At 35.6% G+C, this 117496-nt stretch overlaps 12 protein-coding genes, 2 long non-coding RNA genes and 2 pseudogenes across 29 annotated transcripts; 9 read left to right on the top strand and 7 right to left on the bottom strand.

The window, feature by feature from the left end:
- The first annotated feature begins 465 nt into the window (after window positions 1-465).
- LOC125206172 (ubiquitin-conjugating enzyme E2 variant 1C) lies at window positions 466-3034 on the top strand. The gene is made up of 4 exons (XM_048105462.2): window positions 466-613; window positions 1486-1625; window positions 2194-2319; window positions 2673-3034. Exons 1-4 carry the CDS (start codon window positions 580-582, stop codon window positions 2811-2813), a joined length of 441 nt encoding a protein of 146 aa, XP_047961419.1. The 5' UTR covers window positions 466-579; the 3' UTR covers window positions 2814-3034.
- Window positions 3035-4535: 1501 nt separating this feature from the next.
- Window positions 4536-5373, top strand: LOC125202457 (transcription repressor OFP15-like). Its single transcript, XM_048100852.2, has one exon. The coding sequence runs from the start codon at window positions 4575-4577 to the stop codon at window positions 5205-5207; it is 633 nt and encodes a 210-aa protein (XP_047956809.2). The 5' UTR covers window positions 4536-4574; the 3' UTR covers window positions 5208-5373.
- Window positions 5374-13718: 8345 nt separating this feature from the next.
- Window positions 13719-19409, bottom strand: LOC125202032 (transcription repressor OFP8-like). Of its 6 annotated transcripts, none has more exons than XM_089063526.1 (7): window positions 18593-19409; window positions 18024-18077; window positions 17748-17798; window positions 17473-17545; window positions 16980-17068; window positions 16667-16771; window positions 13719-16432 (listed from the first exon to the last, which is right to left on the bottom strand). In XM_089063526.1, exon 7 carries the CDS (start codon window positions 14521-14523, stop codon window positions 14041-14043), a length of 483 nt encoding a protein of 160 aa, XP_088919652.1. In that variant the 5' UTR covers window positions 14524-16432; window positions 16667-16771; window positions 16980-17068; window positions 17473-17545; window positions 17748-17798; window positions 18024-18077; window positions 18593-19409; the 3' UTR covers window positions 13719-14040. The 6 variants fall into 6 exon arrangements, with proteins under 6 accessions (XP_088919652.1, XP_088919655.1, XP_088919656.1 ...); XM_089063529.1 differs by having other exon boundaries at window positions 19032-19409; XM_089063530.1 differs by having other exon boundaries at window positions 19261-19409.
- Window positions 19410-23233: 3824 nt separating this feature from the next.
- On the top strand, window positions 23234-26328 carry LOC125211689 (putative HVA22-like protein g). Its single transcript, XM_048111591.2, has 7 exons — window positions 23234-23373; window positions 23483-23556; window positions 23643-23741; window positions 23840-23896; window positions 23971-24034; window positions 24147-24365; window positions 25261-26328. Exons 2-7 carry the CDS (start codon window positions 23525-23527, stop codon window positions 25486-25488), a joined length of 699 nt encoding a protein of 232 aa, XP_047967548.1. The 5' UTR covers window positions 23234-23373; window positions 23483-23524; the 3' UTR covers window positions 25489-26328.
- On the bottom strand, window positions 25060-26143 carry LOC125211696 (uncharacterized). Its single transcript, XM_048111604.2, has 2 exons — window positions 25669-26143; window positions 25060-25402 (listed from the first exon to the last, which is right to left on the bottom strand). Exon 1 carries the CDS (start codon window positions 26141-26143, stop codon window positions 25700-25702), a length of 444 nt encoding a protein of 147 aa, XP_047967561.1. The 3' UTR covers window positions 25060-25402; window positions 25669-25699.
- Window positions 26329-29702: 3374 nt separating the features above from the next.
- Window positions 29703-31157, bottom strand: LOC125213047 (E3 ubiquitin-protein ligase PUB23 pseudogene; annotated as a pseudogene).
- Window positions 31158-36174: 5017 nt separating this feature from the next.
- Window positions 36175-42497, bottom strand: LOC125201919 (putative ethanolamine kinase). Its single transcript, XM_048100219.2, has 11 exons — window positions 42170-42497; window positions 40863-40954; window positions 40572-40678; window positions 40295-40400; window positions 38751-38873; window positions 38573-38664; window positions 37869-37953; window positions 37268-37373; window positions 37095-37161; window positions 36749-36841; window positions 36175-36672 (listed from the first exon to the last, which is right to left on the bottom strand). Exons 1-11 carry the CDS (start codon window positions 42292-42294, stop codon window positions 36553-36555), a joined length of 1116 nt encoding a protein of 371 aa, XP_047956176.1. The 5' UTR covers window positions 42295-42497; the 3' UTR covers window positions 36175-36552.
- A 1040-nt stretch (window positions 42498-43537) lies between these two features.
- On the top strand, window positions 43538-45546 carry LOC125220170 (uncharacterized). Its single transcript, XR_007176341.2, has 4 exons — window positions 43538-43631; window positions 44847-44912; window positions 45025-45108; window positions 45299-45546. It is a non-coding gene; the product is annotated as an uncharacterized LOC125220170 (long non-coding RNA).
- A 3122-nt stretch (window positions 45547-48668) lies between these two features.
- On the bottom strand, window positions 48669-50290 carry LOC125220127 (E3 ubiquitin-protein ligase PUB24 pseudogene; annotated as a pseudogene).
- An 8859-nt stretch (window positions 50291-59149) lies between these two features.
- On the top strand, window positions 59150-64987 carry LOC125218297 (BTB/POZ domain-containing protein At3g05675-like). 11 transcript variants are annotated; one of them, XM_048119959.2, is made up of 7 exons: window positions 59152-59305; window positions 59652-59716; window positions 61320-61380; window positions 61474-62817; window positions 62986-63052; window positions 63582-64618; window positions 64747-64987. In XM_048119959.2, the coding sequence occupies exons 3-4, from the start codon at window positions 61369-61371 to the stop codon at window positions 62776-62778; spliced, it is 1317 nt and encodes a 438-aa protein (XP_047975916.1). In that variant the 5' UTR covers window positions 59152-59305; window positions 59652-59716; window positions 61320-61368; the 3' UTR covers window positions 62779-62817; window positions 62986-63052; window positions 63582-64618; window positions 64747-64987. The 11 variants fall into 11 exon arrangements, with proteins under 11 accessions (XP_047975901.1, XP_047975908.1, XP_047975916.1 ...); XM_048119944.2 differs by lacking the exon at window positions 61320-61380 and having other exon boundaries at window positions 59150-59305; window positions 61500-62817; XM_048119951.2 differs by having other exon boundaries at window positions 59151-59716.
- On the bottom strand, window positions 63330-65248 carry LOC125218286 (BEL1-like homeodomain protein 1). The gene is made up of 4 exons (XM_048119926.2): window positions 64775-65248; window positions 64311-64633; window positions 64174-64234; window positions 63330-64099 (listed from the first exon to the last, which is right to left on the bottom strand). The coding sequence occupies exons 1-4, from the start codon at window positions 65246-65248 to the stop codon at window positions 63521-63523; spliced, it is 1437 nt and encodes a 478-aa protein (XP_047975883.1). The 3' UTR covers window positions 63330-63520.
- Window positions 65249-92542: 27294 nt separating this feature from the next.
- LOC148932297 (aluminum-activated malate transporter 8-like) lies at window positions 92543-95836 on the top strand. The gene is made up of 5 exons (XM_089066181.1): window positions 92543-92804; window positions 93026-93166; window positions 93376-93648; window positions 94443-94573; window positions 95089-95836. The coding sequence occupies exons 1-5, from the start codon at window positions 92543-92545 to the stop codon at window positions 95743-95745; spliced, it is 1464 nt and encodes a 487-aa protein (XP_088922307.1). The 3' UTR covers window positions 95746-95836.
- A 1289-nt stretch (window positions 95837-97125) lies between these two features.
- On the bottom strand, window positions 97126-99290 carry LOC125202784 (beta-amyrin 28-monooxygenase-like). The gene is made up of 2 exons (XM_089066180.1): window positions 98327-99290; window positions 97126-97724 (listed from the first exon to the last, which is right to left on the bottom strand). Exons 1-2 carry the CDS (start codon window positions 99258-99260, stop codon window positions 97234-97236), a joined length of 1425 nt encoding a protein of 474 aa, XP_088922306.1. The 5' UTR covers window positions 99261-99290; the 3' UTR covers window positions 97126-97233.
- A 2567-nt stretch (window positions 99291-101857) lies between these two features.
- On the top strand, window positions 101858-107940 carry LOC125202512 (exocyst complex component EXO70A1-like). Its single transcript, XM_048100918.2, has 11 exons — window positions 101858-102076; window positions 102179-102274; window positions 103277-103482; window positions 104811-105056; window positions 105497-105635; window positions 105738-105950; window positions 106422-106627; window positions 106884-107081; window positions 107175-107274; window positions 107355-107590; window positions 107666-107940. The coding sequence occupies exons 1-11, from the start codon at window positions 101915-101917 to the stop codon at window positions 107781-107783; spliced, it is 1920 nt and encodes a 639-aa protein (XP_047956875.1). The 5' UTR covers window positions 101858-101914; the 3' UTR covers window positions 107784-107940.
- Window positions 107941-108553: 613 nt separating this feature from the next.
- Window positions 108554-109240, top strand: LOC125194183 (uncharacterized). The gene has a single exon (XM_048092262.1). It carries the CDS (start codon window positions 108554-108556, stop codon window positions 109238-109240), a length of 687 nt encoding a protein of 228 aa, XP_047948219.1.
- Window positions 109241-110870: 1630 nt separating this feature from the next.
- Window positions 110871-112715, top strand: LOC148932296 (uncharacterized). The gene is made up of 3 exons (XR_016135013.1): window positions 110871-111114; window positions 112001-112123; window positions 112208-112715. It is a non-coding gene; the product is annotated as an uncharacterized LOC148932296 (long non-coding RNA).
- Window positions 112716-117496: the final 4781 nt, after the last annotated feature.

The following is a 117496-nucleotide window of genomic DNA, read 5'->3' as shown; positions in this document are numbered from 1 at the left end:
CGGAATTACGTGTCCATTGAATAATCAATCTGTAATTTTGTAAAAAAATCCTTTTACTCTATCTCATTTTATCCATTCTCGTATTTTATTCTTTGTTCATCTTTCCACTTTATTTCTGCCTTTTACATTATTCTTTATTTATCTCTCAAGTTTATTATCTTTCATATTTTATTCTCTCTCCTAACTTACTAAACATTATTTTCTTAAATCTAGTCCAAAAGAAATGTATCTCAGTTAATACTTTATACTCCCTAAATATAGACCAATTTCTAAATATAAAAAATATTAAATAATGAAAATGGAGTATTATTAATATCACTAACACTATTTTGACCATAATTTTTTTCTCTCTCTTATATTAAAATTCATGTAATTTTCAATTTACCCTATTTTTTTAATAGTACTTATAACAAAATAAACCATTTTATACATTTATCAATACTTTTATAAAGAGGGGGATCGGAGTATTTAAGTAAATAAAATGTTATAGAATTTTGACCTCGCCTTTCTCCTCAGATTCTACCTCTCATCTCGCCTTCTCTCTTTCGATCAGGAAACCCAAATTCCCAATACTACACCATGACTCTTGGCTCTGGAGAATCCAGCGTCGTGGGTAAACACTTCCTCTTCGATATTCCCTATATGCTATTGATTTCATTTTTTAATTGATTTTCATGTTTCTCATAGTCAATCTGCAAATGAATGTGTGGGTGGTTTCATGGGTTTAAGCCTTTCAATTTTCCGAAAGGAAGATTGCCTGAGGTTTTAGCTGCGGATCTAAACTAGGAAATTGCTCTTAATTTTTATTGTCAATATTACAGGGGTTTTGATCCTACCGAATTTTATTTCTCAAAATTATGAACTTCAATCCGTTGATATTTTGGGGAAACATTCATCGAATTGAATTTCCTCTTAACATGTAGACATTGGAAGATTTCGCAAGGCTCTGGTCAACCAATCAAATTGAATGTCTAGTGAAAATGAATGTTTTTATGCGGTGCTTATGCATTTGATATTTTCATGGTTTATTTCTTCATGTTTCTAAATATACATGTAAAGAGCTGTATCTATAAATGTTCGGTATTAGGATAATCATGAAGTTTTGAGGTTGTGGACTGCACAGTGTTTCTACTTGCTGATTTTATTGTCTATCTGTTTGATATTTCCAACCTTATAAAGACATCTCAATTTAGATTCTGACTCAATCATTAATCATATCCCAGCTAGGGCCAGTAATTTTCATGATTCTGTTTTCTAAGTGATGTGGCCAATTAAATGGTTAAGGGATTTGTTACGAAGACTGTCTTCTTATCTTACTCATGCTGCACTTAAATATCACAGCCTCACAGGTCAGGTGTAAATGGCTGAAAAATGGATCTCCCCTTACCATTCTCATGCACTTTATGCTTGTTGTTGTAGTATTATAGGTGACTATTAACTGGATCATAAAAGGGAACTGCATTATAATTAATCCACATTTTGCAGTTCCTAGAAATTTCAGATTGTTGGAGGAACTTGAGCGTGGAGAAAAGGGAATTGGTGATGGTACTGTAAGCTATGGAATGGATGACGGAGATGATATCTATATGCGCTCATGGACTGGCACCATCATAGGTCCCCACAATGTGAGAGCATCTCCTTTGCATTGACCTTGATGGTCAGATAGGTTTATAATATGATATCTTGTTCATATGTTCTTAAACGTGATTCGGCATGAAGCTAGCAGTTTGAAATTCTCATATGTGGATATGCCTCATGCAATAAACAAACTTTTCCGCTAGTGTATATAGTTACTATCAATATGCATGGTTGAATTTTTTTCTTGATCTACTTAAGGAGATTGTTTCTTAGATTTCTCTTTCTTTTACACAGAGTTTTGTTTCTATGATTCTATCTCAGACTTAGCTTAATTTGGTAGTCAACAGCCATAGTTCTAAACCGAATAGATTAGAACTATTCTGGCCATTACTTCTGCAGTAGTTCAGGTCTAGACATCAACTGCAACAAGTTATGTACATTCTTGAACATTTCCTCATCACTTTCTTATCTTTATCATCTGCCATTTTGACTTTTAAAGCTGGTTGCTGTGCTGCTAGTTTGTTAGTAGTATTAAGTTTGTAAGTTTTGATGAAAATTAAAGTTGGAGGAGGGTGCTAATTTGTTCATTTATTAATTATTATCTTTTGCTGTCAGTCTGTGCATGACGGACGCATATATCAGCTGAAGTTATTTTGTGACAAAGATTATCCAGAGAAGCCTCCCAGTGTCCGTTTCCATTCCAGGATTAACATGACTTGTGTGAACCATGATACTGGAGTGGTACATATACAATAAACTCAAGGCTAAGTTGACTCTTATTTTTTTCTCAAGGCAGAGTAATTATAGCACTATTTAGTTATTGAATGTGTGATAATAGTAAATTGATCTGGACCAATTTTCAAACACTACATTCTATGAACCCCCCCCCCCCCCCCCCCCCCACACACACACACACCACCTACCACCCAAATCACCACAATTTCTGGAGGTGCATGGTAATCCAGCTTTTATCATGTTGGTAAGGATTGTGTATATTTCTTCATCTGGGGAAAATGTGAATGCGATGTATTGGATGCTTTTAACCGGAAAAGGCATATGCTTATGATCTATCATCTATGACATTCATGGTCCAGGTGGAACCAAAAAAATTTGGGCTTCTAGCAAATTGGCAGAGAGAGTACACAATGGAAGACATATTGACACAGCTGAAGAAAGAGATGGCTGCTCCCCACAACCGTAAGCTCGTTCAGCCTCCTGAAGGAACCTATTTCTAGTGTAAGATATGAAGGTCCTATTTGACCATATTCTAATTGATAGTTATCCCATTGTCTTAAGATGGTAGTTGTATGGAGCAATGCCTGAAAAGCCTTCTCATATCTACTATCCTGGATTCGAATATTTTACCCTACTTTATACTCTTTCTGAACATGTTGGGATAGTCAGTAATGAGACTTTTTTTTGTGTGAGAAAATCAATGAACATCATACTATCATAACTCTTGTGTTCTTGAATGCTTTTATCTGCCGCCGTTACAGATTCCACATCTTGGTAATGTCATAACTTGTAAATAATTTTTGAATTAACTTCACTACTTCGTCAAACTGTGCAGCTTCAATTTTATTTCATGTTAAATGCCGTATGCTTTTATTTAATTTCCCTATGATTTAATGCACCAATAATGTAGCTTGATTCAATTTATGATAACGTTGTATATATGCGACATTCATAGCTGTTATAAAACCAATCTCTTATTGGCCATAAGTAATCAAAGCTTCATCAGTTTCGGTTGCAAATTTGATCCCTCATGAATGTAAATGGAGTACGATTTATACCATTTAATGGTATCTAACAAATTGATGCCGACAAGGCATCGAGATCACCGGAATTAAAGGGAAGAGAAGTGGAGAATTAGAATTTAGAGAGGCTATATGCTATTGCATAAAAAAGAAAGACTCGATCTATTAATAAAGTTGCTAACCTATATATGCGGTTCGACTCCTAATATGATTCATGAAAGAATTGATAAAGAAAACTCAAAAAGTAACCACATAAAATAAAATAATAAATATTTGCATGTTTGCGTTTCTGGTGTTGAGGTCGGCTATGAGATGATATCTTAATCCTTATCTTCTATGATTCTATCTGCATGTTCTTAGGATTAGATATAATATTCTTATCTTCTATCTGAAATTGAATGTGGTAGGATTAGATATCCTATCACAAATATTAGTGAAGTCATGAATGCCAAATATTAATTTAACCCGAAGATTTCAAAACTGCAGAGTAAATATGTTGGTTGGAAGTGAAGGTATTATAGTATATCCACTGAAAGACCTCCTTAATTCTAAAACTTAAAACTAAATTGCCAAACTATGACCTAATTAAAACCGATCCTATAAGGCTATAAGTCTCAGTAATCTAATGGTTTGATTCTGTTTTGTTATAATTATTCTTTAATTAACTCACAACACACTTAATTATCAGTAAACTAGTACAAATTTGTTATAAACTAGTACACTTAATTATTTCCGAAATTTGAATGAGTTGAACATTAATCTGACATTTCTGAACCAATTTCGTCATGAGACGATCAACAAGTAGCTATTGGATGTCCATATTCCTCAAACATTTTTTATTTCATGTCAAAATTCACACTGAAAATCACGCATACAACCTTGCAACAAAATAAGTATATTTATTTACCGATCACTATGTGACCAAAATCTGACAGGTGTCCCAAGTTTGTAAATTATCCTAATTAATAAGTAATCGTAGAGGAACTAATGATGAAAATCACTCACGTATAAATTAATTAACTAATTACTTTGCTTCAGAATGACCATATATTCTTTTAAAAATTTGAATTCAATCATACTAATATACATATCCATGATATTTATTTAAAATTGAAAAATTTTTAGAAAGATGACAAATAATGGGAATTTGAATGTGTAGACCCCACTAGAACTCCTCCAAAATCCATCTTATTAATGCTCATAGTAATACACACCAAGAAACAAGGCAGCATTTCAAACATGAAGTTTCCATTTTCCTTCAAATCCAACGAAGTTGCATCTTCGCCGTCATTGTTGTCGTCGTCGTCGTCATGGCCGTGGCCTAGCTGCTCCACCACCCCCAGGACAATCTCTTTCCGCGCCGACGACCAATTTGCTACTGCCACTCCGTACGAATCACTCTGCCCCGACCAAGAATCCGTCATTATTAGCGGGCTGAGATCGGAGCGGCTCTTCTTCGAGCCTGGCGCGACGAGTTCCATACTGGCGGAAGCAAAAACAATTGAAGACGGAGAAACAGATGAATCGGAGAGCGTGGCGGTGGTGGTGATGGATTCGATGAATCCGTTTGTCGATTTCAGGGCTTCGATGGCGGAGATGGTGGAGGCCTGCGGCTGCGGGGTCAGAGATTGGGAGTTTTTGGAGGAGCTGCTGGGGTGGTATCTCAGTGTAAACGATGAGACCAACCATGGCTACATAGTTGGAGCTTTTGCGGACTTGCTTATTCATGAACATGAACAAACTTCTTCTTCTTCTCTCTCTTCTTCTTCTTCTTCTTCTTCTTTAGCTGCTGCCAATTATTCATTCACTTCTCCTCTCTCGTTTACTTCGTATTCCACTGAGGAAGACATCAATATTATTGTCCACAAATAGTACTAGTATGATTTTTTGTTATCTTCACTTTTTTGGAAATGACAGTTAGTTATGGTTGGCGACTCCGTCTTCTAGATTACTGTAATTTTCGGTAGTGGTTGATGAAGATGACACTTGATTTCTTGTTTTTACTGTCTCAAAATAAGAATTACTCGTACTAACTTTACTTTTTTCCTTTTCGGGTACTTTGCCTTTTATATTTAATTAAAAAGGAAATACAAAAAATTATCTTCCTTTTGGAGTAATACGAGGCTAATCACCTTATAGAATATCAGAATAAAATTAATACCCACCCCATCTCATACAAATAGGCTCAATTTCCTTTTTTTTCATCCCTTAAAATTACTCTCTCCGTCCGTGAAATATTGTTCAGTTTTGTCACTTTGGTCCGTACTTTGAAAAGTTGTTCACTTTACTTTTTTTTTTTTTTTTTTTTTCTATTGTTAGTAAAAGGACCCTTATTCTACAAACTCTTTCAACTCACTTTTCTTCACATTTCCTAAAACTCGCATCGAGTCAAACTTGGTCAATATTTCATGGACCGAGTGAGTAATTCACATCCTTTTGTGAAAAAATTTCTTTTTCATTTTTACTACTATCATTTATGAATCTCGCCATTCACTATTATTTCAATTATTTTTTCTCATTCTATCTAACTAGTCCAATTAAATATTAAAACTCATGGCATCTCCAAATGACGTATTTTTATAAGTAGGAGAGAGTAATCTCAGTTTCTTAGTTGCCATGTGCCTAATGATAGTTAAAATAAACATAAATTTAAAAACTGTGCTGCTAGTAACTTATTTAGATATATTCATCCCCGAATTCACAAACACAACTTTTGCACATTAATCTGTTTTATTCGCGTAGCCATGGATATTATAGTAAAAGTAACATATTTTTTTTAATTATTTTGGCCACTTTTTAAATTTACTACTTATATCGAATTACTATGGAGTAGCATTTTAATCATGTGTTTTCATCAATGCATATTATCTAGTGGAAATATATAAAAGTGCCCACTTTTGGAAACCTGCAAAGCTAAAGAATATGCATGGCCTCTAACTGAGTTTATTCCTTTTTGGTAATGTAATAAAACATAGGAAAATCCTATAATAAGAGGTGGGTAGTTTTTTTGATAAAAGTTGCTGCTACAAATGACATAGGTTTAGAATTCAAATTGCACAGTAACTATCATTTGACAGCAACAGTACTAGTGATGGAATCATTAGGAGGTGTCCTCTTCTCCTCTCTGCACCAATTATTTTAAACCATAGAAAATACCAAATCTCTAAAGTATCTTTGTACAAGACAAACAAGCAGAATCAATAACTTTATGTATTTACCAAAATGAAATTAAGAATAATACTTGGGGTAATCCTAGATAAATATGAAAAAGAGAAATGGAGGAAACAAAAAAAAAAGCTACATTCCATAATTTCCAGTCATATGCATGTGTGTGACTGTTTATGTTAGGCAGTTATGAAATGAAATGAAAAGACAGGAGCTACATATATTATGATCAAATAATATACTACTCCATATTTAATCAATTATTAAGGGTGAAAAGCTCCTTTTTCCCCACATAAAAACAGAAAAAGAGTTTTTGAAGGTACACTATCTTTATCAGGCTGAAGCCATTTCAGTCATTTTCTGTCTGTGAGAGATGCAAGAAAACAAGTGAAAAGGAAATTATTCTGTGAGAATGTTGCTGGAATTCATTTAATTTTTGGTGGTCCATTCATTCACGGTTTAGTTTGAATCTGCATATGTTTAATTTTTTTTACCTCCATTCTCTGAAAACTGAGAATGGAGTTTGATAACTCCAGCTAAATGATGTGTTTGCACTTTTTTATATTTTCGAGTTTTAATTTTTTTTTTCAGGTTGTTGGATTCACTATTATATTTTTTGTTAAAATATGTGCTTTTGACAAAAAAAGTGTAATTTAGTTGCTAAGATGTGTTCCCTTTAATTAATAAGTCAGAACTTGGAATCACAATAGTCTACTTCCAGCCACATAAATGAATGATGAACCATTATTGTTTAATATAGAATCTTGTATTATGCTAACATATATAGTTATATTTACCAATTGAAAGAAAATACTACAGCCAACCATTCTTAGGGGATGAGCTCTGGCAGGCGATTTCAAAAAAATACTACTCATTTTTCTAATTTTTTTGAAGCTAATAAATAATAATAACTGAGGTGTCACAAGTGTTGTGTTCTTTTTGGTAGAAATGGAACCGTTGGTTTTGGATTTTCTAGACTTATAAGTTTGAAAATAGCATTTATTTATATAGTTCATTTTTTTTATTTCATGTTGGGAGAGAAATAGAGAGAGTTTTTCATACTTGGACTTGAAGACTTTTAACTCAAATGAATGTTCATCAATAACCACATAGGATAACCAAAGTGTGTAGCAGCAAAATTAACTAATTAACTCGGTGTGCAATTGCCAAATAACGTTTTCTACTCTATTAGTATTTTGGATTTTGCAATACCATTGAAGATACTATCGGACTCAAAATGATTGATTGTGAGACCGAGAATATCATTCATCCAAAAGAAACTCATGCTATACCTTTAATTCTAACAAAGCATGTGTTGTAAAATGGTGCCATTCAATACTCTTATACGCCTCCATAGTTTAACCAATAGAACGAAAAGAAAACATGTTATCAATATCGGATAAAAAGTTACTGGTATTAGTTTTAATGGAAAAACATTACTCCCTCCGTCCGCGAATAGGAGTCCCGTTTTGCAATTTTAGTCCGTCCGCGAATAAGAGTCCCGGTTCACTTTTACCATAAATGGTAATAGAATCTCATCATCCACTAACTCATTTCACTCACATTTCATTTAAAAATAATATATATAAGTGGGACCCTTATTTCACTAACTTTTTACCACCCACTTTATGTAATATTTCTTAAAACTCGTAACGCCAAGAAATGAGACTCCTAATGGCGGACGGAGAGAGTATATGAAAAACTCACTTTATAAAATAGTTGGGCCCTACCAGCTTGTTGGATTCAATGTTGGAAGGCCCATCAATATTACCATTCATTTTCAATACGTCACCATAAGTTGATTTAAGGTCCACTATAAGGCCCTATTTGGGATAATATAATAGTACAAGCCATGTTATTTGGTAAGAAATAGTACAAAGCTATTGATTGTTTTACATCACGAAGTTCTATCTTAAATTAAGCTTATATAATAAAGAGAGTAACGCATAACTAGACATATTGGTTCCAATAATACTTTTACACGTGGAATATTTTTTTTAGTGTATTTGTCAATTTTCCACTAATTATGAACGACGTACCTTCATTTTCGAGGAAAAGGAATAAATCATCTTAATTCGAGAAATGTTTGCTTAAATTAATAAATGTCGATTCTTCTAAAAACGTCCAAGTTAAATTAATACAGTTCCGTCTATTCTCACAGAACTAAATTAAACTAGAATTAATAGAACTCAGTTAATTAAATTTAAACGAATATAGTAATATCTAGAAAGAACAAAATAAGAGGTAGTGTTTTTTACGTTCTGCGTCAAATTGTAACCTTAGCTTAGACCTAATAAAGTAGTTCGGACCACACTAATTTCTTTTGTACTGGATTTAAATTGTTACTTTTATCCATGTTTATCACCACCACTTAACAACTACTATCAGTCTCATCACTTTCACAACTGTCAGTTTTAATAGTCAAAATTGTCAATTTTATATTTATAATAATACTCTTATTTTTATTTAACTACTCCTATTACTTTTATTTATAATACTAACTAAGACAGTTGTCATCGGAAGATCACTTTTTACTAATTTAAAACAACCTTAATCCTAAAAGAATACTCCCTCCGTCCCGACGACACATTGCTTAACCGATACAAAATTTTAGAAGTTATTGGTTAAAGTATTTAATTGAATAAGAGAAAAAGGTGGATGTAAGTATTAAAATAGAAAGAGAAAGAAAAATAAATATTTTAATAGGAATGATAAAAAGTGGCTATGTATTAATTGGAGAGATAAAGTTTTCAAAAAAGAAAATGTATCATCTTAGTTGAGATAAACTAAAAATAAAAACATGTTATTTTAAACGGGACGGAGAAGTAGTTTACACGATTTAAAGGCCCCACAATTTAGTCATAGTGCTTTTGTTTTCTACTATGAAGCATTGATCAAACATGATCATTCACTTAAAACGAGTGTGAAACCAAAACAAAACCTACAAAACCATCAATAATAATAATAATAATAATTTATTATTAATATATAGTATTATTATTTGAATGCGGAATTTGGACAATTAATGATAGGGTCCTATCGATTCGAAATACTGAGTTGAAGGGGGAAAATGGTGGTAGAGTAATTATTACTGCGTACTCTTATTACCCAATTCATTTTGAAACTTCATTTTCCGAATAAATGCTGTAGTTTATTGTGTTTGACTTTACCATACTACTTCTTACGAAAATGTAGCCTTTATTTTGGTGACTAATTAATTCTATCCGCATTACTTTTCAATAATATACTACGAGATAGGATTCTCTTAGTCCCTATAATTATATACTATAGGTATGAAACTATTAGTCCCTACATACCCCTCACAATTCTCACAAATCACTTTCAAATTATCAAATTTAATTTGGTCCATTTGTATCTCATAATTAAATATATAATGTGTTTAATTTATGAGATTGAATTACACGACTCAATCCAAGATCACTACAAAAAATTATTTTTTGAGTGAACTAATACATATTTAGGCTCTATACTAGTCACAACGCATGATTGCGGTCATTATACTTGCAAAATATAATTTTTGGTATCCATACTTGTACTTATGCATATTTTAAGGTTCTTTTTACTTTTTGTTATTTTTTCCTTACAAAAACACCGCCAAATAGACAGAGGGCAAATTTATACACTATTTCTCTCTTTCCTCCTTCCTTTTCCCTCTTTCCTCCTTCTCCAGTAGCACTGCCTTCCTCTTTCTTAGCTTTAGCTCCTCCGGCAGTGAATATTCTACCGCCTACAACTTTAAGTAGCTCGTTCGAGAAGGTGATGCTTTTCAGTGACCTCATGAGCGTCATTGCTATACCTATATGTCTACAGTATCAACAAGATACAATAAGGACATGGGCGGCACTACATGTATAAGGGGGTGGATTTTAGCCCCTAATGAATCTATTTTTTAAACTTTTTTTATTGTAAAATTTTAAAATTTATTTATATTTTATACATAAAAAATTTTGTTAATAATCTAAATTACCTTAAAATTTGTATCTAAGTAAAATTTTTGAAAATTTAGTTCCTACTTACCCTTCATTTCTATGTCCGCTACTGCATAAGGATAAACAAGATTTAACTCGAGATTCTATATGACCAGAAGCTATGATTTCACAATGGCAAACAACTTTCTATGGATTATAGTATCACTAGAATGTTCGAAATATATAACTAATGTTGATTTGTATTCTTTTGCAACCACAAACTCCACAATATCAACTCAAATGTTCTGCAATGTTCTCCTGAAACAGGAAAGAGGGAAAAGGAAGAAGAAGGAAATAGAGAAAATAATGTACAAAATTTTCCTCTATCCAATTGGGGGTGCTTTCGTTCGAAAAAAATGCCAAAAAGTGTAAAGAAGCATAAAACGTGCACAAGTACAAGTATAGAGACTACAAATGGTATTTTGCTGGTATAGGATCTGTCGTGACAAGTATAACGCCTAAATATGTAGTTCACACTATTTTTTAAAGACATAAAAATCGAGATGCACTAACTTGCGTTCAAAATTTTTAAAAACTAACAACAATTTAGAATGCAAAAGAAAACGTTCCTAAATTAATGATAAATTATCTTAACATTTTGTTTTTTTTGGACACTTCCATTTGCGTCCTCTAATTTTAGTTGGGACACTAACAATAATGACGTTTTTTGAAGCGATGGTAGTATAATTAGAAATACAATTATCGTCTTTATTAATTACATTTAAAAAGTTCTTAACATTTTTTTAGTGGATAGATAATTACGTGAGAATTAGTGATGGCCAATCTCTTTCAAATAAAATAATCTCATAACAAAATCATATCTTGATATTTTTTTTATAGCAAACAAATACCACCGATATACTATAGACGATAATTAGAAATGGGTCATAATCCCGACAAGAAAGAAAATCATTTCCAGTTATAGAAAAAAACAACTAAATAGTTACTGCAGTTAATCTCAGAAAATACAATCATTGTTTTCTTTGAATGCCAAAAACAAAGAAAAATGAAAAAGAACCCTGCCAAGAACATTAACTGCTCAATAATACATTGTGCAGAGATAAACCCAAAACCCCACAATTCAAGCTGTGAAAAATGTAGTAAAGAACAATCACCAGTACAGATTGTCCAACTCAAATACTCCGCTAGGTCATATATTTGTGAAATAGTAAAATTTAATTAATTCAATTTCGATCCAGACAAATTTTAGATTTTCTATATCATTTTGTTTCCATAGGGACATTTAATTTTTTAATGTTTGAATAACATACAAATTTAATTTTAAATTTTCTATACCCTACTTTGAATAACCAATTAACCGGAACAATTAATTATTAACTTAAAAAGTAAAACAAAAAATAATTAGTTATACTAACACACAAACTAATTGCACAGCATATAAATATATTGTAAATGTTTCAACACAATATTCTAAATCGTATATCGTAAAAAATCTTCAATGAAAGTTGATATAGTATATGCTATTGGAAAGTAAAAACGGTAATGATTTTGAAGATAAAATAGGGAGTTATTGAACTGATGAAATGATCAGAGCACTCGATTTCCGAAGCACAAAATATATGTTGACGTGAGAGGGAATAGATTCAATAGTCTGAAATTTGGATATTGTTGTTTTTTCTCTATGATTAATTTAATACGTATCAGTAAAATAAATGAGCAACTCTTCATTTTCGTTGTTAATGCATATGTACTGAGGCAGATATACATCACATCATCTGTAATTCTTACTCTCCATTTCCTTCTCAACCATACAAATCTATCACTACTTCTAGTATTTTGTATGATATGAAGATCTGATAGATGGAAATAGGTGTGTGACAATATTAATGAAGTATTAAATTAAAAATACATGGATAAATTTATACATAATTTATGCAATTTGTTCCTAGTCAATTTATCTTTCCTAATTTGTGTTTATCATTTTCCATTGAGAATCTAAGAATCACACTTTTTTCTATTGTAGTCGATTATCGTTACAATGTTGATTATTTGTGACTATGAAAGAAATCTCTGCAAAAATCTGAAAATCAGAGAAATGAATTGTGTAATTATATCATGTACGTGCTAGTATATTAGGAATAAGTTGATAGATATAGGAATTAATTAACTACCGTGAAAAGAATATCACAATCTCACCCTTTCTGAATAAAAATAAAATAAATCGAAAGTAAAATTTCTCATGACATTAATTATTTCATGCCATTAGATCAAAAAATTCCCACGGTCTTGATTTTGTAATTGTTAATATCTAAATCATAATTATTTTTTATTGCATCCCATTATCAATAAATTATTCTTATCATGAGAATATTTTTCAGTTCATAGATGGCATTATCAGTAATAAAGCTACACATTTTATGCTGAGGGTCTAAAAGAATACATTTCATAGCTTATTTAACAATATTTGTTTTGAAAGCAAAAATACAATTAAATCCAACTTATAGAAGAAGAATGACAATGATATACAGTAATTATATATTAGCCATAAAATTAGTTGCATATATGCAATGATCTCATGCATTTTATGTGATATTTTTACCTTCAGCTAGTTTTTGACTTAAAACATGACCTCGGGTTTTAAAACATATATTCAAATTAAAACCATGAAACAAAATATCTGCAGACATACTTAACTCGCGTTCATTACTTGATTTTCCAGTTAGATACTTTAATAATAATACAAAAAAATGGTTACGCAACCACATCTATTTAAGGGCTATAAATTAATTTAGTCCCCAGATCACATGCAGTGGAACTGATAACAGTTCCAATCCAGTCGCATTGCAATAATATAAATCTTGAATGAATTTAATTAGAAAAATCCTAAGTATTTGTGACAGATGAGCAAGTATGACTGTGGATAGTCATACAAATATTTATTGTCTCAACTGTTACAACTTTATTCATTCAATTATCGAGTCCCAAACATTTGCTAATATGGGACGACACAATTTATTTCACATTAAAGTTTAATTGCTTTCGAATGGTCAAAGTTTATTTGTCACATTTCACATTAAAAGTTTAATAAGCACCCAAAATTTGTCAAATTTAGAGACAATATAGTCATACTCTCACACTGCCTGTATTTCTCTTTCCAAAAAGGTAAATTAGTTGAGATTGTCTACACTCTACATATGGAGTATTTCTTTTCAAGATTTGTCTCATTTGAGGTACTAATAAAAAAGGAAGCCATGCAGCATGCATACTGTTCCAGCAAATTTAACTTAAATTAAACACATCAAGATTACAATTACTTCACATAATTTTCAACACCTAATCAACAACAACATCACTACTGCAGTACATTTCATTTCCTGCTGCTTAGTAAGACTATGCGGACCTTGTATTTTATTTCATCAGTACACACTTCATTATGCAATGTGCACTGATGATAAAATACTAATTCAAAATAAAACAAAAAAGTGAAAAAAAAGCACTTAATAAAGAGGCACATTTGAATGCACGATGCATCTGTCCTAATTATGATTAATTAATTAATTAATAATAGTCGGGACAGATGCAGCGAACATTCAGAAGTAGTGAGGGGAGGGGGAGCAGAAGGCGGCGCCGCTCCAAATCTCCTTGAAAGCTCGGACGATGAGGGCGTGGTAGTAGGGAGAGTTGAGCTGCAGGAAGCAGTTCAAGAGCTCTCTCAGATCATCCTTGGAGTAGAGCTCCTTTTCGAGGATCATCTGCAGCATGGAGCGTCGGAAGTCGAGATAAGGGTCGTCCGACTCTTTCTCGACCGCCACGCTCTGCCCGCCCAGCCTCCCGAAGCCCTGCACCGCGCGGAGGCTCTTGATGTCCGACTCCTCCGCCTCCGAGGAGGAGAAGCAGTAGTGCGGCGGCGTCTCGATGGCGGAGGACGAGGAGAAGGTGGCCGTGGTGTTGAGGGAGCTCGAAGAGGAGGAGGAGTTGCGGTGGCGGTGGCGGTGTCTGCGGCGGAAGAGGGCGGAGAGAGATGACCCGCAGTCTAGTTTCACGCTCACTGTGTGTTTCTTGGCACTTGACATTGTATTACAAAATGTTTTTCTTCAATAATATTAGTAGTAATATATGTATATATATATATATGTATGAATGCAAGGGCGGTGGGTGGGTTAAGTGATGAGAGCAAGTAAAAATCATTATCCAACCGAATCTCTACATTATGGAAAGACAAAGATAGATAACTATCCTATTTCCTTTTTTCTTATAAAAAATCATTTTCATATTTGGGAAAGTATTATAGTACTTTGTCATTTCAAAAAATTAAGTAGTATTTACCACTTTACCATATATAGAGAGATATAGTGGTCAACGGTACATTTAAAAGATGTTTATAGTATTTTAGAACTCAGTGTTTAATATTCAAACCTTGACAATAAAAAGTTTAAGTACAGTACTTTGTATTTCTGTATATTCAGTCGATAAGATGAAGAAAGGCAAATGATTTGAGGGACCCTTTGTTTAAATGATCACAACACATATGATATTTTGATATTGTCATTTATCTATCAATATATCTGAATCACTAACATTTTGGCAGACAAGGGAGAACTCCCATTTGCTATAGAAGCTCAGAAGCGTTATTACGCGGACGTTGGAAGTCATTATTTTATTTTTCCAACGCATATATAATGAAAGTAAAGTAGTAGTAATAAATCATACTCCATAATGAAGTGTAAAATACGAGGCATTCATTTGTTGACAGTAGGTAGGGTAATCTAGTCAGGTTGCTCATCAATACCTTCTCGCTTTATCAATTATTAAGAAACATTATATATATGTATGTATGGCCATATGGTGTATATATGATACAAACAAGAATTCTTCATTATTGTTGGAATAGAGAATTACTCCTATTTTCAATTATTCGATTCAATCTAGTTACGGTAGTCAGCTAGATTTCTTTTTCTGGATGAGTAGGATTGAATCCTAAGTTGGCTACTGAGATAAATAGCTTGATGTACTATCTACGTTCAACCCTTTGAGCAAAATATTAATGTAGCAAGAGATAAAAAGGAAAACCCAGAGACCAATCCCATCATCTTAGTTTTAATGCGAATGCAGTGAATTTTCATTAAAAATATGTACTCCCTCAGGTTCAATATAATAGAGACATTTATTTTCAGCATGGAAATTAACAAAATACTCCATACTAGATGTTTAGTGTATTAAATGGTGAAAAATAAGAGATAAATAAAGCTATTAAAGAGATAATATTATGTGAGAACATCCCAAATAGGACTATGACTCCATTAACAGGAATATGGAGGGAATTAGTTTTTATGATATTCATAAATGCGCTTTGTAGGCATCTTTGACTAAAGTAGAAGCTGTTGTTTGCTGTATAAGTTTGTTTGCTCTTGATTTTTGAATGTTGATTATTTCTGTTACATTCTGTAACGTAAAGATGTTGGCTAGTAGTATTTGATTACTCAATAATGCTCTTAAGCTTATCACTATCAGTAAAAAAGTAAGACAAAAAGTACTAGTAATCACAAAAAAATCAGCTAAATCGGTTTGGTTAATTTGTTTGATGGGGAATTCAATTAATTTTTCTGGGTAGAATCAGCTGAATCAACCGAGAATTTACAGCAATGACAAAATGGTTGTTAGCAGCAAATGCATAACGCACAACATAATGATGTATCTCAAGTATTGCAAACAGAAATTACTACTGATTAGTCTAAAAATCCGCTTCATCAGCTTTCACATCCAGATGGAGTTGGAGAAACAGAGAAATAAGAGACAGTACCATATTTAGCTTGAACAGGAGGATTCAAACCCGGCGTCAACTACATTGTAGGCGGTTCCTGATCAAATTCGAAACGTGCTAAGCAACCTATGTCGAACCAGCTGCAGTGCAGGAGAAATTAGCATGAGTGTGTGACCCTCGTGTTCACCGTTATGACATGCATCAGGTACCTGTTTTCTCATCTGCATTTTGTCCACACGGAAGAAGGATAGGATTGAAGCAAGAGATGCTAAGTGACAGCACAAGGCTAAGATTTTATGCATTCATGAAGAATAGAGATTATGTACTAGTACATAAGTATGTAGTAATGCAGTGCTCAGCAGGACGGTCTCGACATCCAAAGAAAGCAAACTCAATGGAAACAAACGACCAACTCTTCATATAAGAAAGAAAACTTAATGGAAACAAACGACCACCTCTTCATATATATGCAAAGGACCCCAGTGATTATCAAGGCCAAAAAGAAAAGCAATCTGGTTTCTCTAGATCTTGATGAATTCCAAATCTGGTTTATCTGGCAGCTATATATGAGAAAAAAACAGTTATAAACACCAAAAACCATCAGATGATACTGTTTGATTCTTCTAATTTCAAATTTATATTTTTTTGGTTGGGAGCCAAAAAGAAAAGAAGCTTGCAGTCCGAAATTCAGTCATCACCATATGCAGCACATTTCGTAATGAATGATACTGGAAAAGAAAAGTAATTTACGTAAGCAAACGACTGCACCTCCAGAACATGTGTGCATAGAGCCTCGACAGCAGAAGGCGACCAAGACTTCCGCGGTGAAGCTAGTTGCAGTACACAGAGCTGGAGACCTGATAACAGGAGTAGATTATAAGTTCATTTTCTTACTCTAGTTATATGATAAGTTATTCGACTACTGGTAGCAGCTGTGTCAAGTTATTTAAAGAAAATACTATGATAATCATTCAGTGACACAATTTGCATGAAAAACTGTAATGCATTGATAAACATGGTTATGCACAAGTGCAACACAACTCAATGGGATAAAGAAATCGAAGGAGTATACATCGCAAGAAAGTGCTATACATTGCAAGTCTTCTAATGGATGACTGTGTTAATGATGCAGTGTTCAAAAGCCAAAGAGGGGTACAAACCAATGCAATATATAGCTAAAAGAGGATAAATACGCAAGAGAAAGACATTTAAGATATGAAAGAAAAAAAGGACCGATTAGAAAAACAAGTTGACTGCATACCTTCTTGCTACATGCATCTCGTAAGTATGTCAAGAGATATATAGTATATATATAAACCAATGGAACGGCCAACCTTCAGATACAAAATCAACATTAATCATCATTACTAACCCGAAAGGTCTAGCAAGTCAAGAAACAAAAACTTTTAAATGATGAACTACATATAAGTTGAACATAGGATAAGCTCTATGAGAAGATTATAAATGTATGAGAGACGGCATTCAACATAATTAGACTTGTTTTACTGTAAGGTCGAAATGATACACATGGTTTACCAGTACTTTAGGTGCTTCAACATCTTGAAGTTCCTGATCAATAAAGCTTATCTGGAAAAGGTGAACAAAGAAAAGCCATTCGGAGTCAGGAACTCCACTCAATAATCAGAGACAGCTTGCATAGAAGAAGAAAAGGAATCATGCCATAAAAAACTGAAACATCATCTTTACAGCAAACTTAACAGTTCAATATTTGCAGCTCTTTGTTATGTTGTTTAGCAAATCATGTTTTGAGTAAACTCTTTCCAGAGATATTACAGTGACGTAAGAATATACCTTATGATTAATTTTTTCTTCAAACGAGAACAGCCTCTGAGACTCCTCCCAATTCTGGCAAACCAAGAAAGCAGCATGAATCCCATGTCATTTTCAAGTTAGAGTGCATTTCAATTAGAAGTATTTTTTAAAAGACGACAGTCATCAACTGAAAGACATAATTTTATAGAGTTAAAATAATGTGCACAAATGTTAAAGAAGCAAGGATATCAGTGAGATATCCAGCCGAAATAAAACAAAATGTGAGGACGATCACATATCCTGTAAAAAAGTAGGAAAAAATGGCATTTGTTCTTTTAACTAACACCATAAGACTTAGCATTGTGATTTATGTACTTTAAGTGTTAATCTAAGTCCCTTCTGGAACATCCAAGTAGTGAAGGCTCGCCACACTCCTTCCCCCAAATAAAAAAAATCAAGAAAAAACATAAACTATATTTGGTACTCCTATAATTTTCCAACAAGTGTTTAACTAAATAGATACTGAGTGTGATCCCTTTTGAACTAAATATTCAATTCCAATCTTAGGTGTATTGCATATAAATGAGAATTGGGAATCAAGGCAACACCTTCTGCGAGTGGGATATGTAGGTAATACCTTCACCAAGCAATCCAATCAACAGAGATTCTATGGTCACAGAATTCCCAACTGATGTTTAATGCAAAGGGAAAAAACATACTCCTACTAGATTATCAAAAAAAAATTATCTTTACTTTTTTTTAGATAGGCAAATGAATACTATAAATTGAAAGGCCACATCACGGTGAACTCAAACATGAGACCTTTGGTCTCTGGCATTACCACTCTACGACTAGGCCAACTCACACACACCAATCTTTGCTTGTTTGTGACAGATGCAGTCCCTCCCAATAGCTCATACAGTGACTCCAAAAATGTAATTGTAAAATGAAACAATACCTACATGACATGAATCATTCCTACTTTCAATAAAAAAATCTACTTATTCACACATAATGTAACCTAGGCTATTAATCTCTAATACATACGGATTCAAAATGGGTGCAAAATACAGCAATGTTATAGTACGATCAACACAGTTCGTGAAACATTAACAAGTCTATAGTTGGCACTCTTCTTCTTCTCGACCAAACACGCGATTTCACTGCCCATTTGCGAAGGATATATTTTGGCCGAAATTGGCTCCTGCAAGTGGGAGCTCTACAGAAAACCGAATGGTGAGGATCATTAGTAAACTCAGTATTTTTCAAGAAGTACCTAGAGTTGGAAACAAGTGTTAAAACGGGAGAGAGGCCTCAGAAACATCGAAATCTTGGTTCGGTAATCACTATTCAAACCGGAATCAGCATTTGGTATCAACTTTCCGATGCAATTGCGGCACACCACAACGACAACCCGTTGAATTTAAATGTGAAATATACGCAATTGATTTGTTACGACCAACATTACATTTTTAATAAGTGGAAATAAATAGGGCCACTAGATACTCCATAAACAAAAATTATCCATAAACAAAAATTATGGGAGAATTAACTACGTTTCCATAGTTTATGCTTATATCTAGTTGTAAGAGCATCCGCAGGTGCTTAGGCCAGCTATAGGCCAGCCATTCTCTCCTCTGCCACGTCAGCAACACTAAAAAAATCACCTGCCACGTCAGATTTAGGCCAGCCATAGGCCAGCCGCAATAAAAATAATTCAAAATATACTACATTTACGGAATTAAAATTGCGATATACGGAATTAAATTTACGACACATATACGGGAAAAATAATCCATTCCATTAAAAAAAAAAGTACAAAGATTTAAAAAAAAAAGTACATGATTTTTTTTTTTTTAAAAAGGGCTTCAACACACGAGCCCCGCCACTCTCTACTCCTCATCGCCGTCGCCGTCGTCCTCGTCGTCGCCGCCGCCGTCTCCGCCGCCGCTGCCGCCACCCGTGGTATCTGAGCCCACGTCGGAACCCCCCAGCCGTGACCTCGCGATCTCTAAATCAGCACGCATGCTCTCGAGCATCTCGTAAAGAAACCCCTTCTCCGTGGGGTCAGTGGCGTTCTTCCACTCTCGGAAGACCTGTAACATCTGAGCCCGCTTTTGGTTACGCGAATGGAGAGTGTACTCGAATGGGGCGGCTGGGAGGGCGGAGGACTGGACCTCGCGGGGCGATAGGGGGGATCCGCCCCTCGCAGCCCGCTGCGCCCGCTTGTGTCCAACCGGGCGGGGGCGACCAGTAAATGAAGGAGGGGATGGAAACTCCTCAGCATCCGGGGGGAGGTCGCGGGATCCGCCGCTGCTGCCGCTGTAGTCGCCGCTATAGTTGAGTCGCTGCTTCTTCGGCCACCCAGCGTCGCACCCCGCCCGGAACTTCTCGGAGTCCTTCAACAACAAGAAGCACTCCCAGAAGGTGAACTCCTTATACTCCCCCTCCAAGGGGAACTGACTCGCGGCGATCCTCCGGGCGTCGTCCTCAGTCTGCCCACTTCTGAGCTAACGGAGAGCGTTGGCGTACAAATTCGCAAAACGGCCCACCGCGGCCCTGGTGCACTCCCACCCTATCCGGACCTCCTCGTTGCTGTAGTCCTTCCCGTGCGGGCAGTGGCTCTTATAGGCAGCCCTGATCTTCGCTCACATGTTGACGACCCGCTGGTTGTTCGCAACCAGTGGATCGTCGCACACCTCCAACCACCCCTTGGCCACCGCGGCGTACTCATCCTCCGTCCACTTCCTCCGGCCAGTGGCAGCGGGCTGCGATGACTCGCCGACCGCCTTGCCCTTCCCCTTCCCCCTCGTCTTCTTCTTCGGCGCGACCGGCGTCGCTGGAACGGGAGTATCATCGTCCCCGAGATCGATCCCTATATCATGCAATGACAGAAGGTCATCGCCAGAGAACTGCGTCTCCACCGGGGTCGACGTGTGAGACGAAGCCGTCAAAAAATCAAGCGAGGGCCGATATACCGCGTCCCCTCCCGGTGACCCCTGCACCCCCCCCCCCCCCAGCATCCCGGGATGCATACCGTGCGGCATCCCCCCCTGCCACATCATCCCCATCATCTGCTGTTGCATCTGGGGCATACCCCCCCACCCGGGCGCTGACTGCCCGCCGCTCCCCTGCCCGCCGCCCGGCATCCCCCACGGCATACCCCCCTGGTTCCCCCACATCGCCCCCCCCGGCGCACCAGCCATCATCCCCATCATCTGATTCCAAGGGATGTTAAATCCCGGGCCCATCTGCCCCCATCCAGATCCCACGGGTACTGTGGGAGTCTGAGAGCCGCTCGTCGCCGGACTGGACTCGTTGTTGTGATCCATCACTCGATGATGCTCTTGAACAGAAAGTTAGAGAGAGAGAAAACTCGTTAAAACAAGCGGTGCAAATGAAAATGAAACGAAAATCGCGTTTATATATGATTTAAAAAAAAAAAATCGAAAATCGGCGCTGGCCGATCGGGCCTCCACAATGGCGGCTAGCCGATCGGCTAGCGCTTCGGCCAGCGACGAGCGATCGGCCAGCCCACGTCGATCCGCTCGCCGAAATCGCGTTTGCCGATTACAATGGTTCGGCTAGCCGATCGGCTAGCGCAACGAATCGGCTAGCCGGTCGCTAGCCGACCATTGCGGATGCTCTAAATGACACCCTATTTATTTCCACTTGTTAAAAATGTAATGGTTGAACATACCAAATCACATTGCCACCCTGGTATCTCATGAACACTGAATATTTTTTCAAAATGTAGACAAAATGAATACTCAGCCATTTGACAAAATGCAGTTAATTTAGGAATTTTTTTCGGACAAATTTGCCCTCTAGCTATATTCATTGGTCGAAATTCAAATATTTGTATTTTAAACTGATTAAAATGTATAAATAGCGAATCATATGAAATAAGAAAGAATTAGAAAATATCATACAAAATGCGTGGAGAGTGATAAAGGTATGAAAATTAGGGCTTATAATTGTAGGTGTTAAGAGACAAGAACGAAAACGTAGATATAGGATCCATAAATAACTTCGTCTGCAATATAAAATCTCAGACATGCGAGTTTTAAGAAATAGTGGGAAGAGTTAGTTTGTTAGTGTGATGTGAACTCACTTTACAAGAGAAGAACGTTTAACTTCACCCCACACTCCTGGCCTTCCGAGGAAGAAGAATGGCGAGGAAATATCATACGATGACATTCACCCCACGCTTTTGACACTCGGAGGAAGAAGATTAGCGAGTAAACTTGCCGGAGGTGGATAGCGATGGGAAGGAGAAAAAAGAGATACTTGTGGATAGAGATACAGTAGGGGGGTGAAAATGATCGAGATGCCGGTGAATTGATAAGGATATAATTTACAATGTACATAACTAACATTAACGAAGTCCTAATCTTCAAAATAGAAATAGACTATTCTTATTAGGATAATTCAAAAAAATATTGTACTATAGGAATATAACGGTTACCAATATAACTAATGGAGAAAATTCCATTATGATAATTCACTCCCTAGCTATTATTTTTTTCTACATAAAATAAAATAATAAATTATACGTACTCCTTCGAGCCTAATATATGCTCACTTCTCATAAATATCACGCATTTTTTAAATGACATTAATCCTCAATATATTAACTCTAAATTTTAAAAAACTGGAGTACAAATTTTCTCAATGCAATTGGCTTTTGTCATATAAGTTCCACACAGATTTTTGGTTGTCCCGTGGTAAATTTAAAAATAGTCATTTGAGATATGAATACATTATTATCAAATTTATAAAAGAAAAATTCGAAGTGAGAATCATATATACTTCCACCATCCGTGAATAAGAGTCCCGTTTTTTTATTTTGGTCCGTCCGCGAATAAGAGTTTTGGTTCACTTTTACTATAAATGGTAGAGTCTTACCTTCCATTAACTCATTTCACCCACATTCCACTCATATATACAAATGAGACTCATATTCCACTAATTTTTTTCCATCCATTTTTCTTAATATTTCTTAAAATTCGTCCCGCCAAGAAATGAAACTTCTAGCAAATGAGAAATCTAGACATGTAGACAATTTTAATCAAATAGAAAACCGCTTTCGAAAAGTCAAAAATGCCCTTACCAACATAACTGCCAAACGGTAAACCCGTTCAATAGAGGGATCTGTACAGTTCCATATTTCCCTTCATCCAACTTTCAATCTTCTTCACTCTTTAATTATTGAACCCAATTTTCTCTCTCCAAACAGACACTTATATATACACACACGCCATAATTCTAACACCGATGCACGTTCATTCAAATTAATAGTCTTCCTCTCTCTCTCTCTCTCTCTCTCTCCCTGCCGTCTGGTTTCTGAGATTTCATCACATTTCTCAGGAACCCATTCTCGCATTAGGTACATTCAAATCCTCCTTCATTTTTATCCAACGATCGAATCCATTGATCAATTTGTTTTCGACCATTTGCTTAATTTTAATGTTTTCTTGTTTGTGATTTATGATCAGAGATAGTAACAGGCGGGGAGATATTAATAACCATCTGCAAATATGATTGAGGAATTAATTACCAGGAGCTTGATGTGTGTATTCTTTGAAATGTTAATTTAATGTTTTTTTCCATTTATAGAGTGTTTTTTAATTCTTTTTTGTTTTATTTTGGGTACAGCTTGGTGTTTGGATATGCATATCCTGCATTCCAATGTTTCAAAACTTTGGAGAAAAACAAGGTTACAGTTCCAGAACTCAGGTTTTGGTGCCAATACTGGTGAGGAAATTGATATGAAAAGATTAAAAACTATGTATAAAGGATGCTATTTAATCTCATTTGTGATATATATACTTGTCTGACCATATGTTCTGCAGGGTGATTGTTGCGCTGATATCAATTGTTGAAAAAGTCCTTGATATATTTATTTCATGGTAAGTAATTAATCAAAACACATCTTACTATGTTAGTATATCATGTCTCAATAACGATTCAATTTTATTTGAAGGGTCCCCTTTTACCGAGCGATAAAGCTACTAATGTACATATACTTGTGGCATCCCGGTACTAAGGTAAAAACAATCTATCAATCCAGTAGGGTGATGTATATTTATAATTTTTTGATGTTTTGGATTGTTCAAATTATTTTAATTCATCATAAGCTTGTTACAATTACATTAATAGGGGAGTACCTACATGTACGACACGGTGGTGCAACCGTATGTGTCGAAGCATGAACCAACAATAGATCGAGGTATATCCGAATTGAAGGAGAGGGCGTGGAATTTGGCTCTTAGTTATTGGTACAAAAGCGCAGATATGAGCTCCAAAAAAGTTCTTGAATGCCTTCAATTGTTGATGGCTCAAGCCATGAACGCTGCTTTATCGCGCCCCCAATCACAGGTTCTTCGTCTATGTTTTCTTCATATTTACCGCAAATTTTCTTTTCTTTCAATTTCATATCTTTTTCCTTTCCAAGGTTTAGGTTTAGAAAGAGAGAGACACACAAAAGAGGGAACATGACAATTGACAATTTTAAGCAATAAATAATTTGTGTCCAACAAAAATATAGAAACTTTAAATGATTATTTGACAATTAGTAGAAAGTTAATATGCGTTTTTAAAATATAATCTTATATCCAACATATTTGTTTAGGGTTCTAATGAATATAAGACTATAGCACTACTATATTTTAGGATCTTAGTAATTGTTGTGTCGCTGTCATTTCCAAGCATTCAAGTTCAGTACTCATCTTTCTTATGAATATAAGACTATACCTTGTTATAGAATCGATATCATTGAGATTGTTGTTTAAACTTGAAATATCATTAAACTCCTCTCATGATGACTTAGTGTCAAAAATTCGTGATACATACATACATACAAGTTGATGTATGATATTAGACAAAGTTCACTTATAATTCACGTGAATTGTTTACTCTACTAATTTAAGTAATATTCTCCACTTGTATTATATCAATGTCTAACAATTCTCCTGTCCCTTAGTAATCCAAACATTATTCTCCACTTTGTTTATAATAATGTTCAAACCTTTCCACTTTCGCTTTTTACATGGTGGTGTACACAAATTTACACTTAAAACAGAAATATTGTGTTGATATATGCAATCGATATAATTAATCCCCATAAATTTTGTACATTAGTAGTAAAAAGATTCTTAATTTTTGTTAATGAGAGCACTAAACAAAAGTTAAAGTTTACTCTAAAAAACTAATATCGCTTTTTTGTTAAAATAAATTGAAATTGGTTTGTTGACCTATTTTTGTCCGGTGACAGGAGGGTAAATCCAAGCCCAACGACGGTGCAACGCCAACGCCGCCGAGCACGCCTTCAGGAGTTCTCAAGCGGAACACTTCCGAGAAGTGGCGGCCGCCTGTAGGTCCGGCGGGAAGCGTGGGCAGCCCAACCCCCAATTCGGCTAAGCAACAGAAATCAGAAAACGATCAGGACTTCCTTGCTGCCAGGGTCAGGCTCAGGAGCGTCAACAACAAAGACACTAAATAATTGAATCCAATAGTTTAGAAATTTGTAGGATTTTTCCTTTTTTCTTTTTTGATTTGCTTCTTGTAATTTCAATTCCTTTTTGCTGAATTCCAAATTGCGATTGAAGCACCGTAAAAAAATGGAAATTGTACATTTTTTGTGTGCGTGTGAATTGTGAAATGTAAATGTGAAAATCCGCACCGCCAAACACATTGTGGAGAGAAAACCGTCGCTATCTGGAGCAGCGGATCCACACAAATTGAAGCGTCCAATTGATTGCCCGAGCGACGCTGCGGCGGACCAGCTCAAACAGGGCGGCGAGGCGGCGGAGGAAGCCGGCGTCGGCGGAGCCCGAGGCGGTGGACATCGGCTGGAGGTACGCCCACGCCGCCTGCTTGACGAGGCGGTTCCGGATGCAGATGTCGGATCCGGCCTGCGCGGAGCTCGGCCGCGGCGAGTTCACCGCCGTCGTCGGGAGGAGATCCTTCAGCGAGGTGTAGCTCCTCGGATTAGGCTTGATTGACAGCAGCTCCAGATCGTCGGAAGACGAGCTGTGGTGGTGGAGGAGATTGAGCTTCGGCGGCGCTACTGCGATCGAGGACGGGATTGAACTCCGGCGGCGGAGGAGCGGATGATCGCGAGGCTGCTGCGGTAGTGAAACGGCGACGTTTGCCATGGCGGCCCGAGACTTTTTAGAGTTTGGTTTTATTCTTTTTTGTTTTGTTTTGTGCGTTTTAGTGGTTTGGAAAAATGTGTATAGGAGGCGCCCGCCCTTATATCGTGGGGAGATTTTGTGTCCCATTTATTATTTTATTTTATTTTGAATTTTCGTAATAAATGGAGTAACGCAAATTATTGGCTTTTGGTATGTGTTAAGAAAAAGAATGATTGGCTTATGTATGTATGTGGTCACTGTCTTAGAATGTGGTCTACTACTTGTTTAGCTCCTTTTGTTATTCAACTCCTATTATTATTATTATTTAATCGCTTGTTTTCCGTGTGATGTTGGTTTTATTTATTATTTATGTTGAGTTCCCAAATTGGAGGCTTTCTGTCAATAATCAAACACTTACGATATTTTATAAAATGAGGCTAAATTTAACTAGGCTATTTTGACCTTAAAATATTAGACGTTGGCCATCAATTTAAATTAAAGAATATATAGTTGATTTTTATTTTTTTACAAAATTCTCTCTCAATAAATTTAGCAATCAAAATTCTTTTTTATTTTTACTTTGGGCCACCACTCGCCACCCAGGAATTTCAATTTTACGAACATTATTTTGTCCGGTGTTATCCATTCAAGAATTTGGACTATATAACTTCTATTTGGGCCCAGTAATGAATTAGTGCTAATGATGTTGGTCTTATGAAAATGACTAGAATTTTCTTCTGAAGAGACAACAATATTTGACTTGTACAATTCCGCATGATAAATCGGAACAATATTGTTGCAACTGTGAATTTGCTTAGGTACTTGCCTAGCAATAGTAGAATTAAGATCGGGCGCGATGCGGTCTCGATCTCATCTCGACGAGACGAGACGGCATCGAGACAGCGATGCGGGCTCCGTCTCGTCTCGACGGTCATATTTTATTTTTATTTATTTATTATTATTTGTATTCTATATATACTCTTCTCCATTCTCCATTTTACATACAAACACATCTATTCTCTTATCTCTCTTTCTTTCCTCTCCAATCACTTTTATAAAATCATTCCTTTATTTTTTTCTCCTCCCAAATTTAATCCATTATGGATCCATTTGAGCAAATGCGTCGAATAATGGAAGAATCGCTAGAAGAAGATCGACGTAGGGAGGAGGAAGCCGCCGCGCCTCCTTAAAGGCGACGCCGGACTTACATCCATCGTAACCGGGAGGAGGCCGCCGCAAGGTTGGAACGTGATTACTTCAGTCCGAACCCGGTATGGGGAGATATCTACTTCCATCGCCGTTTCCGTATGTCACACACGCTATTTTTGCATATCGCGAATACATTGGCGTGACGAGAAGAGTACTTCAGAGAAGGGATCGACGCCGTTGGCCGTCCTAGCCACACGACGCTCCAGACATGTACTGCGGCGATCCGTCAGCTTGCTACTGGACAAACGGCGGATTCGTTCGACGAATACCTGCACGTCGGAGAATCCACTGGGAGACTTTGTTCGTTGAACTTCTGCAAAGGCGTCCGGGCAGCCTTCACCGACGAATTTCTGAAGAAGCCAACCACCGCAGATTATCAGTTTCTGTTCCGACTTCACGAACAAGTGCACGGATTCCCCAGGATGTTCGAGAGTGTCGATTGCATGCATTGGCAATGGAAGAATTGTCCTGTGGCGTTGAGGGGGTCATACACGAGCGGCCACAAAGGCACCCACCCCACCGTTATACTCGAGGCCGTCGCCGACTACTGGCTATGGATTTGGCATGCGTATTTTGGGGTCCCGGCTCGAACAACGACGTCAACGTGCTCAACAACTCCGACCTCTTCGCTGAAGTTCTGAATGGTAAAGCGCCGGCCATCAACTTCATCGCTAACAATCGCCAGTATAAATTGGGGTACTATCTTGCCGACGACATCTATCCGAAGTGGCCAACCTTCGTGAAGACGTTCAACAGGCCTGCGGACGAAAAGCAGTCTCTTTTTGCGCAGAAGCAAGAGTCTGCTCGCAAGGATGTGGAGAGAGCGTTCGGGGTTCTCCAAGCTCGATTCAACATTATCAAAGCCCCGGCTCGACAGTGGTTTATGGAGAATATGGTCGACATCATGTATACGTGCATAATCTTGCACAACATGATTGTCGCCGACGAAGGACCTGAGGCGGGAAATTGGTTCGACCCTGAAACCCCGGGAAGCTCAACCGCAAGTAGTCTGCCTCGAACGGGAGTGCATCCGTCTTTGCAAGAGCGGTTGTCTATGCGGACAAGGACACGTGATTCTACCGCCCACGCCCAACTCCAGGAGGATCTAATGGAGCACATTTGGGCAAAATTTGGCAACCGTTAGATGATCGTCACTAGAGAACTCCTTCTTCTGCTTCTTTGCCTCCATTTTTTTTATTTGAGTTTAAGTGTGCAATTTGTAATTTCTAGTTTTTTAATTATGTCTTTTTTATTTTTTTAGGCATTTAAATTGTAATTTTATTTTATTTAATGAAGTGTGTTTTTTATCAATTGAATTTGTTGGAATTAAAAATAAAAAATGAAATTGAATGAATAGTTAAGAGATGATTAAGAGATGGAAGGATGTAGGTGTTGTCTCTTAGTTAAGAGATGAGCTGAAAAGTACAGTGGGGCCCATGAATAGTTAAGAGATGAGACGGTTAAGAGACAGATAAGAGACATGAATGCGGATGGCCTAAGTAATTTAAAAGTAAAAAAAAAATTGATGAAAGATTCTCCAAAGATATATAGTACTACTACTACTTAGTATCATAAATGCATCTAGCTAGCCACATCTGTAGCTTGCCATTATGTGCAACCACACCTCATTCTTCCAGGCTAGAGAATTTACATTCTAGAAATTTATCTTTAAATGTTAAAAATCTATAAATTTACATTTATTATTTTTATTTTCTTTGTGTCTTTAGAGTTTTATATTAACTTTATTAATAAGCCCTTGATGTTTGGAAGAGTTGCTGAATAGTGAATTTAGTTTAAGAACAGTGATTCACCGTAGGGTCATGCTAGAGAATTTTGATCGTTTAATCAATATCTAATAATCCATATTCTTTCTCATTAGATTCTAGCGAATATCATCCATCTCGAACATGACAGGCAGATAAGAGCAATCAAAGCAATGTTTAGGACATGCGTGTATTCAGTCATGCCTTTGCCACACATCATAATTCTACTAAGACAATTCCAAGTTGCGGCTCCTGCACCATGCTGGAGTGGAATTGTTGTATTAGATGGCTTCAAGCATTTGAGAAGGCGATTGACATCCGACCCTGGAAGATTTGGGTTGCCTTTTCCAACTTGTGACATAGCCTTAAGGGCAAGGCTGTTTCGATAGCAATGCAATTGATACGCATCAAGAGCTTGCCATTAGTATTTTGTGATATTTCAGATCCATGGTTTTGCTTTTCATTTTGAATTGTGGTGAGATTATTTATGTTTTGTTGACATTTATGTTTACACTATCCATGATCACTCAATGCAATATTCAAGTAGTACAAAAATATATTTTTGTCTAAATATTTGAATTCGATAATTATTTGCAACGCAATGTTATGAAAAAAAATCAAATGATCGATAACTTGAGTATCGTATGTATCTTTGGACAATTGTATCCTGAAATGGGCAGTTCCCTGCCCTTTTATCAACTAAGTATTAACATGTTGACAAAAAATGAAAAACCTAAATTTGTAAGGAATAATGGAATGAATATTTGTTCAAGAGGGATATGAAGAAATGAGATTGGTAGGTATGCAAGAGGAAGTCCTCCAAGCTCTAGCATGCGCCTTGAGAATCTCCCTGGCTCTCTCCTTGGTCTTCGCCCCGCAGTCCACCTGCACCACCAGCCACAGCTTCGCCACCGCCCCGCTCTGCACCATCTCCGCCAGCACCGCCGCCGTCGCCGAGTACCTCGACACCGAGTGCAGGATCCTCACCCCCCTCTCGGTCGCCGCCCCCGACACCCTGAGTATCTTCTTGGCCACCACGGCCAGCCCCGCCGCGTGCCCCAGCAGCTCCGACCTCCCGTCCGCGCACTGGCACACCATCTCCAGCACCGTCATCATCATCTCACACTCCCTCTTGTCAACCACGTCGAGTAGGAGGTCGACCACCGCCGCCGCCACCCCCGCCTCCGCCGCCTTCATCCGGTTCCGCCCCCATGGGCACGCCGCAATCAGCACTTTCATCGCCGACTTCATGTATTTTCTCGAGCTGTCTTTATCCTTTAAAATCTGAGCTATTCCCGAGAAGAGCTCGGGTTTTAGTGAAATGAGGAGGGATGGTTCGGCGATTTCTGTGATGGATCTGAGGAGGTTGATGGCATGGTAGTTCCCAAGCTGCAGAATTAGGGTTAGGGATTCGACGAAGGCGGGGGTGGAGAGGGGTTTGAGGGCGGATTCGGGGAGGTGGAGGGAGTGGAGGATGGAGAGGGCGTCGTCGGAGAAGGGGGATTTGGTGATGATGAGGGAGGCGAGGAAGGCGGGGGCGGGGGAGGAGGCGATGCAGCGGCGGTTGGTGAGGCTGTCGGAGGCGAGGGATTTGAGGGTTTGGAGGGATTGGGATTGGAGGTGGGGGAGGGAGGCTTGGGAGAGGAGGCGGAGGAGGTGGGGGAGGGTGAGGGGTGGTTTCGGGGAGGGGAGGCGCTGGACGGCGTGGAGGGTGCACCATGACTGGATGAGGCGGCGGAGGGTGGTGTTGGGGGTGAGGTCGAGGTTGGGGAGTTGCTGTTTGGTGGCGGGGCAGGTGGTGTTTTGCTGTGTGAAGAGCCACTGCTCGATGCTTTCTCTGTCGTAGGTGATTCCGGTGGTGAGTGTGACTGGATCTCTCATGATGTCGAGCGTGATGGGGCAGAGGAAGTATGGTGGGATCTCGATCTCGATTTCAACTTCTGCCATCGATGGAGTTGAGTTGAGTTAAGCGGAGAGAATAAAGTATGAAAACGGTTCTGATATGTGAGTAGAGAGGGATTGAAGAAGGTGAGTTAAGATGTTTATTGGTGTTTGGATTTGGTTTGGGTGGGTTGGGTTATATATATATTGAAGAAGGGGAGAGGGGAGAGATTCAACTTTTGTCGAAGATAAAACACGGAAAAATTGTGTGGAGCATGCGTGTAGCTGGAAAAGAGAATGAGATGTGTAGTTGCATGTTTATTAAAGAGTAATTAGGGGGATTGGGATAGGACTTTTCAAAGGTCAAATACTCCTAGTGGAATGTGTGTGACAGATTATTTTATGACTTTCTATGAAGATGATGAAGGGAGCACGTGATGCTTCATTTGTTGCTCGTGCTTAATTTTATTTATTTACAGTTATGATATTGATGTAAGTGGATAGACTTGACAAGTTCCACCCCAATCGCAATTCCAATTCCAATCACATCAACTATTTACAGTGTGGATTATGGAATTTACGAAATCAAGATGATTATTTTGCGGTTCATACTTGGTGTTCTATTGCATGTGCATGCATCCTTTCTTGTCCATGATTTAAGTGCTTTCATTATACACATGTTCTTAATACCAATATCAATAATACGCTAATGTATATATACAAAATTAATAGTACAAAATTATTTACATCTGACAGCTCAATTAATAAATGTGGCTAAAAATTATGTACCTTTAAATACATGGTTTATTCAATTTAATCACATTTAGCAGAATTGTTGATCAATTATTAATTAAAATTATTAATTCTTCCGTCCCCTAAAATTCGTCACCATTTGACCTGGTACAGGTTTTAAGAAATGTAATAAAAAGTGGGTGGAAAAAGTTAGCAGAATGTAGGTCCTACTTTTATATACTATTAGTTTTATAATAAAATGTGAATGAATTAGTGGAATATAAGGTGCACTACCAAAAATGGTAAAAGTGGAAGGTGACAAATTTATAGGGACGAACGGAAATGGAAATAGATGATAAATTTTCAGGGAGGGACAGAGGAAGTATTATATTTTTTACTTAAAATGTACTCCCCCCATCTTGCTAAAAGCGATGTGTTTTTTTTGAGGCATGAAATTTAAGATCTTGATGTCTTAAGAGTTAAATGGAGAAAATAAAGTAGAAGTTAAGAAATACTCCCTCGTTCCGCTTTAGGAGTCCTGGTTGAGTCAGACACATGTTTTAAGAAAGTGTTTGAGTGTGTAATAAATAAATATTGTAGTGGATGTTTAGACCCCTTTTTAATTGAGTGTGTAATAAATAAATGTTGTAGTGGATGTTGTTGAGACCCACTTTTAACACTTTTTTACTTATTTGTAGGCATTTTTTATTAGTTTATCCCAATCAAGACTCCTAAAGCGGGATGGAGAGAATAATAAAATAGTAAGAGAGTATTTGTGTTATATTTTGTCATAAAGGAAAATGACTCACTTTTGGTGAGACGTTCCTAAAACGAATGTGAGTGCTATGGTGGGACGGAGGAAATATTAGTTAATTAGTAGTATTACTCTAGAATTTAATTAGTTCATCCTAATTATATTTAGTCAAGATTTGTCAATTTTCAATTATTATTATATTTGCTAAAATATATTAATCACAGCTAGAATTTAATTGGAAGCGATGTCTCAATATTCTTATGCGATTCGACTCTAATTAATAAATGGAATTATCGACATTTTTAGATACTAGAAGATATTCTATCTAGAATTGAAACTTAAATAAAGAGGTTAGATTTAAGTGTATTAGTGTGGCAACTAGCCAAGTACTATATAAAAATAATAACATGAGAATCTCCAATATACACATTCTAATATAGAATGTGCAATAATGTGAAAATGAGACACCTAAGCAAAGATGTGATGAAACAGAATTAAAGTTTATAACTTTTACATTTGGCATGACGACGACGATGCATGTATTTGGGTGCCGACAAGGATTGGTGGGTACAGTTAGAAAATGAGAAATTAATAACAAAAAAGGTTGGAAATGATTTCATATTTGGCTGGAGGGTTCAATTGACCACGCCCACCACCTCGATCGAATCGACTCCCATGCCGGTTGTAACTACAATTTTTTTCTATTTTTGTCAACTCAATTTTAAAGCTTGACTTTTAATTACAATCTTAATTAATTTTTTTAATGTAAAGTCAAAGTGGGGATTTCAGGAAGTAAACGCTTATAATTATAATAATAATAGTAATAATAATAATGTCAATCACTTGGATTTAACTTTATATTAGGAAGAACTATATAGGTAAATTATATACTGTTATTAACTAGGATAAATTATTCATGAATGGAGAAATTATACCGTATACATTGCATTGAAAGTTTGCAACACATTTCCTGCAAATAAAAAATTTCCTGAATTTCTAAATATTTTGTACTTAATATTTTTGCAAGTATTGTCCTTCCTTGAATTCTTCAATAAATGCAAACTTTTATAGCACTTGATTAGAATGTTTCAAAGTAAATTCTTTTACTTCAAATAATTGTAAGACGGAGTATGTCTAGTTGAAGTATACAGCTATTTGTAATTAGCTCAAACAAAAACTCCGACCAACTCAAATACAGATAGTTTAGTTTGAGATTGTCAACAATGTAATTATTTGAGCTCGACATCGAGCTTAATGTAGCAAGACCTAGCAATTAATTAATGGAGCTTAGACTAATTAAGGTTCCAAACTTAGAATTGTGGTTTAGAGGCCAAGTAAACGCCGGTGGCCATATAACGTAGTGCGTGGGATCTTTATGACTGATTCCTTTTTATTTTTCTTGTTTCTATAGCTTTATTAATTCCAACAGTTTATTAAATTACGGCGCACATAGCTTTTTATATGTTGGAATCACATGTTTCACGTCATTTTTTGGACAAGAATTAATCTATGGGCCCACGTGTCATTAAAGCAAGATTAGTACACGCAAGCAATTACGATGTGGACAATTCTAGTCTGCATGTTTATTTCAAATGAGAATATTATCTGAATAGTACTAATACTATAGTAGTAGTATTTGTTTTGTGTGCTATAATTTGGAGTAGCGAAAACACATAAGTAATATTTATTTACCCCCTCTTTCAACCCACTGTCATGAATTGGCGGTCTTAAAATATGACCCCAAACGTGAACCTAGATCTAGATACACGTACATAATAATAATAATTATAATAATAATTATTATAATATTATTATTATTATAAGTTAATGTCCAATTTTATCTAGCTATGTGTTTTTATTTTATATATTGTATATTCATTTTGTACTCATGTCGGATATTTTATTTTTTAAAATTTCCATATAAGTTGAACTCATTATATTCATTTAGTATCGTGCTAACATAAATAAAATCATACTATCACTATTGTAGACGAATGATATGCTACATACCTTATGTGAGCTTCTGATGTGAACATCATTCTCGTTTTACGCATGTTTAACATTGTTTGTTTTGATTTATATATATTTAGTTTGATTCTAATACATTAAAAATATTATTGAAAATTTTAATTTCAAAAAATTTATAAAAATCAAACATTGATTTGTTATTTTATTAATTTATTTAAAATTATAGAGAAAACTAACACATCAAACTTGTGAACAACATTTTTCAATGTATTAGAATCAAACTAAATATATAAATCAAAACGAACAACAATTAAACGTGCATCAAACGAGAATGATACTCACATAAAGAGTTTGGTACATAGCATATCATTCCTCCACTTTTGTATTTATAATATTGTATTCAACACGACAATGCGACTCTAGCGAACATATCGGAAATGCAGGCCATATTGATATACTCCCTCCGTCCCACAAGAATATGCATTTTTTAGTCTTTCCTTTTTAGTTCGTCCCATAAGAATATACACTTTTTAATTTTGGAAACTTTTTTCTCTTTAATGAGGTGGGATCCATTCCCTACTAACAATACTTTAATTACTTTTTTTCTCTACCTCTCTCTTACTTTATCAATTTTGCATTAAAACCCGTGTCGAACCTAAAGTGTATATTCTTTGGGTACGGAGGGAGTGTTATTAATGTAGCAGTATTTGATAAACAATGCACAAAAACAATTTAAACGAAGATTAAACACTATTAGAAAACCGTCCAACATATTACTCCTTATTAGGGATATCGAACCATTTAATCGAAATTTGAACTTGTTAAAATAATTTACATGTTATCTCCAAAATGGCTCTTTTGATAAGAAAGATGGGATATAAGAAGATTTGCAAAATAAGATAAGAAATGCGGGCTTCGTATTAAGATAAGCTCATATGAATGTTATCTTGTTGTTGTTTGGTAGACAAGAAATGAAACAGAAATGCTATCCGACCAAATTTGTAAGATACATATCCTTGTATTTTAAGGAAAAAACCGTGGGCTTGGATGCGCCATAGAGGATAACACAAGCTTATCGCATGATGGATTAACTATGATACTAAACACTTGGAAATAGTCATATAAGTATCTATATTTAGGCATTATCAATTTATCAAACAGGTCTTAATATTTACGGAAGAAACGTTCAATTAATTTAGTTATTTAAGAAAACCGACAGGGCAGATTATTTCCTATAACAAGTTGACGGATGAGATTTATTCCTACCATATACTGACCAGGTAAATATATTTCTTCTAAATCTTGACCAAGTGGAATACCAACTTTCAATAAATAAATATGAGACATGTTTCCAACTAAATGAAGATCGAGTACATACAAATTAGATCTGGAAGCTTTATCATATGAAAAGATCGCTGAGTAAATATAAAATTAAGAATGAGTGCATCGTGTATATATTCCAACTAAAAAGCTTATACCAAACAAAAACGTGAAGTGATTACTATAGATCGAGTAAATACAAATTGACTCGCATTTACGATAAACTTTCCCAATCAATCGATATAATCAAATACACATTAAAGTATTAACTACGAAGTACTGTAGTATTTATTTCATACGGTGAATTTCCAATGATATTTGATATTTGAAATCCTACTCCAATTGCCATTTGTGAATTTTTTTTTAAATAAAAATCTTGAATTCACCTTAAACAATTTGAAACAATGAAAGTACAAACTGATAACTAAATCCACACAATTACAACAATTTCACCTTATGAAAAAACTATAGTCATTTTCACAAACTACATTGAACAGGGGCAGAATTTGCCAAGTGCTTTGCTAGAGTATGAGAGTTGCCCTTCTTAAAAAGGAACGAAAAAATCATTGGAAAAACGACTAATTTGAATACCACCTGAATAACTAGCAACACAAATCGTCACTGGTGTTAATAAGCATGGAATTTTTCGTAACAAATTGATCATTGGCGTGATGGAATCGTTCCATGCATCTTTTCTTCACACAAGCACACGATAGTTCAACACCAGAAACATACCGTTATTCATCAAAGAACTACAGAATCTGCAACCAAAGGCAGGACTTTTACAATGCTGAGTGGTAGATTTAGTGACTTTGAAAATATGACTGTGCCAACGAAAAGCACTTCTCCTTCTGCTTTTTGTATTCATTGTAGCGCAGGAAGAAGTAACTCAGATAATCAAAATCGATAGGAGACATTTTTGCCTGTCAAAAACGAAGCTAAAATATCATACAAATAAACACTCATTCGTATAGAGAGCACATTTGAGATTATCAGTACCTGGATTAAAGCCCAAATTGCCCAGTATAGGTGTGAAGCTAGCATGTAAATATTTGTTTCTGCGTAAAGAGCATCAAGCGCCTCTTCGGAAACCTGATGTTTTTTCGCATATTTTTATAAGATTTATGAACTTGGAAAGTCATGCATAATCATCATGCTCATACTGAGCTCATTGTCCCAATAAGCAAGGTTAACTAAGAACAAATCAAGTGCAAATTCACTCAAGGTGTGATGTTCATTCCAGAGAAGGCAGAGAGAAAAATATGAAAAAAAACTGGAGATGATCCAAGCTCCATGATGTTCTTGCTCTACATAGAATGGATATGATGGATCACTTTTGATGTACCTCATGCGGTGTATCAGGTTTTAGATAGTGCCTGAAGAAGTTGAATTGTTCGTCTTGACTTGGGTATCTGAGGCAGCAACAAGTCCAACAATAAAACTTGGCAACTTCTTATCAGAGCCTAAAAGAAAAAAAAAGAACTCTTAACATGTAGTTTAGTGAGGACAGAGACATACAAATTGTAATCACAGTCGTAGCCAGCATATTCATTGAAGTGATTTCCAAGGTCAAAGCCTCTGTAACTGAATGATCCATACTCAAAGTCAATGAAGTAGAGCTTCCCTGGAGTAGAAGAATGAATAGTATCAATGGATATGATCAAAGCAGCTGATAATAGCTTATAATCTGCCAATAAATTTTCTCAAAAAATGAGCTGTTCATTCCCTGAGTTTTCACGGCTTCACTGAGAAATGGAATTACCATATGGTCACAACATATTCCAGTCTTATTTTATAGCATTTCAATCTCAAGATCTTCATTGCCATTTATAGAATATAATTCTGGAAATGTTTAGCACCATTAATGTATAAACAAACCAATGATCTTACAAGCAAAAATGACTAAAGTTGTAGTACAAATCATTCTTTTCTTTATTCGCACCACAGTACTCACCTATATAATATGTGCAATAACATAGGTTCAAATATAAAAAGAGAGTATAAAAGTATAAAACACATAGCAAAGATCTTTCCAAGCACATCCATATGCAGAAAGCGAGTAGCTGAGCCAGCACACGAGAGGGTAACGGATTTTATAAAGTTATGCATGGTACGTTACCTTCATTTTCATTAAGCATCAAATTCCCAGAAAGCAGATCATTGTGACAAAAGACTACAGGGGCATTAAAACGATCTGCCATTGCCTGTACGAAAAACATATAGTTTCTGAATAAAATAGTTCCTTGGACAAAAGTAAATTAAAACTATAAAAGTATATCAGGATTTTCCAAAACAACATGCTTTCCCTGCACTTATCTACTACTGATTTTGAAAGTAGAACATGGAGAAACTTCTAGCAAACAACAAGATTCATCACATTCCTTTTATTCTTTTATTCACAATGATGCAAGATGATTTCCACAAACTTGTCAAATAAATAAGTTACAAACCTGTTTGGAAGAAAACAAAATTTTCAACTAAGATATGCAAAGTACATTTGTTATCCAATTACGAGGTTTCAAGCAATAGACTTTTAACATGAAATCAAGTAGCTGTCCATTTTCTTTTAAAAAAAGGTAATAATCACTCCGGTCTCACAAAATAGTGCACACTAGGTTTTGAAACAGGTTTTAATAAAAATATTAGGTAGAGTGTATTGTTGAGTGCAGAAAGGACCCTACTTTATTAGGTAGAGTGTGATGTGAGTGGATAAATTGAGGTCTGAACGTAACAACATGAGAATAAAGATAGCAGCTAGCATGATATTTTGAGCAAAAAATTTTCAGCAAGCATATCACATGCAGGACGGAGTCAGAAGGCCACCTTGAGGCCATGGATTTCTTTATTGATTTCTTCGAACGAAACCATCTCATACTTCTTTTGTTTTTCACTATCATCAAACTTGAGGGTCAATGCTGCATGCAATATGAGATTAAGAAGAATCTAAAATCAAGTAATGGGAATCTAGAACTACATTTACTAGAAAGATATCATAGGACACCTCTTGAGAAGAATTTGGATATGTCATTCCACAGTTGGGGTTCTCTAGAACCAGGAATTTCCACCTCATGGAATCTTCGCAGCTGTTTAGCGATTTCTACCATAAGCTTTGGTTTTCGCATGTCTGAAAAGAGAAGGTCAGTGTTAACCTAGAGTGAAAACAAACTAACAAATAAGATGGTATTAAGCTGAGTTGATATAATAAATAGTTTTATCACAAGCACTCATTATAAAATAAATCAAAATTAAAGTTGCAAAGCTAGCCACTAAATCAGCACTATTGTTGGTTCAATAATAAGAATTGTGTTGCTGAGTCCTAGATAATTCAACAACAAAGTAGATACTCCTTCCGTCCACAAAAAATAGATCACTTTTGCCATTTTGGGACGTCCACAAAAAACAGATCACTTTCTAAAAATGGAAAGTTTATCTCTCATACTTTTCTCACTTTTTCTTCCCTCTCTCATACTTTACTCACTTTTTCTCCCTATCTCTCTTACTTTACCTACTTTTTCTCCTCATCTCTCTTACTTTACCAATTCTACGTTAAAACCCGTGCCGAACAACAATAGATCTATTGTTTGTGGACGGAGGGAGTATAAAAGATTTTTTTTTTTTATGTTGTATATTCTTCTCTCAAAACATCTACATAATATTTTGTAATATGTGGTTGCTATGAGATGAGTGAGAAGTAATCCATCCCCTGTTTGAATCATGATATAGTTTACAAATAGATTAAGATTAAGAAGTTGATAGTGATGGCCAAATTAGTTAATGTAATTGGAAAATTGGTTCATAAAATAGGTATGTAGATGAAAATTGAAATTATGTCTTAGATAAAATAGCAGAAAGTTGAGAAGATAAAATGAGCATTTCTAATGGAGACAGATAACACGGCTCCAAAATCAAGAAGGGTTTAAAACACGAAAAATGGCTCTAAAAAATGGAACTATAGAATTCATGAAAAGATTTGCAAAGTAAAAGGATAAAACACAAATCCAGTTTTGAACCACAGGTCCATCATACCTCTTTAGATTTCACCATACTTCATATATATATATATATATATATATATATATATATATACACACACACACAGAAACAAATTACTCTTGTATCAACAACATGATGTAGTCTACATCTCCATTTCAAGATTTACTATCGAACTCTCAACTATTGTACATCCCAAAACCATCATAACCCAAAGCCACACCATAACATGAACGGAAAAGGGAATAGAAAAATCAAAAGGATGATTTTAAAGTGGGGAGGATAAGGTTGTCTATGAAGAAACATATAGAATGACCTTGCTACTTGATTAAGTAATAGTATTCTTCAACATTTTTGTAATATTAATATACATCAAATAAAGGAATTCAAGTAATATAGAAGCTGCCTGGTTGAGGACTATTCAAATTAATCAGACAACAACATACAGAATACTCATACATGCCTAAATTCTTGAAAGAACACTATCATGAGGAGAAGATTCATCATGAAGAGGTAATGCCCATTTCTGAAAGATAGTTTGTTCAAGGTGCTTACCTGATGGAGTAAGTGTACGAGCATCAATAAATGATTGCACCATTCCATTCCCAAAAACACCGAGCAACTTGGCACCAAATCCTGCTGCCGAGAGGTGTGGGATAGCCTAAAGACAGTATGAGGATTCATATATGATTGTAACCAAATAAAAAAGAAATGGAATTATACACAATGTGTTTGAAGTACAGAAGAATGATAATGTGTGGTTTCACTAGAATAAAGCAAGTTTAGTGAAGCATTCAACGAATAAATCTTTCTCAGAAAGACCAAAATGTACCTGCAGTTCCCTTTGACGATCAATCACATATTCAGTATTTGGACCATATAATCTGACTGTAGTACTAACAGCACTTCCATCTTTTTCTCTGACAGACACCTTGAGTACTGTTGAAAAAGAAGAAAATGCAAGATTTTTTAAACTATAATACACAGAAAACCACATTTTCTGAAAGAAGCAGCTTGATGTGATTTCGTCATACTCAGATGTTATAGAGATATATCTAACTTTTCAAGCTTCCAGCCTCTAAGAAGCAAAAACATTGTTATTCGAAGAGAAAGAGATACGCACACAGATTTGTGATGCCACCGGACACTGTCTCAAGGGAGAAATCTGATTCATCCAAATTTGACCATTGTTCGAATAAATCTTTGAAAAGCTCCCTGTCAAGAAATCAAGACCCATTTACTGAAAAGGGTAAATAAAATGAATCACAACATATACAAGCAGCATCCCCCAACAATATATTATCAGAATCCAACTTTTATTACTTAAGAAGCTAAATCCAGAGAACAGGTAAACCAAATTGACAGCTCACAACCTTTTACTTCAGGTAATACAGGTTACATAGAATACAGCAGCTGTATAGATATTTTCGAATTTTGGATCAGTGATAATATAAACAAAACTACTATTTTAGAAGACATTAACAACATGAATTTTGGAAAATGTATTTGTATCCCCACAAAAAAAGTTCCATTTTAAGACATTTCATGACTATTTTATTCACACGGCTCCAAGTCCAAACCAGCATCTAGAACCTTAAGGCCACAAAACACTTTCCTATTTGCCCATGAAATAGCCCAAGCAATGATCCATAGCAATTAAAGATATGTAAATCAGTAGAATATTATTTTCTTACTAACACTCTGATGTCTTGGTTACATGTATGTTCTCATCGATAAACAAACATCTTAAAATAAGACACCTAAATATATCATTCATAAAATGAGAGCTTAAAATAAGTAATTTTCTATTCAACCAGCCACAGATCTTCCCTTCTCTTCCACTTACACAAAATTTAACCACCCGGTAATCTCAGAGATTCACCACATTACCCCTGTTGAGACAAACATAGTTTGTCCATCGACTAAGAGCAGTTGCCGAAGTAATGCATAATCAAAGGAGGAAACATAACATGCATACATATATATAGTATTTTAGTCTAATAATGTAGATTATTAGTCTAATAATGTAGCTTGGCTAATAATGTAGCATCTTAGTATAATAATGTAGCTTATCACAACCATCCAATCCAATGATCCAATAGCTGTGATTTGTGCGTTGTTTTATAGTACTAAGGAGGTGTGAGAACCCTAATGTATATATAACCAAAAACTAGCACCTCTCTGCAGCCCAATACCGCAATCCTTCAACAACATGAACAAACCAACGATATTTCTCAAGCTTGAGAGATAGATACAAGAACTTAAAGCAGCATACCGGGTTATACATCTAACACAAACAGCAAAACTTCCGCGTTCATCGGGAAACAGAAAACGTGCAAATTAATTCAGCCCATTCCAAATTGAATGCAACAAATAAAACGTTCGTTCAAACTGTTCAACAGAAATGCAAGGAAGAAGCAAAATACTGACACAATGCGGGGCCTCATTTCTGGTAGAGAGAGTGAGTGATCGATGGTGCGAGAGGACGACGGAATCTCGGAGCTATGCGTCTCCGCCACTTCCGTCGCGTTCCATATCTTCTCCGCCGCCCCCATTGATGAAGAAGAATCGCAATTCGAAAAATTAACAACGCACGTGGATTTAAGCTAGCAGAACTTGACGATGAAACAGGATTTTGAATACTTTCCAATAAATTCCTCGATTTCTTCCAAAAACAACAAGAAGAATGGCACCCCGGGAATACGGAATTGTTTTTTTTTTTTTTGTTTTTCTTTTTTTTTTTCGTTTCAATTTTTCATAATATCTACCTCCGAGTCTCCGACCCTAATGTTTTAGGAATTGACTTGTATACCCTCGATTTCTTGCACGCATTAATCATTACGCATCACCAATTTGACTTTTTGACATTGATAACCCCTTTTTAATTTTTAATGATTCCTTAAATTTATCCATGTTGAGGAAAAGTCATCTTATACCAATCGATATGCGCTTAATCGTATTTTAAAATCAGTCTCGAAACTGTATTCTACCTACTAATAATCTACTATAGACTATAGTAATATGAACACTCAAGTCAGTCAATCTTGTTTGAGCATTTCTTTCTTTGTTACTTTAAAAATTATTTTCTCCGTCTACCGTTTAAAGAGTCATTTTGACTTGGCACGAATTTTAAGAAATTGTCTTGACTTTGTAAGAAAACTAATGAGTGGAATGTGAGACTCATTTAAAGTATTAGTTTTATATTAGATTGTGAATGTAAAAAGTTTGTAGGATATGAGATCTACATACTAAAAGTGGAATAAAGTAAATGATTCTATAAATTGTGGACAAGTCAAAATGGCAAAAGGGTTCTTTAGATTGTGGACGGAGGGAGTTTTTGTTTCAGCAATGCGTGATAAATGCTGTCTTATGATATGAATTGCTCATAACTGGTTTTGCAATTGGTGACATATGTTTCAAGCACACTATTGGAAGCCTGCTTATAGGCTATTATCTGCAGAGAGGAATGCATAGTAGGTCTAAGAAGTTTATTTTAAGCAGAGAAAAAAAAAATAATTGAATATTTTAATGAGAGAGATTTATTTTTTAAATATAGAAAGTGGATTTCTTAAGTGGGATAAATTAAAAAGAACAGATGGACATCTTAAGTAGGACGCAGGGAGAGGAGTCTAAAAAAACTCTAGTCTGCCTTTATTAAAATTTAAACAACCTTTTTCCCCATGAATTATCATTTCTTTTTCCCTTTTTTGGGTCACTTCACTCAGTTCCTATCTACTTGAATGGTTGTTTTGACTTTACATGAGTGAATTTATATGAAATATGTTACCTGCGCATGCTACATTTATTTACACTTGCTTCTGATATCAGAGGGGGCTGCATTGCTAGTGGAAGCTGCTGAGATGAGCAATCCCGATGCACAATATGAGCCGAGGTTAGATTTCTTCATAAACCAAAAAATCTGACTTGTTAATTATCTCGATTGGTGTTTAGAAATTCAGAATTTAAGCAAAGGACAGAAGTTCAACAAACTTATATGACAAAGTGAACCTCTTACCTATGTTGAATCACTCTGATGTTATGTCTTGTTTCTGGCTCTCCTCAATCCAATGTTCAATAAAAATCAAGAAGCTTTTCTCCACAATAATTGCTTCAGTATTTTTTGGACCTTTTGCCATGGTTCAGTCTCAGATGGCTTGCTTTATCTAACTTCACAGTTCACACGATACGGACGAGGTTTTGGAGTCCAAAAAAAATCTCAATGGATCCAAACTTGATTCTACCTTCAAAATTAACCAGTTCCTCTGAATGGAGATGATACATATGCTGCATGTTTTCTTGACATTTAATAGGAGATAGCAATGATAGCTCCATTATAAAATATTAAAATTAATGGACTAAAGATTAATTTGACCCTAAACTAAGTATATTCAAGAGTATGATCATAGTTACAAATCATGCTTCTGCACTGAGTACAAGCTATCTCTTCTTAGTTGTTTTAACATGAGTATGGCAATGCGCATCTCATAGGAACCTTCCTTTCATAGTACAACATGGATAACCTTGAACTCACCTATGTACTTCTTGTCCATATCAAGTTGATCATTGTGGTGCAATGCATCGCCTATAACTTTTACTGTCCTAATGGGTGTGATCTGGCTGGCTTTCTACACTATACCTAACATTGTAGTTCTTAGTGCTTGTGATTCAATTTCTGGCATCACTTTCATGTTGCCATCATATTAACTTTTCTAGAGCAGCTATGTCATCAATTTGTTGAAGCAGGATTCACAGAAAGGTACTCAAATTAAGCTTGGTATGGTTGAGGTGTCTGCTAAAGTTTTCACAGATAACATTTCATGGGCCAGAGCAACCTAAGTCCAAAGTCAACTTTCCATGAACTTAACGAGTCACAAACTTAGCTGCACCCAAACAGGTGTGAGAAAAATGTAGATGAAATAGGAGTCTTCTTTGCTACTATAGTACTAACTCATAGTACTAAAAAATACACCTGCTTAGGAGGACTGTTAAATGTGTATGTAAATATATACTAGTATACTGGAAGAAATATAATTGGATTGTAGTTTTATGATCAACTATTGCATACATTTGTTCCTTGTCCTTGTCTAATTACAAAGAATGGTCTCAGTCTTGTGAATCTTGCACACAATCGGTACAGCAAGCTTTTTCTTATCTGGAGAAGGCAACTAACCAGGTATATATATTTCGTGATATTTTTTCTAATGCACTTTTTAATTCTTTTTGTTGCATATTGTGTTGGAAACCTGTGATATTTTAGTTGCCCCCTGGTGCCCTTTATCTCTTAGGAGCTGTATGCTTGACAGACAGACGATTGTGTAAGCCAGGACATTTCCTCTGCCATCTGGTGTTTCCATAGAGCATCCGAAAAGGTCGGCCATCTCGGCTTGTTCGATATATCTGCTAATCATTTTCAAACAATGATCTTTCTCATTTGTCTAAGCAGCTTTAATTAGTATGTTTCCTCATGGGAAAGTTTCTGAAATGATTACGAGTCTCTTATTTGAAATCAATCATATGTATAAGATATACTACATTAGATGTTTATGGACCTAAGTTCAGTGCAGAGAAAGCATCCTCGAACAGAAAGCCGAGGAACGAATCTGGAGTCGAAGAGTATAATCCAGTTGAGATGGCAAGAGATGAATTTGAAATTGCTGCTAATGCAGGATGGAGTGAAATGCATGGTTGAAAGTTGAAACTTCGTGTTGAGGAAGAGAAAAAGAAAAGTATGTCGAGCTCTTGATGTGGGTCTTAATACAATAATAAATTACTGCAATTTTTATTATTATTGGTATTATTATTTTTTCGTATCATCATCATTGTTATAATTATATAATTACTAATTTAAATTTTTTTGTTATAATTATATGCATGTTAATTATGATTTAATTATTATTTCTATTAGATACATTAAATTTAACTAGTCAAAATAAAATTATAATTCTAAGAGTTTGTCTTGATATTTCTAAATATGGAATAATTAATTTATACTATTTATGAAGTATATTTTCGGAAATCACATTTCACAACAATTTTATTTGCCGCAGACAAATAGGTCGAAGTGTATACTTAATTTAGATTTGAGCAAAACAATAAATCTTAAACCAATGAGATTTAATTCAAATGACCAAATTGAGACATCATCAATTTTTTCTTAGCAAGGGCCTTTGAGTTCAAACCCCATGTGCATGTGATGTGTAACATATTTCACATGTTATGGTATGTCCAAAATAGTGTTCTAATTCTATTAAAGTTAAATAAATGTGGTTTTTAGTGCAGAAAAGGTCACATCCTTTGCTTAAGGTTAAGGGGCATGTGGATAAATGGAAAAAGGTAATAAAATCTTCTTCTTTTTTTTGTTAAAGTATAAAGGTGTGGTACGATCATTGATTTTGTGCAAAAATGTTGGAATAAAAATATAAAAAGTAGTCTCTGAAAGAGGCATGTTCGCACTCTTGTGGAACAGATGGCATGGAAACAACAAATTGAACAAACTCTTGTGGAGTGGAGTATTTTCATGGTGGAGTGGTTAAATTGATTCCTACATTGTTTCTATGTCATTGATCAAATTAATTTCACTAGACACAAAATAATTTTTTTAGAAATATACTGCAATAAATTTCTTTGAACTGGTTGGTAAGTTTATTGCCAATTCAATCGATTTTTTAATTCAACGACCCAATTGTTCATTGCCTCAAATGTGCGTGAATCAGATCGTTTCAAACTCCAGTTCGAGGCCAACAAATCGTTCGATCTGATCCAGTTTTTAAAATACTGGTTAGTGGAATATGGTGGGCGATATAACAAAATATAGTAAAAGTCAAATAGGACACACAATAGAAAATAGGAAAATGAGATATTAATGTCGAGTAAGAAGTATGACTGACAATTTTCAACACGACATGAACACTCACAAAATTAATGGATTTTGGTGTCAAGTCATATCATGTTTGTGTTATTATTGGGTAACTAGATAAGATACGATAAGTTCGGATTATGTTTGAATTGGCAATCTATTACATAATAATACTATTATTTTAATTCCTTATTTTTTATATTTTTATTACTTTATTAGTGATAAAATTTGGTTGTCATTTTCTCACTTTTCGTATATCGCCTCATTCCAATACTCATCTTCGTTGCCACGACCATCACTACCATGTGGTCGTCGAGTCATATCTCATTCACAACACTTCTAAATTATTTTGTGTCACTATCGTGTGGTTGTCATGTCAAGTTCTGTCGTTATCGTGTCATTATCGTGTGGTGTTGGGTTCGTGTCATTATCGTATTATTATTTTGTTGGGTCAACATAGATAGGATCATGCCGCTAATGGGTTTGTGTGATGTGCGGGTTTGAACTTTGAATGTAGCATGTAGAATTCGTGTTTAAGTTTAAGGTTTTCTTTCAGGCCGTGTTCAGGTTAGGTCTTATCAGATCAACCCGATAATAATCCAACCTGCACGATTTGATTTGTCATCCCTAGAAAGAAGTACTCCTTTTCTTATAAGTATCAAAGATTGTTCTTTTTATTTAAAGGTCGCCGTGTCATGGTAAACTCGAACCTGAGACACTTGACATCAGACATTAACCAATATCATTTGGCCAACACACACATCTAAGTTTCTTCATGCATGTGTAAACGTGTATATATACTTTCTCCATCCACGAAAAATAATTTCATCTTTATATTTTTGTCCGTCCACAAAAATTAGTCTCATAATAAAAATGAAAAGATACTTTCAATTTATTACTCTCCCTGTCCCTGAAAATTTGTCACTTATTTACATTTTGGTTTGTCCCTAAAAATTTGTCACCTTTCACTTTTATCATTTTTAGTAATAGACATCACATTTCACCAACTCATTCTTCTCACATTTTATTATGAAACCAATATATAAACGTAGGACCCACATATCACTAACATTTTCAACCCACTTTCTAATACATTTCTTAAAACCCGTGTCAGGTCAAATGATGATAAATTATTAGGGATGTAGGGAGTACTCTCTTTTTCTACTTTATCAGCAATTTTTTTTATTTCTCCTACTTACTCTACTATCTAGTAGAGTAAGAATTTCTCACTTATCCAATTTCATGTTAAAATATGGTTTGTCCATCAAACTATTTTTGGTGGACGGATGTTGAGAGTATATGGGTAGGATAATATAGTGGGAGTTACACGCGTAAACATATAAACTTTCATATATCCGCGACGAACAAAAAGTAAACCATTTGCAACAGTAATAAACTAATGTGGTTGTGAATGTATTTAGTATTTATTTGATTGCCTCAAGTTCTTGCAATCTACTCCCGGCTCGCGAATAGGAATCCTATTTCAATTTCAGGTTGTTTATAAATAACAATCCTCGTTTATTTTACTATAAATAATAGTAATAGGATGTCACAATATATTAACTCATTCTACTCACATTTCATTTAAACTAATACTCCCTTCATCTCATAGAAATATTGGTGGATGGTGAGACCCATAAATGATAAAGTAAAAGAGAATGAAAAAAAAGTTGTCATACATGAATATGGACTATTTTTATGAGACGGACGATAAAAGAAATTAATATGGTCTATTTCTATGAGACGGAGGGAGTATATACAGGTGAGACTCACGTTCCATTAACTTTTTTCCATCCATTTTTTTTAATATTTCTTAAAACTTGTGTCGCCAAGAAATGAGACTTTTAATAGCGGATAGAAGGAAATATGTATTTATGTATACGTACTCAATCTCTCACGGAGTATAATAATCTCATTCTGATCACTTGATCTTCCATCATAGACCATTCTCATTTGATCTTCTTCCATAAAATGGCATATGCTTCTTATTGCGCTTTAATCATACTACTTTTAACACTCATAATTAGTCTTATAAAAATCTAAACACGCAAAACTTAAATCACACATGTGAGGTAATTAAATTCTACAAATTGTGATTAAGATATTTACTACGTATAAGAAGAAAAAAAGAAGAAAGCAGAAACAAATCTCCAAGATAATTTGCATCAAGATCGACCTAACAAAGCCCATATCTAAATCCAAACTGATATAACAACGTTTGAATCGTATATTTTGAGTGGTTAAATCGTCCCCAAAGAAAAAGCATTAATAAAGTCAGCTTGTATACCTAGTTATGGTAGCAGTGTCAATGCAAGGCGAATCCTTCCACGCATCAAAATGCATCCTCAATATCTTCCTCGCCTTCTCCTTCAAATACGAAGCACTATCCGCCAGCATGACCAAGCACAAATTCGTGACCGTCCCAACCCTGAGCATCTCCTGCAGCACTCCCTCCGTCGCCGAATACTTGGCTATCTGCCACAGAATCAGCACCGCCCGATCATCCGCCGCCGCCGACACCTGCAGTATCCTCCTCGTCACCACCGCGATCCCCGCCGCGTGGCTCAGCAGCTGCGCCCTCCCCTCCGCGGACAGGCACAGGTGGTAGATGATCCCCAGCACCATCTCCGTCGCCTTCTTCTCCCCGGGCCCCTTCAGCTCCACCTCCACCAGGTCGAACACCGTCCCCGACTCCACCATCATCGCCCGGTTCCTCCCCCACGGGCACGCCTCCAGCAGCACCCGAAGCAGCGCGTGCCTCCACGCTCCCCCCTCCCTCAGCCCACGCGCCGCCGTCTTGAAAAACTCCGGCTTCAGCCTCCCCAGCACCCCCGCCCCGCCCTTCTCCACCGCCGCCCGAAGCGCGTGCGCCGCGTGTGACCTGACCCCGTCGTCACCCTTGAAGCGATCGCACTCGAAAACCCACATCAGCGTATCGATGATTTCTCCATCGGAATATACCGCATTGTCCATTTTCAAAACCCTTGCTTCCGTGACGGAGCCTCCTCCTCGGAGGATGTACAAAATGCGGAGAGCCTCCTCCGCCCCCACGGCGGTGGAGTTTCTTCGTAAGGAGACCACAAAATGAATCAATTTTTTTGCCAGGTCATCATCCTGGGCCATGTAGGCCCTGTTCTCCTCGCTCTCCCGCGCCAGGCCCTCCAGCTTCTGGAGGGCCTGGAGTTGGGATTCTGATTCAGGGACGCTGAGCCCCTGAATCAGACTGGTGAGGGTGGCTTTAGTGAGTGGTGTGTTGGGGTTGAGCCATGCATGGATGAGGCGGCGGAGAGTGTGGTTAGGAGTGAGGGAGGAGGAGGAGTGGTGGTGGGGGAGGGGCTGCTTGGTGACGGGGCAGATGGTGTTGCGGTTCGTAAAAAGCCACTGCTCGATGCTGAGGCGGTCGTAGGTGATGCCGGAGGCGACGGTGACGGGGTCCTTCATGATCTGGAGTGAGATCGGGCAGAGGAAGTACTCGGGTACTTCCACAACATTCTCCATCATCGCCATAATCTTGGTAAGAAAATGCGGCTCTATTGAAAGTGATTTATAAGGCTGGCTTTGAATGAGAGAAGGAAATTTGGTCGTGATTTGTGGAGTCGCATGTTCTCACGGGGGGCATCAGTCGTGACAGTTGGGATGCAGAATGATGGAAAAATGACAAAGGAAAAGGATTTTAAGACACTTAACTGCAACTTGAACTCAATTATTATGTTCCAGTTTTCTTCAATCAACAAGTATGATTGCTTACTTGAGACGTCTAAGTCTTTGCTAAGTCATGAATAATCCGTTTTAATTGGATTTTTTTATTGGGGAATAGGGTGCTAATTAGTTGTGTTGTAAGTCACTAATTACCGCGCCCTATTCAATTGATAGGAGTCGTCAAATCGCTTTATACCCATGACTTTTAGGAGTAGAATAAATAAATGGGGTATTAAGTATTTAGTTGTAAATTCATAAAGTTTTGTAAATTTCTTGTGTTTTAAAATTCGTTTATAAATTATTGACTTGTTTAAGTATCTTGAAAGTAATTCAGATTTTAGCTCTAATAATATTAATATAAATCATAATTCAATAAATAAAATTATTTAATTTATAATAGTAATTATACAATGTTGTTTCACTACCTAAACCGTGACGTCACTTTGGATGACGTTCGATAGTGTCATACGAGTAAGTCAAACGTGTGTTATTGTTGGAATCGTGATTCATTGCGAATTAGTATAAATCTATAGTTTAATTATGAAATCAGAACAAATTAATTGTTTGATAATTTATAGGAGGTTTTTAAAGCCAGTATTCAAAAAAAATAATCAAAATTTGGCTAAAGTTAGGGATTAACAAGCAAAATACAATAAATTAAGTACTTAATTGGTAGACAATCATCAGTCATGTTTTTCCATTTTGCTCCATTAATAAAAATTAGTCTACTTCTATTTTTAATTGGTTTATTTATCTCTTAATGAGATGGGCTTTAATTGGTAGTAATATTTTAACTATTTTTTTTCTCTATTTCTCTCATATTTACAAATTTTGTATTAAAAAAGTTTTTGTTATATATAGCTAGTATATGAAATAGAAGTAATCTGTAGAAGGACTTGGCTGACAGTGACAAGTTCACATTAAATTATGAAAATATATACAATTGATTCATTTATTTGGCTGATATGTTCACATTAAATTATGAAAATATATACAAATGATTACTTTATTTTAATTCTCCTTTCATATTTTCGTAGGGCAGAATTTGACCTCATCCAATATGGAATACTAATTTGGAGGGCTGCAATTAATATTTGCACATAAAATTTTAAGGAAAATGGTGACTTGGAAACCTGATCTCTTCTTTCACAATTCATATAGGAAAAAAGGGCTTAAACTGAAGATGTGTTGAATTTTCCTTATTCTAAGTTATTATTTATTTTGTTGTAGCTAGGAGCATTTTTATGTGAAAGAAGATGTTAATATACAAACTACGTTTGGGTTGTTTATGATCTTGAACAATTTGATTTATTAATAAAAATAATTATATCTAATTTACGATTTACTTTGATTGATTGATGATTAAATTTTCATCATTGGTTCACTGATTTATAATACTACTACTAATTTTGAGCCAAAAAATCAAAAGTTCCAAACGTTTAAAATTGTGCAAACTGGAATGCGGCGTACACTTTAAGCAAAATGTAAGCGCGTTCTTTACATGTAGTCTTTTTTCTAAATAAAAAGTTCATAACATTTGAAATACTATCAAATATGCATGTGAAAAAGGAATGTTAACGGAAAGATATCGATTTCTAGTACTGACTACACATGATGCTAGGAAAAAGTTTAAGACTAAATTATGGACTACAATACTTAACTCTTGGCCCACCCATTAATTTGGTATTAGGCCTGCATTTGTCAAATATAACCTTGACACGTTGGCCGAAATCATTAAAGTGCAAGAAATAAAATATTAGTACTACAAAATTATCTTATTTGATGAGTAATTATTAGTATACAAAATCATTGCTATTCTGCGAGCATGCACTAATATTTATAACTAGTGAGTGATTTAATTGAAGTTTATTAATTAAGTGCATGACTATATTTAGTACTATATCTATGTTAATAATATTTATGTCACTTGCTTCCATGCACGATAAATAAAGAAGAATGAAGGATAATTTAAGATATTATGAGTTGTAAAGGAGAAAGATATGATAAGATGAAAAGGTGTCGTAGAAGACTGATTCAACGTGAATGCCGTGAGCAAATTATTCAAGAAACATTAATATAAGAAAATGAAATAATTGTACGAGCATATAAATAACAAATTAGTATCCATCAGTCACACCGCAAACTTCAAGTCAAAAAGGCCAGTCATTGGTCAACTGACTTAACTCAGATCATAAGTAATGCAGATTTTCATATTGACTATATATAAACCTATGTCGGTATTACTAGTATATATAGGATGGTAGTATAATATCTTTTCAGCTACTGTTCTTCTATTCTCTATTCGTTCGATGTCACATACAATTTTAAGAAATATTATGTATATACTAGTATACTTTTATATTAAATGAAAGAATACTTTTTAACAAGGAAAAATAAATTAAAAATAAAGTGTGTCATCTATTTTAGTATGAGGAAATTACTTATCATATAATTAATCTCATTCTTAAGATTTTGTATGTAGAATGGTATACTAATGCCTTTTCAGCTAATTCACAGGATTTAGATAAAGACAGTATTTGTATATATATATAGAATGGTATAAAAATATATTTTCAACCAATAGTGTTCCTCTACCTTTTACTACTATAATTTTATCTATTTTTTATACACGGAGATAGTACACCAAATGATAGACTAATATTATTGGCCGAAAGACATTATTATTGTACCATTATATATACAAATACAGTCTATATCAAAATCCTACAAATGAGATCAATATATATTACTCTATTCGCCTTCTAATAATGGTCCAATTTGATTTCGATACGACTTTTAAGAAATTTAAAGAAAAGTGGATTAAAAATGTTAGTGGAATATGAATTCCTCGTTTATATATTAGTTTTATAATAAAATGTTAATGGAATTAGTTAGTTGAATGTGGGTCTTATTACCATTTATGGTAAAAAAGTGAAAGTGGACAATTATCGGAGGACGGACTAAAATGACAAAAGTGAACTATTAATGGGGGACGAAGGGAGTATATCATGATTATCTACTTGGAACGTAGATAGCTTCTATACTCCATACGTCTCAACTAAGTTGAGTCGTATTCTTTTTTGGGACGTCTAAACAAAGTTGAGTCATTTCCTTTTTTTTTGACAAAAAACAAAACATCCAATCATTCTTATTTTATTTCTATCACCTACTTTATTCTCTCTTCATCTCTCCTACTTTTTTCCTTCTCCTATTTATTTTACTTTCATTTAATCTATTCAACAAAATTTCTTAATCATCGTGCTAAAAGTTTTATACCAATTTAGTTGGGACGGAAGAGTATTATTTAACTTCTCATAGTTAAATTTTTGGTCACTAGTACAATCCGGTCAAACTGTGTTGACCGGACTAGACTACAATACAAACACAATAACAACGTTTATAAAATTAACCTGAAGATCTAATCGTTCAAATTTGATCTACTTCGGTCATAGTGAAATGTTACGAATATTCTAGGTAGATTTCAACATGTCCGGACAATATTTGAACCTCTACAAATAGAGTAAACAGAAGCTGCGCTGTGTGCCGTTGGAATCTTATCCTCACTATTCCATATATTTCTTCTCTTTTTCACACGTTTGTTCCTCTCTTGTACACTAAAATGCTGCAAATCAAGATTTATTTATTTTTTAAACCTATTTTAGTGATAAAATAAGTTAATTTCATTTGAATTTTTCTCTACAAAGTTGGAATCACATTAATCTATGCATATTGTTTCACTGTTTAGGGTATAGTTCTATACTCTAATTTGCCCGCAATCCCCTGCACCTAAACGGAGACAGTAACATGATCAATTCCAAATTCTTGCTTTTTGGTAAATGTAGATTATTAAATTCTCCTATGTTTAGACTAGTTGAATTTTAGAATACTCAACTTGAATCAACCTTTTTCGTTTTTTTTCTGGGAAAAAAATTTAAAGTAATCAGGCTCTTCTTCGTGTACTCGATTTTGATATTTTTCCAGGTTCTCATTGACTATTTGACCAAAATAGTGCTAAGGAAAAGATTTATTTATAATGAAAATTCAAGTAAGATGGCTTTGAAAAGAAAAAAATAATACAATAATAATATCGTAATAATTTCACAATATAAACAAAAATAAATGAATAAATAGAGTTAAACAACCTATATATATAATAAATTTATTTTGAAGCTAAAATTTCCCTCCAAACTAAATTAGTGCTCACATATATTTTTATATTCCAATAAATTCAAATTATAGCTCATTTGCGATTATATTATTCATCAATCGTAGTAACAATTAAAGCGTACAACAGCAGAAGTAATATGGAGTTTTAAAGTTTGTCGTGGGATATATGAAAGTTAGTACTAATATTAAAACTTTTATTGGAGCACTATAAACATATATATATAAATTTTATGTACATAATGGCCTTTAATTGGAACGAACCGGTTTTTTATTATTAAATTATATTATACTTTAAATTAATAAACAAACTTTAATTATGATTTATAGGGAGCATTAAGCTCCTTTTACCCCTTTAGATACTATTTCCTTCATAATATCAACCATTAGATTAGAGATTTGGACGGTCAAGATCAAGATTAAGAACCTGAACCCGTGTTGCATTATTGGTCATATTCTGTGCATTATGAGGGAATAAGAGTAAAAAGACACTGGATACAATGATTACGGGATTTATTGGGAAAACTGATTGACATACCATTCTCATTCCATCATTCTACTCTCTGTCATCAACCACGTTCCCTCAATTCTTCTCTCCACAAAAAACCCTAGCCGCCCCAAATTGATGTCGAGAAGAAACTTCCGCCACCGTCTCTCGCCGTAAAAACGTGGTAGAATCATCGGTCATCTCGCCGCAAAAATCAACGTCGGTCGCCAATTCACAGGCCTAAAGGACCGATTTGTAGTTTCGCGCGCACGATTGAGTTTCTGAAGTTCCGATTTTGGTTTCTGAAGATTCGATTTTGGGTAATAAACACTTGTAAGCGTCGGTTTTGGGTCAATTATTCTATAAAAATGAAATTGTAATCTATTGAACTAGGGTTCTGTCTATTATTTAATTTTTTAGTTTATTGCTGAGTTGTATTTGGTATATGTTCGATTATTGCGGGTGAAACCATACGGATTTTGTAGATGTTTATGGAAATTGTCGATTTTGTGTTCACTGTGTTGTCGATTCTGTCCATTATTGACGATTTGGTTGATTATTGAGTTATATCTATATTTTTTTGTCGATTTGGATGAAGGAATTCAACTGATTTCGTTGGTGTGTATTGCAGAACAATGAAGAGAGGCAAACCCTTCAAGAGTCAACCAACACAGACTGAAGGTTACGTAATTGTTTCCCTTGTTTTGATGCATTATTCCTTGGCTGTACTACATTATTGAACATTATCTTGCATTTATACTCTGTATTCATAGATAAATTATGCATTATTGTGACTGTTGTGTGTTTCATGATTTGGTTTGAATATGAAACGATTGGTTCACAATTAGATGAAGCATTATTTGTTAGTTGTGTGACATTATTGACTGTTGGTTGTGTTTTGATGTATGTGGTAATGTTCGTGTAATCTGAAGCAATTGTTTCAATTGAATTGATGCATTATTTGGTTGAAAATGAACATTATTTGTTCATTGTGTTTACGGATAATAATATGCACATTGGTTACATTGGAACAGTTTCAAAAATGTACATTATTTGGTTAATAATATGCATTATTTAGTTGAAAATGTACATTATTAAGTAATGGTGTGTACGTTTTTAAGTATAAGCTAAACTGTACTATTTCTAAGTTTGAATCTTTGTATTAGTTACCCAATTTGTAACAGTAAATATTTGCATTATTAAGTTCATATTATGCATTATTATGCTGATATTATGCATTACATAGTAGACATTTTACATTATTGAGAAAAGGTGTCTATCTATGCATCGGATAAATTGATTTTTATGCATTATTTACTCATTTGTTAACATTAATGTGCAAGATTTTGTGCATTACAGAAAACTCATGGAATACATGTCTCTTTCTTTTTTTTTGGTCAGCAAGTAAGCAGCGTCGCGTTGATTTTGATGAAGCAGTAGATGATGTAATTCTAATTGTATTAGCCCAGAAGCTTCGGCATAGATTATCAGAGGACAAAGCAGAGACCAGTACATCCCGTAAAGAGTGGATAGGATGTATGGGGTGGAGAAGTATGGGGAGTGATCGTATTGATACTTTATGGATATGAAGCAGAGACCAGTACATCCATAATACATGAGACTTGTCGCCTAAGCAACATAATAAACCCTAGCCGCCAAAGACTACTTAACCCTAGTGGATTAAATTACACTAGCGACGTACATTCAAACGTCAAATTCATGGAACGAATTAGTAATGAACAAAACGTCAACGAAACGAAAACAAAAGAATGACTTCCATTGTTGAAGAAAACGTCAGATTCAAGTACGTAAATTACCTTCTTCCATTGTTGAAGAAAACGTCAAGGAATCACGACTTCTCCAATAAAACCAAAATTGTAAGATGATGAACTGCACGATAACAATTCGAAATGAAGAAGAAGAATAACGCCGAGGGAGCGATGAACTGCACGATAAGAATTCGGAATTAAAAGAAGAAGAAAACCGATGGAGCTTCAATGGAGAATATTAGAAGAATAAAAGATGGAAGAGAAGACAGATTGAGTGTATCGTAGAAAATAAAGTCTAAATTTTTTGATGGAGAAAATCAAGCTACTTACCATAACTAAATCAAATGTGAAAGACAATAATGCCCTTTTCAATTATTTTAATGAATATAATTTAATTAATCAGACCCTATTTTGGGCCATTAGATCTTGCAAATGGATGGACAAGATTAAAAAGAAAAAAGAACAAAATATTGGAAAAGTATATAAATACATCCCATGATTTATATACTAATCATCCCATGATTTATATACTAATCTTATCAAATATTCCATATCTATACTCCTCCCTCGTGCAATTGTTGTATGCGCCCCTCCACATCAATTTCTTTCAAAAAACATTTCTTTTAATTTTCTCTTTCTTCCTATTAAACATTTCTCATTATTTATATTAATCTTATCAAACTGCCGATTTTCTATATTCTTCAAACTTTTTTTTCAGCCATCTCTTCCCAGTTCAATGCTTTGAGTATTTCTTCATACTTGCTAATTTTTTGAATTGATTTCCATTGATACCGCTAATTCTGGTCACTTATCGAGGTATAATTATTAGTTGTGCAAAATTTAAATTATAGTAATTCCTAATATCTAATTTCTATGTTAACTTTTACGAGCATTATTTTTTCCAATAGTGAATGAAGGTGATACAAACGTATCAAATACTATGTATTAAAACTGTGGTAGGTAAGATAAAGATGAAAGATAGAAAACTCATCACCAATTAATAATTCTTTCATATACTTTTTAGTTAGGGTTATAAATAAGTCAATTAAAAATATTTAATGGATTTAATTACTTTGAATAATTAATTTAATTAGGTGTTTTGTTATTGATTTATATTATGAATGCAATTAGATGTATGCATAAAACACTAAAAAGAAAGAAGAAAAAGAAGAGAAGAGAAAAAAGAGGAAACATAAATTAAGGAGAAAAAAGAAAGAAGAAAGGAAGATAAAATACTAAAAAGAAAGAAGAAAATGAAGAAAGAAGAAAGAAGAACAAACTAAAGAAGAAAAAAAGAAATAAGAAAGGAAGAAAAAAAATTCACATATTTGGTTCTATTTAATTAAAATTTCCAAAAATATCCTCTATAACAAAAAAATCACATGTTTGGTATCTAGGGTTATTTTTGTCATGGGGTATAAAAAATGATATAAAATAAAGATGAGGTACTATTTATGTGCGAAAGTGAAAGATCAGGTATCATTTATGTAGTTCACTCTATAGAAAAAAACGTTTTTCCACTTATATTTATTCTTGAAGGATAGATAAGTAATATATTAATTAATTTAAAAATAATCAAAAATTAGGAACTTGTTATAAAGATAAAATATCTAAAATATACAATTATGTACATAAAATTTATGTACGTTTATCACTGCTCGTAATTTAATTAGTTATGTGTACATCAGGGGCAAATATAATCGCAAATTGAGAAATATAATAAGTAGTAATTAGTTATAATCGCAAATTGAGAAATATAATAAGTAGTAATTAGTTTCATCACTCATCATATTGTTCTCTCACATCTTCTATTGCCAATGTTGCTGCTGCATTGGATGATGCTAACACCGAAACGAGATTATTTGGATTGCGACACATTTAGAAATGTAAACCAAATACTCTCTTGTATTCCATAAAAATAAGAACTACTAATACGTCTCTTGTACTTTTTTTAGTTCCTCCGTCTCACAAAGATTGTCTCACTTTAATCGGACACGAGTTTTAAGAAATATAATGAAAAGTGAGTCGAAAAGTTAGTGGAACGTGAGTCCTATTTTTATATATTAATTTTATAACAAAATGTGAGTAAGAATGAGTTAATGAAATATAGAGTCGGTCCACTACTAAAAATAGTAAAAAAATGAAATGAGATAAATTTTATGGGACAGACGGATATGGAAAAATAGGACCATCTTTATAGGATATCTTTATAGGATGGAGGGAGTACCTATCTAAATTAGAAATGTTTAAGCCCATTAAACATTACGAGTACCAATTATATGGACCCACTTCTAACACTATTTCCATTATAGTACTCTATATTTGCTTAATAAATGCCTTGGAATATTGTTTTAATGATCTCATGGATGAAACTGCAATATTATGGATACTTTTAATCTTTTTTATTTATCACTTGTAAAATAAAACGAATTTTATAAACATTTTGTTTAGGAACTCCATATTGAGAAAACCAAATCCCCAACTCTGTCCCCTTTCTACTCCGGCTCCGACTTCGGGTATAAACAGTCGCGCCTCCCCTTCAGCCGCCTCTTCTCGCCCTCAGATCGGTTCAGCGACTCGACACTACAAGAGTACCTCCTTAATCGTCCAAACTCGTCACTTTTTGCCCCCTTTTTTTATTTATTCCTTTTATCTTACCAAATTTCTCTTTGTTCTTTATGAGATGGGAAAATCTAATTGTATCAAGTAGGATTTCTCGTGTGTGCTCTGATTTTCTGTTCAGTTGTATTTTTTATGTGAGTGTGATCACTGCATACGAATTTGCTGGTGATATGTTGGTTGGAATTTGTTGAATGGCGGTGAATTGTAGCTTTTTGTGGATGAGAAATCAGATTTGAGGACGCGCTCAACCTTGCTGAAAAATGAATCTAGTTTATGTATATGTTTCATGCGTGCTTAATTACTTCCATCGTGCAGCCTATCTGTAAAATGAAGGGGAAATCTCTGACGCCTCACAAATCGATGTGGCAAAAGTTCATATTGTGAGTTTTCTCCCAACTGAATTCCATCTATTCTACAAGCTTATTTATTGTTTGTTTTTTTTTTATTTTTTACTTATACACATCCTCCACTAATGGTTAAAAGCCTGAATTTTGAAACAATTGTCTTGCTTTCCATGTTGAGCTGTTTTCTTCTTCCGCGTTGGGCTTTTTGCTCTGGTCAATTCAATTTCACAGTTTTATAGTGGTGAATTGGTGATAGGCTGATAGTTTCAAGCTCATCAGTGTGACATTTAAGGAATGATGATCCGAAGGATTCGGTTTTGTAAAAGTTCGGTCTTACATTTTATAGTTGTTCATGATTATAGGTTTGTTTTGAGTGGATTTATATATCCATAGTAAGTTTAACTGTTGACTTAGTTAACTAAAACTACTACTCCATAATTTTCTTTTAACCTTTGTGACTCAGAATCCAAATGGTAGGCGATTGTCATGCATCTTAAGACTTTTGTGGTTCGCCTGTGCTTTTTGGTATTTGATTTCTGATATTATGTGTTTGTTCTCCATAAGTAGTCTCTCCTGAGTAGTGTCAATTGGTGGTTTTAAAACATTAAGAGCTCTGAATGTTCGGTGCAATATCGCCTCAAAGGCAAATTGGCTAATTGGAGTATGTTCCTTTTTAGTTTGTTGTATGACATCCTGTATTTGAATCATGTATGGCAGATTGAAATGCTATTTACTTAGTCTATGTTTATGCTTTGTCTTTAATTCTTAATACATGTCATCTAGATGGATATTGAAATGCGAATTATGTCAAAATAGTTTTTGGTAACTGCTTATTAATGCTGGATTAACTTGCTGCCATTTTCTTCATTTGTCATATACTTGTATTCATATTTTTATGCTGGATTTCCCCTTAGGCAACTAAAAGTTAGTTTATGCAATTGGGTGTAGTGATAGTAAATTGTATAGATGTCATCACTAATACGTGGAGCAAAGGGGTTGGAACTTGTATGCTATGATATGCTCTAGTTTGCTTTGCTCAAGTAAAGCTAGGCAGCTCATTGATTGTATCTATCATTTAACCAGTAAAATTGGACTGAAGAAATGATTATCTGAGTCCACTAAGTTGCTTGTCCAACTTCATATTACATTAACTTTCACTGGCCAAGATTTTTCTTCAGCATGAGTTTCTTCCTCGCTTTAGTAGGTTAGCCATGCACTTTTATTATACTACAATCGGTATCACTCTCCCACACTCAACAACAACAACAATGAATGTCCTTTTCCAGAGTTAAAAATTAAAATACTCTTTTCCTGATCTCTATCTCTGAGAGCTGACTAACATATGAAAGTTAAAATTCCATGCTCTCTTTTTTGGTAAAAAAGCGGTTTTTTTTTTAATTTGAAAATTAAATAAGCATCAATTAAGGTATTAGTCTTATTTGCTGAATGCCGAGGTAAAATGTGAAAGCTTGATTACAATGTAGAAAAGCTTTGTTGGCTTGAATTGAATATTGTAATTTGCATAGTATAGCTCCAAGTTATTTTCTCCATATCGATAATTTGTAAGTGTAATGATTGCAAGAAGAATTATGCTGTCCGTGTACTTACCGTTTGTATGTTTTAACTTGTCTGACCACAGGTTTTACAACGCTTAGAAGCTACAGCATTTTTCACTAGAAAATCAGTTGATGGCATTATCTGTGAGTTATTTTGCGTGCCTAAATTGCTACAAATCATGTCTGCTGGAAAATACTTAGCAATCGTTTCTTGGTTCAACATTTCGATAATTCTAGGATAAGGAATCTAGGACGCCATGCAGGATTGGTGACAGAACTACTAGCGACGTTGTTGTAAGGATTAGAACACAGGAAGGGCGTGATGATTGGATATACTGCCATTCACATATTCTTGTAGACAAAAGCAAGTATTTTGCTGACCGGTTATCTGATAGTTGGCCAACATGCCAGATTCTTGACTCGCGTAACTGTGTTGAGGTTCATTGTGAAGAATCCGATTTTGACCATCATATTGTCATTCTTAGACTTTTCTATTTCACCTCAGATGTGAGTGTGACTGATATAGGCAGTGTTAAGAATGCTCTTGGAATACTGAGAGTTGCGATTCATCTGGTATGCCCTCAAATTGTTTCCACCTGTGTAGGCTATTTGGAAGCAGTCCCTTGGGATGAATCTGAGGAAGAAGAGGTTTTGAAAGTTATTCCTGGAATGGGATCCCAAGCAGAAGCGGTACTTGCTCGTTTGCAGCCAGTCAATCCTTTGGCTGTTATTAAGATCTTCATATCAGCCATCCAATTTGCCACATCTTCGCCACCATCCTCGATGAATGATCTGAAGGTCTCATCTCAGGAGCAGCTTGAATACTTGCTGACTGAGGATGACGATGCTCCTTTGTTAACTGCTGCTGATGAAATCAAAATGGAAGCTAAGTTATGTGTGAATGGATTACTAATGAGATTTGTTAGCCTTGTGGATTCTTTGGTTGGTGATCTCCAAGAATCAATGGCTGAAGCAGGGAAGATCGAGTTGTTCCAGGCCTATTTGAATGATTTATCATGGACTTCTCAAATAGTAACAAAGTTAGAAATCTCAAGTGATTTTGTTCTCACCTGGGTGGAGACGTCTGTAAAGATAGTGAAAGTTGCTGAGGAAGCTTGTCGAGAAAGCTCACTACACATCCAGGTGAAAGTTCTAGAGGTTGCTGCCAAAGTGTTGGAAGCTATAGGGTATGGAACTCTCATCTTACCTACTATGAAACGCCTTCAAATGGTCAAAGTTTGGCTACCGTTTGTTAGACTCGTGAAGCCTTCAGTTGACTCTGTCGCTTCTGATGATGACAATGATATGCTGCTGAAATCTAACGACGAGCTTTGGCAATCATTGGAATCAGCATTTGTGTCGATAATTCTTGCATTGCCATCATCAGACCAAGCAGAAATTTTGACAGAGTGGTTTGAAAATAAACAGATTCGCTACCCAGATCTAACCGAAGCATTTGAAGTGTGGTGCTACAGATCAAAAGTTGCCAAGCGAAGGCTGGCGTTACTCGATGGAAATGACCCAACTCCTAACAGAGTATGATAAGGGTGGCTTTGCTCGATGGATTGTATCACTCTTCTAGTAAGATTCTGTAACCTGTCATCTAACAATTCAAAAGCAGTGTACTAATCCTCACGTAGATCTGGTGTATGATTTATGCAACTTTTACTCAACATAGTTTTGATGCATTGAGTTTTAAAGATTTTTTTAATGTATTATTTTGCAAATATCAGAATTGTAGTTTTGCAGGTGAGCTAGATTTTGATTCTGTATGCTTCAATCTTCAAAAGCTGATTCAGTTCAAATTGTGTAAGAGGTAATTTATATGATTATGAACCCCTACTTATTGGATGAGGAGAAGCGTCTTACCAACTAAGTTGCGCCTTGTTGTCGTGGTAGAATGAGTATTTCTTACTCCCTTTTCCCCTTGTTTGTCGATTTTCACTGACTGACATTAACAGACAGTTCTCTCTCTTCATAGTCTAAACACTTAACTACTTCTCTTAACTTGTCACTTTATCTAATGGATGATTGAAATAAAAAAGAATCTAGAATTGCAAAGCAAGAAAGAAAAACCAAAGCATTCCAAAAAATGAACTTTAAACCACTCATTATTCTTGTATATACCGCCCACCAATCATCTGGTCTTAACAAAATCAATATACAGAACTGCCCTCAATAAGAAATACGGAGTATGTACTAAATTAAGCTGTCTTAATGTTATTAGTACCTAAGCAACTTTCCTCGTATATAACCTAAGCATGCATCAACTCTTTTTCCCTAGCTAGTAATCAACGAAATCATTCCCTTGAGCATCACCCTCAACGCTTCTGTTGTGCATAAAGGTTTGGTTGGAGAGGTTCTCACAGTGCTGGAGCCCTAATGTGAGCGAAACCCCATTGATCGAGTACGGTTGTTGGAACTGTTCGATTCCTACAGTTGGATCATACGAACCGAAGAAATTTGCAGGCGCCCCAGTTATGGTAAATCCTCGTCTGCTCTGCCTCTCGCTCTCGTAGTCGACTTTCATGGGAATTATGTGTTGGTTCTCCACTTCAGACATGCTCATTGATGGGGATAGCAGCGACACGTCACTTTTTCGAGGTTTCTTGTGGCTTCTAATCCCGTCCATGATGCTGTCCATTTCTGATGATCCGATGGGGCCGAAGCCCTCGTTGTCGTTAGCAGTTGGTGATGTTGAACTTGTGTTTTGGTTTACGAAATCCTTGTTTTTGTGTTCAATTTTGATTGTGTGTTCCTCTTCTGATTCGTTTCGTTGCTGTGCCTTCATCTCCTCAGCGTACATCTCCTCCACCATCGGCTTCCAGAGACGAACACGGGCATTGATGAACCAGTTAGAGACCTGATGAAAAGGAATACGACTCAGCTACCTTGAAACAGACGGAGTGTAATGAATTATTGCTAAAAGCGGTATACCTGACTTCTTGTAAGGCCTGCCTGCTTGGCAAGCATGATCTTGTCCGAATCCTTGGGATATCTGCAAAATCAAGAAACAGATTTAGGAAAAAAAACACAAAATTGCAAAGTGAAATGTGATGGGGAATTATATATACGGGTGGAGGAAGTGGTGGAAGAGCCAAGCGCGAAGAACGGAAACAGAGCGCTCCGGCAAGCCTCTCTGAGGTCTCCATGCGTTGTTGATGTGATCATGGAACCTCGACACCTCCATTAATTTGAGTCCACTGTCTTCGCCTAAATTTCTGCTGGCACCTCGGATTTGCCCCATTATTGCATCTTTTAGGCACCTGAACTGCTTCGAAATTGTTTGCAATGCCAAAGCAGTGTAGCTTTTGGCGGACCCCACGCCGGCAGCTTCCTCCAACCACCTTATCACCATCTTCATTTGCTCATTGTATTGCTTGTACTCTTTCTCAACCTACAATTTCTCCTTTTTTTCATTTTGCATTTTCTATACTATAATCTTCAAATATTGTCCTTTTTTTATTGATAAATGATGAGAAATTTGAAGACAGGCACCTTTGGTTTCAGGTATTAACCACTCTACTACTAGGGTTACCTCGTGGAGCATGTCAACAAGCTTGGCTTTCTTCATCTGAATTTCTTGTTTCTCCACCGTAGTGAGCTCAGCTCCGCGTTTACCGGTGGATGGCTCTGGATCTTTTCCATTATCTTCCTTAGCTGGTTCTCTACCTTTCTTGGCTTCCTTCCTTATGTTCACAACCTCATCAAGAAGCTGCTGCGCCGCCTTCAAATACTTGCAACTCAGCGCCGCCTTCTCAAAAACCCTAACTTCCTCCTCGCCGGAGAGGCTCAAGGAGAGTCCCCGCTTGACCTGATCAGGCGCCCCTACGCCACCGTTGTAGTGGAGGGGGATGCCGTGAATCTCATGAGAGGCGTTTGTAGAGTTGAGGAAGCCGAAGGAAGGCGGCGGGAGGTGGTGGTGTTGGTTGGCGGGGTTCATCAGAATAAGGGTTTGTAATGCGTCGCCGTTTCCTTGCATTTCTGTATTTCCAAGAAAGTATGTAGCCATTGATCTCTGAGAGACAAGTAGTTTGTTTTTCACACACAACACATATATATTCAAGTGAAGTGATAAAGATTGATTGCTGAAAACGCCAGTTGGAAAATTTCTAAACGACAATAATAGTGTATGTAAATTATTGGCCTCGAAAATCTTGGGCACTGAAAAGTCTAACAAAGTGTCCAATCAAGACTGGTACTGAAAAATAAATTGCAAGTCTTGATAAGATTAATTTAAAAAAGAAATGTGTGCCCTCTTCACCTTCGATGGCGTACAGAGGCGAAGAAGCCAACCACATCATTTATTTCCTAATATAACTAGTTGAAAAAATAAAAGTAGAAATTGGACTGCTGATGATTTCATTAATTAAAAATTGATTCACAAAGAGTTGCAATAATTTTTTTTTGGAGGTTGAAGTACATGTGACGAACTCTGATGAAAGGAGGGAGAATTTAACTGATTTTCACCATCCTTTTCAGTTTGATTTGAACTTTGAAGGTGGCTTCAGTGTCAGGGATTCTCTTCTTCAATCTAACAAATAAATCCAACTTTTTTAAGTAAGAGTGACAAAGATGTGTTGTAGTTTGAAAACGCCATTATCCTAATGTGTCAGAAGATGCATACATACAAACAGTTAAAAACGAGGAAACGTCCACTTCTGCCTGAATATTTCAATAGTAACATTAGAATAGAAAATTAAAAAAAGTTTGCAATAATAGATATAGAAGTAGATGATTATGGGTGTTGTTCGTGAATAATGATATGAGCAAAAGTATGGCTATTTTTCTCTTCTTTTCTAGGGGGGCACTTGTTTTTTTTTCTCCTTTTGTTTTATTTTACTGATATATTATATTATTATCTTTAATTAGATGTCAATCTTGGTGGAGTATTTTCTGTGGTGGATAAAAGAGTTGGAGGATAAAGCCACGAAGCATTTAATATGGCTCGACTAGTTAACTACCCAAAATGATATTATTAATCTTGTAACTCTATTTTTTTATCTAATCTGTCAGTTTCCTTATCTATGCGAATCACACATATACAAAATACAAAAATGATACTATTATGAATTTACTACTATATAAACTTAGCCATTAATTTTATTTATTACTTTGTTCGTGTAATTAACTACATGTAGGAGCAAGTTTGGAAAGAGAATAAGTGAATATTAATTTTGCAATTTTTGTAATACTTAGGTCCCAAAAAGTTAGACTAGTTTTGTTATTTTGGGCTGTCCCCCGAAATTAGACAAAATCTAAATATGAAAAGTTTTAAATCAATTACACACCACTAATAATTATATAGATCCCACAATTTACTAACACTACTTCCATTACCTTTTCCTTCCCTCTTTTTTACTTTTTTTTCAACCTCTTACTTTATTAATTGCACATTAAAACTCGTGTGATATACACAAATTTATCTATTTTTTAGAGACGGAATTAGGAATGTAATTAACGTCATGCTTTTTGATTCAGACCAATTTATCTGAATATTTTTGATTGAGAAATTTCAGCCATGACACCTAATTATATATGAGGCCAAAAAGTGTGCGAAATTTTCTTACATGTTAAAATTTAATTTCTTGATGATCCTAAATTTGTATTTAACGGGCAGGTCGTATTTTCTCGTCCAACACTTAACACACTTATTTTCGTAGTAGATGCAAAACGGAATGTACTTCAAATTAAAACATAAGTACTAAGTTACTAACTTGCATGCTAACTATTGATTCACTTGAATTTTACATGGTTTTTAGAGGGTAGTTTTATTTGATTTTGATCGTATATTGTGTATTTTGAGACATGGTTATAGCTACTTCTCTATGATATTGGTATTTTGACCATTTTATGAAGAATGTGTAGAAAAAGGGTCGAAAATGAGCTTAAATGGCGAAAGGAGGCATCCGAGATGAAAAGGGACGAAACTGCAATACGCAGCTGGCGAATCGCCAGCTTCGAAGATGCCCAACCTGGCGACTCGCCAGGACAACCGCCCAAAATCGCCGCACGCAGCTGGCGACTCGCCAGGTTCGGCCGACAGTTTTCAACATGGAAATTCGAGCCCTAGTTAACATATATATGCATGGGACGCCTCCTACAACATTCTACACGCCTCCTACCCCAAAAATACCACTTTTTCACTTAGAAAGAAGAGAAGAACGAGCAAAGGATGAGTATTCATCGCAAGATTGAAGACGAGGCCTCCAATCCGCCCAATCCGATTCTAGGAGTTCATCTTTAAGTTTTATTCTTGTTCAAACAATGTTTTTGAATATTTCTTTGAATATTTCTTTGACTTTTGTGTTGAACATGACTAGCTAAATTCTTCGTAGAGTTCTACGGGGGAGATACAATGATTCTTATGTTTAATTGATTTCCTTTTTTTATGCCTTGGCTCATGTGGTTATTTTGACTTCTCTTGTGCTTATACATTTATTTGATTGATCACCTTATAAATGCATGTGGATTTTACTACAATACTCGGGAGATGAGTAGTTTAATTTGAAAGAAGAGAAGTTGACGTCTTTGCCAATATAATCGACAGATTTGAGCCTTTGAATGAAGCTAAGTATCTTAGGAGCTTTTAGAAGTTGTTACCTTAGTTCTAGGAATGACACTTTGGTTCTAGGTAGCAATCTACAAAATGTATGCTTCGGGTCCCGAAGATATAGTTTTACCTTAGTGATAGCTTAATAACCCTTGAGACCCTTTGTTGGCATAGTTTGAAAATTAGTTGAGCATAGGATACTTGTTATCGAACCCGTAGGATTCTACCCTTCTCATCCTTGATCTACATCCGTTTTCACTTATTTGCTTTTAGTTCTCTAGTTGTTTTTAATTGTTTTTATCTTGCTTTTAAGTAGATTTAGAAAAATCAAAACTTTCCGATTCATCTAGATAGTAGTTGAGGTTGGTTCGTGGTAATTAGGCTGACACTGATTGTCTCTGTGGATACGAACGATACTCTTTGCTTACTATTTGCTACATTAGCCCGTACACTTGCGGATATACTTGTGTTAAACATAAATTGAGTCAAATATAAATAATTTGATGAGAATTAAAACATAATTAGTACTAAGTTACTAACTTGCATGATAACTATAAACAATTTGATGAGATATAAGTGTGTAGGAACTCGGACAAATAGTTTTCCTAAATAGTTACTTATGTCATTGAATTTATCATTAAGCATTTATAAAGCAAATACAATAATGAATTATTGTCGAAAATCATTCATTAATTATAAACATTTGCTATATAAATTAAATATAATAGTCAGTACGTAATCGCGTGGTTAAAAAATTCAAGTGTTAAAGTTGCTGAAGCTAATAACAATCAAACCGTCAACCTTTGAGCCAATAGCTCCAATTTTTTTTTTTTTTTTTTTTTTAAAAAAGCCTATAACTCCAAATTAACAACGGTTTGGGCAAATAAGTAGCTAGTACTAAGATTTCAATATTTTTCGTGTAGAAAAACATAATTCCACATTTATCTGTCATTCAACAAATTTAAAATTATTAAATTAGTTGTACTTGCCATAGCTGCACAATTTCCATCGCACATTTGATCATAGAATTATAAAACCCCCCTGATTGATTACAAAATAAACAATTATAGTATATGTTGAGAATTTGTTGTTGATAACCTAAAAAACGTGTATTAGGTGAGACAATTAAAGCAAATTAGGTTAGGGGTATAGGGATAATATGTCACCTTTATTTAATTTACGGTTAATTAATTAGCTGAAAAATGGAAGACCCCATCTCAACGTTGATTGTTCAATCACTTTTAAGAACCAATTGGAAATGTGGTCCAGCAAAACCAATAACTCTTGGACATCAAAATTAGAGCTATTTACATATAGTATATATGAGTTAATACTTGAAGGCCAAATTTGGAGAAAATGACATCCTTGGTTCTCTTATATATGACAGAGATTAAATGGTTTTCTGTGTTAGTTTCATAATATAATTATTTTATGCCAATTTTCATAATTTTGACACTTCAGCTCTCTTGTCCATATGTACTTACAAAGTTAGCGTAAAGAAAAAGATGACATTTACTCATTTGGATGAGATAATCCGTCACACTCACACTACTATTGTCCTATTATTTGTCATGGCCTTACATACGTTCACATAATTAATTGTAAGATTTTATGTGTGTATTTTCGTATTTCATAATTCAGTTTGTAGTTTCCTAGTCAAATCATTTTAAAGTCTTATGTGGTTATAACTATTGCCTTTGTTTTGTTTGGCCGGTTTTTCAACGTTTTAGATATTGTGGGGAGTTAGGATAAGATTGCTAGCTAACCCATGCACTCTTTCTTGGGCACTTTCATAAGCACGCGATATTATTTGATTTGAAAGTGAATTCAGATTAGATCAAATATAATAGTATATCAGTATTATCATGATTATTATTATTACATACAAAGATTTGAAGAGAAAAACAGCAAACATGATAATCACTAAAAGTTAGTAGTATATGATTATGCATAGGTTACATTTACTTGTGCATGTGACAGATGATAAGTGTGGGATATGGGGATTATTTGAACACCAACCTAGCCTATTAGGAGATCATGTACCATGCATCCACCTAATAAGTGGCCAAAATGTGGATATATATTTAGGGTAAAGCTATGTGGCCACAATGTGGCTGGCCATAAAATGGCATTTTAGTAAATATATCCATTATAGATACTATTAATTTAATTATCTCATTTAATGCTCAAATTTTTACATTACTACTCTTTCTTTATTTTTCAAGGAAAACGCTTTTTATTATGTTTCAGTTCTCTACTTGAATTTTATTATGTTCATTATCTTTTAATAATAATTTTTTCACTGATTTATTTTTATTTGTTTCGCATTGTCTAACTTCGGTAACAATTATATAATTAGAGTGTGAGAATATACATAAGAATGAAATATATAAACTGATTCAACATTCACTATTCCATACTTACTAAAACTTAGATTGATCAAATTTCCGAGTCATCCATTGAATTCATATTTATTCCCCTTTTACAATTAATCGATTGAACATCAAATACTCTTTCTTTAATCAAATGAACCTCCATTTGATAATTGGGAATTCTATTCAATTAATGATAGTAATTACGCATTATTTGAATCTTTTGTTATTACATGACATTATGACAGTCATGTAACTATTCTTCATACTAAATTTGTGACACAATGTTATATAAATTCCATAATACCTGAATATAGATTTAAATATATCATACTATTATTTAAATAATTTGATATTTCAAATTATCTAAAATTCAACTGATATATTTGTGTATATATAGTACTACTTCATCTGTCTGACTAATTAGTACTCCTATATATATAGTACATTGTTATATTATGGCATCACAAATACTCAATTTGTCTCACTAAGTGACTCATATTACTTTTATATGATTGAAATTTTAATTATTGAATGAATTTTAAGAATTATTTTAAGTTAAAATTAATTTATATCATAATTATCCAATGGAACCTAAGATCAAATAAAATTAATTTTAAATCTTCAATTATTTTGAATTCAAATTAATGTGGATCTCAATTATTCAATTGAACTCAAGATTAAATAAATTTTCCAATTGATCCATGATCAACCGAATTTTAAGAACAATTGAAATTTCCAATTCAAACATTAAATCAACAATAAATGGGTTTAAAACTAATTCAAAAGACTAAGCTATTTAATTGCATACTATGACATAATACTACAATGTATAATATATTTAATTGCATCGAGTATTTATAGTAGAATATATTTCTGGACTAGTAAGTATACTATGACATAATACTACAATGTATAATATACACACCACTATATCATGAAATATTACAAAAATCAATAATAATATTTTATATATAAAATTATAGTATTATACTCCAGTATTATTGACACAGAGTGCGCAGGGCGAGGGATCGAAGATCCGTTTCTATTAATCTCAAAACCAAGATGACGGCTAATGACGATTACAACTTAATTTAAAGAAGGAATTCTAAACCCTAAAGGAATCATTTACGATGACTTTAACAGTAAAAGGAAACTAATTAATAAAAGGAAACTAACTAATAAAATATAACTAATTAATTGGAGATTAAAATATTTAAAACAAATCACAAAGTTTCCTGCTCCGCATCATGCTCTTCCACCGGGGGAGAACTCGACCTCGAGTTCTCATGAAATCCTGGATCCGGGTACTGGGGTCCGACATCTGGTCTATATGCCGTCAAATCTGCCACATTGAATGTGGAGGATATATTGTAGTCCTTTGGTAAATCAACTACATATGCATTATCATTTATGCGTCGAAGGATTTTGAAAGGACCAATCTTCTTGGGACGTAACTTGTTGTAAGTCCCTGTGGGAATGCGTTCGCGCCTAAGGAAGACCATCACTTCCTCTCCCTCTGCAAAGACTTTGAGTTTCCTGTGTTGATCAGCTGCAGTTTTGTAACGTTGGTTCGATTTCTGCAGCTTCTGTGTAACATCTTCGCGCACCGCCACTGCCCTTTCAGCGAAGTCATCAGCTGCATGTCTCTGTCCAAGACTAACTGGCAGCAAATCTGCTGTCATTGCTGGCGGCTTAGTGTACACGACTTCAAAAGGTGCGTGCCCAGTCGAGGAGTGAATGACACTATTGTACGCAAACTCTGCCTGGGCCAACGCTGCATCCCATTGGCGAGGTTTTTCCTGACATATAGCTCGAAGCATGTTCCCTAAAGTGCGGTTCACCACCTCCGTTTGACCGTCGGTTTGAGGGTGAGCTGTACTGCTAAAATTAAGGGATGAATCAAACCTCTTCCAAAGACGCCTCCAAAAATTACTTAAGAAACGTGTGTCACGATCTGAAGTAATGGACTTGGGAATGCCGTGCAATCTCACAATCTCCCTAAAGAACAATGCAGCCACTGCATCTGCATCATTCGTCTTGCGACATGCCAAAAAGTGAGCCATTTTACTGAAACGGTCGACCACTACACATATAGAATCCATTCCTCTTTGTGTTCTCGGAAGCCCCAAAATAAAGTCCATCGAGAGATCCTCCCATATATTTTCTGGTATTGGCAATGGAGTGTACAACCCCGTATTTTGTGTTTTTCCTTTGGCTGTCTGACATACATTGCACGAAAGTACCACCCGAGTGACATCTCGCCTAAGTTGAGGCCAAAAGAATTTTTCTCGGATTGCATCAACTGTTTTGTCCCTTCCAAAATGAGCTGCTAGTCCACTAGAATGCATATCATAAATGATTTTATCCCGCAATGAAACCCGAGGCACACAAAGCTGGTTTGCTTTCATTAAGAACCCATCATGGATGTGATAATCTGATTGCCCCTCTCCTCTCCGGCACTTCTCCCAGATGATGCCAAAATCCTCATCCCCTGCATAACAATCTTTCAAAACGTCGAAGCCCACAATTTCCTGGCCAAGGACCATGAGTAAATTATGTCGTCGACTAAGCGCATCAGCCACAATGTTTTGCGCACCAGACTTATGCATCAGTCGGAAAGGGAACTTTTGAATAAATTGACACCATCGTGCATGCTTGTCCACGCTGATCCTCCTTTGACTATTAATAAATTTTAAAGCCTCATGGTCTGAATATAAGATAAACTCTTTCCCCACCAAGTAGTGCTCCCATGTTTTAAGCGCCCGAACAATTGCATAAAACTCTTTGTCATAAGTGCTCCACCTTGCGCGCACTTCATTGAATTTCTCACTGAAATAACAGATTGGTCGTTTCTCTTGCGACAAAACTGCACCTAAGCCTACGCCGCTTGCGTCACAATCCACCTCAAACACTTTGTTAAAATCTGGTAAGGCTAAAACAGGTGCAGTACATAGCTTTTCTTTGAGCATTTCGAAGCTCTCCTGCGCGGAATCTGACCAAAAAAATTTACCTTGCTTCAAGCAGTCCGTGAGTGGTGTTGCGATGCTACCAAAATGGTGAATAAACCGCCGATAAAAGGTGGCTAAACCATGAAAGCTGCGAACTTCTGAAGCTGATCTCGGGATAGGCCAATTTTTAATGGCAGAGATTTTGGCTTCGTCAACCTGAATCCCAGCTCCACTTATGACAAATCCCAGGAATAATAACTTGGACACCATAAATTCACACTTCTTGACATTTAAGAATAATTTGTTGGCCCTCAATGCTTCAAAAACTTGTCTTAAATGAGCAATATGTGCCACCTCAGTTGGACTAAAAATTAGTATATCATCAAAATATACTACAACAAAAACACCCAAAAAAGGTTTGAGAACCTGATTCATTAGCCTCATAAATGTGCTTGGCGCATTTGACAACCCGAATGGCATTACAAGCCATTCATAGAGTCCCTCCTTAGTTTTGAACGCCGTCTTCCACTCGTCCCCCGGCCGAATCCGTATCTGATGATATCCATTCTTAAGGTCCAGACGAGAGAACCATTGTGCTCCATACAACTGGTCGATCATGTCGTCCAAACGAGGAATTGGAAACTTGTACCCGATGGTGATTCTATTAATCGCTCGACTATCAACGCACATCCTCCAAGACCCATCTTTCTTCGGTGTAAGCAAAGCTGGTACGGAACATGGGCTCATACTCTCTCTAATTTGTCCTTTCTGTAGCAACTCCTCCACCTTATCTTTCAATATACCACTCTCTTGTGGACTCATTCGATAATGAGGAAGGTTCGGAAGGCTAGCTCCAGGAATCAAATCGATGTGATGTTGAATATCTCGTAGTGGTGGCAATCCTGATGGTGTATCATCTGGTCCAATGTCAGAAAATTCAGCCAACAATAGTTGAACTCCATGTGGAAGCTCGTGAGGCCGAGAGGTAGCTAACTTGGCTTCTTGTTTCACGATCAAGGCAAATGCAGTGTCAACACCCTTGAATTCCCGCTTCACGTCAAACCAAGAAGAGCACAAGGAAACCAATTCCTTGTCATCCGAGCCTGGTCGCTTGCGGTTTAATGGCAGCAAAATAAACTTTTTCCTTCCTTTTTCTATAGAATATACATTTGTTCTACCCTCATGACGAGAGTTAACATCAAATTGCCACGGTCTACCAAGAATTACATGACACACATCTAATCCTTCTACAAATAACTTCATCGGAATAATTTCCAATTGAAAATGGTACCTTACATTGCTCCACAACCCTGATTCCACCTGCTCCAGATGTGATCCAGCCCAACGTGTACGGATGTGGGTGAGTTTCAAATTTCAATCCCAACTTTCGAGCCACTTTACCGGCAATGATGTTCTCCATACTTCCCCCATCCACCAACAAGGTATAAAGTTGACCTCCAATTGTGCCTCTCGTTCGAAATAATTGATGTCGCTGAGTGTTAGCATCATCAACTTTGGGTGCGATTAGCAGACGTTGACACACTCCAGCCAATTGCTTAACTTCGTCATCACAATCATCATCATTGCTATCTCCATCTGGTTCACAAAAGTCTGCCTCCTCATCATCTATCTCCTTCCCAGCAATATTAACAGTGCGTCTCCCCGGGCACATATTTGATGTGTGACCTGTCTCCCCGCAACGAAAACATTTACCCCCAAATGGTCGAGCATATGGGTTTGTATTTGGTTTGTTACCCACATGTGGAGTACCCTTATTGACTTCACCAGATCCCCTCTTTTCCACCGGACCATTCACTGGATTACTCCCATCGCCTCCTGATTGGCTGTTTGGCTGACCAGTCATCCTACTCCGGTCACCTCCCGAATTGGTTCTAAAGGGATTCTGTTGAATCATTTGTTCGGCTTTTAGAGCGAAGCCTTTAGCATCCCTCAAAGAATGGATTGCTTGAATGCCGATCCTATTACGTATCTGTGGCTTCAACCCATCAAGGTATCGCGCCACCTTTTGCGCCATGGTTTCCGACAACTTATTCCTGGTTGTAAGACGATTAAACTCACATGTATACTCGTGCACTGATCGAGTTCCTTGCTGGCAGTGTTGGTACTGTTGAAACAAGACTTGATCATAGTCCATTGGTAAAAATTCATCTACTAGCATCCCTCTCATTTTTCGCCAAGTACAGACTCTTGCCTTCCCAAGTTCCTCACGCTCTTGCAGCGTCCGATCCCACCAAGCAGAGGCCCCTCCTTTCAATCGACAAGCAACCATGCTGGCACGTTTTTTCTCTTGGACATCGGCATGCTCAAAGAACCTATCTACTTCAGCGACCCAATTTAAGAAACCCTCAATATTTAGAGTCCCGTCAAATGTGGGAATGTCAATCTTCAATCTAAACCCAGGTGGAGTCCTTTGCTTCCTCGGTCTTTCACAATCCCTTTCCATTACTACATGACGATCACCACCACGTCCCCTACGGAGATCCCTCATACGATTATTTCTTCGTATCGACGCAGATTCATTAACACTCTCCTCTAGCCCATCAGAAGTTTCACTATTATGACGTCGCGAACCCCCTGATCTTGTCAATGATTTTGAATGTCTTGAGCGTCTTGATGGGCCCGATTCATCAGATTCTGACTCAGACGATACATCCACCCGACTCTCCCTACGGAGACGCCGACCGTCCTTCCGTCTGATCCTTTCCGTCCCGGCTGTAGAGCCTACACCCACTTCCAAGACATCCAGCCTTCTGCTTACCCCTTCAATTTGCGTTTGTATGGCATCGAAACGCAAATCAAAGTGTTGCTCCAAACGGCGCAACAACGAACAATCTCTCATCGGCATAGGACCATCGCCGTGATCATGCCCACAAAGATTGCCTACCACGGAATCGTCAGCCATGGCTCTGGTAACACCTGACACAGAGTGCGCAGGGCGAGGGATCGAAGATCCGTTTCTATTAATCTCAAAACCAAGATGACGGCTAATGACGATTACAACTTAATTTAAAGAAGGAATTCTAAACCCTAAAGGAATCATTTACGATGACTTTAACAGTAAAAGGAAACTAATTAATAAAAGGAAACTAACTAATAAAATATAACTAATTAATTGGAGATTAAAATATTTAAAACAAATCACAAAGTTTCCTGCTCCGCATCAATTATACTCCTTCCGTCCCAACTAAGTTGAGTCAAAACTTTTGGGCACGGAGATTTAAAAATTGTGTTAAAAAATACGAGAGAGAAATAAAATAAGAAAGATAAAGAGTCAGTAAAGTAGATGATTGAATAAAGTAAGAGTGATTAGATGTTTTATTTTTTGTTAAAAAAGGAAATGATTCAACTTAGTTGAAACATCCCAAAAAGGATTACGACTAACTTAGTTCGGACAGAGGGAGTATATATAATTAATTACTCGTAATTGATAATATCAAAATATGACATTATATTTTAATATTGAAATACTCTTCCCCGAAAAAAATATTAAAATGATATTTTTATCAATACTAATATTTACTATAAGTTACTTGAATATTATGATTAAATGTATTTTAAATCAAGAATTAGTTAAAGTTAAAATTGTAGTTAGTAATTAAAAGCATTTACCAATTATGGGAAGATTAAATAATTGTTGATGCGTAAATTTCATTATTAATGCATGTCTTTAATTAGGATAGATTATGTTAAAATGATATTTTTATCAATACTAATATTTACTATAAGTTACTTGAATATTATTATTAAATGTATTTTAAATCAAGAATTAGTTAAAGTTAAAATTGTAGTTAATAATTAAAAGCATTTACCAATTATGGGAAGATTAAATAATTGTTGATGCGTAAATTTCATTATTAATGCATGTCTTTAATTAGAATTAAATAGTGCTAGTATAGTCAAAATTGATTAAAACTATCATTTGGGATTTTACGTAATTATCGTTTGGGATTAATTCAGTTAATATAACTTCAAATTGATTGTAGCATAATTCAACAACGAATAGTAAATTGAAAAAATGAGAATTTGTTTTATATAGTGAGATACTTAAATTGAGAATTTGTTTACGATAACTAGGCCTGCTTATTCGGCCGGTTCCGGTTCTAACCGGACCGGTTGACCGGTTAACCGGTTTTAAATTTTATTAAATTCAAGAACCGGAACCGATCGGTTCCGGTTTGGAACCAGCCGGTTAAGAACCGGTCGATTCCGGTTCCGAACCGGAACCGATGTGTAATTTTAATCCGAATTTATTTATAATTTTAAATAGTTCAATACTAAAAAAAATAATCCAACATCTAGAATTATAACAAATAATACCTAAAAATTAAAATAAATACACAAAATACAAACCAACAATACAATAATATTCATATATGGATAAGAGTAATGCCAAGTGTAGTAGGTCGGGTCGGACTAGTTTATGTTAGCAATTTTTTACTAATACAAAAATAGGAGTTCTAAACTTTAGCAATTTTTTTTAAAAAAATGAGTTTTAAAATTGAATTTCATTTTCCCTTTTTTGGCTAAACATAGTATTCATTGGAATTTCCAATACTAATTGATATTGTTGTGACTATTTGGTTTATACCGGAACACTTAATAAATTATTCACAAATATGTTAAAATCGTATGTTAAATGAATTGTTACATAAATTTGTAATAAATATATCACATGAAATGATATTGTATTTGTATAAGTTCTTTTGAAAACTAAAAACAAACTTATGATGTTCTACTCATTGTAGTTAGTTCATAAAAAATAGATTAGGGAAATAATTATAGATTCAAAGTATCACAGATTAAACATTTAAATCTAAAAATCACTCAATGTTTCAAACTATTTTACTTTAATTCAAAATTAATTCAATAAATTAGATCTTTTAGTATATTAAATTATAAAAAAAATAAAATTGAATTATAATCCGGTTCCCGGTTAGGAACCGGTGTTATTTAAAAAGTTGGAACCGGTACCGGAACCGGAACCGGATTTTCCGGTTCCGGTTCCTCAATTAACCGGTCGGTTCCGGTTCCGATTCCGGTTAACCGAGAACCGAAGAACCGTTTAAGCACCCTAACGATAACAATAAGACTTCCTGCAATTTTGTAATAGAATTTTATTGTGTCACACTTAATAATATTTATAAATATAATGTGTAACACTTATGAAATTGTTAATCATATAAATATATGAGTACTACTTATTTAAGATACAAATACAATATATTCTACTACATAACTAAATATATTCTAGTACTACTACATAAGTATTTAATATTTGAGGTTATATTAGTCTTTAAAATATTGTTACTCTCTTAAGACATAAATTTCAGCAATGGAGCATTAATTACACAGAATTTTAATAATATTTTAAGATTATGGCTGGCCATAATGTGGCCATTTAGCATCACTCATATATTTAATATTTGAAAGTGAAAAAAAAATCTCAAGACTTATATTTTGAATTGTCTCAATTATAATTGCTCAACTCTAAAAAAGTGCCTTAACAAGAGGAACAAATGAGGCCTTTTGGTTTTTACTTTATAGCTACAAAAATTACATTTTTTCAAGAGTATTACTAACAATTTTAAAGATATGAATAAGAATATCCAATTTAGTAGCAAGTCATGAATATTGGATGGTCCAAACCCTAGTCTAGAGAGTGGAGATTTTCTTTCGTGCAATAAAGCCACCCAGATATAATATAGTACTAATTGATGAACATAATTGTCTCTCTTTTTCCATGAATTAAAGAACATTAAATTATTCAGTCTAAATATCTCGACTATACGTCTAATTTGGTGGGACTCCACATGCATAATTTTTCCATTCATTTGAGTGCTCCAAGTCTAAAAGGTTTCAGAATAAATTAGTTGTGGTCTCCCAATCAACACATATGCAACTGAGCATCTAGAGTTGAAGTAGAGTATGGACTGCGGCCTAAATTAGAATTTATTGAATTAAGGTTTAGGGTTAGCAGAATTTTGATAGAGGATTATTAATTAAGTTTTTATCATGGATTATTAATTCCAATTTCTAACTAAATTCTAGAACTAACTAAGGAATTTAGGCATTGATTAAGATTATGGCGTGGCACGGGGGACGGCTTCAGCCATTTAATTTTTACTTTTTTAGAAAATTAATAAAATACTTTTAGGATTTACTACTGTATTAGAAAAAAGTGACTGGGTATATTAATTGGAGAGAAAAAATTATTAAAAATATGTATGTGTCATCTTAGTATTTTAGTTAGGACAAGGAAGTAATATAAGATGTTTTACCTTATTTTATTCTTCTCTTCGTCTGCTTCTATAAATATTCCACTACTCTTATTTTATACACATCATTTTCTTCTATTGCTCACATTTATTTCCATTTTTGTTCTTCTCCTATTATTCTTAATTTCTACTAATTAGTTTTCTAAATTTTCATATGGTGAATCTTTTCAATGAATTCATAGAGTGACTTCCGGCAACATGTCACGATCCAAACAATCACTCTTCGATGTAAACTAATCTATCTTTTGGAATTCTTCATCCTACTCATATTTTTAAGTTTTTCATAGCTCGTCGTCTCCCTAAGCTTCGGACAACATCCAACTTTCAATGAAGTGGAAATTCTCACACGATATAGATGAGCGCAATATAATGTCGATAAAACCAAGCGGATTTTCAAAGTCTATATGAATTAATATGAACAAAGATCAATTATTGACAACCAAACTTTTTTGGGAAAATTGAAGTTGTCAATAGGTACACCAGGGTGCATTGTAGGAGCCTAAAAGTGCACGTATAAAATACTATTTCACTAACTTTTTCTCATCTATTTTTCTTAACATTTCTTAAAACTTGTGCCGAAAAGAAATAAGACTCCTATTCGTAGATGGAGAGAATACATTGCTTTACTTGCAACTAACACGGGAACCGTGTACTTAGTTTTCACCAACTATACGCGGTCCAAATCTACATGTGTAACGAAAGTCAGAACCTTAGATGCAGCCTATATGTAGACAGTCTTGAGTCTTGACACAGAAAACGGTCCACCCCAAATGTCAAGGCGTGGCTAGAACAAATCAAACAACATTTATTGCTTAATAGACAACATCTTCTTCATGTCTATAACTTAACAACACCGAAGCATAGCCTAATTTGTCTACCTTCTACACGTCCATCATAGAGTCACACTCCCGTCCATCTCGATGAGGGCCATGGCAGGTTTCTGATATATCAACGCATTATATGAAATCTTACACCAACACTTAAAAAATTCTAGATCACTTATGGTAAAATATATATAATCCTGTACGGAAATAAATTACGACTGATCATCAAGGCAAACAGCAGGCTGAAAATCATGAAATCTCAGAAACAAATGAAGTAATTAAACAAAGCCATTAATTTAGGATAAGCTTAATATGGATCCCACAAAAGCCCAATAGATTCGCCGCACCCGGGCCCACTCATCCAAGTCTTTACTTTATTTTATTCGTATGATGCGAGAGAGCCGTGTAGTTATTGTATAACAACCAACCAATCAGCGGGACCCACGTGGAAGGGAAAGTTAATGATGATAGTCTACAACCAAACGGGGTTTCACTGACTGTGACTTGTGTCGGCATGACACGTGTCGAGAGGTGAAGCAGCATGCCATCGGAAGCCCATTTTTCTGTAAATATGGACTGTACTGATATGGGCCTTTTCCTAAGAGAGGCCCACTATAGAAGTTCAGCGTGATTGGGATGTTGCTTGGTTTAACTGTAATGTAGTCCTATTAAACAAACTAACATCCATAACTGAATTAGAAACCATAAATAATCAGTCGAAAAAACCTGATACCACAAATTTGTTTTATCTTCTCAATTTTTTGTTCACCAGTATTATAAAGTTTGAACTTTTTTTGTTCTTTTTTTCATGAGCTGATAAAGCCCAATATGAATAGTTCTAACAGGCCCATTGTGAATGTTTGTCTTGATTGACTGTTTCTTTTTTGTTTAATCTCTATACACATATAATACTACAAGTGTTAATTAAAAAACTTATAGCTATGTAATAGTTTGCCCTTAATAACTTAATTGATCATGAGGTCAATGCTAAGATGAAAAAGCGCAGGGTGATTTATTAAATGTTGAAATCGATATTAACATTAATTACTACCTAAATGCAGTTAAGAAGAAAGAAAGATAAGAAAATTTTTTTTGCAATGCAAAAGCGACTGCCTAGTTCACTCCAGCCACGAATAAAAAAAATTAAAAGACCAAATAAATATTAGGAATATTCGTGGACACTATCACCCTAGCTAAGCTATGTGTCTTTTAAATGCTTATCTATATTCATTTGGCGGGGAGGCTACTTTGAATAAATTGTTAAAGTATATTTGTAAAGTTTTATATTTATTTATAAATTTAATAATTGGAGTAATAAAGATAGATAAGAAATTCTTTTGTCTATTACTCTACTTACACTACACAATAGTGTAAGTCGCAAGTCACAACATTTCATTGCTTAGGGCATCATCCGCCATTGCAGCATCGCGACGATGGGTTAACCATCGTCCGCGAAAGATGCGCGGGGAATACCCCATCGTCCGTCGCATCATCCGTCACTGTGGACGACGCGGATGATGCGACGCGTTTCCGTTTTTATTTAATTTTATTAAATTTTCAAAACCTATATATTCCTCTCATTTTCACTTCATTTTTCACTCACTTCACTCTCAAATTCACACTACATTTTCTACATTTCAAGTAAAATGGATTCCAGAGATTATCCAAATAGTCCGATGTTCGGTAGTGCACGATGGTCGGGTACAGAACCCGACGAATACCGGCCATTCGACACCAATGCCGAGTACACTTGATGCACTTTTTATTAGCACTAAATAAACCTGCAAGTATACAGAGTATATATAGTATAGCTAAAGGTTAGTACCGGATATCGAACACGGGGAAGACGAACACAAAGTGTCTATCCTCTACTAAGACTCAAATACTATCTGGAAAAACAATTGGGTTTTGAAAACTTTTGAAAAACTGAAAAACAATAAGAGCACAGATCAACTAAAAGCAGATAAATCAAGAGAAAGACAATAGAGATAAGGGAATCCCAGGGATGTGTGTTCACAGTTATGGTTATACAAAATTCCAACTACAATACCCTAGCACAGTTTATACTTTGAAAGGACGAGTCACCTAGCTTATGCTCATGCGATACAAACGTTGATTACAATATTAGGGTTGTCAATCCTAACACGTAACTCCAAAAAGCTCCTAAGACCCTTGAAAAGTCCCCACTCTCAATTAACAGTGCCGTTTTAAGGGAAGCTAACTGTAGTGTCTACTAAGTGAATCTAACTCGCTAGAACTCTGTCACAGTTATGAAGCAAGTTATATTAAATCATATACGATTGTGTCACTCAATCATGCAGCATCAAAACTACTTAGGGAAGAAACAAAGTAAAAACAAAACAGATATTAAATAGAAAACGGAACTTGTATAACCAAAGTCGTTACTAACACATCCCTAGAATCCTATGAGTTTAGTTACACATAATTGAATAAGCTAAAAACATAGATTGAAGGGAAGTCAATTTGAACATAAAACTAAAGCAAATAAAACCCGTGGGTTGAATCCTTGTCGTTCTTGAAAATCCTTCTCCAACTCCTTGCACCAATGAAGTACTCTAGGTCTTGATCTCTATGAATTATTTTGCAAGTAGAAGTTCTCTCTTTTTGATGAAGCTTGAGGCCTTATTTATAGGGAAAAGCCATGCCTTGTTGTAGAAGGAAAAAATCTCCAAAATATGGTAAAACTGGGGCAAATCTAGGGCTTCTCGGATTCGCCGCCTTTTTCCGGTGGGCCGCCGCACCTTGGCCGGCGGTCGCCGCGTTGGATTCCAGAGAGTCTGCGGCGGACCGCCGCATATCCTCCGGCGGTCGTAGGGCGAGACTTCTCTTCCAAACACATGTTTCCGAGGCGGACCGCTGCATTGATCTGCCCGCCGGGCGCCGGCGGTCGCCGGTCGCCGTCTGACTCCAGATTCCCAAACTTGGCATTTTGGTTCCCTTTTTCGGCTCAATTATGCACATTTCTCACAAAACACGTCAAAATACCAAAATAGACAAAATATGCAAATAATGGACGTGTAGAGTGACTTTGACATAAAAAACGAACCAAATAATGGCCTTAAAACAGTGCAAAATCCGAGCGTATCAACGATCCCGACTTCAGCACCGAATCGTACGGGCTGTCCGACATGGAGCCTTCTCCCCACCGCGTCTGGGTCCGCCACCAAGAAGAAGCGGACCAAGGCACGAGCCCAGAAGTTTCCTTCAACGGATTTGTGTGAAGAGTTCGCCCCGGGAAGGACGAACTACCCCGACACTGAATCCATCGTCTTGAAGAGACGTTGGATTGATGTTTCGGAGGATCCGGTGTACGCCAACAACCAGAAGGTGACTGCATATTGGGAGCGCATCGCCGAGAAATACAACGAGGCCAAGCCGGCGTACGCCTACAAGCGCCACTGGGAGCAGCTCTGCAAGCACTGGGATCAAATAAAGAAGCAGGTAAATTTGTTCGCGGGGGAGTACGAGAAGTGCGAGAGGGAGCATGGCAGTGGCGAGAGTCTCGCAGATGTGCGGGACAAAGCGATACAGTCGTACATTTCATTGTATGGCGATTTCAAGCACTACCAGTGGTGGGCGCTCATGAGGGACAAGCAGAAGTTCGTTGGTGGAGTGATTCCCCCATCGACGGCGGCGAGGAGGAGGGCGTCGAAGCTGGGGGTGAGCAAAATAACCGAAAACCGAATATCCGAACCGAACCAAATTGAAATTTTGAAATTCGGTTTGGTTTTTCGGTTCGATTCGGTTTTAAAAATACAAAAATGTCGGTTTTTCGGTTCGGTTCGGTTTGGGCGAAAAAAAAAACCGAAAAACCGAATTATATTTTAAATATATTATTATATATTTTTATCCTATTAATTTAGTATATTATATCATATATAAAATATATATTCTTCTAATATATTTTTATATAATAAATATTATATATATTATATTAATTTTATATTATATATATTTATATTCTACTAGTATATATAAAATAAAATAAATTAGATATATTAAAATAGACTATTTTTTTTGGTTTTTCGGTTTTATTTTGAAATTTCGGTTTTTTCGGTTTAGTTCGATTTTTTAAGTTCGGTTTTTCGGTTTTTCGGTTCGGTTCGGTTTCAATTTTAACCTAAATTCGGTTTTTCGGGTTCGGTTCGGTTTGGGCGAAAAACCGAACCGATACCCGAATGCACACCCCTAGTTGAAGCGCACCTTCGCTGAATATACAAGTAGCGATAGCGGCGCGTCTCCAATGGACCTCAACAATCCGGTGTTCGAGGATGAGAGTTCCGGCACACCGATGTCCTCCCGGCGTCCCCTGGCGTCAAGGCTGCCAAGGGCAAGGGCAAGGCCACATCCTCCTCCGCCGCGCCGCCTGACCAGGCCCCGTCGCCGACCCCGAGTTCGACGCCATCCGCGACTTCAACTGCGGCTCATGCCTACTCGGATTTGGCGGCCTCCTCCGACTACAGGATGTTGTTGGACGCGCACACCGCCCTCATGCAGACGATCAACCCGGCTCGAATCGAAGGCATCCAGCGGATGATCGATGGCCTCAGCCGCAAGTTGGGACTACTCTAGACTAGCCTCATTTTTTTTGTATTTAGTGCTTTTTTTTTTATTTCTTAATTTGTAACTTTTTTTTTATTAAGTAAATTTAGAATTTCCCTTTAATTGTGTTGTTTTTATTATATTTGCAAACCGAAAAATATAAATACAAAATAGAAGTAAAATGTTTAGGGCGTCATTTAGGACGGGCTATAGTCCGCCTCACTACAGGTGGAAGGGGAGGAAGATAAAATGCTGACGTGATGGTGCATAGGACATCGCTTAAGGAGTTCCACTGTGGATGCTTTTATCATCGTTCCATCAATAAAATCACGCCATGTATCTGATTAATTATCTTTGTTGTAATAAGCAAATCTCTCAAACTGAATCACCCACCGTTGGGACATCTCTGAACACCAAGTCTCATTGTGTCCTACCAACCCTACAACCTAGTGTGTATTAATTGCTTTTATATTTGGGGTGAATTACATAGTTTTTGGTTTATTAGCCTAATGAATAGGAGTTGAGTGAGTTCATTTATGCTATTGCTTTATGATAATTAACTGAACCATCCATTATTGTTATTTTATCGTTTAGTAAGCCAAATTTCTTTTATAAATTTATTTTATAGAACTTTTTTATAAATTTATCGACTAGTGGCAGGACTATAGTCCGCCAAATCAGCACTCCTTAGTTTAACCCTTCCTCCTACAGTGATCCGGACTAGCACTCAGATTATCTTTTAAAACCCATTTTCATTTAGTTTTTAATTTTAATTTTTTTTCACATATACTCCCTTTGTTTGTGTATAGGAGTTTCTTTTCTTTTCGACACGAGATTTAAGAAATTTTAAGAAAATTTGTTGAAAAAAGTTAGTGGTATATGAGTCTCACTTGTATTAGGAGTCCCGTTTTTCCATTTTAGTTCATCCGTGAATAGGAGTCCCAGTTCACTTTTACCATAAATGGTAATAGGGTCTCACCTTCCACTAACTCATTCCACTCACATTTTATTTAAAACTAATATATACAAATGAGACCACTATTCCACTAACTCTTTTCTACCCACTTTTCTTAACTAATGACGGATCCAGAAAAGTGAACCCGTGGGATCGAAAAAATAATCCATAATATATATAATATTTAAATAACTATTACATATATTATAATTTAAATATTTGCATAATCTTTTATTAAATATGATAATTAATTACTACGAATATTCATATTTTAAAAATATTAAAAACACATCACACAACTTTATACTATTAAATTGTTCACATTGTGATAAAAAAAAATTATTTTAAGTATTTTATTTTAAATTTCTGATAGGTTATGTATTGTTTTAATTTTTTTTTATTTTAATTGAGCATTTGTTAAATTCTTATTGTATCATTTTAATTCTATTTGTGATTTGACAAATATTACTGCTATTTTTAACTACAAATATTAATAAAACTTAAAATAAAATCTAATAATGAGTCATAGTACTAATTAACACTTTTTTCTACTTACATATTTTCAATTTACTTACACTATACGTATATGACTAAACCAACTAGAGTATATTATTAGAAATACTAACAAATACTCCCTCCATTCTTCATAGTTGAATCATTTTACCATTTTGGGAAGTTTCTTTATGGTTGAGTCGTTTCCTTATATTATAACTTTTTCCTCTTTCTTAGTTTACTCTCTCTTACTTTATTCTCTCTACTTTATTCACTTTATACTTTATTCTCTCTACCTTTCCTCTCTATTATTTTTTTATCTATTTATTTAACACACCCAACATTCATTTCTAAAACTCTGTGCCGGAAAGTTCCGCCTCAACTACGAAGAAACGGAGAGAGTACTAGTAGAAAAAGAAGAAAATATAAAATACATTTATCAATACTTTCACAAAAAGGTCCCCTAGGTTTTCTAAAATAAACAACAGCGCCGCAGCGCCCTCCTTTCTTCGTCTCCTCCTTCAAATTTTTCAAGATATTTTCATCTTTGGTTAAACTATTTCTCCTCCTCTACCCTCTGTTCTCTTCCAAACTCTCTTCTATGGAGACAAAAAAGGCATAGCGTGGGGTCGGAGCTGGAGCAGCCATGGCTCACCGGCCGATTTTGGGAGAATCTGAGAAGCACTCACTGACCGGCGGTGGGGTCGGCTGACCCCACCCGACCCCACCTGGGTCCGTCATTGTTCTTAACATTTCTTAAAACTCGTGTTGCCCATAAATGGGACTCCTAATGGCGGACGGAAGGAGTATTAGTTTTATATGAAATGTGAATGAATGAGCTAGTGAAATGTGGGGCATGTTACCATTTATAGTAAAAATGAACCGGGGGTCATATTCGCAGACAGGCCGAATAGAAAAAAATGAGACTCCTGTTCGTGGACAGAGAGAGTAATAAATAGCAAATATAAATATTAAATTAAATGCAAAATCTCCATTACATACACCAAAAAAAGTTACAATAGAAATAATTAAACAGATACAATTTCTAACGACTTCTACGTGCCCAAACTTTTTCAACCATGTCAGACATGAGTGCATGATTGGCCTTCGTCGGTTGACAAGCTGTCGTCGGGATTCATTTTGGAAAAAATGAGTGAGTGGCCAGATTTGAGATGAAGAAAGAGATGTTGTGTCAGAAATGAGTGAAAATGAAGTACCGAGAAATGATTCCTTCAATTTTCCCACAAGGCCTTTCGGAATGGAGCCGTTTAAATTGTTGAAAGATACGTTGAATTGGTCAACATTTGGGAGCTAAAGTGATATTCTAAAAAAATTGAAATTGATATCGAAACCACACATTCAAACCAGAAAAATGACTAAATTCGAACAAATTGAAAAATCACACATTCAAACGAAATTAACCAAAAATCGATTGTTTGAAACGGAAAAAATTAAAATTTGATTATGGCTGAAATCGCGATAGGAGGGAGAAGAAATCATGACGAGAGAATAGGAAAAGTTTATGGGAAAAATCGAAAAATGAAAAAAGTTTGCGACTTTAAGAGTTAATAAAATTTCTGGTGTTTTCCACGTTAGATTCCGGCTTGCCACATGCGCAAGATTTCGACTGGAAAACTCCAGGGTCAGATCAAATGGGAAATTTCAACAACCCTTTAAATTATACGCCAATTTTTTAGTTCGTGGGAAAAATAAAAAATTGAAAAAGTTTGTGACTTTCAGGGCAATTTGCCCATTTATAGATTGAAAAGTGTAAAAAACAAAGAAGGGAAAACGCGTAACTCGTCCGTCAGCCAACAGTGGCCGGACGACCCACAGGCGCCGAATCGTCCGCCGATGAACTTTCGGACGAGACACTAGTCCTTCGTCGTGCAGTTGGAGGATGAGGGCGGACGATTGACCAGCAAAGGGATCGTTCAGAATATCTCCACCCTATTGCGAATGCTCCAACGTGTGAAACATATAAATATAAAAATAAGAGTATATAAGAGGTGCAAGCAATTAGTGTTAAAGGTGCTCAGAGATAAATCTATTACATATACGGAGAATGTGTTGAAATTCAAATTTTTTTACGGCATGATAGTTCGATATATTATGGATGCTGGGGAGTGATCAATTGTTAACTCATCATTTAATTGATAACTACAACTAATTTAAGGCCATAGGATTTTAGAAAACGTGTGGTCTATAATTTGCCTCGTGTAATTTTTGTTTTTATTAATAAAATAAAAAGAGATAAAAAAAAACTCCAAATTAGGGTTTTGGATGAAAATGTCAATATAGTGTTTCAAAAATATTAACACAATGCTTTATTAATGTTAACCCATTGCTTATATTGACATTCTACATGTATTATATTGACATATTTTATATAGTATGTTGACAATTCTGCTTGTACGAAAAAATTTAAAATTTTTAATTTTTTTTTCAAATTTTGACGTCGGAACATATGCATGTTATATGAATTTAAAGTTTTGGAATTTCTTTTAAAAGTTAGTTATAACTAAACATGTAGTTAATTGACATTAATACCCCTATTGATATTTTTTGAAATTAATCCTAAGGCCTTATTGACGTTTTTCATTGATCGTATTGACATTTAAAGATTAATGATCTAAGCCCTTAATTTGAATATCTAATGGCTATTATTTAATTATTATTAATAATTAAGCTATGAGTTAACAATATCACTCTCTTATTAATACTAATTTATTTATGAATTTTTCACTCGAGAATGAAAAATATTGATGTGATTGACATTATATTTAACTTTTAAAACTTAAATATTTAATAATTATTTGGTGTATCATTGGTCAGACATAGTTTTTGTGTGCTGTAAATATAGTTGAACATTGTGTAAAATCCTAAATTTTACTTTGCTAATAATTATATTAATAAATGAATTGTTTTAAAAGCTTTCTTTTATTTCTTCTTCATCAGGGACCATCATTTTAGTATAAAATGTTTAATAATAGTAATATATTTGTATAATTATTCTAGAATTTTGTTTGACAGAATCCATTTAAAAAAGAATATTGCAATAAATCTTAGGAGTATGTTATTAATTTTTTTGGTTCGACCACATGCAGATATTCTGAACCCGCCTGCAGCGGAACCAGAATCAGATTAATTATACTCGACTAGTTTACAGATTAATTAGGTGGCGGATTCAGGGAGGGGCAAGAGGGTGCGGTCGCCCCTCCCCTACAACTAGTTACCACGGACCCAGACGTAACTTTAGCATCCTCAAGTTTGCTTCTGATATCGCCCCGAGGAAGAAACGTAGTGGCAATTCCGCCCTCTCCATTTTTCGATCCTAGATCCGCCAATAACACCGAAAGTCTCCCAACGAGTGACAGAGTTTGAACCCATGACCTCAAGGTTACCACAGCTCCACACTGTCAATTGTGCTGTAACCCGTTGATCATATGTTAATTTATTAGTTTAATGTCACGATTGGAACAGTAATCAACTCTTGTAGTTTTATTTATGTTAATAATTTTATAACAAGTTGCCTACAAAAAAAAAACAAGTTGAGAGCGCTATAATCCTAGGTTTCCGAAAGCAAAAATTCATATGAGCCGTACATTTTAGGGACTCAACTCCACTTATCATAAATTGCTATTTGACAATCACTCAACCTCTCATATACTACATTGATTTCATCTTCCCTTTTTCCTCAACATTTATTTATCTTCATAGTTGAGTATTGTGTGTACATTGAATTCATTTTCCCTTTTTCTTCAAAATTTATTATTTTTCGTCAACTACAAATTCGATCGGTTTAGGCAATCTGCCGAAGTTTCGTGATCATGAAAGCAACCACTAAATGGATATATATGGAATAATTAAGATCACGCTATAATTTGTGATAACTATAGTAAGTAATACTACTACTAACTTACCTACTCGTGCGCCTATAAATGTTAACTATACTAATTTATGATGTATCTATATCGATGAACTGCCATGTATATAGTAGTATATTATTTGAAAATAGAATAATAAATTTTAAATAGAGGAATTAAAGCTGGAACATTTCGCCGATTGATAAATATAGCTTTAAAAATTAGCATAATGGCTTGATATAGAAAAGATTGATTTAGTGTAGGATTTAATTGGTATGGTGCATGGTGTGTGTTACGTGAAACTTGAAAGTTTTCTATCAAGTGGACGGAGACAGCTCTAGTCGAAGAATTGCAAAGTCAAATACTTTTATTGTTAAAATAATAGGAATAATACTTCCATAAACATTATTAAATTTAAGCCAATATTCTTAATTTTGGTAAAATATATACTCCAAATACATTATAAAAATAATACTCCATCCGTCCACGAAAAATAAACCACATTGTGAATAGCACGAGTTCTCATGTGGAATTGGTAAAATAAGAGAAAATGGAAAAAAAAGTAAGAGAGAAATAGTGTTAGTTCAATGTGAGATCATTATTAGTATTGTTTAATTGTGTTAGGTATAGCAAATGTGAGGTCCTTTTTCAACTTTGTCTATTTTTGTGGACAACTAAAAATAACAAATGTGGTCTCTTTATCATGGAAGGGAGTACTATATTTTATTCTCTATTTTAAGCCATTTTAAAACTAGTACACTAGTACTCCCTCCGTTCCATAGTAATAGGGGCGTTTTTCCATTTCCGTCTGTTCCATAGTAATAGAGTCATTTCCTTTTTTAGTAAAAGTCAACACATTTTTCCACACCTACTTTACTCTCTCTTACTTTTTTCTATCTTCATCTCTCTACCTTTTTCATTTTTCACTTTATTCTCTCTTTACTTAACTCACCTAACACAATTTTTTTTAATCTCCGTGCCGAAAAGTTTTGTCTCCATTACTATGGGACAGAGGGAGTACAATACATTAACTAACTTGAAATTACGTTCATGTAAGCTATTTCTAGACATTTTTTTACTGTCTATTTCATTTGATCATTTATTCTACTCCCTCCGTCCCATTGAAGATGACCCACTTTCCTTTTTAGTTTGTCCCAACCAAGATGACCCATTACTTAAAATGGAAACACCTTTATCTCTACTTTATCCCCTCTCTCTTACTTTACTCTCTCATCTCACCACACAAAATAAAGTTGCATAAAACCCCGTGCCGCCCAAAGAAGGGATCATCTTCCTTGGGACGGAGGGAGTATTTTTCTTTATAAATCAGGCTCCGTTCGATATCACGGAATTGAGCATGCGGAATTGGAATTGGAGCTTCCAATTCCAAATCCAATGTTCGGTAACACACCCACCCACCCACCCACCCACCCACACAACCCTGCACACACACACAATCACACACCCCTGCACACACACATAAACACACACACCTGCACATACACACACACACACTCAAACTTGCACTCACACCCCACACCCCTGCGCGCGCGCACACACACACACCCCATACACACACAGTCACACGCACCCCATACACACACCTGCACACACGGTCACACACACACCCCCCTGCACATACACACACACACCTACACATTCCTGCACACACACACAACAGCCCCCACGCATACACGCACCGCCCACACACATAACACATACCGTCACAGACACACACACTACATAATTTTTTTGAATTCAATTTCTTATCAATTATGATTTCACCGGACAAAGGAATTCTTTCAAATTCAATTCTAATTCCGTGTACCGAATGGACCCTCAATCTTTCACAACCATTTTCCTTTCCTTCTATAATTCCAGTCCTTTCTAACCATTCAACCCATAACTATGTGCCTAATCTTAGATAGCGCTAAAGGCAATTTTGATTAATTTCAGCAAAATTGATGATAAAAGAAATAAAATTTTCCTACCATGCCACTTGTGTCCGTACAATTGATGATTGTGCAATATATCATCATAACTAGGTCCAAACATAAAAAATATTAGCATTAGCCCAGCTCCCATCATTTACATTCAACTTAAATTTATTTTTCAGTATATTTTATATGAAATTAATTTTTCAATACATGTACTCTAGAAGCATCAGTCCACTTGAAATTATACTTAGAAACCTTAAAAAGAATAAAATTAGAATACGAAATGGAATGTAGAAATGAAAACGCTTTAAACCTGTGTAGTAAGCTGGGGAATCAAATCAGTATGATCTAAATTATTTCCACTATTTTTGTATCACTCTCTCTCACACACACAAACACATATTGCCATCTCTATATAAGTTGGCAACCATCAGCAGTGTATCATATGATCTCTTGAGTCTTGAGCTTCTCTCCATCTCAGAACCACATTTTGCATCATGGAGATGAACTCACCAACTCAAGAGAAATCTTTCACCAACTCCATTCCTTCAAAACTATACTCAAACCTAACAAAATTCATCAAGAAAATAAAGAAAATTGGAGAGGATGATCCAAGAAGGATCACACACTGCGCCAAACTTGGATTGGCTTTGACATTAAGCTCCCTCCTCTACTACATCCGACCCCTCTACAATGGCTTCGGAGAGGCCGGAATGTGGGCAATCTTAACTGTTATCTTTGTCTTTGAGTTCACTGTCGGTAAGTATATCATACTTCTGTCCCAAGGTAGTTGAGTTTTATTCTTTTTTCAAGATAGTTAGAGTCTTATTTTTTTATTGAAATCCCATCAATTTCTTAAATCTTGTGCCCGAAAAAATGTCTGAAGTACTTTGACGGAGGGACTGTGTACTATAAACATAGCGAAATATTTGTTGCCTGTATTTAAAATTTTCAATTTGTATCTTGCATTATTATTATAGGTGGAACCCTATCAAAAAGTATAAACAGAGGCTCCGCAACGCTGTTCGCCGGCGCTTTAGGTCTTGGAGCCCATCATTTGGCTAGTGTTTGCGGCGTCACAGGCGAGCCTATTGTGGTTGGACTCATGGTTTTCTCATTAGGTACAAATTTATTAGCTCGTAGAAAAATAATGACTAAGAACGTTTTTTATTCAATTGTGGACTCTAAATTTTATTTCCAGTAAAAATGACACAAAAAGAAAGGTAAATTAGTTTTGAGACGCTTTAAAAAGGGGCCTTAAATACAACTTAAAGACACAATTAAAAAGCGTCCCTAAATGTAATTTTGTTTGTGTATAATGCAAATGCAGCTGCGGTTTCTACATTTATGCGGTTTTATCCGCACGTTAAGAGGAGGTACGATTACGGGGTAATGATATTCATATTGACTTTCACAATGGTGGCGGTGTCGGGCTACCGGGTCGGGCAAATAGTGGAGCTGGCCCATCAGAGGCTATCCACCGTTCTCATTGGCGGGGCGATTTGTATGATCGTATCCATATTCATTTGCCCCGTTTGGGCTGGGCGAGATTTGCAGTTTTTGGTTGCTAAAAATATTGAAAAGCTTGCTGATTTCTTACAAGGTATTTTGTGCCTTTTTTTTATCATAAACAATTTAATTAAAACAGGAGACGATCATGTTCTTGGTTTTTAATTTATATATATATATATATATATATATATATATATATATATATATGATGGGGATGTATTTAAATACTTTTCATATCTTTTGTCTTTTTTTCTTCTTAATCCTAGCCCCACGATTTTGTCATCTGACGGTTAGATTAATGTCACGTGTCATTTAATAATGCACATTTTCATTCTAATAATGCACAGCGGCTAATAATGCAACATTATAGACTAATAATGCACATTTTCATTCTAATAATGCACAGCGGCTAATAATGCAACATTATAGACTAATAATGCATTGATCACAACCATCCAATTCAAGGATCCAAGGGCTGAGATTAAGAAGGAAATAGGACACTTAGGATGCAAAGGAGCCTAACGCACCCCTATATATAAATATATATGGGAGATGATCAAAATAAGTATGTGTTTAAATCCAGAAATACAGCTCAAATCTTGGCCCTTGGATTAGATGATCTAATGGTCAATAATTAATCAAAAACACGGAAGGTCATAATTAAGTAGTTTTAGGTCATATTATAAGATTTGGGTTTATGTCATGTTAAGATCATTTTAGGTCATGCTTTGTTAGCATAACCTAAAAATAAACTAACTATAACCTAAAAATGCCCTACATATGACTTTGTTCTGCGTTTCTGTATTTAAATGTGGTTTTCATAGATCAAAACCCTATATATATATATATATATATATATATATACTATTTGTTTATACTTTATAGGATTTGGAAGTGAGCTTTCAACTTGTGGCGGTGATGAAAGTAGCAATGATTCAGGCGCCAAGCAGACTGTCGAGAAATCGCTCTATGGCTACAAAAGCGTCCTTGATTCTAAGGCGACAGTGGATTTGTTGGTCAGTACATCAGCGCTTTTTTATTAGAATTATACATGCCTACAAAAAAAAATAGTCTCACTTTTGTTTTTTGTCTTCCATTAAAATTAGTTCTACTATTATACTAAAATAAAAAATTACTCCTAATTTATTATTCATTTATTTAATTTTCTCTCTCTCCTAATTTATAATTCAGTTATTTTTTCTCACTATCTACTTCTTTCTTCTACTTTTTTCACTTTTTTCTTTTGGATTTTACCAATTTCACATAAAAATAAGTGGTGTCTACAAAATTATTTTTGATGGACAAAGTATTAGGAGAGTTTAAGTGTCTACTAAGTCTACTTTTACTTTTTGTTTGATTTCTTAAATTTCCTTAACTTTTTTCTTTGAGTTTTTAAATTTGCCCAATTGTCTAAATTCTATGCAAAATACTTATCAATCAATTGGCTGATTAATTTGGTAAATTTCTTATCTAGAAGAAACCATACTTATTATACCATAAAATCAACATTTATTTATTATTGTGAGTGCAGGCAAATCTTGCATGGTGGGAGCCTCCTCACGGTAATTTCAAATTCAATCATCCATGGAAACAATACCTCAAAATAGGAAGGCTGAGTAGGGAATGTGCGAGCCTCGTCGACTCATTAAACACACACACAATCTCAAAATCTCTCACAACAACAACGTCGTCGGAATTCCAAACGATAATCCGACAACCGTGCATCGAAATAAGCACGGAATCCGCCAAGGCCCTTATCGAAATCGCCTCAGCAATCAAGCAAATGAGGCCGCCGGAATCTGCCGAAACACACGTGCAAAAGGCCAAATCGGCCGCCGGTCAACTGAAAACGACGCTCCAAAGCTACTCGATGCCGCCGAAGCCGGATTTGCAGGAGATGGTGCCGCTACTCGTCACCGCGTCCGTGCTCATCGATATCATTAGCAGCGTCGACAAAATCGTGCTCTCGGTTTGTGAACTTTCGAGAAAAGCGGGTTTCAAGAATCCGAAGTCGGCCGGCGAACAGACGCCGGCGCCGGCGCAGATTTTTCACCGTGGAATCGTTAGCCCCGTCGAAGATGACGGTGATCATGTGGGGGTTGACATTCAGGCGGACTCCTCCACCGACTCGGCGGAGAAGAAGAGTGCTACTGAATTATCAGGCCTCACGGTGGTGATCTGTATATAATAAGTGCGCTAATTAATGTAAATTTTTTTAACATAATGCGAAATTATGTACCATAGAGAGATCATTATGAGTATATATTTGGGCTTTGGGTTGGTTTCTTCTTTTCCTAATTTTTAAATATTTCATCAGGTCATATTGTTATATAGTAGTAGTAGTATCTTTCACAATAAAGAGCTTGAATTCGATTATCCTCGTGATGGCGTATAATATTTTCTTTTCCAACATCTAAGTATACTCCCATCGTCCGCGAATAAGAGTCTCATTTTTCCATTTTAGTCAGTCCACGAATAGGACTTTGTAGTCCCGGTTCACTTCTACCATAAATGGTAATAGGATCCCACATTCTACTCACATTTCATTTAAAACTAATATTCTCTACGTCTGTCACATTTCTTGTCACATTTCTTGGCGGGATGAGTTTTAAGAAATGTTAAAAAAAATGAGTAAAAAAAAGTTAATAGAATATGAATCACATTTGTATATATATATATATTAGTTTTAAATGAAATGTGAGTGGAATGAGTTAGTGGAATGTGGGGTCCTATTATCATTTATGATAAAAGTGAATCGTGACTCTTATTCGCAGACGGAGGGAGTATATACAAATGGAACTTATATTCCATTAACTTTTTTTCATCTATTTTTCTTAATATTCTTTTAAAATCCGTGCCACCAAGAAATAAGACTTATAATAGTGGATGAAGGAAATAATATTGAAATTGTAGTGTGTACAAGGGAGGTATTTGTTTGAGTGATGGATAGATTGACCAAAGAAGTACACATTAATTAACTAATTTATAAAAGTGAACAGTGGATTAGTTTGAATTATTTTTTATTATTCATCTGACATCTCATTCAAAGCAAACGGTACCAAACACAGTACAATTAAGCATGTAATATTAAACAAGAACTCCCTCCATCCCACCATAAGAGTTATTTTCCATTTTAGAAAGTTTATTTATAGTTAGATTGTGTCACTATATGGTAGTAATAATTAACTTATTTTTCTTTTTCTACCTCATTTTCTTTACTTTATTCACTTTTCTATTTTATTATTTTTATTTTTCCCTTTATCTTACTTTACTTTCCCTACATTTAACACAATAAATATTTTTTTCTTAAATTTCATGGCGAAAAGAAACGACTCAACTATTTCAGAACGGAGAGATTATATCAACTAGAAGAAATGAATAAAGCCCAAAAACACCTCACTCTCAAGAGTTAAGACTCAATCAACGCCAAAAATATTAATCTAAATGAGTATCTTGATATGTCTAACAAATAAAGATGTAAATACTGCGACGTAATCAAGTCCCGTTGTCGAAATTTCATCATAAATGGAACAATAATTGCACTATACCAATCTTTGTTGAAAGCTGTTTTAGTATATTACTTTTAACTTTTGCATTTCGTAATATAAACATGTTTATAATAGGAACATGAAATTTTACACTACATAGTGGTCTTCATAATATATGTATGACTATATTACTCTGAAGTGTGGGGGAAGAGGCGAACAGGGAGGCCCTTGGTAGGAACAGGCATGGGGTCCATCACAATCTTCTCATCAGGAAAGACCATCTCCAGTTTAAACCTGGTGACCAGATGGTGCATGAACACCAGTATCTCCAGCCTCGCGTACTCCTTCCCGGGGCACATCCTAGGCCCCCCACCGAACGGCACGTACATGTACGGAGCCGGCCCCGACCCCTCGAACCGCGACGTGTCGAATCTCGCCGGCTCTGCAAAGAACTCCGGGTTCTTGTGCGTCGAGTTCGTGCTCCAGTACAGCTTCCACCCTTTTGGAATAGAGAAGCCGTTGTAAGTAAAATCCGTGATGGCTTCCCGGAACGCCCCCTCCAGCGGCGTTGCCAGCCGCAGCACCTCACACGCCACGTTCCACGTGTACTTCATCTTCTGAAGATCCTCCCAAGTCAGCAGCTCCCCTGCTGCTTTGGATCTTGCGATCTTCACTTGCTCTGTAATTCCACATAAATCAAGAAAAAAAAATACTATTACTAGTATTATCTATCGTAAAAATGAATCAGAACTCCTATTTGCAGACGGACCAAAATGGAAAAACGAGACTCCTATTCACAGACAGACAGAGGGAGTACGACTCAACTTAATTGAGATGGAAGGAGTACTGTACATCTCTTAAAATCTGAGCTGGAAATGTGTGACAATTATTGACAAGAGTACCATATATAAAAATGACGCAATTATAGTGAAACGTTCCAAAATGGAAAACGACGCAACTATAATACTCCCTCCGTCCTGAAAAGAATGAACTATTTTCTTTTTAGTCCGTCTAAAAAAGGTATGAACTTTCTAATTTTGAAAACTCATTTTTCTCCTTCCCGGTCCTCCTCTCGTAATAGGGAAAGGTCCTCTCAATGCTCTAACGCCCCCACCGGATATGGACCGAACTGTCTCGATGTGAGACTCATTCTTCACTAACCCTTTAAAACTTTTACTTTCTATTTCACTCTTACTTTATCTATTATACATTAAAACTCGTGGCAAACTAAATATTCATTACTCCACTTTTTAGGGACGGAGGGAGTAAGATTTTGTTTACCATTGTAGACACGATCGTAGATGTGGGGGAGCTCGGCGAGGTATTTGACGATGGAGGTGCAGACGGAGCTAGAGGTGTCGTGGCTCCCAATCAGCAGCGCTAGGATACTGTTGGCTATGTCTAGCTCCTGCGTGTCGTCGCTGGTGAGCAGCATGTGCGAGAGGATGTCCTGCGACGGCGACGCCTTGCCATCAGCGAGGTCTAGCTTCCGCTGCTTGATGATGGCGACGAGCTCCTTCCTGACGAAGTTGGAGGCCTTGATCCCCTTGTTGAAGGGAGTTCCGGGAAGATCAATGGGGATGGACATCACACCAGCGGCTAGTAGACTGAACGGCTTAGCAAATTTGTCGAGTTGATTTGGATCCTCAATGCTGACCAAGAGGCGGAATGCCACCCTGAATGTGTAGTTCTTGGCAAGAGGGAAGACGACGACCTCCTTCTTGTTATCCCAGCCCTCGGCAAAGTGGTGGCGGGCGGTGTGGTCCATGATCCCGATGTAGCGGTGGAGGGCTTCGGCTTTGAGGAAGTTGGGGAGCATTTTCCTCATCTTGATGGACTCTTCCTTGTAGGAAATTCGGATGGAGGAGGGGAAGATCTTTTCGACGGAGGATGGCCACCATGACTGCACGAGCTTGTTCTCGTTGGAGAAGAGGAACTTGTTGCCCGCGGCGCCACAGAAGACGGCCACACGCTCGCCAAGGAGGTGGGTGCGGAAGACGATGGGGGAGTACTTTGCCATCCGGTCGAAGATGAACTTCTCCGCGTGACCCTTCCGGCCAGTGGAGAAGAACTCGAGGCTCTCACCAATCACTGGCCACCCTGTCCTGCCCGGGGGCAGCCCTGCCCCCGGTTTGGACTTGTGGAAGAGGAAATTGAGGGACGAGAGCACAAAGGTTACCAAGAGGCAGAATAGAGACATGTATAAGACGTCCATGCGGATTATTTTGAGAGTTTAGTTTAAGTTGTTTGTGTAGTTTGATGGTTGATGCATGTTGGAATTATTTTGGGTTGTGTATATATACATATTATTTTCCATTTGTTGCGTTTCATATTGCTATACAGTAGAAGATACCACTCCGTAATTGTAACCTTATTTTTTGGGTTGAAAAATTATCTTAATTTGCGATTTGTTTGTTATTTTAGGAAAATGTTGCCCGTTATTGTTAAAGCTTCAAAAAGATCAATTTCTTTCTGTAACATTTATTTCCCATGATAGATACGCATCATACGTATTGTGTGATTATGGAATGCACAAAGCATATATTATGAAATAAAATACGAAAATAGTATATACAATATTGAGTTGGGCACGATTTCTTTGATGTTACCTGCTGTCTGTTAGTGTAAAATATTTGCGGGAATGAATTAGTGAGTGATAAATAAACGAAACTAGCTATAATTCAAATTTGTTACTAGTATGCACCAGAATAGTTCCAACAGCCCTTATATGTCCATTTTTCATGGACACACTAGCTCTGGCTCATTTATGGAGTAAAATTTAAAGGGAATTTCAAACTCCCACAACTTACAAAATTATTGAGAAACATAAATGTCTTGTTATTTTCTTAGATTTTATTCGTCATTAATTTACAAGAAGGTTCGAGGAGATCTCAGGTTCGACTCATAATTAACTTGCATTAAAGCACTAATAAATTTATGAGAATATAATTTTGACACTGGATAGTTATTTATTAGATGTGGATATTAACAAATTTAAACGTCCTATATAAATATATGCAAGAAAGCCAAAGCATGCATAGGAAATACTCTATCTGTCCCAGTAAATTTGTCACTTATTTTTTCATTTTTGTATGTTCTTAAAATTTGTCATCTTTCTTTTTTACTATATTTGATAATGGACCTCAAATTCCATTAATTCATTTTCACTCATATTTTATTATAAAACTAATATTATATAAAAGTAAGACTCACATGCCACTAACTTTTTCAACTCACTTTCTATAACATATCTTAAAATTCGTGTCATTTTAAATGGTGATACATTATAAGGGACGGAGGGAGTATATAAATAATTGAGCTGAGCACATATGATAAAATACTACTCCCTCCGTTTCGCCATAGTTGAGGCGAAATTTTTCGGCACAGAGGTTTAGAAAGGAATATTTGGTATGTTAAATAAATAGATAAAAAAGTAAGTGATAGGAAAAAGTAGATAGAATAAAGTATAAAGTGAAAAAAGTAGAGAGAATAAAGTAAGAGAGAGTAAAGTAAGAAAGAGAAAAATAATACCATACATAGAAATGACTCAACTATGAAAAAACATAGAGTACTATCAAAGGGATCGATATGCCCCTCAGTTTAGCATATCATTAACAGTTCGTTCACGTCAAAAATATTAGTAGTAACTATAGTGTTTTTTTTTCCCATAACGTATGTCCTATAAATCATTTTGAGGTTATTAAATTTACAATTCTACAATAAAAAAATTAAAGTCCAACCATTTCGTTTGTCCATCTTGTTAAAGTACAAGGGAAAGAAACAACTCAAAATTTGATTTGTAATTTATAAAATTGACAAACAATAATATGCTTCCCCTTCTCTTCGTTACGTGTTCACGTTTTCTATTTTGAAATATTCTTTATTAATTGTCTCATTTAACTTTTATTATTTTGATAATAAACTCATATTTCGCTAACTCACTTAACTCAATTTTTATTAGTACTATATTCAAATTTATCTAATACACATAAAGATAAGACTTACATTTTGTTAACCTTTTCCACTCACTTTCCTCTCTATTTTCTAAATTTCGTGTCAGGTCAAAGTGAAATACTAAATAATAGGGAGTGGAGGGAGTATTTTTTAAATATTATACTAGAAAACAAAAATAATTTTGAAATAAAGGATATACACGGGGCAAGAGTAGGGTGTTGCTGTAGAAGCATGAACAATATCATGAACGGTTCCAAGTTCCTACATCTAAAGCAGTAGGAGACATGAATGAGCAAGGATACACCCAAAAAAGATAGATTCTAATGATATGTGATTGCAAATAGAGTTTAACATATTTGATAGTCGATGGATGCTACATATACTATCTGATGCATCTTTCGGCGTTTATCTAATACGATCCAGTTCCGAAGTTAAACGTGCTTCCGTCATATTGGGAGACGGGTTCCGTTATAATTTTGTGAACATGAATCATAATAAAATAGACCTATATTATATGAAGTTGGTTAAAGTGAAACGAATGTTTTAATTATATAATACTCCCTCCGTTCCCGATTAATTGTCATTCTTTTTCATTTTAATCTGTCCTTCAATAATTATCACACCTTACCTTTACAATAAATAATATACCACATTCCATTAATTCAGCTCGCATTTTATTACAAAATTGACATGACACATTAATATCAATATTTAATCTGATGTTGCTATTTGTCTATCTGCATTGGATTGGCGGGGTCCAATTCCCAATAAAATCGAACAAATAGAACAGGGAAAACTATAAAAAGCTTGCACTACCAAATCTCCAATTTCATTTCATTTAATTTGGCAGTGAAGAAGAAAACCCTAACGCATGATCGACAATTACAGTCTGTGAGAATCGGAGGAACCACCAAAATGGGGGCGTACGCCGTCGCGATGGATACCCTAACGGAGCGCGCCGCGCTGATGCGTGAATCGATGAAGAAAACCCAGGCGATCACGGACAACGTCGTCACCATTCTAGGCTCCTTCGACCACCGCCTCTCCGCCCTCGAGACCGCCATGCGCCCCACGCAGGTCCTTCTCCCTAACAAACTTAAGTAATTATTTGTATTAGGAGTGAAATGCATGGACAAATGATACCACTCCTAATTTCCTAATCAAATTATTGGGTTTTAGCTGAAAACGCATTCCATAAGGAGGGCGCACGAGAACATCGACAAGACGCTCAAGACTGCCGAGTCTGTTCTCGATCAATTCGATCGCTCACGCGAGGTCTTCTCCTCTCACTCTATGCGTGTGTTTCCATTTTTATTTTTCAGAAAAGAAAATCGCCAGTTTGCCTCTTTGCTCGGATATCTTCTTTTCTTCTTTATTATACATTTTATCTTTTCATTTAGTGTTTACCTCATTTATTTCATGACTTGGAATCTTCTTAAGATACGATCATAAATACTTAGCATTCTGGTGTTAACTCCTCTAAATTAATGATATGAAAGTTCTAGGAAATCTTCTAAAGCTGTGTTTAATTGCATTTAGTATCACAAGTGAATTGCATAAATACTAGTTCGAGATGTTGCCTAAAATAGAAACCCCCCCAATTTCGATTTTCCGGCATAAAACAAGTGAATCAAGGAAAACAAAATTCAAGGGACTTATTGTCAGACCCCTTGATTACAGTAATAAGATACTACTCCCCATAGTTATCGAACCAAAGATGAATTTTACTGAATTTTTGTAATCCAATGTAATTTTATGTTTAGAACTTGGCATACTTTTATGGATTTAAATCATCGTCAACCAAGATTGGTATGCAATCAAAATGATAAGATGCAGATGAAGTATCTAAACATAATGTGTAACTGCTTCTGAATATTGTTTAAGCATTAACTAACCAAGGTGCATTCGACACTTTACTTGGAAGGTTTTAGATGTAAAAGGGTTTCTTTTTCTTATTTAAGATTTTAAACTAGTTGAAACTCATTAAGATGTTACAGATTTTAAATTGAGCTAGATTGCTTTTTTTTATAGAGCTCAAGTTTGATATAGAATCCATGGCTTGAGCTCGAAGACAGACAGTCCATGTGTAATTTATAGTAACACACATACAATGAATATACTGTCCGTTACAATGTTCAGTCATTTAAAGGTGAACAAAGGAAGGATCCTCGATATACTTTTCTTAACATATCAGAAAGTTCACAGGTCGTAATGAATCTTCTTTGCATTGTTAGTAGATTGAGCTCACTTCTATCACATTGAAAAATTAACTTTCAGGCAGAAGCTAAAATATTAAGGGGCCCTCATGAAGATTTAGAAAGCTACCTTCAAGCAGTGGAACAACTAAGGGGTGTCATTCAGTTTTTTACTGGAAACAAAAACTTTAAGAGTGGTATTGGGATTGTCAGTCAAGCCAACAACTTACTTGGAAAAGCAATCCTTAAACTAGAGGAAGAATTTCGACAGCTTCTCAGCTTGTACAGGTTCACTCATCCACAACAATCATATTGTTGCTATCTTGGTTATTCGTTTCTTTCAGAGTCGTGTTTAGCTCATATATAAGTTTGTTTGTGCATCATCATTTTATCCATGCATCTGCTACTTTTCTTTTCCCCCAATGATTGTTCGATGAAATTGTTTTATATACTCAAGATATGATCTTTGGGTACTATCAATAAACTCACCTTCAGGTGAAGTTGTTATTTACCTCGATCTTGAAAGAACTTCTGAGGCACTGTCACAATTTTCTTCTATGCTAGTATATTGATTGACTAATTGGTGTTCAAATGAAATGTATTCTGGTTACTGATCACATTAAGGTAACTATTGATCAAAATCACCTTATATCATCAATTGGAGCTTATCCTCTCTTTTTTTATAGGGTAAAGATCTTCGCTTGTGCAAAGGATGCTCCCTTACATGCTCAAATTTTTGTGTGAAGTTACACATTTCTTTTTTATTTTTGATTTTATACTTTTATACTATTATCTTTATCCTGTTTACTAGGAGATATTTTCTACCAGGCTATAGTTTATATCCAAGCTAACCTGTTATTAAGTTGATGGTGAAATATACCCTTTGATTCAGCCTTATTATGCTTTGTACAGAACCACCCCTTGCACTTGCACCATGCAAAAGCTGTAAATGCAACATTCATTTCACTTATATAGAAGATAGCTGTTCCTTGGCTAGTGACTAATGAATATACTTTTCTTCTTCCTATTTACATAACCAAAGACTGTGTGATTTTTTTTATATATGAGGAAATATCAAGTTTTGTTCACGTCTTTGTTTAACACCATAGGAATGCTAGAGTTATATCCAACTTCGTCTTTTAACGGATATGGATGCTTCCTGAATTTAATTTCTCATCAGATGCAAATTCTATGGAAAAGCTAGTTTCTAGAATTCCATCTCCTTGACATAGCTTTATCATGTTAAAAAAAACTTAAGATAATAGTCAGGCATTCTAACTTGACTCTAGCTTATCAGGTTAAAAAATATTAAGATAACAGACAGGCTTTATAACAGTTTAGTTTGATTTTGTCCTACATGTGAGCCTCAACTATTGACAACATCCTGACCAAATTATACTCAATTTGTGTTTTATTGACTAGGAAATCATCAAATTTATGTCTTTCTAAAAAATTTCAATTTCTTATCTCATTGAAGTTAAAGAAAATATTAGTATTATTTGTTTTAAGAGGTCGTGTCCCTTATTGAGATTTGTTTACTGTGATTGTCTAAGTTGTATGATGGTAGGAAAATAAAGACTTGTTGATAAACTGCTTATATATCTTTCTAATTTCAGCAAACCTATCGAACCTGATGTTCTCTTTGACTGCCTGCCAAATTCTATGAGGCCATCATCAGGATCACCTCGTGAAGGTGAACCGGCTGGAAAGAAACCATCAGACCACCATAACAAAAGTTCAGCAGAGACAGTGGTCTATCAACTTCCAACCCTAGTTCCTCCTAGAATCATGCCTTTGCTCCAGGAGATTTCAAAGCAAATGGTTCAAGCCGGTCACCAACAGCAGGTTGCCATTTTATACAGGTAATATTGTATATGCATGATTTTATTTTTGATTTTGATGTTGGCATGTCAGTTATTAGTGTTTTTAAGTCTTACCTAAGGTGAGAACTGAGAAAGGCATTGTTTGAATTCCTCGCAGTGAGGTAACATTTTATTTCCACTTTTCTGGGAATTGGATTTTGAGCTAATTCTGTTCGCTAGGTCTGATCCAATTATATCATACTGATCACATAAGATGGAAACATGTTAATACCTTACTACCCTATTGATTAACAAGTGAACAGAGGAACATGGTAACCTTCTGTTTTACTCTAGTCGCCTCTTCCAAATGAGATAAGTACTACTCCAGTATTTTAAAATTATATGGTATGCTACCTTCCATGACGTCATTTTGCATTGACTACATTATCATTTTTCACACTTCCGATGCAATTTTTGCTTTCGTCACTAATTTGATGTAGAGAAGCTAGATCCACAATAATAGAGCAAACTCTGAAGAAACTAGGCGTTGAGAAACTTGGTAAAGATGAGGTACAGAAGATGCAGTGGGAAGTTTTAGAGGCAAATATAGGAAACTGGATTCATTTTATGAGAATTGCTGTAAGAAGCTACCAAGAATTAATAACTGTATTCTTTTTTCCCGCCTTTTTCCCCTTCTATTTTCATCTCTCACTACACCTAATTGTATCATGCATGGAACAGGTCAAGCTTTTGTTTACTGCTGAAAAGAAAGTATGTGATGATATTTTTCTGACCTATGATAGTCTCAAAGATCAGTGTTTTGCTGAAGTAACTGGGACCAGCGTGATAACGCTTCTCAGTTTTGGAGATGCTATCGCTAGGAGTAAGAAATCGCCGGAAAAGCTATTTGTCCTGCTGGACATGTATGAGATCATGCGAGAACTTCAGCCCGAGGTATGATAAAATTAACTCTATGTCCATTGATTGGACGTTGGGTATATAACTGTGACTTTAACATTTCAAACTGAAGTAGGGATATTACAACTTCGCTATTTGAAATTTATGAAAATCTAATATGTGGACTGTAATTATAAACTTTGAGATGGAGAAAAAAGGGAATAGTGGACTGTTATTATGTAACGGATGGAGTATACGTTTTTGTGAATGGTCTTCTCAAAGATATTAATGTACAGAACCTGTTGACGATATTTGCTCATTTTCCGGATCCATATGATCCTTGTTTTTGTCTTATCTATATAACTGATGCTATATGCAGAGAAGATGACCTTGAGATATTGGCCAAGTATCACTGTCTTATCATTGTTTTAAATAAAAGTGTTATATCTTAACTGAAATTATGTCTCTCCAGTGCTTTATTATCCTTTCTAGCCATCTTTGCATCTAGCTTAATAATGCTGTTGACAGATGGAGGTCATATTTGGGAGTAAATACAGTACTGAAATGAGGGAAGCATTCACAGCCCTCACAAAAAAACTCGCAAAGACTGCTAAGAAGACGTTTGCTGAATTCGAGGAAGCCGTTGAAAAAGATTGCACAAAAACTGCTGTTCTTGATGGAACAGTCCATCCTTTAACCAGCTACGTGATCAACTATGTGAAGTTTCTATTCGAGTAAGTAAAAACTTGTGCACTCATGTTTTCGCTCACATTTTAATAAGGAAATCAATTTTGGATTACAGAAATTCCTAAATATTATCTTTATTCATGCCTTACTTCATTCCACTTGAGTATTAATAGTTTTAAGGTATTTTTGTTTTGGCTGATTTGAGCTTTTATTCCCGTTAAAGTATGTCAGTTTGCTGCGTGAAGCTTTTGATGACAACAAGTTACACAGTAGTACATTCTTATTTCATGTTTCTACTTTCAGCTATCATGCAACTCTACAGCAACTCTTCAAAGAGTTTGGCGAAAGCGATTCAGAACAACAGTTGGCATTTATAACGACCAAGATTATGCAGGCACTTCAGACTAATCTCGAAGTAAAATCAAAGCAATACAAAGATGCTGCTTTAACTCAACTATTTCTGATGAACAACATACATTATATTGTAAGATCTGTACGCAGGTGCGCGATGCTTATAACAACGAGTATATCATTAATTGGCTTTAGATTAGTGGAGTAAACACTTCATTCTTGAATCTTGTTTGTTATTTCTAGGTCAGAGGCAAAGGATTTATTAGGCGACGACTGGGTGCAGATACATCGGAGGGTTGTCCAGCAGCATGCTAATCAATACAAGAGAATCGCGTGGTCTAAGGTTCACATATATGGACTAAATAGTTTTGATGAGGGATTGTTATTTTGTTGAGCAATATTTCTGATTGTGAAATATGGCAGATTCTGCAAACCTTGACGATCCAGGGGGCGCATTCGGCAGTGGATAGCAACAGCACAGCTGGTGTTTCGAGGGTGACGGTGAAAGATAGGTTCAAGTCATTCAACACCGCATTTGAAGAGATCCATCAGCGGCAATCTCAATGGACAGTTCCTGATAGCGAGCTGCGGGAGTCATTGAGGCTTGCCGTTGCTGAGGTCCTTCTGCCTGCCTACAGATCTTTCATCCGACGTTTTGGGTACGTAGAAACCTCTTCTGCGCTTCACTGCAACTTGTGATCCAAATCTATATGTAATTCTTATATGTTGCTTAGGCCTATGATTGAGAGTGGAAAAAATCCAACCAAGTACATCAGATATACACCTGAAGATTTAGAGAGAATGCTGGCTGAGTTCTTCGAAGGAAAGACGTGGAACGAACCCAAGCGATAGATAGCTAGATAGATAGAGATACATCATATTAGGCTGCAAATTCCACTTGTAATTTTTTTGTAAAGTTTATTATTGCTTCTTTTATTCTGTAGAAATGATATTAATCTCCTTATAATGTTTATGCTTGTTCCTAAATAAATTGGTGGTATTTAATTAATCTCCTTATAACGTTTATGTTTGTTCCTAAATAAATTGGTACTAGTATTCAATTATGCGACAAGAGGATAAAAATGAAGTACATTATTGAAATCCTAAAAACTCCCCACGTAGTTTATTAAGCAATGCACTCTCTCCGTTTCTTATTAATAGAACAAATGTGAGGACAAGTCTTAATATAATGGATCAACAATGGTTTTTCACGAGAAACGTCTTATCAAATGAGTTGCAATACTAGTGTGTTTCAATAAACTATATTTTCCTTAGAAGAAGAAATAGCTAAAATCAAGTTATCCAATAGAAGGAATATAAATTTAAAAAGAAATTAAAAAATAGGAAAAGAAAAGGCGCGGCATGATTCAAAAAATGGGTAGCTGAAAACAGCGGCTTCTCTCCCCTTTCCCCGAATTCCAGCCAACTCGGGCGACGTCAGCTATGGAAGCGCGAGTCGACTCAGACGCCCAAATTCTGAAATACGACAAAAATGAGAAACCCCTTCTCCGCCTTGTCGCCGAAGCTCTCCTCCTTTTCTACACGTGTTATCCCTCTCCTCTCTTTATAACGCCTCCGCACACCACCGCCAACCCTCACTCACGCAAACCCTCAATTCCCCAATGGCTTCTCCTCCCGCCGCCGCGGCGCCTTTCCAGCCAGTCTACCTCCACCAGCTCTACCGCGATCCCGCCCCCGAGCCCCTCCCCTTGGTCCGCCGCGAGATGCTCTTCTTCTGCCGCACCTTGAAGTGGTGCGTCCTCGGCTTCATCTTCCTCGCCAGCTTCCTCGTGCTGATGTGGATAATTTTCCACCCTACCTTCCCGCTCCTCAACGTCTCCTCCGCCTCCATGTCCCCCGTCGCCTTCAACGCCTCCGCCGCCTCCGCCGACTGCAACATCACCTTTATCCTCACCAATCCCAACCACCACCTCACAGCGTCATACGACCAAATGGAAATCTCCCTGCTCTACGCATCGCAGCAGGTTCCCCTCTCGATTTTCCACCAGCCGCCAATCGTGCAGCCCAAGCGCGGCCAGACGACTTTGCAGGCTAATCTCAGCTTCTCCGGCGTAGATCTCGGTGGTGGCATGGTCAACTTGATGAAGCAGGACGTTGATCGCGGGAGCTTGGGGCTTACGGTTAAGATTTTCTCAGTGATTAAATTTAGGAATGGGAAATGGAAGACCAAGTCTCGTTACATGAGGGCTTACTGTCCTGGTGTGAGTTTCGGCTTTGTTTCGAGTAACAAGTCTGGCATCTTCTTGAATCCATATCAGGAATGCCAGGTTTATCTTTACTCCAAGTGAAATTGATGTATGTTTGTAAGATGCATCTATAGAGTAAGCAGTAGATCGATGCAAACGACCTAAATTAACCATTATTATTACCTGTCGCATTGGCATTTATTTGATCCATGTATACTTCAATATATGATGCTTCTACAGTTCAATAAATTCTTTTTACTTGGGATCATTCGACCTGTTGTAGCGATTGCGATAGATCTTTGTTTTCATTTCTAAATGCGATAAACGATAGCTTTTGGCTGAAGATGTTATGTTACATGAGATAGAATCCCTTATAATCGAGTGTTGCTTGTTTTGTATCATGAAGTGTTTGGTTTCTATATCTTGCCTGGCTCTTTGTAGTCTATATTTCAGCTTCTATCATTTGCTTTACGTATTATCCTTTATTTTACTCGTTCTTCAATATATATGTCAACTCTCACTCCTTATGATGAATATATATATGAACTTCGAATTTTCTTCATTGTGATGAATACATGAATCATATGAGTATGATATTTCCAATTATGAAATCTTTCTCATCATCGAATGAACTTATGTGCTTTTTATACTGATGTGCATCATTAAAATTTTCCTGTGCAACAATGTGCAAGGTCCCAACGTGCGGTTCCCTTTTTAGGTCTGCTGTAATGCCCTGATTTTTCTGTTCATAGTTTACTGTTAATCATAGTTAAAATCATTTTTAGTATTTCGTGATTGGAAATTCATTGGAATATTTATGCAAATAACTGTCCTTCCATAACTGGTTACAGATTTTGTTCTTGTTCGGGAGCATGGTAATTACAGAACTTCCTTAAAAAATGCAGAACAATTGGTTATAAAACTGTTTTGGTCTGGCTCTCTGGTATTGAAGCTTTTCCTTGACACCTAAAATCGCTTATCTGAAGATCTTGTCGCCTCTTGAGAAGTGGCTTAACCCTTGGACAGCATCGGTGTCATTGAATTAATTGACCTTTGTCGCGACGTTACTAACTTACTTTACATCAAGCTCCATATTTTTTGGTTTCACATAAATTGAAACACGTGTTGCTATCTAATCAATTCTAGGTTTACGTCAAGTCTAGCGATAAAATGTAATATGTAATAGGTTGTGTTATCATCATTTTATCATACAGATATGTTCCAGGAGTTCCACTGTAAAAAAATTAACACATCACTGCCTTCATGGACAGAAAAAAATTCCTTCATGTTTTTTCAGGTTGATTTAAATTTCTAATTAGCTTTTATAGAGTCTATCAAGGGAAATTGTAGAATAAAAAACTTATTATTTTTCATAATTTTTTTTTCCCTGAAACCTGTAGATTGATAGTAGGTTGGTTATTTGCAAAGATAAAAACTCATGGCTTGCCACATCCCACCATATTATCTGTTAATGCAGCATAGTCTTTTTTGTGAGTCTATTTGTCAATGAAGCATGTGGGCTTTTACTCACATGATAGTCCAATATATTTACAATACAAAACTTATATGTTAATATATTGTTCCTTCAACTGAATCAGAGCAAAAGTTCAGATTTGATTACATGATCTCTTTCATTATCTGTGAGCATTGTTTGGAAATAACTTAAGTTTTTTGTTGTAAAAAAAAAAAAAAGAACGAGATTCTCAACGTTTACTATTGTTTGCATGAAAATGTTTATCCTCCAAACGTACATTGTAATCTTGGTTATATAAGTGCTGTCAATTCATGATTCTATTCTTCTTCAGTAGTAATCAAATGCAGGCACATCTTCTTCTGGTGACAAGTCGTTGAAAGGGGTATGATCATGAAACATCTTGGTTTGTACTTCAAACAAGAGAAATATTATACTCCTATCTTATTCCTCAAAATCTAGCATGGAGTTTCCATCACTACATGGTAATAAGCTTCACAATCAGGTGCGTGTCACTCTCTTTATCAGTTTATATGATCCTTTTCTTGTCTCCGTGTGTGTGTGTGTGTGTGTGTGTGTTGAGGTTACATGATGATAACTGCACCAAATTTGATTTTAGAAACTATAATTTTCCAGTTGTGATGATGAAAGCTTTTAAGGTATATATTTGTTGCCTTCTTCATCTTTTCTAGCTTTTTGCTTCATATTCAATTTGTTTCTTGAACTTAGATTCAGTTTCTTTACCAGATGGGTGCATGATTCACTTGATAAGATTCATGGTTGTCATGGTTGTTTTACTTGCTCAGCATACATCATAACACTACTTATTGATATCTGTAGGTTTATGGAATTATATGTGTTTGCTCACAGCAGTATGCACTTGGCAATTTTTGTTATTTATCAACAAACATGGATGTTGAAGATTGAAATCAATGTCCTTAAAAAGCCAAAAAAGTAAAGGAAAAAAAAAATCAAAGCAAGGATTGTGTGTTAATAGAGTGATTGAGTGCTGGTTATTATATCAGTTCAAAATTTGAGTGACATATATTTTTTAACTCGTAGATAATGAGCTCAAATTTAATTGTCCATGCTGTATTCTTGCCTGTTGCCAATATAATCTTTGCCTTCTTGGTCTTCTTTGAAGGCTGTTTGTGAATGAATCAATTACAATTATCAGTTGGTGAGCGGAGTTAGAGCCTGCATTTTTAAATACAAATGGAGAGTTCCAAAAAAACCTTGAGTGATCCTATGCCCTTCTCAAATATTATGTGCCCTTTCTCAAATATTATGTGTTTGTTTTAGTTTCAAGAAGTTTTGTTGATGCACACTTTAATGTTCTAATTCAGATAACTGACTCCTAGTTATTGACTGAAAATTTCGGTTGATGGAAGGCTGAACAGTTGCAAAATTTCCAGCGTCGTATTTTTATACTATGGTGAGGAAGGAGGACAATTTCCAGTTTCTCAATTTTGTGAAAGCCCTTCAATTCTCTCAAGCCCTTTGATTTTACGGTGGTATTGCTTCATAACTTGATTTCTCTTGTTTATGATCTCATTTGTTACGACATGATAACTGTACTGCTTATTGTATTATTTCAGGTGCGGAAAATGTTAGTATGTTTCCTATTATAGCTTCGCGAAAGAGGTAAACCATGGTCTGTGTATGCCATCCATGTAGCTGAGTTATCCATCGTGCTGTTTACTGAGTTTCTTGTGCACCTCTAAAATGACTGGGATTTGCACAAGTTTTATCTAAAATGTTGGGCTATGTTGTGTTTAGACTCGTTGGATTGCTTCTGCATGGCCAATTGAAAGAAGCAGAGGTTGATAGATTGAGAGTGAAGATCCTATTTGAGGAATGTTGTTGTGGAATGATCTTCATCATCTCATTATGCTGTTGGTTGAAACCAACAGATTTTGTTGGAGCTTTACTGAGCCAAAGATGATTGATTAATAGGCTTATTTCTTGAATGGTATATGCATCTAACACATTAGCACTCTATATTTTTGATTGATTGTTTATGTATCAAAATCTTACCTCCTTTCTTTTCCTTTTTAATTGACTCATATTCCAAGTTCAAGAGAAGCTAATTGCACATTTAAACAATATAAGGGGTACACATGTTACATAATCAATGTGACAATTAAGTTTAATAGTATATGTTTATCTATCCTAACAAATTAAATTTTGTGTTCTCTTTATTATGAAGATTATATATAATTCAAGGTCCAGGTGGGATTCCTGGCTAATAATTTGTAAAGATAGGTCCCTCTTTTGTAATTTTGTTGTGTGTATATTTCCTCTCATTAATGTTTTTCTTTCTGTTATTCTGTTTGGAATTTTGCAAGACTTTCCGCAAAATTTTATCTCAATACATGCTTTATTCCTTTCCACTTTTTTATATCTCCTTCCTTTCGAATATCAATTGGTAATAACCCCTCATAATTCCTGGGTTTGATAATGGAGTTCCAAGAAATAAAATTTCAAAATTTTATCTAGAATAATTCAAGAATTTTGCTCAAGTAGAAAGACTCAATTCAAAATAAATTATCCATAGTTGTACAAGATGCATAGATTTTATACGAGAACTGTGCATATTTCGATATTGGTTAAAGTTTTCTCAAACTCCAAAGATGATAGAGGATAGGTTAAGGTTTCTCAAACCCCAAAGATGATTTAGTGTAGGGTCTTTCTGCAGGTGAAATCAGATTAAGACAAAGAGAAGATAATAGAATAATAAAGATTTAATTGGAAGTGCAAAAGTCTGGGGTATTTTGGGGATCTGATTCACATCGAAGTCCTGAGTGGGTATCCTTTGTCTGTATTTAATTTTGATGTCCCAAATATGCTTAATCCTCTTCTCTTTTCCGTTTCTTCTTTGTCCTGACTTCATTAGGGGCGTATCCAGGAATTTATTGTAAGAAGGACAAAATTATGCTCCCTCCGTCTCCGATTAAGAGTCACACTTTGACTGGGCACGAGTTTTAAGAAATGTAAAGAAAAATTGATTGAAAAAATTAATGGAATGTGGGACCCATTTTTTTATATTGATTTTATAATAAAATGTGAGTGAATTGAGTTAGTGGAATGTGTGACCTACTTACTATGTATGGTAAAAATAAAATGTGACTCTTAATTGAGGACGAATTGAAATGGAAAAGTGTGACTCTTAATCAGGGACAGAGGGAGTATATAGAAAATATTTTTATATTTGAGCAGGGGCAATAAGTGCAATTTTGTACATATATTCAAAACTTTATAACAAATTTATAAAGGCGAACAAGAATTGAAGAGGGACATTTGCCCCACCTCCTAATAGGCTAGATTCGCCCATGCCCATGGTATACATGACTGAGTAAGTGAATAGGCGAGTTTATATTAATTTTATACTCCTTTCATCCCACTTTAGGAGTGTCATTCACTTTTCTGCACCTATTTAATAAAAATGATGATAAATAATTAAAGTGGAGAAGTGATAAAGTAAGAGAAAAAATAATATTGAGAAGAGTAATAATTAAAGTGGAGAAGTGATAAAGTAAGAGAAAGAATAATATTGAGGTAGTTTGAATTAATTTCTTTTAGGATTAACTTCATGTCTCTTAATCTTATATTTAATTTTTTTTTGTCGTTCTTCTCTTTATATACAAAATCTATGACATGGAGTTATATTTAGGGATATTGGCATCTAATATCACGAAACTTTTAAAAAGTTGGGTTTTTCCCATGAACTTTAAAATTGGCAAATAATATCACGAACTTTACCTCGGGTTTGTTTTTTCCCACGAATGAAAAAATTCATGTTATTTTAATGGATTGAAGAACAATTTTGGAGGGTGTGCTTCAAGAAAAACTATCTTCAAAGATTGAAAAACTTGAAGCTTTCAAAATTGTTATCGAGAAATTATGAAAAAAAATCCGTATCGTGGGAAAAAATAAACACGGGGTAAAGTTCGTGATATTATTTGCCAAATTTAAAGTTTATGAAAAAAACCAACTTTTTGAAAATTTCATAATATTAGATGCCAATATCACTTATATTTAAAGAAACAATAAATCTATGTGACCAAATTTTGTACAACCAAATTCTAGTTTATTTGGCAAAAAAATAGGTTTATTTATGAATTTAATTAAAATATTAGATACATATATAGTACATGGAAAGTGCATAATATTGTGGTTATATATTTATGATTTTTTATAATTTTTTTATTTTTTTAGAATTATATATGTAACTAGTGCATACTTTAATTCAAATTTTAAAAATAATAGAAAGGAAATTCAAATATAAATATAAAAAATGAGGTTAAAGGCTAATAAGTCTTTTTAACTTATCCACTTACTTTATTTATAATTTTAATATATAATTAATACATCAAATTATTAATATAACTTTATTTTGGTTGTACAAAATTTGATTGTTTATCATTGCTCTTAAAAAAAATGCTATAACAAAATATCGTATCAAGGGATCGGAATGTGTCTATGGAGTATTAATTATTGTATGCACCAGACCCTATACATAGGGTTCACTTTAACTGAGATCTCTTTTATGTCACGAAAGCGAGGTGATCAACCCTTACATGAATAGATCTTTACAAAAAGAGTACTCATAAAGAAGAATATAGTACTCCCTCCGTCCCATTGAAGATGACTCACTTTTTTTTTTGGTTTGTCCCAATCAAGATGACTCATTACTTAAAATGGAAATTCCTTTATCTCTACTTTATTCCCTCTCTCTTACTTTACTCTCTCCACTTAACACACAAAATAAAGTTGCATAAAATCCCGTGCCGCCCAAGGAAGGGGTCATCTTCCTTGGTACGGAGGGAGTACAATTTTTTGTAACACAATTTTATTCAGTATTATAAACGATCTAAAGTACTCCCTCCGTCTGTTATTAGGAGTCTCATTCCTTGGTAACACGGGCTTTAAGAAATATTAAGAAAAATGAGTGGAAAAAAAGTTAGTGGAATATGGGTCTCACTTATATATATAATTTTAAAAGAAATGTGAGTGGAATGAGTTAGGTGGAGGTGGAACTTTATTACTCCTTCCGTCCCGCTTAAGATGACACGTTTTCCTTTTTAGTTTGTCCCAACTAAGATGCCACATTTCCTTTTTTGGTAACTTTCTCTCTCCAATTAATACACTCAACCACTTTTTCTCACTCCTATTAAAATATCCATCTTTCATCTCTCTACTTTAATACATACACCCATCTTCTCTCTCTCCAATTAAACACTTAAACCAATAACTCCTAAAATCCCGTGCCGGCTAAGCAATGTGTCATCTTAGCCGGGACGGAGGGAGTACCATTTATGGTAAAAGTGAACCGGGACTCCTATTCACGATCGGACAAAAATGGAAAAACGGGACTCCTATTCGCAGACGGAGGAGTAATATAGAAACTTAGATCAGTAAAGACATAAAGATAGATGAAATCAAAGACTCAAATCTAGCATAACCACCAATCTACAAAGATACAAATCTTTCTTTGTCTAAACCCTAATCCTGTCGACAAAACCACCAAAGACACTCAACTCTCCGACTAAACATGACTCAGTAAGAACATCTAAACACAAACCGTAAAGCCCTAGATCTATCTCAGACCATGCAGTTTTTCAAATCTCACAATTCAAGAACAATAGTTCGGGTTCGATGCACATACAACTCAAGGCCTTTATCCAAAGGATATCCCAATGAATAAGACTCAGATAAGTCTCAGAGTTAGAGAGAGAAAGAGACTCCTTGATTTCCACGTAGGTCAAACAAATCGTCACGGGTCTCTAGGTAGCTCAGAGCATGGGTCACTCCGGTTGGGACATCTGAGTTGGGCTCGGAATTTCAATGGGTAATAGATTTGAACCACTTAACTAATTGGGCCTCAATAATTTGATCCCTATTGGGAATTGATCCTCTAATATATAGATGATGACATGTTGTCCTTGTTGTTCAACATAATCGTCGATAAAATAAGTATCAAGAAAAATTCAAGAATTTGCTTAGTAGAGAGCCTTATTTGAAAATAAATAATACTCCTACATAACATTAAGAGATTTTATATGAAAACTATGCATGCATATGCGATAAAGGGTTAAGGTTTCTCAAACTCCAAAGATGATTTAATGTAGGGCCTTTCATCTCTATAGTGGGTATATCCTTTGGCCCCTTTTATTTTGATGTCCCAAATATGCCTTATCCTCCCCTTTTCCCTTTCTTCTTTGTCATGACTCGAATATCCTCCTAACAAAATAAAATATAGAGGATTCAGTATGTAAAATATCTTTGTATAAATCAAAAAAACAAGCAGAAATGCATAGGTACTTGCATGCCTGTATAAAATAAGATAATACTCCTACTTAAAATCCACAACTATTTTAAAATATTTGATTAAAATCCATAGCTATTTTAACATTGAAAGAGCTTAAACTATTCAAAACAGAGGACCTAGTTTTGAAATGTTACGGAAGCAGTGTCAGCATTAATTGCATGGCCTAAACAAATCTTAATAATATCGATTAGCTCAATACATTATACGCCGAGTTAATTACCTCTACTCCATATATTTATATGAAGATAGCTTGCTTTTCTTTTACTGTATATCAGTGACACTTTTTCACATGCTATGTGCCCATCCTAATAATATTCTTGCTCTCACTTGTTTCCCTTTTACTAAATCGGTAGATTTATCTGAATAACCCACTAAACTTATAGAACTAGGATTATAAATTATTAACCTGATAAAAATCCAACTTAATTAATCCGCACTCTCAATTAACTCACAATTCGAATAGGGCAGACTCGATACTCGATGGGTTAGCCTAAGGTTCAACTATTGTATACACCGTGCCTTGTCTGATAACAATCGATTAGGACCAACTCTTAAA

This window comes from Salvia hispanica, chromosome 2 (genome assembly GCF_029641045.1).
Source record: "Salvia hispanica isolate PSC_SH4W2 chromosome 2, Shi_PSC_v1, whole genome shotgun sequence".
NCBI classification, from domain to species: domain Eukaryota; kingdom Viridiplantae; phylum Streptophyta; class Magnoliopsida; order Lamiales; family Lamiaceae; genus Salvia; species Salvia hispanica.
The sequence above is the reverse complement of the archived record's forward strand: the minus strand, read 5'-3'. Positions and strand labels throughout refer to the sequence as shown.

Excerpts from the sequence above, each read along its gene's own strand:
- LOC125206172 (XM_048105462.2), top strand. The coding sequence starts at position 580 with ATGACTCTTGGCTCTGGAGAATCCAGCGTCGTGG. Across the intron at positions 1,626-2,193 it reads CCATCATAGGTCCCCACAAT|TCTGTGCATGACGGACGCAT; the intron begins GTGAGAGCATCT and ends TTTTGCTGTCAG. Across the intron at positions 2,320-2,672 it reads TGAACCATGATACTGGAGTG|GTGGAACCAAAAAAATTTGG; the intron begins GTACATATACAA and ends TTCATGGTCCAG.
- LOC125202457 (XM_048100852.2), top strand. The coding sequence starts at position 4,575 with ATGAAGTTTCCATTTTCCTTCAAATCCAACGAAGTTGCATCTTCGCCG.
- LOC125202032 (XM_089063524.1), bottom strand. The coding sequence starts at position 14,523 with ATGTCAAGTGCCAAGAAACACACAGTGAGCGTGAAACTAGACTGCGGG.
- LOC125211689 (XM_048111591.2), top strand. The coding sequence starts at position 23,525 with ATGATTGAGGAATTAATTACCAGGAGCTTGAT. Across the intron at positions 23,897-23,970 it reads CTTGATATATTTATTTCATG|GGTCCCCTTTTACCGAGCGA; the intron begins GTAAGTAATTAA and ends TTTTATTTGAAG. Across the intron at positions 24,035-24,146 it reads TGTGGCATCCCGGTACTAAG|GGGAGTACCTACATGTACGA; the intron begins GTAAAAACAATC and ends TTACATTAATAG.
- LOC125211696 (XM_048111604.2), bottom strand. The coding sequence starts at position 26,143 with ATGGCAAACGTCGCCGTTTCACTACCGCAGCAGCCTCGCGATCATCCG.
- LOC125201919 (XM_048100219.2), bottom strand. The coding sequence starts at position 42,294 with ATGGGGGCGGCGGAGAAGATATGGAACGCGACGGAAGTGGCGGAGACG. Across the intron at positions 40,401-40,571 it reads ATCGTCAAAGGGAACTGCAG|GCTATCCCACACCTCTCGGC; the intron begins GTACATTTTGGT and ends TACTGTCTTTAG. Across the intron at positions 38,665-38,750 it reads ATCCAAATTCTTCTCAAGAG|CATTGACCCTCAAGTTTGAT; the intron begins GTGTCCTATGAT and ends TATTGCATGCAG.
- LOC125218297 (XM_089064085.1), top strand. The coding sequence starts at position 59,610 with ATGTATATGTTTCATGCGTGCTTAATTACTTCCATCGTGCAGCCTATC. Across the intron at positions 59,717-61,499 it reads ATGTGGCAAAAGTTCATATT|GATTGGTGACAGAACTACTA; the intron begins GTGAGTTTTCTC and ends GACGCCATGCAG.
- LOC125218286 (XM_048119926.2), bottom strand. The coding sequence starts at position 65,248 with ATGGCTACATACTTTCTTGGAAATACAGAAATGCAAGGAAACGGCGAC. Across the intron at positions 64,634-64,774 it reads TTGTTGACATGCTCCACGAG|GTTGAGAAAGAGTACAAGCA; the intron begins GTAACCCTAGTA and ends GAGAAATTGTAG. Across the intron at positions 64,235-64,310 it reads TTCCACCACTTCCTCCACCC|ATATCCCAAGGATTCGGACA; the intron begins GTATATATAATT and ends TTGATTTTGCAG.
- LOC148932297 (XM_089066181.1), top strand. The coding sequence starts at position 92,543 with ATGGAGATGAACTCACCAACTCAAGAGAAATCTTTCACCAACTCCATT. Across the intron at positions 93,167-93,375 it reads ACTCATGGTTTTCTCATTAG|CTGCGGTTTCTACATTTATG; the intron begins GTACAAATTTAT and ends ATGCAAATGCAG. Across the intron at positions 94,574-95,088 it reads AGGCGACAGTGGATTTGTTG|GCAAATCTTGCATGGTGGGA; the intron begins GTCAGTACATCA and ends TTGTGAGTGCAG.
- LOC125202784 (XM_089066180.1), bottom strand. The coding sequence starts at position 99,260 with ATGGACGTCTTATACATGTCTCTATTCTGCCTCTTGGTAACCTTTGTG. Across the intron at positions 97,725-98,326 it reads CTACGATCGTGTCTACAATG|AGCAAGTGAAGATCGCAAGA; the intron begins GTAAACAAAATC and ends GTGGAATTACAG.
- LOC125202512 (XM_048100918.2), top strand. The coding sequence starts at position 101,915 with ATGGGGGCGTACGCCGTCGCGATGGATACCCTAACGGAGCGCGCCGCG. Across the intron at positions 103,483-104,810 it reads CAGCTTCTCAGCTTGTACAG|CAAACCTATCGAACCTGATG; the intron begins GTTCACTCATCC and ends TTCTAATTTCAG. Across the intron at positions 106,628-106,883 it reads TATGTGAAGTTTCTATTCGA|CTATCATGCAACTCTACAGC; the intron begins GTAAGTAAAAAC and ends TTCTACTTTCAG.
- LOC125194183 (XM_048092262.1), top strand. The coding sequence starts at position 108,554 with ATGGCTTCTCCTCCCGCCGCCGCGGCGCCTTTCCAGCCAGTCTACCTC.